The sequence below is a fragment of the Biomphalaria glabrata genome, chromosome 15 (genome assembly GCF_947242115.1).
Source record: "Biomphalaria glabrata chromosome 15, xgBioGlab47.1, whole genome shotgun sequence".
NCBI classification, from domain to species: domain Eukaryota; kingdom Metazoa; phylum Mollusca; class Gastropoda; family Planorbidae; genus Biomphalaria; species Biomphalaria glabrata.
Window position 1 is genome coordinate 30,371,093 of NC_074725.1, and position 144,179 is coordinate 30,515,271.

Genomic DNA, 144,179 nt, shown 5'->3' on the forward strand with positions numbered 1-144,179 from the left:
CTTGCTTTTCCTCAACTAGGAACGATAATAAGGAATTTTTACAAAGCTTATACCAACTCACTACGTCTGTCTGTCTGTCACAAACTCACTACGTCTGTCTGGGTGGTACACATTTTTGAAATTCGTTATTTCTCCCCTCTCTAGGATCAAGCTGAAACTTTGCACGATACTTCATTGTTCCAAACAAAACACGAATCAATCAAAAGACTAACCGATTAGTCAATTAAATGAGTTTGAGTTTTGAGTTTAGGCACATCGGCACAATTTAGGCCATGTCGTGCCCGTTAATTAAATAGTGTTCATAAATTAATGTTGTTGGATATCAAAAAGGGGAAATAAATCTAACAGTATTGAGATGTATGACAGTAAATTTGGAGATATTTTCCTTAGATAAGTGTGTGTGTGTGAGTGAGTGAGTGAAAGTATTTTGCTCTATTTCGCTTGTTCTTTGGCTGACTCACGGTCCTCCTCAATAAAAAGTTCTTTCCAGGTTTCCCATACTGACGATTTCCTAGAAAACCCAAATACCTTGAAACGACTCAAATGTGTGAACACGTGTAATCTAATAATAGCGACCTTATACGCGTGAGGTCAGTAAGCCCACCGGTTCGACCTGATTCAAAGCCATCTTTGTTACCATAGCAACCGTACACTACACTACCTACTGCCACGCTTTGGTTACATCACAACCTGTAACCTAGGTGTTATTCACACAAAGACTCCAATCCGATTTCCCAGATCAAATCCGCCTGTGACGCAATTGCGCGGGAAATCTGCATCAGAAACACACTGCGTACGTCTGATACGTTTCTAGTGTCCCTGCCCCAGTAACAGTTCAACGCAGGCGATGACATCATTGGCATTACTAGCTAACGTGTGTGCCATAATCTCTAACTCATCATTGTAATAGATAATACGTAACTTAAGAGACGCGTCCAGAATCGCTGACGACATTTGGCGACGGGAAATCGAATACGCAAATAACTGGGGGAAAAAAGACGGATACGATCTCTGAAAACTAAAAGTAGTCGCTGTACCCAATGTAAGTAGAATGAAGAGATAGGTAAAAAAAAATCGCATTTTAAATAGCGCTTTTAGTTTCATAGATCATCCTAAACGAAGACATCCACACAAACAATATCGGCATTTAACTAAAGGGGGTCGATAAAAAGGTAAAAATAATTAAACATATACCCAACCTTTATTTTACCCCCTCCTCAACCAAAGGGGGGTAATGGGATATCACGGAACAGAAATTGTAACAGGGGCTTGAACTCGAGATATCTTCACTACTTCTGACTCGGTCACGCAGGCCCTTTCCTCTTCGCAAATGCATGTAATGGTTATTAATTAATTAACACACACACACACACACCAAACACAATGTCAAATCCTTAACATAAAGTCATCAACAAGGCTGTTTATAGACACTGACTAAAATAACATATCGGAAGGGACCGACCTCTTGTAGATGAAACTCTGCAGTGACAGCTTGCAGCCCTGAACAGTGTGGGGCAGACCAAAGTCGGAGCGAGTCGAAGTCGAATGCCGCAAGTATTTCTGATGATGCAGGACTACTGACGAGAAGTATTGTCAGTCAATTAAAACCAGCGATGCGGGCAAGAAACTGAGCCTCGGCTTTAAGTTAGTCCTCCTACTAAATGCAACGATACACAACTTCTATACCGCAACGAATGCATTTGTTTGTTTTGTTGTCGTTAATCTCAGCTAATTGTGAGAGTTACTTCTCAAGTATTTATATCTTCCTTTTAAAAATTGTAACAACTCTTTCACTATCTCAATACAAGAGCGACGCACTTAGAAACTAAGTTTAGGGCAGACAGTTTATTTTATTACATAGTATCAACTTACTCTGTGTCTCTCATGTACAAAAAGGGTGTACACGTCATTTCAGACAGTTTATTTTATTACATAGCTTATATCACCTTAGTCTGTCTCTCATGTACAAGAAGGGTGTACACGTCATTTCAGACAGTTTATTTTATTACATAGCTTATATCACCTTAGTCTGTCTCTCATGTACAAGAAGGGTGTACACGTCATTTCAGACAGTTTATTTTATTACATAGTATCAACTTACTCTGTGTCTCTCATGTACAAGAAGGGTGTACACGTCATTTCTCCCACACCCATTCTCGGATCAAGCTGAAACTTTGCACAATTATTCACTGACATAGACAAGACATGAATCAATTTTTAAAAATTAATTAATTAGTCAATTAATTGGTGGTAATGTAATTATTTTTGCTTGATGCCAACAAGGGAAATTAATCCTTAAGTATTCATAGACACGGTTAAATATGTAGGGTTTCATTTCCTTAGATAATTATTGGATCAAGTTAAAACTTTAAACAATTATTTATTGTACCTACCAAAATCATGAATCAATTAAAAAAAATTAACCTATTAGTCGATTTATTATTGGTAATTAATTATTCTATTTGTTATTGAATAAGGGAAAAAAACTTCTATTAAGAAATACAGCTGTAAGAGCGAAGTTTTTTAAGTTAGATAAGCTTTGTTTAAAAAAAAAAAAGATTTTCAAACTCTGCTTATTTTAAAGTATTACTGTTAACTTGTATTTCTACACTGGTATCGGTACTGGAGTTAAAAGTTATATTCAATTTTTATTTCAAATGGAAGTGTGCTCTTGTTTATTTCAAGTCCTACAATAAGAAAATAATACGCCTACACCGGTTAAGTTGTACTAGCTGTTCGGTGCTACATCACAGGGGTGGACTGGGTATCAAAACCGGCCCGGAAATTTCGAAACCATCCAGCCCATAAATTGTATATTATATGATGGACATCCAGTTCTAGGTCTACCTGTCCTCAAAATCATTATGTTAAATTTGATAATGTATCGATAGATGTACACATGCCTACAGTGAGCACTATGTCCTTATAAGGAATACAGGCTTTATGCTGCTTTTTAATCGCAAAGTGTATAGGCCCTAAAAGAATGAAGCTCTACCGATGTAGGCTATTACATTATTTCGGGAAATGTGTTAGATTAAATGAGTTGGCCTTAGTAGAGTCTTTAAAAGATTTTCAAGAAAATACTTCGCTCAGAGGCCCCTTCCCCTGAAAAAGGAATACTATGAAAAATTTAACAATTTAATAGTGGCATCCATGCGGCCCTTATCTTATAAAATACAGACGTGGTTTCAAAAAAGAAGATACTTACTGTGGTCCTACCGGCCCACCGGGCATTTGCCCAAATGCCCATCTAGCCAGTCCGCCCCTGCTACATCACGACGACGAGTACCATCAAACGGTTTAAACCAGTTTCCGCTTCGTGGCCAATTAGGTAGTGATCATTTTACCACCAAAACTATAAATACATTTCTAGGAAAAATCGTTTGAGCCGTTTTGAGAACACACGTCCAGTTCCCACCCCATTTTTTTTTAAACACACGAAGAGTTCGCAAGCTAATAGGAGGAACTGTAGAAAGAAAAACAACGAAAAAAAGAAAACCAAATAGAAGTGGTGCCCAATCTATGGTCTGCGGGCCGTATCCGGACCGTAAAGCGGCGATATCAACTCCATGGAAACTTCAGCCCACGGAGCTTCGCTACCATGTTAGCAAAATAAATTCCACACAACTACCCCTTTGTACACACTGCGCCCACCCTTATGAAACCGTAAACCACATCCTCTTTGAAATCCCTTTCCTAATCCACCTTAGGCCGACCCTACTTCCGCTCCAGCCCAACATAACCAAACACCCTGTAGGGCAGTGCTGAACAACTGAAGAGAACGGCACACTATTTTTCTGCAAGAGAGCCCACAGCTCAGCAGCAAAAAAGCTGGCTAGAAGGAGAAGAAGAAGAAGAAGAGCTTCACTTCCAAAGGATTCGACAATTTTTGGACAAGGTGCGGCCTTTTCTACATGTCGGACATTTTCTACCCATAGGCCAAAAAAGCAGGGCCGGTCTTAGGCCACTGCAACCTATGCGGCCGCAGTGGGCCCCGCATTTTCGTGGGCCCCGCATTTTCGTAGGCCCCGCGCGATGCGAATTCTAGTTGTAAATTATTAAATTAAACCATTGTAACTTATTATTAAAGGGTTCCTGGAATTCTCCTGAAATTATAAAATATAAGAAAAAGTCATGAAAATGTCCTGAGATAATTAAAATCTTCTGAAAACTGATGCAAATCTTAAAACAGACAAAATTGCCATTTTGATGTGATATTCAATATGGAAAACGCCAATCCTCATCGCGATTTAAAAAAAAGGCCATTGTCAGCTTTCATTTAATAAAAATGTAATGATAATCCGAATTTTAACCAAAACAAGAACTTCAAATACTTAATTTACTTTAATAGTCACTATCACACAAATATAGATCTAAATCTATCTCGACCTCTATATATATATATATATATAAAGATATTTTGCGAGTCGATAGTAAATCTAAAAGGCAGGTCTGAATGTTTATCGGCTTTTTGTTGGAAAACTATCTTCTACTGTAGATGGCTCGTAAAGTTTTACCGTGATTTTGTACTTAGTGAATTATGAATAAAATAAAAACACGAATCTATTTTCTAATACAAAGTCTTAATGTTCACTTATTATCCTTATCACAACCCAAATTAGGCCCCGCGCAATCCGTTTCGCATAGGGCCCCGCAATCTGTAGGACTGGCCCTGCTCCCCGCTAACATAAGGCAATGGGGAAAAAAATCACGCCGTCAAACCGAAACCTATTTAAGGCCTAGGGCTCTACTCTCTACAACAGATATGCTGTGATCTTTTTAAAAAAAAAAGAAAACTTTAACAAAAGATAACTTATTGGTTCAAAGTTCCTTAGTCTACTTTCTCACTTTATAGCGTCTGACAGCCATGAGAAATTGATTGGATGAGAAGAAGATGATGACACAGCAATTCTGACACAGCAGACGTCCACAGATCGCAACTAAAGTGTCACGAGTGACCCGGAAGGAGATGAGAAAGAGAGGAAACGGTTTGGAAGAAAATTATTGGTAATCAAACTAGGAAACATGGTAAAGTCTCTACCGCAGGGGTTCTCAACCAGTGTATCGCGACCCCTTTGGGGGTCGATTGACGATTTGCCAGGGGTCGCCTAAGACCATCGAAACTATGGATTGTTATTGTCTATTCTTCTATTGCTGTGTGTGTGAGGGAGGAGGGTCGCGGCAAAGTGAGGAATTGTAAAAAGGGGTCGCCGAGCTTAAAAGGTTGAGAACCGCTGCTCTACCGAGTTGTTCTTAACATGTGTATGCCATTATAGTGCCCTAGTAAGATAAATAACTAATATCCTGCATCTGTTTAAAAGAGTGTAGGCCCTAAATAATCAATAATTTAGTTTCTGCACTTTAAGCTGAAGTGACAAGCGCAAGGGAAATAACTCTTAGATCTTCTTACACGTCTGCCCCAAAAGTTAACAAATAATAACAATGTTAATTTAAAATAACCTTGCTTGATAAGAAATCAATATAAAGCTTGTCTTCGAGATTAGTGAGGAATGCAGAATTTCACGTGACAGCGCAGCCCCAGCTGTGACCTACATATTTAACCACATCCAGGACAAGCATAACCATTGTCCGCAGGTGGTCGATTTAGATTTGTTTCTCGTCGTCGTGAGTCTGTCCTCGGCAGCGGATTTAGTTTTGGTCTCAATATAATCAATATAATATTTGTAAAATTTCATATGATTTTCTATGGATCTTTATGTAGACATCTATTTATAGCCACTTCTCAGAACACCTTAATGAAGAACAGAAGACAATACTCTGCTAATCAAAGTGCTATCAATTCCATTACGTAATGTAGCATAAGTAAGCTGTACTGTCGCACAAGGCCTGCATTGGCAGACATACACGTTTTTCGGTTTTTTGAAAGGGGGGAGGGGTCAATTGCCAGATGTTCTTACCGAGAGAGACAGAGAGAGAGAGAGAGAGAGAGAGAGGGGGGGGGAGGTCAAGAAAACAAGAAGGGTTAATACTCCATTAAATTATCAAAAGTCCTTTTTCTTTTACACGAACAAACGAAATTCTAGTTAATAAATAAAATAAATAACTAAAATCTAACCTACAATGGATTTAGCATGGAAACGGAATCCAGTATAGCACAATAAAACATTTTTTTTTAAAGTTCCCTTTCAGACACTGCGATCTAAATGGCAGATGATGTAAAGGACATCTGTTTCTATGGCCCACAGTTAACGAGGGTGTCATGTGGCCAGCACAACGACCAACCGCATTTTCCTATCCCTTACTAATGTCAGGTACCCATTAGAGCTGGGTGGACTCAGAGGCGCCCCTAAGATCCCGAAATTAAAAAATCCCAGTCTTCACCAGGATTCTATCCCAGGCCCCCCAGTTCGGAAGTCAAGCGCCCTACCGCTCAGCCACCGCACCTCCAAATAACACAATAGAATATTAAATTTATTTTTCAAAAAAAATACAAATAATCCCAATAAGACTAAGAAAGGAAAGAACCCTTTCAAGAGTTCGGGCTATAGCACTCAAAAACCTAACATGAGACCGACATTACGTTTTGATACGAGCAACCGAAGCAATGATTTGAGTTTGATTTTGGGCACATCGGCACAATTTAGGCCATGTCGTGCCTGCCGAAGCGATGACTTTGAGGGACACAGCCAACATTTCATTAAAGGATGCATTGTCTTCCAGTTCGAACGCTAATGATGAGTGCAGTAGTTCACGTGACTACGTAGACCCGACTGTGACCTGCATATTTTATCCCACATGTCCGCCCGGGTTTTAAAAAAAGGGGGAGGGGAGGGCATCTTTTTAGTTTATCACTTCGCCACCTGCGCCTGTCTTGGGGATTGTGGCCAAGACTTGCATTTTGATGCCCAATTTATATAGTTGTGTGGGTCAGACTGTCACAACAAAAAAAAAAAGCCGCGAATGTCAAGGTCAGGCCATACATACACAAAGGGATAACATAACGTCCCTATTCCTCTCCTAAAATTTAAATCACACACAACACACACACACACAATTTAAAAAAAAAACGGCAGGTCAAGAGGATTTGATCAATTGTTTCGTTTAAGTCTATCGTTAGGCTGGGGAAAAGAGGATTATATGGAAGAGTCCAAAGTATAGTTTATATAGGTGCGTGTGTGTGTGTGGGGGGGGGTGTTGTTGACTGGTAGCACCAAACAGCTGGTAGACAACTAAACCGCCGACGGCACATTATATTTTAACTTGTAAAAACTTGAGTTGCTTCTTTGTGAACCAAACTAAATAATACGTTTATTACTATATAGACTAATTTAACTTGAGATAAAATGAAAAAAAAATTAGGTCAACTTTAGTAATATAAAACAATATTGGTAATATTAAACAAAATCTAACTTTCTAGAAAAAAACACGACTTTTCTCTCTGGCATTCTCTGGTGTACCCAAGACAGCTTACGACAGTGCCCCCTTTTCTTGCATCTTTCACACTGCATAGCCACCAACCAATCGCCATCTTCTCACCCCATAGAAAAACACACACACACATCAAAACAACGGGGGGGGGGAGTTTTATCAATGTGACCTAATTAGAACAAAACGTGAAGAAGACAGACGGGGATGCGTAGCAATTTATTATCAGCTAGGAGGAAGGCGGAGACAATGCATGTGACGACGGGAGGAGAGGTCAACTGCAGTGCGAAAAACATAAAGATATAGTACCACTATTAAAAAAAAAAAAGTATTGTACCACTAAAAAAAAAAAGTACCACTATAAAAACAAATCAACAAACTTGATAGAATTGTGAAGTAATACAAGACCCGGTAATGCAAGCCCCCATCAGAAGATGACGAATTCCTTTCCGGCCTCCACGTGATTACGTTCGCGAAGAAGGTCATGCTGACTAACGGGGAAAATGCACGGGTGGGGGGGGGGTGTCCCGTGGGTAACCACATGGAGTTTAAGGCGTGCAACAGAAATGCAAGAGAACCTCACCGGCATACGTCCGTTATCCATGAGGACCTTCCTCACAAGTGGCGGTACATGATAGGGATTTGAGAGTTTGGCGAAAAGCTAATCCAATTTTTGGCTATAACAGAAATCCTCTCTAAACGGTGAATGGTCTTGGAGTGCAGAGATGAGTTCACGGACATCTCTATTTTGCAAATGGGAAAGAATAAACGGGGAAAAAACAAACGCGAGAATAAAACAATAGATAGATGGGTTTTTTTTTTCTTAAATACTGTAAAACTCCATGGGTAATACCCGATTTTTACAAATCTTAAATAGCTATTTTCATGACTTATTTATGGCTTTCTAATTTTCATTAGGTGTACTAACATGCTATTTTTACTAAATTGTTTTATATTTTTAAGTTTTTAGTATTAGTTTCCTGGATAGGTTTTGGGTAAGTAGGTCACAGGCCTCATTTCCCCAGAAACTTGTTGACAAAAATAAGTTTTGAAATATTAAGGAAAAAAAAATGAAGAACAGCAAGTATCTTTAAGACATTTGTAAATAGCTTATAAAATATCAACTCACTCTGTTTGGTAAAAAGTTTGTACACCCAGACCCATTCTCGGATCTAGTTGAAACTTTGAACAAATATTCATTGGCATAGACAAGACATGAATCAGTTTAAAAAAAAAACAAAAAAAAAAAATTAGTCAATTAACAACTGGTAATTATTTTGTTTGATACCAACAAGGGAAATTAGTCCTTCAGTAGGACTTCAGGATGGCTGCCTGGTCGTGCGGTTTGCACGCTGGACTGTCGTTCAGATTTATCGATGGTCCAGGGTTCAAACCCTGCCCGCTCACATCCCCCATCGTCCTGCGGTAGGTTTGGACTAGGAAGTAATTATCTTCAACTCTGAAGGAACATCCGAAACATGTAAAACAAACAACAAACGACTATACACTGATATGGCTAAATATGTGGGGTTTGGTCTCCTTACATAATTGTAAGGATTATTTCTCTATCACCCATTCTCTGATCAAGTTGAAATTTTAAACAGTTATTTATTATACCTAACAAAACAAAACAAAATTAAACTATTAGGCAATTAAATATTAAAGTAGTTAAGTTTCCCTTTCAGGACTTGCAATCTATGGGACAGATGATGTTAAGGTCATCTGATTCTTTGGCCAACAGTTAACAAGCAGGGTATTATGTGGCCAGCAAAATGACCAACCGCCTTTACTTTTCCCTACTAAAGTCAGGTACCCCTTAGAGATGAGTGGATTCAGGTGTGCCCTAAAAATCCCAAAATTCAAATCCCAGTCATAACAGAGATTCAAACCCAGGACCAGAGTTCAGAAGCCAGGGGCTTAATCACTCAGCCACTGCATCTCCAGTCAATTAATTATTGGTAATTAATTATTTTGTTTCATATTAAATAAGGGAAATAACTTGTATATACATTAATGAGATATATAGTTGTAAGTGCAGAGTTCTTCCCCTTAGATAAAGTTTTTTTAAAAAGAATTTTAAATTTAAATTTTAAAAATATTTTGCTTGTTTTAATTTTTAAAAAAATACATAGCAAGGTGAAGAGTGTTATCTGTCTGCTAAAAAAAAAAGGTCTTTGACACACTCTGAAATATAAAGTGCTTCAGTCCATTCTGACAATTATCTAGATATTTGCACTGGGTTAGATATATATACTTTTGCAAGACATCAACCCAATATTATTCATTTACTTTATTGTTCTTCTTTTTCTAGCCAGCTTTTTGTTGCAGCAAGCTCTTTTGCAGAGTAAGTAAGTAAACAAATAAACTACTAAATATAGGTTACATTGTGTAGTATGCGCTATGGACTGTCGTAAGACAGAAACCGGCCAACTGCCATTCTATGCTGTCGTGCAGGATATTTGGACAAAGACAGGGGGGTAAGGTTCAAACCCAGAACCACTGAGACAACACTCCAGAATGCTTATTACAACTTAGTGAGACAGCCATCCAGGAATATCATGCTTTACAGAAACAAATCACAAATGCAAAGTATACTTTATTGTGCTGTAAAGCTACAATTTTCATATATGCTTTGGGTAATGATAAAATGTTAATACTTTAACTTAAATTTAAAAAATCTAGAATTCAGCATCTAGAAATCTATAGATAGATCTAGAACAAAACTTTTTCAGAATGTAAGGAATAGCTAGAAATTTAGAATCAGCTAGGTTAATCTGGTCTATCTTAGGATCTAAGTAAAGTTCCCTTCAGATTGTGTTCTGTAGGGCAGATGATGTAAAGGTCATCTATTTCTGTGGCCTACGGTTAACAAGGGTGTCATGTGGCCAGCACAACGACCAACCGCCTTTACTTTTCCCTAACTGATGTCAGGTACCCATTAGAGCTGGGTGGACTCAGAGGTGCCCGAAGATCCCGAAATTTTAAAAAATACCAGTCTTCACCAGGATTCGAACCCTGGTCCCCAGTTCGGAAGCCAAGCGCTTTATCACTCAGCCACCGTGCCTCCATCTTAGGATCTAGATCTATATAATTATTTTCTATTAGAACCTAGTTACAGACTAAAATCTTTATTTTTTTAGAAATATCAGACTATTTCGATCTTCTACCAAGCACGTTCCTAGGTACGGATAGAGGAAAAACCATTAGATATAAACGTTAGCTGTGAATATTAAATAAACAGTTGCGGACGAATTGGTTTGAGGTCATTGGGGGGGTTGAGGTAAGGTATTCTAGTGGTTAGGATATATTCACTTAAAACATTTTTAAAAATCTAGGGAAATGATTGCAAAAGGTGAATATAGGGCGCTTAAACTCTAAACCCAGGTAGATAAAACTCATTAACTAGAGATAGTAATTCATCTAGAATAGACACCTCAGAAATTAAACAACTGCTGCCTTCTTCTTATCTTATATGATACAGACGTTACTTCAAAAAAGAAGATGATTATGTCCTACGCCTTGCAGATGATCTTGGCTGATCAAAGACTATGGGAGCATGTAGATCTAATTCTAATAACCAGAAAAAAAAAGGCTGAAGCCGGAGTCAATAAACCTCCCGGCACATAACACATTGACACGCAACCTAATCCAGATCAGAGAAGAAGACTATTCTTTAATTCGTAAAGAGAAAAATATATATATATAGACTCTATTTGGAACCTAGATTCTAAAGATCTATTTATATTTATATATATAGAATCTAGAATTTATTTTGATTGAAATACTAGATCTAAGACTAAGAATACCAAGATAGTAGTCTAGACTCTAGAGCCCAGGCCCCCAGGGAGTCACTAGACTTGACTAGAGTCATAGCCTATCATCTCTACTCTAGGGGGACTCTAGTACTAGTACTAGATCTACTACTTAAAGTACTAGTTACTCTAGTTAACTCTACTCTAGTAGTAGTAGTCTAGAGTAGAGTCTAATTTATAATCAATTCTAATTCTAGATTAGAATCTAATAGATCTATTATTAAATCTATTCTAATAAGTCATAAGTTCTAGATCTACTAGATCTATATCTAGAATTGAATATAGATCTAGTCTACCTCTTATTTTATTTACATTTTAATAAACTTTTAATCTTTATTGACTTTATTCTTTAACTTTACCTTACCTTAACTCCTCTCTTAAATAGATCTAGGCTCTAGCAATCTAGCAGACTATTGAAAAATCATAATAATGATGAGTCAAAATACAAATCCATTGACTTGACTCAGTATTAGACTAGTATAACTATAGTGACACTATAAGTGACTATTACTAGATCTATAATCCGACTCAGTGTCACTCAGTTTAGTCAGTTGACTCAGTTTAGAGTCGACTAGATGATAGATCTATCTAGATCTAGATCTAGATCTAATAGACGAATTTTCAATCTAAAATCTAATCTAGTCAGATGTAAATTTAAAATTAGTCCACAATGTAGAAGCTAGAACCACACCAGTGACACTCGACGATTAAATGCTAAAACAATGTATATATTTAGAATCTATACATATCTTAGAATATCTAGATTTCTAGACTCTAGACTCTAGATCTTATACACGACCGAGTCTGTTAGCAGTGTAACTGAGTGTTGCATAAATCGTACAAACCCTTGGCCTATATTTTTTTTCTCTTTGGTTTTTTTTTTTTTTTTTTTAGTTTTATAAAAATAGCAACGTGCAATATAATAACATTAACTTTCGGAAACAAATGGGAACGAAACAAAATTTTCCTTGCCGCAGTTTGGTAATTTTCTTTCCTATAAAAGGAAATAAAAATAATTATCGGGAAATCTACAAAAGTCAGGTTGTAAAATACGCACTAAGTATATAGACTATATATATTTTAAAGTATGATTCAGCCGTAAAACACGTTAAAACTTAAGATTATTTAAGTGATGATCTTAGATCTAGTTATCTAAGGCCGACTAACAATGTAAATATAGCCTATAACCTTATAAGTAAGATGATACTAATAGCAAATGTTTCTATTTATGCAATACTGTATGTTACTTCCCCCTCTGTTTGTATTACAGTGGAGTCCCGATAGTTCGAACTGATTGAGACCTGACCCATTTCGGATTAACAAATATAATTATTCGGGATAAAGCTGTTTGGTCGTGCAGTATGCGCGCTTGACAGTCGTTCGGTCGTGGTCTCGATGGTCCCGGGTTCATACCCACTAGCGGATCCAGAACCTTGGAGTGGGGGGGGGGGGCGATTTTTTTCCAAACCCTAACCCTAACGCCCAGTAAACCCTAACCCTACGCATAAACGTGCATACAGTGCGCGCGCGCACACACACACACACACACGCACACATACACACACACTGTCACACACACATATATATGTATATATATATATATATATATATAAATATGAGAATAAAAAAAGCAGCATTTCTCAACCTTCGGCGAAAAACAAAACAACTGGGGCAGCGCTATAAGGTTCTCTGGTGAAGTTTTTTCACTGCAGAAACGCATTCTCCTGACAAATACAGCTCATTATTCATCAATGGAGTACGGGGCGAAGCCCCGACGCCAAAAGCGTTTTCTTGCATTCTTCCTTGCAGAAACGCATTCTCCTGACATCTACAACTCATTACCCATAAATGAAGTTCGGGGCGAAGCCACGACGCCAAAAGCGTTTTCTTGCATTCTTCACTGCAGAAACGCATTCTCCTGACAACTACAACTCATTACCCATAAATGAAGTTCGGGGCGAAGCCACGACGCCAAAAGCGTTTTCTTGCATTCTTCACAGCAGAAACGCATTCTCCTGACATCTACAACTCATTACCCATAAATGAAGTTCGGGGCGAAGCCCCGACGCCAAAAGCGTTTTCTTGCATTCTTCTCTGCAGAAACGCATTCTCCTGACATCTACAACTCATTACCCATAAATGAAGTTCGGGGCGAAGCCACGACGCCAAAAGCGTTTTCTTGCATTCTTCACTGCAGAAACGCATTCTCCTGACATCTACAACTCATTACCCATAAATGAAGTTCGGGGCGAAGCCCCGACGCCAAAAGCGTTTTCTTGCATTCTTCTCTGCAGAAACGCATTCTCCTGACCTGAAGCTCATTATTCATACTATTAAAAAACGACCTTTCGAATAATGTTGTACTTGAAAAATATTCTAATATGAATTTATAGTCCCTGAATACACTGCAAATAAAACCGATTTGTTCCTTGAAAAGATAGGATACCCCACGTATTTATATTTTTGCTTTGAGGATCGCCGCCGAAAAAAAACTTATTCGATAAATAGTATTCAAGAAGACTCTAGTATAAATTGTGAGTTATAGTCCCAAATTTATTTAGCTAGAAAAATATCAGATTGAGTAAAGGTTGGGAAAAGGCGACTATGAAAACGTTATTTGAGTTTAGAACTCATCTCAATCGTGACTCTTATACTGAAAACTTTCGTTTGAATTCTAACTTTTCCAATGCAAAGTCTTTCTTAAAATACTTATGATAACTTCATGTGAAATTACAAAAACTCTGTCTGGAAATGGGAATGGCGGTAGAGTGAAAACGATTAATCCTCGCTCCTTTACTAATTTCTGCTAAAGATTGCATTTGGCATTGAAGAATATGGGTGGGGCGACTCGATATAAGAATTTAATTTATAGTTTATATAAATTATATTAGTGACAAATTTTGTAATTTCTTAACTATAATACAAAAAGAAAAAGTATTGATTTGTCCGATGGGGGAAATGCGATTGCATGTATCGCCCCTCCCACCTAGTACAACCCTTTTTCATTTAAATTTAGGCTACTAATGATACAATTTGAGATTAGAGTGTGGTACGACATATTTACAATGGGTCACATATCAATACGTAGTTTATATTATATAGATATTCAACTAATTTTATTCACAAACTATGATTCTCCACAAAAATAGGACCGCCCACCCCCAGCACTCAGAGAGCTAGAGTGGGGAGGGCAGTACATGCAATAGCCCCCCCCCCCCTCCTCACCCCACCGAATCGGCCAAAATACCAGAAAGGGAGCGACATAATATAAAATTGATATATTAATTCAACTAATTTTGTTCACAAACTATGATTTCTCCATAAAAAACGGACCGCCCCCCCCCACTCAAAGGGTTTAGGTGGGAAGGGCAGAAGAGGTATTCGTCCCCCCCCCCCCCCCCACCAATCGGCAAACAGGGAACGACATAATATAAAGATCGGTTAAAATATCAATAACAAGTTACAGGGATATAGATATTTAATTGATTTGTTAGCAGGCTGTGATTTCTACCAATAAATTGGACCGCCCCCCCCCACTCGAAAGTGTAGGGGGGGCGGAATTGATACCATCGCCCCCTCCCGACTCCACCAAATCGGCCAACATACTAGAGGGGGGGGGGCGAAATAATCTAAAAATATGTTGAAATATAAATAATTAGTATATATTTTAACATAAGTAATAAATTCGTATACAAATTGTGTGAATCCTATACTAAAGTTCGTCCGCCCCCCCCCCTGGGGGGGTCGGCCGAGTGGGGGGGGCGATCGCCCCTACCGCCCCCCCCCCTGGATCCGCCAGTGTTCATACCCTGCCCGCTGCTATCTCCCAATCGTCCTGCGGGAGGTTTGGACTCGGAAGGAGATTATCCTGAACTTTGAAGGAACATCCGAAAACATCTACAACAAAATAAAGAAGGGAACTTAGTACTACAATAATATAAGGTCTCTTCGAGTTCAAGAATTAATGCATGGAATGAGGAGTGCACTACATTTCATGTGGCTTCGAAGCCCCATCTGTGACCTACATATTTGTACACATCCAGCGCAGAAATAACCTTTAATAATAATAATAATAGCCTAATAGCCTAAAATAGCCAGGTAGCCGAACGACCTGAGCTAGCCAGGAAAACCAGTGACTTGGCAGAATTTAAGTCATTGGCTAATATGCATGACTACATGCATGACGCGTAGGACGTAATCATCTTCTTTTTTGAAGTAACGTCTGTAGTATATAAGATAAGATAAGATAATTTAATTTAGAGAGCGCTGCTAACATACACGATGTAAGCTCAAGGCGCTCTTATAACATTACAAACATAAACACGAGAGCTAAAATGGCAAACTAATCTTACAAAAAGTTTTAAACAGATAGGTCTTAATGTTCTTCTTGAATGTAGTGAAGCATGTTGTCTGCCTGAGATGACTGAGGAGTGAGTTCCAAACCTTTGGTCCGTGCTCGCCAGACCGGTGGTCGATTTATATTCTCTTTTTTTTTGCCGTCTTCATAATTCTGTTTGGATCCCACGATGGTACAATCTGCGGCATGGTGGCTGATTGGGGTCCTGAGTTCGACTCCTAATGACAAATGGGATTTTTTATTTCGGGATATTTAGGGCGCCTCTGAGTCCACCCAGCTCAAATGGGTACCTGACGTTAGTTAGATAAAAAATAAACTTACATGCTGTTTAACTTTGGTTAAGCCAATATTAGAATATGCATCCTCTATTAGGGGTCCCTCAACTCAAGAAAATATAAAGAAACTAATACAAATTACAAAATAGAGCAGTGAGATTTACAACAAACTAATAATCCAATTTGATTACAGTAACATCATGAGTAAAATCACTAAAATTAGAATCACTTCAGGAGAGAAGAACACAAAAATAAAGTAGCTATAATACATAAAACACTGAACCTTAACTTACAAATAGACAAACAAAACCTAATGAAATACTCAGAAAGACACAAAGATAGCACATTTCTTATTCAATTCGCTAGAACAAATTAATACAAGTTCTCCTTCTTTCCTAGTGCCATTAGATAAGGGAATAGGTTGCCTGAATCAGAGAAGGAAAACCAACGACTTAGCAGAGTTTAAATCATTGCGGCCGCAGTGGGCCCCGCGCTAATTCTAGGTGTAAATTATTAAGCTAAACCATTTTAACTTATTACTAAAGGGTTACCACGGCCTCCTGATTTTCCAGGAGCTCATGGAAATGTCTTCAAAATGTCAAAATATAGGCCTACGAAAAAGTCATGAAAATCTCCTGAAATAATTAAAGCCTTCTGAAAACTCATACAAATCTCCTTAAAAACAGACAAAATTGTCATTCCGGTTTGTCATTCAATATGGAAAACGTAAATCCTACTCGCGATTAAAAAAAGACGTCATTGTCAGCTTTTATTTAATAAAAATGTAATAATAAGGCGAATTTTAACCATAACAATAATTTACTTTAATAGTCATTGGCACATAGCCTAAATAAATATAGATCTAAATCCACAAATCAAAAGTGAATGTTTATAGGCTTTTTTGTTGGAAAGCTACCATCTATTTATTTTTAAGACAGAGCTACAAAATTGCGTATCACCCTACGTATTCACAGTTCCTCTTTATATATCATCATCATCACTCCTTTGAGTTCCTCATGAAACATAGGGCCTCGACAAAAACACGCCACTCTCCACGGTCTCTTGCTAGTTTTTTTATGGTTTCCCAGCTCTTCCCGGTCCTCTCTGCTTCTTCTAGTACACTGCGTCGCCATGTTCTTTTTGGTCTTCCTATCTTTATATATAAATATATATAATCATCTGTTATATGTAAAGTAAAATTAAGAGTATTCTTTCTAGTTATTTATAATAATATTGATCTATAAACTCTACATATTATTATTATTATTATAGCTTTTATATAGCGCTACTTTTATGCTTATAGCATGCTCAGAGCGCTTTTGGTCCAATCTCATTTGTGGACCAGTGGGGGGTATCTAGGAGTTGGTTTTCCGTGCTGCCTTTAGGCGCTCAGTAAACACAACTCTGCCCGAGTCGGGTGTCGAACCTCGAGCCCCCTTCTAGGTAGCCAAGCCAAGCCAAGTTCAAGCGCACTTGGCCTCTCGGCATGCAAATTAGTATAGTATGTTGTGTTTTAAAAACTACATGAAATTTGTTTTGCAAATTGTTAACATATTTTACAAGCTTATATCAACTCACCCTGTCTGGTATTTCTCCCACCCCCAAAGCTGTTTTGCACAATTATTTCTTTTACCCGACAACACAAGACTCAATGAAAAAACAACAACTACCATTTAGTTAAATAAATATTTGTAATTAATTATTTAATTTGGTATCTCGAACAAGGGAAAGACATTGTACTTGACTCAACTGACTGAAGTGTTTATATTCGCCACTGGTTAGATGACGAAGAAACACCAATGTATAAACACAAAGATGCAGGCAGTGGCGTGGCAAGGTACCCGTGGGCCCGGGTTCAAGAATATGATAATGGGCCCCTCCCCCCCCCTCTTATGACAAATTTTGCGTGTGACAAAAAAATAATAAGTGGCTAAGTTTGTATCTATCGGTGCATTAACTAAAACACATTCTAATGAGCTTCATGAACACAGGCGACAGAACACAGGTGACAGAGCACAGCTGAAAGAACACAGGTGACAGAACACAGGTGACAGAGCACAGCTGACAGAACACAGGTGACAGAACACAGGTGACAGAGCACAGCTGACAGAACACAGGTGACAGAACACAGGTGACAGAGCACAGCTGACAGAACACAGGTGACAGAACACAGGTGACAGAGCACAGCTGACAGAACACAGCTGACAGAACACAGGTGACAGAACAGCTGACAGAATCACTGTAGACCAAGTTTAAGCACTGTTTAGCACAGTGAACATAATGCGTAAGTGAAGGCACCTTCCTAGCCATGGCCTCACTAGTAGCCTACTTTAAAGAAAGATTGTGATTGTTTATTACTTGAAGTAGTAGTTCAGCCGATTCTGCAGACCTTTGGTACTCACAAATAGAAAAACCTACAAATGACTCTCTGATTGCGATTTCTTTGGGTATTTCGTCATCGGAGCTCACAAAACCATTTCAGAAAATAATGCTAATTTAATCAAATTTTAATATTTCTTGATTGCTGTCAATCATTATAGAGGAAAATGACGTAGACTGGATTACCTTAAATATTTTCCAATAGGCCTAGAACAATAAAAACAACACAAGACACAGATATTTTACAAAGAGAATGAGATGAATTACAGAAATGGGAATCAAATTGGTGCATATCTTTCCACCCAGAAAAATGTCAGTTGTTAAGAGTAACAAAAAAACTAAAACAAATTAATTCCACTTATCTTATTCATGGCGAACCAGTAACACTAAAAAACGCAAAATACCTAGGTGTTATAACAAAATGAAAAACTGTCATGGAATCCACATATTGATGAAACTACAAAAAAATCAAACAAAGCATTAGGATTTATTAAAAGAAATTTCTATAAATCAAATAAGAACATAAAAATAAAATGTTATTTAACCTTGGTTAGGCCAATAATAGAATATGCATCCTCTGTTTGGGACCCCTCAACTCAAGATAACATTTAGAAACTGGAACAGACACAAAATAGAGTAGTGAGATTCATAACAAACGAATATTCAAATTTGACTACACTAACACCTTTTATAAAATCACTAAATTTAGAAAGCCTTCAGGAGAGAAGACTCAAAAGTAAAGTAGTAACTATATATAAAACACTGAACCATAATCTTCAAATACAAAAACAAAATCTAATAAAAATACACAGAAAGACACAAAGATAAAGGCACATTCCTCGTTCCAGATGCTAGGACAAATTTGTACAAATGTTCCTCCCTAGAGATATTAAAGCATACAATGGGATGCCTGAGCCAGCCAGGAAAACCAGTGACTTGGCAGAGTTTAAGTCATTGGTTAATATGCATGACTTGATGCATGAATCATATTCTTATTGAAGTAACGTCTGTATTATATAAGATAAGAAAACAGCATTGCCAAACAGGTCTGTTATCTTGTATTGCATCCGTAGGTCAAGGTAAAGGTTCGCTTTTTTCTTAAGAATTTATGTAACTGCTAAGAAACTGTCGTTGTTAGTTGTGTCCCCTAAACGATAATCATAGCGATGACAATTTAATGAACCCAAACAATAATCTTAGCGATGACAATTTAATGAACACAACAATGATCTTAGCGATGACAATTTAATGAACCCAAACATTAATCTTAGCGATGACAATTTAATGAACCCAAACAATAATCTTAGCGATGACAATTTAATGAACCCAAACAATAATCTTATCGATGACAATTTAATGAACCCAAACAATAATCTTAGCGATGACAATTTAATGAACCCAAACAATAATCTTAGCGATGACAATTTAATGAACCCAAACAATAATCTTAGCGATGACAATTTAATGAACCCAAACAATAATCTTAGCGATGACAATTTAATGAACCAAAACAATAATCTTAGTGATGACAATTTAATGAACCCAAACAATAATCTTAGCGATGACAATTTAATGAACCCAAACAATAATCTTAGCGATGACAATTTAATGAACCCAAACAACAATCTTAGCGATGACAATTTAATGAACCCAAACAATAATCTTAGTGATGACAATTTAATGAACCCAAACAATAATCTTAGCGATGACAATTTAATGAACCCAAACAATATTCTTAGCGATGACAATTTAATGAACCCAAACAATATTCTTAGCGATGACAATTTAATGAACCCAAACAATAATCTTAGTGATGACAATTTAATGAACCCAAACAATAATCTTAGCGATGACAATTTAATGAACCCAAACAATATTCTTAGTGATGACAATTTAATGAACCCAAACAATATTCTTAGCGATGACAATTTAATGAACCCAAACAATAATCTTAACGATGACAATTTAATGAACCCAAACAATAATCTTAGCGATGACAATTTAATGAACCCGAACAATAATCTTAGCGATGACAATTTAATGAACCCAAACAATAATCTTAGCGATGACAATTTAATGAACCCAAACAATAATCTTAGCGATGACAATTTAATGTACTCGAACAATAATCTTAGCGATGACAATTTAATGAACCCGAACAATAATCTTAGCGATGACAATTTAATGTACTCGAACAATAATCTTAGCGATGACAATTTAATGAACCCAAACAATAATCTTAGCGATGACAATTTAATGTACTCGAACAATAATCTTAGCGATGACAATTTAATGAACCCAAACAATAATCTTAGCGATGACAATTTAATGAACCAAAACAATAATCTTAGCGATGACAATTTAATGAACCCAAACAATAATCTTCGCGATGACAATTTAATGAACCCAAACAATAATCTTATCGATGACAATTTAATGAACCCAAACAATAATCTTAGTGATGACAATTTAATGAACCCAAACAATAATCTTAGCGATGACAATTTAATGAACCCGAACAATAATCTTAGCGATGACAATTTAATGAACCCAAACAACAATCTTATCGATGACAATTTAATGAACCCAAACAATAATCTTAGTGATGACAATTTTATGAACCCAAACAATAATCTTAGCGATGACAATTTAATGAACCCAAACAATAATCTTTGTGATGACAATTTAATGAACCCAAACAACAATCTTATCGATGACAATTTAATGAACCCAAACAATAATCTTAGTGATGACAATTTAATGAACCCAAACAATAATCTTAGCGATGACAATTTAATGAACCCAAACAATAATCTTAGCGATGACAATTTAATGAACCCAAACAACAATCTTATCGATGACAATTTAATGAACCCAAACAATAATCTTAGCGATGACAATTTAATGAACCCGAACAATAATCTTTGTGATGACAATTTAATGAACCCAAACAACAATCTTATCGATGACAATTTAATGAACCCAAACAATAATTTTAGCGATGACAATTTAATCAACCCGAACAATAATCTTAGCGATGACAATTTAATGAACCCAAACAATAATCTTAGCGATGACAATTTAATGAACCCAAACAATAATCTTAGCGATGACAATTTAATGAACCCGAACAATAATCTTAGCGATGACAATTTAATGAACCCGAACATTAATCTTAGCGATGACAATTTAATGAACCCAAACAATAATCTTAGCGATGACAATTTAATGAACCAAAACAATAATCTTAGCGATGACAATTTAAAGAACTCGAACAATAATCTTAGCGATGACAATTTAATGAACCCGAACAATAATCTTAGCGATGACAATTTAATGAACCCAAACAATAATCTTAGCGATGACAATTTAATGAAATGTTGTTGCATGCTAAAGTTAAAGCTAAGATTCATTATGCTATGAATTACTTTCAGTTACTAATTATCAACTTCTTCAATGTGCTCTGTGTTTATATCATCCACCGTTCTCAGTCTTTCATGGTGTCTGTATGTTTGGCAAGTTGTTGATGAAGTTAAGTCATTGGCAAAAAACAAACCCCACTTGGGCAGTTGTTTGAGAAAAAACATCTATAAAAAAAGCTAACAAGATCCTCCAAATAAAGAATCACCCTTTGTGTCAGGATTTTGTGATTTTACCATCACAAAAGAGATACAAGACACCGATAGCAAAGACAAACAGACACAAACACTCTTTTGTTCCCCTGGCAATCAAATCATGAAATGAGAACAATCTGGTATAACCTTTGTCACATGTTAATTATGAGTGAGTCTGGTGTGAATGTACACTTTGGTGTAATGCACAAATTGTAAGACAAATTTCCATACGGACAATAAAGATTATTATTATTATGTTAGAAATGAACGAGTAGTCATTCTCTGGCGCTGCCAGGGTCGAGTTTCGCTAAAGAGAAACAAAATTCATCGTAGTCCCTTTAACAGTTTCCACTGAGGAATTTTCTGGTGATGTGGCAAGTCTACAGCAGTACCGCCCTCTGACAGGCAACGAAGATGTTCCTAGGAATGTTAAGGGCCTTGAAGGTGTCTGTGAGGTCAGTTGTTATTATCCCCTCGGTTGATATAACAATGGGGTATATTGTTGTTTTGGACAATTTCAATAGACGCTTGACCTCCAAGCCTAGGTTCCCATATTTTCTTTGTTTTTCTATCTCAGTTTTTCTTAAATTATGAGACAGTGGTACGGCGATATCGATACTGGTAGCGGTTTTTTCTTTTTTATCGATGAACAGCAGATCCGGGCGATTGAAATCTACCGTGTTATTATTATTATTATTATTATTATTATAATTAGTTGGCTCTTTTTTTTTTATTCGGTTGGAAAACAAACAACATTGATTCTGTCTTAGGGTATAAACACGAGGCCATCCGAACAACAGTCCAGTGCACATAAATTACGACAAGGCAGCCATTCAAGTGAAAGACATTATTCCATGATAAATTAATCATTGCTCTATCTTGAACAATTTTTTGTTAACCTTCTCCCCAATTCGTTTATGGTGGGTACTACATATATTCAACATCTTGAAAGATTCCCTATGTAACAGAATATGATGTTATGTATGCCATGGATGCTACGCCACTGGTATAGTAGTGTACATATTGTTTAGTCTAAATTTATGGTAATAGAAAAATGAAAAAATGAAAAAAAAAAAAAAAAGCAGAAAAAATAAGGTGATAATTTCAACGGTTTTATTAAGATAGGTGGGTAAAAACCAAATGAAAGAATGGGTCCCACATGTCACCACCAACGATTCTTCACCACCATTACAATAGACTGCATGAAAGCAGTTCCTCTTTTTTCTGTTAAAGGAAACTCAGAATTTGTGCTATTCAATTTTAGCTTTATCATCATAGGAATCCTTGGACCTTTGGCCTCTTTTCGTTGCCTCCTTTTTGGATTTTATATGCCTCTTTTATGGGCCCTCTTGCATCTTTAGTGGGATCTTTTTTTTTTTTTTAATGCTTATGTTGCATGTCATGTTAATAACAAGGATTAACGTTTTAAAAATATAAAGTTTGAATTGACGTTTAGGATATGTTTAGAAAACTTTACATATTTTTATAACTCTTGAAAATTTTGAATATATTTCTCCCACGTTGTTGCAACCCCTCATGTAGGTCACAATTGGTCATTAGTCTTGGGCTCTGAATGGGCAATGAAACCCCTATGCGCCATGCAGTGCCGTATTTAGAGTTGAAAAGGTCCCGCTATTTGAGAAATGGGGCCGTTTTGGGGCCCCATATACGTCCAGATATTATATATAACTACTAAATATTTCTCTGAGGCCCTAATGTTGCATAGGGGTAAATCTGACCCTGGCGCAATGGTTGTTGCGCCATCGGGAGTGGGCCCCTAAATGGTCGTGGGCCCGGGTTCAATGAACCCCTTCGCGCCATGGATGCTACGCCACTGGTTGCAGGCACGAATGGAGTCGACTTATATCATCCGGCATGAACAAAAGTCACTGATCAGCCGAAACCCGAATATTTTGAACAAATTATCTTTTTGTTTCTGCATTGAACAACGAATATCATCGTAAGCAATTTGTTTGTGATACTAAGGGAGGTAATTAGGGAAATATTTTTGTTTGCAAATAATTTCGATTAACTCCCTTAACAATAAAAAAAACAAAACATTTTGCAAATATTAATCGAAAATAATGTACATCTGTTCTGTAGGAGTCTGTCAAGATTAGACTGTTATTCATTTTAGTATGTAGTAAATGCCTCATGGGCACTTCATATAAGTTTCTGTTAGGTTTAAATGTATAGCTTTTCTATGTTTAATAATAATGATACCAGCAGTAATCTTTATTATCCATATGGTTTTATGATTTGCTTATTAAACCAAACAAAACATTATAATTATAGAAAGCCAAAATGTGCATTTACACCAGACTTACACATAATTTACATGCGAAAAGTTTATATCAGATTGTTTCTATTTAATGATTTGATTACCAGGGAAACAAAAGAATGTTTGTATCTGTTTGTCTTTGCTATCAGTGGCTTGTATCTCTTTTGTGATGGTAAAATAACAAAATCCTGACTCTAAGGGCGATTTTTTTATTTCTATAATCTTTTTAGCTTTTTTTTATGAATAAAATAGCTGCCCCAATGGGGTTCGTTTTGTGCCAACGATTAAACTATTGCTGATGTGAGCGTGATCAAACATAGCCAAGGCCTTTTCGCTAACATTAAACGAAGACATTTTTCTAAGTAAGCGTAATCAATGTGTTTGGTAACCTAGACTCCTGTAGGACTAGAGAAGGTCTGCCGAGGCAACTTCTTAGACCAACGGCCCTGTGGGTGAAAACAGTAACCGCCACTACCTCTCTGTGTGTCAGGTGGCTGGCATCAGCGACAGACGTCCTTATGACGGCGGAACAACGACCACGACATCGTGTCAAGAGACGACTGGCCAACTGGGGAGGAAAAAGGGACACCTGCAAAGAACTGGGGTGGATGGATCCCTGCCGTCTGTGGCTCCAATCGATTGACCTATATTATAGTTCGTCATCGTGGTTCGATGGTGACCACTTTGTCATCCAGGGATCTGAGGGCTTGGCACTGGGGTTTTATGCCTCCTCGTGTGGCTGGTGAGACCTATATTATAGTTCGTCCATCGTGGTTCCATGATGACCACTTTGTCATCCAGGGGGCTGAGGGCTTTGCACTGGGGTTTTATGCCTCCTCATATGGCTGGTGAGACCTATGTGAGCCCGGAATGTTCGGCTGCACACTGGGCAGGTTATTCCAGCTGGAGCTAGTGTCGTTTGCCTTGATTTTCTTCTCTGGCGTTTTTCTTCTGCCAGCGTTGTTCTCTTTTCCTCAGCAACCTGTGCGCCGGTTTTCACAGCGCGACGCCATGATGCTCTGTCATGTGCCTCTGTCTGCCAGGTGGCTGGGTCTATGTTGAACGACTTTAGAGAAGCTTTGAAGGTGTCCCTGAAGCGCTTTATTTGACATACACCTGCATTGACCAACCTCCACAAACCATTAGTTCACCTGTAGCTTTTTTTTTTGGGGGGGGGGGGGGGGAAGGAGGTATCTGGGAGAAGTTTTCCGTGCTGTCTTTTCATAAACAATTAAAAAAAAAAAAGGTGCTCGAGTCATACAGCAAACCCCCCTAGGGAAGCCGACACACTAGCCACTAAACCTATCCAAGTACATATAAAGATTATATGTTTTATAGTTCTATAGTTATTTTCACTTTTTTTATTCAACGACCTATTTATCTACACAAGGCTTATCTCCCCTTAGTGCAGTACTATCTATATATTAAAAAAAAATAATTAATAACGACTAATAATAACGGTTGGTCAATTATTTATTTTTTTATTGATTCACTTGTTGTCATTGACAATGAATAATTGTGTTAAGTTTCAACTTGATCCGAGAATGGGAACTGGGAGAAATAATGTGCACAAGATTCCAACGAGACAGAGTTAGTTGACATAAGCTTTGTAAAAAACAACAACAACAACAACAAAAAAAAAAATATAAAAAAACAAAATCCATTAAAAAAAACAAAGCTTTTCTAAAGGGAAAGAATTCCGCCCTTAAATATATCAATAATGTACAAGTTATTTCCCATATTCGGTATTAAAGACATTATTGATTCATATGCCAATGAATAATTGCGCGAAGTTTCAACTTGACTCTAGAATGGGTGTTTGAGAAATAACGTGTACACACTTTTTACCAGACAGACAGAGTGATGTGATATAAACTTTGTAGTGAAAGATACCATAATAGCAGTGCGATAATGCTAATGACCATGAGTAAAGTAAAAGTAGATGTGTAACGAATATAGGGGCCTATAGCCTGAGCAGAGCGGTGGACTACTTCTTCTTGCAAGTTTAGTAAAAAGATGGGCTTTGATAATAAAAAGTGGTAGGCTAGTCAACAAAAGTACTACATAAATCTCGATCTACTTTTAAAACCCCAGAATTCTGGGTATTTCTGGTACCATTTGTTTGATCAACTTGTTACATCTAAAGTTTCTAAACCATAAAACCGTTCTGGGTTTTTTTTTTTTCTCGCGGTTTGTTGGCTGGTTTCATTAGCAAGCCCATGTGTGTTTGCCAAAGAAATTATTGGTGGTGTCCCTTGGTAGCGCGACTGGTTAACAACACCGGTCCGTATTGACTGCTGAAATGACTTGAAGGCCTGTCCATCTTTGTTGACTAAGAGAAAGTGTGTTCCCTTCTTTAGAGGTAGGAAACAGCTAATAAGTCTATTCTATTGGATGGACTGTCCCAATGATTGGAGATCAGAAAGTATGAGAGAGAAAAAAATTCCAAGAGTTTGACGTCGACATTTTTCAAGATGCACACTGGACTGGTATTACAAAAGCAAGTCTTGTATAATCTTCTTATCTTATAAGATACAGACGTTACTTGAAATGAGTTCGATTTCTTTTTTACGTTATATATTAAATATTACGTGAAATGTCAAATAATGACCAATTACTTGCTACGCAGGGGCGGACTGGCTATATGGGCAAAAAAAAAAATCCTTCACCCCCCCCACGGAAAAAATCACGGCTACGCCAATGATATGGCATACCATTTTGTTGGCCGGTTTATATGGTAATGCCCGGGCCGATTTTGATACCCGGTCCGCTCCTGTTGCTACGCCACTGAATATTCGCATTATTCGCAACGTCTTATGTAGAAATCGTGAGCTGGGCTGTTAATAGAAGGATTTAGCAGTGCAGACCTGACTGGAAAGACTCTTTGCAATAGTGACGCATTTGAAGGAGATTGCCTATGCTCCAGATGGGGCCTCAAGCAGAGATGAGATGTAGACCTGTTCAGCACGCTGAGCCAGTACCAATGTGTCTAGCTCCCCCCCCCCCTTTTTTTTTTTGACCTGCTACGTTGAAGCCTGTGGGCTGCATCTGCACCTTCGACACGGAGGTCACGGCTGCATAGACCAATAGCTCATTGCCATGTAAAGGTCCGCACTCATCTACGGAATCTCTGACCAGGGCCGGACTTAGATAAATGGCCCTAGGCGCTGTGAATTGTGCTGGCCACATGACATCCTCGTTAACCGTAGCCCACAGAAACAGGTGACCTTTACGTCATCTGCCCTATTGACCACAAGATCTGAAAGGAGAACTTTACTTTTACTTTTTCTCTCCCCCCCCCCCCCTTTTCAGACAAGTGATAGGATTTTCATACGCACAAAACTAGCAGAGTGGTTAGAATGTCGGCTTGAGTCATGATCTCGAATTATGGTCATTCACCTTTTTATTTTTATAAATGCTTTTAAAAAGCGATTACGGTAACATCCACCTAGATGTCCCTTTCTTTCTCTATGGTCATTTTCCCAACTGGTCCAGATAAGTGATAGGATCATAGAGTATTTAGAAAGCTAACAGCATGAAATTGCGATAAACAAAAATAATTGGTACAAATATTTGTAATCTCTCAGATTTATTATTTGTTGGTCAAGATCTATTACAAATTTAATAACCTGATTAATCCAAACGAATGGATACCATTGGAGTGGCGGTGGTTGAGCGGTAAAGCGCTTGGCTTCTTAATCAGAGACCGGGGTTCGAATCCTGGTGAAGACTGGGATTTTTAATTTCGGGATCTCCGGGCGCCTCTGAGTCCACCCAGCTCTAATGGGTACCTGTCATTAGTTGGGGAAAAGTAAAGGCGGTTGGTCGTTGTGCTGGCCACATGACACCCTCGTTAACCGTAGGCCACAGAAACAGATGACCTTTATATCATCTGACCGATAGATCAAATATGTTTTTCTAGTTTAGTGTGTGTCCGGTGAGCAGAGTACGGAAGCATTGATAAGAAAAACACTTTGATGAGCCATATAGTAAATTTCGTGCATTTGTTCTGCTATGTAGAATCGAATGTCTCTCTATTTCGCATGTAGGACACAGACCTGTCTGGTACAATGTTTGTACACGTTATTTCTTCCACACCCTTTTCACGGATCATGTTGAAACTTGACACCATTATTTGTTGTACCTAACAAAACATGAATCAATAATAAAATATTAAGCAATTAATTAATTAGTTGTCGGTAATTAATTGTTTTGTTTGGTATCGAAAAAGGGAAATAACTGCTACTTATTGAGAGTTTTTGCTGCATATGTTACGTTATTCTCCATATTACAATTTGTATGTATTTTTTTTTCTCCAACTTCCGATTCTCAAGTTGAAATTTTGCATAATTATTTTTAATCGATGACAAGACATGTCTTAATAAAAACAAAATTAACCATTAATTATGGATAATTCGTTAATTTTGTTTTACATAGAAAAAGAAGTTTATTCTTTCAACATTAAGATATATGGCAGTGATTTGGCGGTTCTTCCTCTTATATACGATTTTTTTTTCAAAAAAGAGTTTAAAAAATATTCTGCATATATTAAAATCTCTCTTAACCTTTCTGTTATCATTTTATTTACATTTCTCATAAGGTTGCATTATCTCGCCTCCACCATTATATATATCGCTTTCTCTTCTTTTATTCAGCTACTATACTCACTGCTGAAGGGATATAAATAGTATGTTAAAAGATGAATGTCCAAACAAAGAGCAGACTACTGTAATAAACTTTTAGTTTGAAGGGCCTCAACATAGTTTAAACTAACATGCTTTGTACCAGAGTTGTCCACCCTTTTCAGCCTTGGATTCACATAGATTCAGCCAAGAAAGATTTCCCTTTCTTAACTAATCTTTCTTCCGATAGCTTATAGTCACGGTTTGGATATGATCCTCGGGCAGTAGATTTGGCAACATATAAAATGTAAGTTATTTTTTTTTGTTTGCCAGATTTTTCTGCATCTTGATGCCCCATCCAAAAGAAATTTTGTAACCAATTTTATTTTTAAATCTGATTGATACTTACACTCGGAATAATAAACCTTTTAATTCAATAAAACACAAAGAAACAACAAATTTTTTTTTATTTGTAACTTGAAAACAAAGATATACATGAGGCGAGTGTTTTGTTTCGTTTTATTAATTCTATTTTTTGACAAAGTCTATCACGTGATCGCAAATTGCCAAAAATAGAGTGTCACTGTTTCAGATTAGATATCTCTGACAGAAGCCGACGTTTTGGATGCTTCGTTGGTTTCATCAAGGTCTCCATTGAAGTTTCGCTTGTAAAAACTGCTTAGGTTGGAGGGTGCCCTCTTGTAGAAGTTACTCACGTCCGTGGGAGCTCGTTTGTAAAAGCTGCTGAGGTCAGACGGCGCCCTCTTGTAGAAATTACTGAGGTCAGACGGCGCTCTCTTGTAGAAATTACTGAGGTCAGATGGTGCTCTCTTATAGAAATTGCTGAGGTCAGAGGGTGCTCTCTTATAGAAATAGCTAAGATCAGATGGAGCCCTCTTATAGAAATTGCTGAGGTCGGAAGGCTCTCTTTTGTAGAAGCTGTCCAAATCAGACGACCCTCTCTTATAAAAATTGCTCATATCGGGCACGGATCTTTTATAGAAGTTACTCATTTTGGACAGTCCCCTTTTGTATAAGTTGCTTATTTCAGAAGGTTCTCTCTTGTAGAAATTACTTAAACCAGAAGGCGCCCTCTTGTAGAAATTGCTCAGATCAGACGGCGCCCTCTTGTAGAAATTGCTCAAATCGGACGGTGCCCTCTTGTAGAAATTGCTAAGATCATCTGGTGCCCTCTTGTAGAAATTACTCTCATCATAAGGCCCACGCTTGTAAAAGCCACTCAGATCCCCGGGAGCTCTCTTGTAAAAATTGCTCAGATCAGAAGGCGCCCTCTTGTAGAAACCACTGAGGTCATCATTTGTAGCCCTTTTATAAAAAGCGCTATCGTCGTACGGGTCTCGCTTATAAAAGCCGCTCAGGTCACCGTCAGGAGATCTTTTATAGAACGCGCTGTCCTCCTCACCAGGAGCTCTTTTGTAGAAGCCGCTGACGTCCTCGACACTTCTTTTCCAGACGTGATCTAGTTGGCCTTGACCTTGCTCTGCGCCTTCATCGTCACTGTCTCTACGTTTATCGTTCGCTAAACAAAAAAGAAAAAAACCCATATCTTAAGTTGCTTTACAAACAAACATAACTTGATTGTTACAAAAAAAAAACAACAACAACATATATCTAAAGTTGCTTTACAAACAAACATAACTTGATTGATAAAAAAACAACTTAGCTAATTTTGCCTTTCAAGTAAACATAATTTGACAGATAAGCAAAAAAAAAAACATATCTAAAATTCCTTTAAAAACAAACATATCTTGATAGATTAGAAACAAAAAACATATCTAAAGTTGCCTTTCTAGCAAACATGTCTTGACAGCTAAAAGTAAACAACTCATATCTAAAATTGCCTTACAAACATAACTTTATAGACAAACAAAAATTAAATATTAATAATACTATAGACAACGATTACCGCATTTAAACCTGAAAAAGCCTTAAACTGTTTGAGATGTGGGGCCTTTCTATGCGTTTTTTTTTTCAAATTATTATGTATCTAAAGTATGTATTTAATTAATTTGTACAATATTTAATCCCCATTTATGATCTATTTAGTGTGAATAAAACTTTAAAATCATTAGGTCAAGAACACATGTACCGGAAGCTCAAAATTGGAACCAGTGAAATCTGCCCATGTGGAGTATCACCAGAGAATGCCAACCACGTCCTCCAAAACTGCTCTCTTTACCGAGAGGCCCGTATAAGACATTGGCCCCAAATCACCCCGATAGAAAGGAAACTATATGGAGAGCTCCCTGATTTGGAAACCACTGCGCAGTTCATCTCATGTATTGGTCTAGTCATCTGAACGCTCCAACATAACAATGAGAACGATGAAGAAGAAGAAGATTAGGTCAAGGTTGCCCTATTGGGCTTTAGGGAGGAAAAGAAAAGATTTATAACAAATAAAATACAAAATTTGTGTATAGTCTGTTTAGTACATTATTAGAATATAAAGTAGGGCTGAATACAAAAATATTTACATCAATTAATTTTTTTTAAGCCAATACATGTTTTGCTTTTTTGGTTTAGGCAAGGGAAGTAATCAGATCGGAACTATCTAAACTATCTTTCGCTTTCTAAGTTGGCACCATACGCCTGTCTGTTCACCTGGCCTCATTTACATATAGGATCGAACTCGGGATCTTCAACTAACTCTTACCGACGCACTTGTGGAACCAAGTCATAACCACTACGTCTTGGGCGCTATCCGTTATCGGGGTGCTGGTTTTTGATGACTGACTGCGCGCTACTTTGAATCCTTGTCCACACTGGCACAGAACCTGATGGAAAGTAAATCAAAACCATTCTTTAAGAAAATATAAGATTGTTATAGTGTGTGTTTCCAAGGTGATATAGAAAGGAACGGAAACGCTTTAAAGACCAGTAGTGCCTAAGCTGACATAAAAGAGTGCACCTGGTTGCGCGGGGCCTCAGAACGAGACAGCTGGAAGTCACTCACAAAGGCCTCGGGATACACATTTGAGACCAAAAAAAATACCGCTGCCGAGGACAGACGCAGACGTCGAAAATAAAATCTTAATCGACCACCAGTGGCCCTGGAAGTTGCAAAATATGCAGGTCACACCATTATAAGAAAACATTTTTAACCACATTTTTTTATGGCTATTCATAGGGAGTATACATGTAAAGTTTGGAGTAATTGCATTAATAAATAAAAAAAAAAGGTGTCAAGTGTCCCACATAGCCTTAATTTTCGGACTCGAATACAAGCCTTATTAGAAAGGGAGTATTTATTGTTAGTTGTAGAGAGGGAGCATTAATTTAATGTTAGTCTTGTACAATGATGCAAGATAGGCGACGCTGTGTTTGGATGTGTTAAGCACTTAGGTCGAATACAAACTACACAATATTGTAACGTATCTCAGGTTGTCTGCAAACTGTACCACACGACAGTGCACGACACCAGCACCTTAAAGCACTTGACAACTCAGGGCTCCTAATTAACGTAACACTTTTATATTCAATAAATCACAGCCAATGCTGTACAATTGGCAGCAACGTAACACAGACTGTACAAAAGGTTCACACTCTGATGTATTAACCCTCCTCCTCTTCCTAGACTTGCACTTCATTCTCTGTTCCGGACCGACTTCACACTGACTGGTTCTTTACTCAGACTTCACACTGACTGGTTCCTGACTCCGACTTCACACTGACTGGTTCCTGACTCCGACTTCACACTGACTGGTTCTTGACTCAGACTTCACACTGACTGGTTCTTGACTCAAACTTCACACTGACTGGTTCTTGACTCAGACTTCAAACTGTCTGGTTCTTGACTCCGACTTCACACTGACTGGTTCTTGACTTCGACTTCGAATCGTACCTGTGAAGTTACAAGTTAATGTGAAGCCACTTGACTCTGACACATTCGCTCTTACATGGGGTGCCTACTGGCGCCTTCGACATAGGTCACGCAGGTCACGACTATTCACATAACAGGTCCTTCCCGAACTGTCTTGGCTGACCGTCGTAAATCGTCACGGTTGACCGCTCGTCCAGCGCTGGCCTGGGGCGATTTGCGTCGGCTGTCTACACACACCACTACCCCCATCTGTGCCACCACCAGGTTTATTACAATATTATATTGTTCACCCAAATTAACCAATGATTTGCCGACAACGCAAGATTTACACTAGTTTGGGTCCCCCAAAGAAATATTTAGCATTGACATGTAATCACCTTCACCTATCCAGTAGTCTGTTGGACCGTTGGGGCACCACTCAAGATTTGTCAACCGTCTTTCTCCATTCCTCTCTGTCCTTTGCCTTGGATAGGATTTCATTCATTCCATTCTTTGATATTGTCTTCCCATCGTTTTTCTCCGTATTCCTCTTCTTCTTCCTGGTACTATTCCCTGAAGGAAGGCCTTTGCGAGCCATGAGGACCTTGTGATGTGGCAATAGAGTTTGAATTTGCTTTTTTTTGACAGTGGTTAGCAGGTCATCCTGGGGTCCAATTTATGACATATATCTTGACTTATTAAGGACCACAAATGCCAAATAGGTTAGGGCTTTTTAAAGGTTTATCTTCGTGTCCGAACATTAAGAACTGCAATATTTCGTGTGGCTATGCAGTCCTAGCTGCGATCTACCAAAATTTAATCATATTCAGTTCTTTAAAAGCTAGAAAAAAACATATAAAAGACGACAAAACTTTGCGTCGTCTGCTAGCTTTCTCTGACATAATTCACACCCGTTACGTCACGCATTCTTACCAAACTCTTACCCTTAATTTTTTGTTGGTGGATGCGCCTAACGTATGATTGAAGTCCACACTGACGTGGATGGCGTTTTGTCCGTTGGAACACTGGTCAAGTTCGGATAATGACGAACATGTCATATATCTGTAGATATAACAGAATGAAAATAGGGCTGAAACACAAGCATGATTTTAAGTGAAATTAATGGAACGCGATATTTTGGTCAAAATAACCGTATCCAGGGACGCTGTGGCTGAAACACAAGCATGATTTTAAGTGAAATTAATGGAACACGATATTATGGTCCAAATAACCGTATCCAGGGACGCTGTGGCTGAAACACAAGCATGATTTTAAATAAAATTAATGGAACACAATATTATGGTCCAAATAACCGTATCCAGGGACGCTGTAAGCTGAGTGCCTGAGAGCTTGGCTTCCGCACCAGTGAGGACTGGGATATTGTACTTCTGGATTATTTATGGCGCCAACAAGTCCACCCAACTCTAAAAGTTACGTGACATATGTTGGGGAAAGTATTATGGAGTGTATATGGGCGTGTTTATGACCAAAGAAGGGCGGATGTTTTTGGTTGTGCAGGCTGAAGAGTATCTGATGAAACCACGTGATGATTGGTTGTAAGTTAATAACAAGAAAAAAATAAAAATACTTTTTTAAAAAGGTTATATTAAGCATGGGCGTAGCCAGGGGGTGGGTTGGGGTTAAAAAAAATGCGCCCCCCCCCCGAAAAAAAATCCTGGCTACGCCCATGATATTAAGTGTAATGGTATTGCTGTAAACTCTGCCTACAGCGAGCCCAAAAGAACCTCAACGAAAGTGATAGATCAAAACAGCAATTTAATAATAGAATAATAGTCGGATAACAATTACGCGTTAGAATAATAACTACACTTCTTAGTAATAACAACACTTGTTTACATCGGCCATCTTTGACTTCCACACTTATTTCATGTCTCTGTCCCGTGTCTCCTGGTGCGCAGTCTCACACCTAATGAAAACGTGCATTGTAGAGTCATAACAGTATTAACTCTTTTTCTCCGTAATTATTTTAGTATTTACCACATTCTAGTAAAATCAGCGTTGGTATAGTCAGTTAGGAGAGAAAGAGTTAAATAGTTTGGATCAGTCATATAATGAATGACCTAGACATAATAAATCTGTGTGATTTGAAATATTTTTACCAATTTTTTTCAATGCGAGAATGGGAGTGTAAAACAGCAGACGTACAAAATAGGTAAGTGGTAATCGAATACAGTAAGGATTGATTCAAAATAAAGGATGCCAGATTTTTAATAGTTATTTTTTTATATTTAACTTTTTTTTAGTTCACGTTTAGTTTGTGATTAAAAAATAGCAGACGCACAAAATAGGTAAGTGGTAATCGAATACAGTAAGGATTGATTCAAAATAAAGGATGCCAGATTTTTAATAATTATTTTTTTATATTTAACTTTTTTTTTTTAGTTCACGTTTAGTTTGAGATTAAAAAATAGCAGACGCACAAAATAGGTAAGTGGTAATCGAATACAGTAAGGATTGATTCAAATTAAATGATGCCAGATTTTTAATAATTATTTTTTTATATTTAACTTTTTTTTTTTTTAGTTCAGGTTTAGTTTGTGATTAAAAAATAGCAGACGCACAAAATAGGTAAGTGGTAATCGAATACAGTAAGGATTGATTCAAAATAAATGATGCCAGATTATTTTTTTATATTTAACTTTTTCTTTTTTAGTTCACGTTTAGTTTGTGGTTACAAAATTAAATTGGCTTACAATAGTTTGCTTCCAAGTTTTAACGCCTGCGGTCCCGGACTTGACGTGTCAGGGCAGGGATTACCAGACGGACATTGGCACAGTTCGTTGGTGTTGGGAGCTGCTCGACAGACGCTGTGGCGAGACAAGCATGGAGACTGCGAAAAAAAAGAAAACAAGATTATAAAGATTATAAGATAAGATTATAACAAAATATTATTTGTTCTGATCTGTAAAATTACAGGGCAGGGCAGGGGGCGTAGTTAGCTAGCGGGCCCCTGCACTTTGCGTAATATTTAATATTTAATGCACTCATTTGGGGACCCCCCCCTCAAGTTGGGGCCCAGGGGGATTTTTAAATTCTCACCCTCCCTCCCTCCCTCACCCTAGCTACGCCTCTTGTTCTCATCTATAAATTTACAGGGCAGGAGAACTGCAAGTCAACAATTAGAGAATGAAATGGGTTGTCTGACTCAGCCATCAGAGTTTTAAGTCACTGAGTAAAATGCATGACTAGATTGACACATGAAATGCACAGAACGTCAGTGCTTTTTTTTTGTACAAAAAAATAGGTGCCGGTACTCAATGATTAGGTACCGGTACTCAGTAGTTGATTGCCTAACATTTAACTACTAAAAAATTAATAATATACCTTAAAATACAACAAAAGTAATTTTTTTTTTCAAAAAGGTGCCGGTACGCCGTACCAGTGCGTACCGTCACACAAAAAAAAAAAGCCCAGCAGAACGTAATTATCTTCTATTTTGAAGTAACGTCTGTAATTTATAAGATAAGATAATAAAGATATACTTATTTATGCTAGCACTTAAAACTCTTCAAAATTGATACCAACAGTTGGGAGAAGGGAGCACTAGATGGATCCACATGGAGAGCGAGCATAAAAGAAAGGTCCTGGGCTGCATATGGGCTGCACTCCATTTTTTGTTGTTTAAATTAAATATGGCCGCCACTGACGAAATCGTGGACCAGATAAAGTTCGGAAACCACAGAAACGTTACATTTAAAGTATTCATCAATCAGTGGGGAGGTAACCAGAAGGAAAGGGAGGTAATAAAGTTCCGAAATGTTTTTTTTTCGATCATGATCGAAACTTTTTCAGACAGTGATGAGAATTTTATCAAAATCCTTTTTTTTTTTATTCGTTTCTGACACATCAAAGAGAACTTTACCTTTTTTTTGGGGGGGGGGGCCTAAAAAACACAGACGTGGGGAAATCGTTACTAATAAGAGATTTAAAACCCCACCAGACAGTTCCGTCATTGGCAGCTGATGTGAGGCAATCTTTCTAGTGGCTCTTTCCTGCACCAACACCACCCCCTCCCCTCCCCTTCCCATCTCATACGTTCCAGCGCGAGACACACCCTCATTAAGTGTACATTAAACTAGACGCGTGGAAAAACAAACTAGTAAATTACTCAGGGCATCAAGACGACATCTTTTAAAAAAAAAAAGGGGGGGGGGGAACTTTCAGTGGCGTAGCTAGGGTGGAGGGAGGAGCGGGGAGAATTTGAAAATCCCCCGGGCCCCCCACTTAAGGGGGAAGTCCAAATGAGTGTTTTTTACAATTAAAAATTAAATTTTACGCAAAATGCAGTGGTCCTCACAAAGGTCAACCCCCCCCCCCGGGCCCCCAAACGACAGAAAATTCCTAGCTACGCCCCTGTGAACTTTTCAATAAAAAAAAATATTATACAGGCCTGCTTTCGTTTTTCTTATTTGTCATTATTTGTTTCGTTTGATTTTATTTTTAATATTTTAACATGGTCTAAAGTATCAGTGACTGCAAATCGGGTTACCGACTGTTGATATAATTATCAACCTCTTCAACGTCTATTGCTGTTAGGGTTGATCTTAACAAAGGTAACAACATAATCGAAAGTTCCCTCTCAAAATAGCAAACCTTGCACATTGTGTGGCCACTGTGTTGGCCAACTCCAGGAAATAATTTAGAATTATCAATTGTTTGTAAAATGTTTGACATTTTTCGGATATTCCCTGAAGATAATCTACTTCCTTATGCAAGCCTCCCGCAGGACGACGGGGGATGGCAGCGGGCAGGGTGTGAACCCTGGACCATCAAGACAACCGAACGACAGTCCAGCGCGTAAACCGCACGACCAGCAGCCATCCTATCAATGGCTTTAACAAAAGGATAGTTAAAGCAATGGGCACCAGGTTACGGCGGCAGACAAAACAAGAGTTTGTGACAATGCATCGCTTTGCAACGGAGGCGTTGCTAGGATTGGTGTCACCCAATGCTTTTGAGTCAGTTGTGGCACCTCAATTTCTCCTCATCACCCAAAGAAAAAAAACAGCCTCTCCCAATAAAATGAATAGTTAATATTCAACTTGCAGAAGATTCTTAAACAAACATCTGGGCTTTAAAAAAATGGTCCACCATGGTGTCGCCCTTAAATGGTATCATCAAGTACGGAGGCGCCCCCTCGGACGCCCAAAGCGACGCCACGCGTACTTTCTCAACAATCGCAAATCACCATAATATAACCATACAATCCTTTGTCAGCATGTACATCTTTATCGATTATTTTTTTCGCTAATAACATCAACGATTTCGATTACAAACAATGACCTCGAGTGGGGGTGAATTAAAGTATCGTTTGATAACACACAACCGCGATACCATCGCTTAAAAAGCCATTCGATACCTTTAGTGTTGGCATATTTACGGAAGCCCGCGTGTATCATATTAACGCAGTCTAGGATGGCAACACTAACTGGTCATGATTGTATCATGTTTGTTTTCCTATTTTCGTTGTATCAAATTAACTGTAAACTTGTTTGCTTTTCTACGTAAATGAGCCAGAGTTGTGAACACAGTAGGCTGGTTAAGGTCGCCATTTTAGATTTTGTAGGGATCACTGGAGTAAAGTGAGAAACGTCTATATTTGATGCGTACTAGTCATTCTTGCGACCTTCCTTTTCAGGGTTGCGAATGCCATTAATATGATTGATTGCAACTTGGTTTAGAAAATCTCTTGTTTTGCATTCAGGTGTGAAGAGAAATGGCCCATGGTTTTCAACTGATGTGTCCCATCACAAGAGATCAAAGCTGATGATGCCACACATTTCATAAGGAAATAACTGCTGCGTGAAATGTTAATAAAGTCTTGGCCCCCAACAGTAAGGTCAAATGGATTCAGGCAACACAAATAATGTACAAACATTTGATTAATATTGGAGATTCTCGAGATTAACTAAACAATGTTAAAGTAAATAATTGCCATTTCAGACCTTGCGGTCTATAGTGCACATGGTGTAAAAGTTCATCTGTTTCTGTGGCCCACGGTTAACGAGGGTGTCAAGTGGCCAGCACAACGACGAACCGCTTTTACTTTTCCTCAACTAATGTCAGGTACCCATTACAGCTGGTTGGACAGGGGGGCGTCTCGAAAATAAAAATCCCATTTTTTTTACCAGGATTCGAACCCGGGACCCTCCAGTTCGGAAGCCAAGCGCTTTACCACTACCGCACCTCCAAACTATTTAATAACAACACAAACTTTCATCAAAGGTTATGGAACAATATGCAAAAGAACGACAGACTTATTTGAAAAAAACAACACATCTTATCTTATCTTATCGTAGGAATTACAGACGTTTCATAAATAAAGAAGTTAATTACGTCCTACACATATGTTACTCTTTTACTAAAAATTTCGCACGAATTCTAAATTTTCCAAATAAAGTCTTTCTTAAAATAATTATGTAAATCATGTGCAATTACATAAACTTTGTCGCCATATTTGACTATTCTGTTATAAAATGTCATGTTTTCGTCTGGAAAGGAGAGAGGGCGGTAGAGTGAAAAATTATCAATCCTCGCTCCATTTATAATTTCTCTTAATGGTTGCATTTGGCATTAAGGGGGTGGGGCGACTCGGTATTATAATTTAATTTATAGCATATATAAATTATACTAGTGACAGTTTTTTTTTTATTTTGTAATTTCTTAACTAAAATACAAAAAGAAAAAAGTATTAGTTCGTCCGATGGGCGGAGGGCGATTGCATGTATCGCCCCTCCCACCTGATACAACCCTTTTTCATTTAAATTTACTAATGATAAAATATGAGATTAGAGTGTGGTGCGACATAATATACAAATGGGTTTTTATATCAATAGCTTATATTATATAGATATTCAACTAATTTTGTTCACAGACTATAATTTAATAATTTAATAACAATAAGACCGTCCCCCCCACACTCAAAGGGCTATAGTGGGGAGGGCAGTAGAAGCAACCCCCCCCCCCAGCTCACCGCATTGGCCAAGATACCAGAACGGGAGCGACATAATATAAAAATGATATAGTAATTCAACTAATTTTGTTCACAAATTTTGATTTCTCCATTTAAGTAGAACCGCCCCCCCCTCCCCACAAACGGTTTGGGTGGGAAGGGCAGTAGATGTATTCGCGCCCCCCCCCCTTCCCACGCAATCGGCTAACAGGAGAACGACATGATATAAAGATTGGTTAAAACGAATGCTTGAAAGAATATTAGAAAGAATATTTAAACGAATGTTAGAAAGAATGTTGGCCAATACATTTTTGATTTTTGGCTAAACGTCTTACAAGTTCAGACAAGCTGGGTTTTTCTGTTTTCTGTTTCACTAAACGAGACAAAAAAAAAACCAAAAAAACACAAACAGTAATCTATTTCTATATACAACTTCTATCATCCGTATTCTTTTAGTCATTATTTAAAAAAAAAAACCAATAAAAGCCAAGATTAATGAGAACATTAATATCACCTTGTCTTGCCCAGCCTCCATGTACCAGAATCCTCACGTGAAAACAACAAACAAACATAAATTATACTAAAGTAACACACACCTTCGTATCACTGACCGAAAGACTTCAAGTTTGATATCAACCCACTCGCGTTTACTACCAGTACAAAGATTTGATAAATTAAAGAGTGTGATGAAAAATTGTATTTTCTCCCAGCTATTAATTATTCTCGGAGGCGCGGTGGTTGAGTGGTAAAGCTCTTGGCTTACTAACCGAGAGGGTTCCCAGGTTCAAATCCTTGTAAAGACTGGGGTTTTTAATTTGGGGATTTTGAGAACGTCTTTGGGTCCACCCTGCTCTAATGACATTAGTTGGGAGAAAAGTTAAAGCGGTTGGTCGTTGTGCTGGCCACATGACACCCTCGTTAACCGTGGGCCACATAAACAGATGACCTTTACATGATCTGTCCTATCGATCCCAAGGGGAACCTTACTTACTATTTGATGTTACTAAAAAAAGGGGGTCGGGGGAGAAGTTGGCTCCGATAAAGTGATGTGTACCTGACGCCAGTTATCTTCGCCTTGCTCTGCATGTCATGGGACCTAATCCACTCGCCTTCATGTCGTACAGAGTTATCTATCTGCAGTTAGATCTCAAACGTGCGTTAACAAAAAGGAAAAAAAAAAAAGGAAACTCGACGCAGACAAATCTCTCCTCTAATGGAACATCAAGAAACTTGCTTCGAGTTCCCACATTATTACCCCCCAAAAACACCGTCCTTTATGGGGCCGCCTCTGACACATGTCACTTTTACTACTAAAGGTCAGGTCCAGCGTCTGGCACGACAAGACGTCCATGAATGACATGTCATGTGACCGCGTGGGCAGGTCATGTGACCTTAATGTGATTAAACAACTACTTGCTAGGGTGTACTTCCCGGTGCTGAAATAGCTGCCTTGCGCGTTTTGTTTTATTTAGAAAGTGCTATAGATTTGTGTGTGTGTGTGCGTGTGTGTCGTCTGCCTCGTTCTTTGACATTCCCAGAGTTCCCTGTTATATTCGGCAAATACGGAAAGTAATGAATGACTTTATTTGAGACTATTCTCAGCCCTTCTTTGCGATCAGCGGTTCTCAAGCTGCACATCGCAACGTTGGCTGGACCCCCTCACCATGCAAGCGTACATCATGATACTACGTGTTAATGATGTAGTCTGGGACCTAACTCTATAGGCTTTGAAAGTCATCTTCATCATTTGAAACTCATAATTTATGACTTTTATACAGCGCTACTTTCATGCTTATAGCATGTTCAGAGCGCTTTGGTCCAAACTCAGTTGTGGGTGGAGGGGGGTATCTGGGAAAAGGTTTTCCGCGCTGCCTTTAGGCGCTCAGTAAGACAACTCTGCTCAAGCCTCCTTCACGTGTAGCTTGGCCAAGTTCAGGCGTACTTGGCCTCTCGACCACATTTCCCATATTTAACTCACCATTTTCTCTCACAAAATATATTTACAAAATATATTCAAGAGTGCTTGCACCCTTTTCATATTTCGTAATGACTGTGATATTCTTGTCTTAACTTGAATTTTTTATTGTTTATGATATTCTACAGGGCTAAGAAGGTGCACATACATTACAATATTGTTTTTGTCAATCTATCGTTTATTTCTCTTCATTATTCTGTACACCGGATACACCAAAAATACAAGTTATTTATAGAATCGCTTTCATTTTATAAAAATCTTCAAATTATATAACACATTAGAGTAACGATTACAAAAAAGTACGTCTCTGAATTCGTGCGCTATTTCACCAATTTTAAATTTATTGACCTTAACTATATATAATTATGTAACTCTGCTGTACACTCATAAAATTATGGTTCTAGGCCCCGTATATTTTTTTCAACCCCCGCCTCTGAAAGATAGAGAAAAAAGCTACATTTCCTTTGAGAGTCACTGATCCGGGTATTTCTATGTTTACGAAATGCGACTTCCCAGACAGAAGAGCTTCAAACAATTCAATGAGAGACAGCGAGCAGACGTGGGCGACTACTCTGTTCCAAAATAGTTTTGGTAAGTAGATCAATCGGGAAGAAAAAGGTTAACATCGGGTCAACCTTTAGGCCTTTTAAGAAGAGAGAGCTGTTTTCAAACTGAGGAGACGACAAAGCATTAAGCATTGAACTTAAGTCAAACCCGTGTTCAGGAGGTCACTGTCTGTGGTATTTTATGTCTCTAGAGACGATCTTTTTTTTCTTCCTGCAACCCCAGGTTTGGTCTAATTATACCTATTTAAAACAAGGTTACAAAGACAGTTTGTGTGGAAACACAAACTCAAAATCGGCCCCCCGAAGTGGTCCACCCAGGCAGGTAAAAAGGCAAGTATCAATATTTTCATAAGGAACATCAGAATTAAATTCGATCAAAGACAAATGACAGAGAAGAATGGAGAAAGAAGGTTGACAGATCTTGTGTGGTGCCCCAGCGGCCCAGCAAACCAAAGGATAGGTGAAAGTGAATGTGAAGTTAGATGTGAACCTGGCCTAACTGATGTCTTATAATGAATATCTAATTGATCTAATTTTTTTTTTTTTTTTGGAAATGGTCAATCTCTTATTCAAATCTTCAAGATAATAAATTTCCGTAAAAAAAACAAATTTAGTTCAGTGTCACATGCGCGATGTATGCGGTTCACGCGAATATTTGAAAAATTACTAATTAATTGTTGTTTTAAATTATGTCCAGCTTATATACATACTAGATACATTTTTTCTCTTTTAAAAAAGTAAACATTTTTTATGTGAAAATGTAGTAGTTAGTATGACAGAACTTACTTAACGTAGCAATACAATTGTAATAATAATAATAATAATCTTTATTATCCGTAAGAAAATTTGTCTTACAATATAAATATACAAATAATGAAAATATTTTTTTGACAAAAAAACTAAAACCATTTGCATAAATGTGTTGAAAATATGATGCTGTTCAGTATTCCCTACTAAACAGCCTCCCGTGTTTGTTACTATTAATAGTGAATAGTTGTAAAAGTGGTGTATTTTTATGGAAAAACTGCTTTCATAAGTGATTTAAAAAATTAGATTTTTCGCTTTTAGAAAAGAAAAAAGTAGCCGTTGCATCAGAACTTTGAATGATCCAAATCAGTGATTTCCAAAGTGGTCTATATAGACCCCCAGGGGTCTACGAGGACTTCCAAGGGGTCTACGGAAGTGAAAAAATAAATTGGGGGTCTATGGCCTGTTAATGGGGGTCTACGAAGGCGGATCTCATTGAAGTATGATCATTCATGAAATTGACTCGTTCACACATGATTTGTACCTTAGTTAATCCTTTGAATTTCCACCCTGTTAGTGGAATGATTTTTTTTTTTTAAAGATTTTAACGTATTATTTTAAATACCTTAATTGTGTCTACATGAAAGTAATAATTTACATGGCCGAGTCTTTAAATAAAATGTTGACCGTAAATTGTTGGTTATTAAAAATTTGGCTTCATTCTTTCTTTGTTGAACAACTATTGCATTTTTTCTTTAATTTTATGTAACAAAGTTTGAAGCTATGTCGCCATGAAACCATCAAAGCTGTAACATCGAGAAAAGTCAACATGAAATAAAATAGATTAAGATTTGAAATACTTTTGAAAACTTTTAAATTCAGAATTAAGCCACAGTAGAAAAATGTTGATTAAACACCAGAGAGCAGAAAGGGTTTGTGAGCGTCTTACAATATATTTACTTAGGCTTAACTCTAAAAAACTGCACACTATAAGCAAAATATTGACTTTGCCAACCATTGAAGAGGTTTTACAATCTGTTTTACACAATCCTATATCTGATATCATTAAAAATTCCTCTAAGCAACAATACAGTTCAAAGGTGTAATGGTGAAATAAGTTTTGGACAATGAATGGTTATCGTGTTATTACGATTTACTTTTTTAAAAAGCTGGACTAGTTAACCTTGCCTGATAATGGTATTATTATATTTTTGTTATGAATCAAGAAATTCGTAAAGAATTGCTTTTTGCCTGAATATTTGATCAATTGCTCCTTCACACTGAAGAATGATAGTTTTCGAAAGACTTATCTTTGACACTATTTTTTCTGAGTTCTTGGTTGCTAAGATCCTATTTTAAAACACAGAAATTAAACGGGAATCGGACATAGTCTATTTCACAAACTTGTTTCATAAATTGAATGAGGTTAACTTGCAGCTACAATGTGATAACCTAAATTTGACCAACACGAAGGCATAATCTCAGTGTTTCATGTGAGAATTAAATTAATGAAGCATACAATGACAATGATAAATTTTCTTACTTTTCAAATTTAAATCAGTCAGACATCATCTAATCGAGAAGATAGAATGTTAACCTGAACTAAATTGAAGCCCAAGATTGACATTTTATTATCAAAGCTGCCCACCAATAGGCGTTTTTTTGTTGTTTAGTTACTTCTTGTAATGCATATTAAATTTTATTTTGCTTTATTTTGCTTAGAATGTCATCAATAAATATATATCGCATAGTAATCAGTGAGAAAAGCACATCTGAAGTTAATGAATTTTCAAAAAAATGCTGGGGGGTCTACCGAAAACTTAAAAACATGGCAAGGGGTCTACGAGACAAAAAAGTTTGGGAACCACTGATCTAAATTCTAAAATATTATGATGTCGGATTTTCACTATCTTTTCTAGTTTTTCTTTTATTACCCTCGGTTATAGCCCTTTGTTATTGGACCACGCCCACGAGAGGGATGAGCAACTAAGTCAGCGGTTCTCAACATTTTTAGCTAGGCGAACCCTTTTTACAATTCCTCACTTTGCTGCGACCCCCAACCGAGAAAGCATTTTCTTCCATAACCATAAGCAATTAGAAAAATAATTTAAATGTATAATATGAATTGTTATATTTCTGTAACATATAGAAATACATGAAATTTTATCAGTCACTTGAATTTATTTATATATATTTTTCTTATTCACCATAATCTTGTTTCATATTGCACAGATATAGTGTATATCTATATATCTAATATATCCATATATCGTATAATCAAAAAGAGAGCCCGCATATCATCGTAACTGGAATAATGTTGCGACATTATGAGCTTGTTTCAGTTGATCAGGAATTATCGGGATAGCATTTTCGAGATCATAATGCGCGTCAATGTCCAATGGCTGCCTGGTCGTGCGGTTTGCGCGCTGGACTGTCGTTCGGATTTATCGACGGTCGGGGGTTCAAACCCTGCCCGCTCCCATCCCCCGTCGTCCTGCGGGAGGCTTGGACTAGGAAGTAAACTATCTTCAACTCTGAAGGAACATCCGAAATATGTAAAACATTTTACAAACAAAAAACAATTTTCTGTTTTTAGACCTTATAAATAAATAGCTGGAAAATAAATGTATCGCAAAGATATATCATTAGAAGTGGAAGGAATGGCGCAACTCAGACAAACACCGACTGCAAACCCTTGATCCACATTTATGTAACTGATCTCGAAAAGAAATCACTTTTCGATGCGTCGGTATTACGCTGTATGAATGTTGCATTTGATCCTTGCTGTGACGTTTTTAATTGCTTTTTAAAATTCTTGTAGCAGTATCTCCATTATAATATTATTATTCGTCGATGAATCATACGGTAAGTTCAAATGAATTCATGTACTAGACGTTTTCTAACCAAACCATTAATTAGTTACATTAATATTACACCATTACCTTATTAATATTTTTCAGAGATCAGTTCGTCTCCATAAAATTAACCAACTTTCTCTTAAACAATACGTGCTCTTGTTGCCGTTTCAAGAGGTTTGAAAAAAAGAGAGACTCGTCTTAAAAATCAACATAATTTATAAATAAAACCTTTTCAATACCGGATATCCTTTTCAAAAACGCTCAGATGTTTGCTATCAAAATGACGCTACAGTTATTTCGACTTCATAAATTCGACTAATAAAGTTTTATTACATTTTACTTTGATAATTCCATTCTGATATTCTTTCTAAAAATATTGAAACCTGCCTTTTTTACCTGCCTGGGTGGACCACTTCGGGGGCCCGATTTTGAGTTTGTGTTTCCACACAAACTGTCTTCGTAACCTTGTTTAATTTCCTGCTTTATCTAAAACCATATCTTGAAAAATCGACTTCGGTTCTTTACGTTCTTTTGGCTGAGATCCATTTTCGTGATTTGTTTCCCATAGAGACTATTAACTCTTTCTCTCCGTAATTATTTACCACATTCTGGTGGAATCAACGTTGTTATCGTCAGTTAGGAGAGAAAGAGTTAACTTTAATAACATGGATCTTATAAACGATGACGTATTCTTAATTATATAAACAAAACAAGCTTTACAAGTAAGCCAGGATGTCGCCAAAGAAATAATTTTTTTAGCTTCCGAAATAACGTAACGTTACGTTTTGAATTCCTGTATGTCCATTTAAACTGCTCAAATTATTTATTACGCGACAATAAAATTGTTTGAAATCACTCGAATTCGGTTGCCTATATTTGAATGACATTAACAAAATTGTAATTTTTAATGGACAAACTTTATAACTACAATCTCAAGCTTTACACTTCAGAATAGACCAAAAAAAATCATATTTTCGTTGGCCTTAGACGACCCCTGGCAAATTGTCATTAACCAAGAGGTTAAGAATCCCTGAACTAAGTAGTTCTTAGCTGCTGTGTGTGTATGTCGCGCGTGTGTTCGACCTTTTTGCTCCATTTACTTAATTTGTCCTACGCCCAAAAAAAAAATAGTTCGGAGTATGAATTTTTGAACGAGTCGTTGCATTGGAGCCGAAAAGTCTAGTAACAGTGTAGATCTATATCAGATCTAATGCATGGTGAAATATATGTATAGTCAAACTTTATATTTTACATTTCTTACTGCGAGTCTAGCACTTTACATTAATTTATATAATACGGCTAATGTAACAAATAGCCGGTAAAATATTTGGTTTCTGAAATTTGCATTTTTTTTCTGATCTGGCGAGTGTTTCAGTTATATGAATTAAGCTACAAAAGTGGTTTATCTTATGATAGCTAAGTTTTTTACTTGTGATAAACGTCTTTATTTTGCTCTTATATTTTTTGGGTATCATTAAATATTACCACAGACTTGTGTGACTAGGCTACGTCGAAATATAATCAACAATACAAAACATATATATATATATTTATGTAAACGTTTTATATTACTGAATAAATGCACATTAACAGCCATATATCTCAATACTGTAAGATTTATTTCGCTTTTTCTATTTCAAAAAAATAATAAGATCTACAATAATTAATTAATTGGTTCATTTTTTTTTTTAATTTATTCATGGTTTTAATAGGGAATACGAATAATTGCTCACAGTTTCAACTTCATCCGAGAATGGGAAGTGGGAAAAATAACGTGTACAAAACTTGTATCAGACAAACGGACAGACGGAGTGAGTTAATGTTAGCTTTATAAAAATACATTCGCTTGTCAAACTGCGGGTCATAGCCTACATGGTTGGTAATGATCATTGACGTGAGGAGCCGCTTGACCCAGACAATGACTTTATCTCGGCCAGCATGGTCGATGCAGTGGCGTAACTAAGGGGGGGGATGGGGGGGGGGAGAATTTTAAAATCCCCCCGGGCCCCCACCTAGGGGGGGCCCCCAAATGGGTGTCCGAAATTTATTGTAAATACATAAATTAATATATTTGATTGACAAATAGTGTCAACGGGTGTCTTTTTTTTTTTCAACATTTATGGATTAAATTTATCACAAAGACTAAACCTAGATCTAGGTCTATCAGTACGTTGACTTTGTTGACATTAAAAAAAAAAATTTCCCACAGAGATCAAAGTTTTTTTTAAAGTTTGTTTTACATTTTAAACTTTGTTGCCACGAATAAAACTGCATGATATACAGCGAATTCCAGGTATCTTGTTACCTTTACTAATAATAGATGTAAATGTCGAGTATTTTATGGCTACACTAATTAACCTGGAATCAAAATTTACAGAATCGAGTATAACAGATCCAAAAGTTATCCTTAACAATGCTAAAATTGTCCATTATTCAGGTTTGGCGTCTATAATTTCAGAATTAAACTTCACACTCGAGTTATTGCCCTTCTATTCATCGTTCCTCAATCCAATGGAAACTCTATTTTTATTTCCATCTAATCCTTTTGCTTTCGCACAAAACATAAACAACAAACAATGATGTAATATCATATAATATTAGCACATCATTCCTTTTGAAGTTATTATCACACCCTTCCTTTTAAAGTTCTTAAAAGTGATATCTACTAGCAGGGCTGCCCTAGCATTTGCGGGGCCCTATGCGAAACGGATCGCGCGGGGCCTAGTCTGGGTAGGGATGAGCATAATGTCAAAATTATTTTTTTTTAATTAGAAAATAGGCCTACTTTCGTCTTTGCAATGAAAACTCGCAATGCCACTTTTTATTTATAGGCACCCCAAAATTTCAATTTCGTCTATTCTTCAGGAGATTTGAATAAATTCAAAAAAAAGTTCAGGACTTTATCGTATATTTTGCCTTTCATAAGATTTCCTGGAGGCCCTGGAAAATCAGGAGGTCACGAAAACCCTGTTATTTTATATACATTATAATGGTTTAATTTAATAATGTACACTTAGAATTAGCGCGGGGCCTATGAAAGCGCGGGGCCCACTGCCACCGCATAGGCTGCAGTGGCCTAAGGCCGGCCCTGTCTACTAGGAACTTTAACAATTCGTCCACTTCTGGTTGTCTTGACTGGCACAACAAGTTCTCTAGATGTTGGTCTATAACTGTCTGTTTCGTTTGTTTCAACTTTTGCAGTTCATTGTCTCCATCGGTATCATAGTACCCAGAGATGTCTTCATCGAAACTCTTATTCAAAAAGCTTTGATTTCTTCTGTATGTTTTTCCGTTTGTCTTTATGATGTAAGATCTGCGTGCTGAATGTTTTTTTATGACAACTGCTTTCTGCCATGTTTGACCTAGACGAACTCTCCGACAGAATAATCTTTAGGTAGTCTTGCTTTTGCATTGTATTTCCCTTTGCTTTTCATCTGTCGTTCGTTGAGTAATGTCTCTGCATTTTCAGCTACCGATGGTTTCAATAGTTTGGGATCAGTTGGAATGATTCCCTTAGTCTTCTACTCGTTAGCAGTTGTGATGGTGAATACGGCAGTCCACTTATCGGAGTATTTCTATACTCGAGCATAATGAGATATGGATCTTTCCCAATTTTGTATTTTCTGAATCCTTTTTCTTGCGCACAAAACATAAACAACCAACAATTACGTAATACCATATAATATTAGCACAGAATCTTCTTCATGCAGTGGAAAATTAAGAATTTTTTGCTTATCTTGAATTCTGGTCAAAGCTCTTGCGCCCAATTAATATAGTTCAGAAGAAACTACAAAAGTCTGGACTGCATATACGGGAAGCTGCTAAAGAAATTAGTACCCTTTCATGCTTTCTGCAAAATGATGAGAAACTGACAAAAAAACAATCCATCGAAATAGCAAAAGAAGGTAGTGAATACTATGGATTCCCAGTAATCAAAACAACCAGAAGAAAGAAAAGACTTGATGGGAAGTTGAGTTATAATGTAGGACTGTCAATAGAACTGCAATTCAAACGTGTTGCGACAGAAGTGCTGGACAGATTTCATATGGAGATGAAGAGCAGATTTCAGAGGTTGGAAAGAAAATGGATACCTTTGGGTTTCTTCTTGAACCAAGACACCTGTTAGATGAAGACCCGCTTATGACAAACTGTGCTACTTTTCCTGTTTGTATGATGAAATAAATGGCAAATCGCTTTTTCAATTATGTCATTGATGCACGAGCACTTTTCATCAACAAACAGTAATACAATCACCAATAGACATATTGAGGAAACAGGCTTCATATGGTAATTACGTGTGCTCAAACTTTGCAACCTCCTCCGAATACTGCTAACTCAGGCCACTTCCATTACGTCATGTGAGAGATCATTCTCAAAGCTCAAGTTCATCAAAAGCTATCTCAGGAGCACAATGACACAAGAAAGGCTTATCATGGCTTTAATGTCAGTGAAGTCACAAATACTAGAAAGTATCGATATAGTTGATGTTATAGATGTCTTTGCTGCACAGAATGCACGACGTGAAGCGATATCAATTTAGATTTGTCACTTGTGCATTATTTAACTAATAAATAAAGGTATTATTTATTAAAAGAGTCTTGATTACTTTTTGTTAAGTTTACTGATATGCTGAACCAATTGGATTTGGGACGCATATATTTTTGCGTACATTATCCCATGTCATATGTCGAATGTCAAAATGTAAGGGGCCCCCAAAGAGGTCAATCCCCCCGGGCCCCCAAATCCCTAGTTACGCCCCTGGGTCGATGCTCGAGAGAAACAATAATCAAACCAAAACAAACAAACAAACAAATAAACAAATAAACAAATAGTGGATTTGTTTAGAAAATGAAAAATCCGAATGCAAATCTATATTATAAGCTCAAAATACAACTAAATGACTGATTGATCAAGAGGTCTTATAAACTGTCGTACGGATTCACATGAAACTTCGTACACGGATTTCTTTTACCTCCTAGGCGCACTAAGAACAGGTTTTGACAGATCTTCTTATCTTATCTTATATAATACAGACGTTACTTCAAAAAAAGAAGATGATTACGTCCTACGCGTCTTGCATTCAGTCATGCATATAAACCAATGACTTAAATTCTGCCAAGTCACTGGTTTTCCTAGCTAGCTCAGGCAACCCATTCCATGCTCTAATAGCACTAGGGAAGAAGGAGTATTTGTACTAATTTGTCCTCGCATATGGGACGAGGAATGTGCCGTTATCTTTGTGTCTTTCAGAGTATTTTATTAAATTTTGTATTTGAAGATTATGGTCCAGTGTTTTATGTATAGTTGCTACTTTACTTTTGAGTCTTCTGTCCTGAAGGCTTTCTAAATTTAGTGATTTTACTAAAGGTGTTACTCTAGTCAAATGTGAATATTCGTTTGTTATGAATCTCACTGCTCTATTTTGTGACTATTCTAGTTTCTTAATGTTATCTTGAGTTGAGGGGTCCCAAACGGAGGATGCATATTCTATTATTGGCACGATTCGCAACCTGACCACTGCAATTTGCGAGAAACCGCCAGCTTTAGATCAAATATTTGTATTTTATTTTCGGACAATGAAGTATTGCGCAAAAGTTTTAAACTTGACCCCGAGAATGGGAAGCGCGAGAAATAACGTGTACAAAACTGCGGGTCATAGTCTACACTCTTCGCAATGATCATTGACGCGAGGAGCCGCTTGACCCAGACAATGACTTTATCTTGACCAGCATGGTCAACGCTGGAGAGAGACAACCCCCCAAAAAAAAACAATAAACAAATAAACAAACAAACAGTGGATTTATTTAGAATGGGGAAAACACAAAATGTAAATGAGGATTTAAATCTTGGTATATTTATATTAACTTTTTTTTTGAAGTAACGTCTGTATTATATAAGATAAGATAAGATAACTGGAGGGTTTGGATTAGCGCAGGACCCAGGACGATGACATCAAAAAGAGACTTTAACGATTTTCCTAGAGATTTAACAGTTGATTTACATCCCTGAGAAAAGTCACTTGGTCGTTTTGCTTTTCTAAACATCTATCTCTATATATAATTCTCTTCTTCCCTAAACAGGTCAAACAAGAAGTAAAGGAAAGATCACTCTGCGGATAGTCCACGAAAAAACAAGAGGTGGGGGGGGGGGGGGGGAGAGAACACGTAGTCACAAAATAGCAAGGGCAGGACCGTTGCAGTATCACTCTTTTTTTTTAGTTCTACCTCACGTTAAAAAAAAAAGGAGGGGGGGAATTTACTCTGTAGTGACTATCAAAGCGACAGAGCACGCTCAAGAGTTTGGACACAATGGAAAGATCACTCTTTTATTTTTGCAACTCGGACGGAGGGAGTTATCCAATGTAATTTAAGAGTGAAAAAAAAAAAAAAAAAGACAATATTCGTCTGTATATTTCAGGAGATTTGTTTGAGTTTTCAAAAGATTTTAATAATTTCCGGATATTTCCAGGACTTTATTGTATATTTTGCAATTTCAGGAGATTTCCAGTACCTCCTGTTAAATTGACAGGAGGACGCGGGAAATCCGTTATAAATTATAAAATGGTTTAATTTAATAATTTATACACTATCAAGGTGGCATCGTCTCAAAGGATTATCCAGCTTTTAGGACGGTTTGATAGTGTCATTGCATAAACTTTGTGACATAAAAAGTTAAACAAGGAAAAAGCCAAATTAAGAAAAAAAAATGCACTACTGTCTACTGTCTACATTTTATATTTAGATTTGGCCATACTAAATATTAGTTACCTGTAGACTAAAATAAATAATTTACACGAGGTATTAAAATGTATAATGAATTTCCGATGGAATAATAGGATTCAAAATTAACTATGATAAGTTATAGATTATGTTAATTTCATTGATGTGAAATCAAAATTAAAATCACTCTCGTGGACCCCCATTTACATGTCATAGACCCCCATTTACATCTCATGGACCCCCATTTACATCTCATGGACCACCATTTACATCTCATGGACCCCCATTTACATCTCATGGACCCCCATTTACATCTCATGGACCACCATTTACATCTCATGGACCCCCATTTACATGTCATAGACCCCCATTTACATCTCATGGACCCCCATTTACATCTCATGGAACCCCATTTACATCTCATGGACCCCCATTTACATGTCATAGACCCCCATTTACATCTCATGGACCCCCATTTACATCATGGACCTCCATTTACATCTTATGGACCCCCATTTACAAGTCATAGACCCCCCCAATTCTTTTTTTTTCACTTTCGTAGACCCCTTGGAAGCCTTTGTGGACCCCTGGGGGTCTATATAGACCACTTTAGGAATCACTGGTTTAGATTATTGTGTAAACCCGTGGATTCAGGGGAACTAACAACTATATTTCCATTTTTCTTATTACTTGATATGAGTAACATCCCTTTTGCATATGGCCGTCCCCATAACAAGAGTCGAGAAGGCCAATGGTAAGGGTAGTTAAAAATAATTAAAGTAGGAGTTTATTTTTTTTTTAAATTGCTTGCTTGGAGTCTTCTCTTTGCGGGTTCAGTTACCCCATTGTTTTGCAATGTCAAGGTCGAATTCACTTATTTAGCGTTTATCAGGATAACTTGTAGATTTTGTTTCTTATTAGTGCAATAAGCTGGAAAGGGGGGGGGGGAAAGATTTATCTGTCAAAAAGTTTTTTTTGAAGTGGTTTTGTTTTAGACTGATAAGAAAAAAACATCCCATGTGCAGACAGGAAACAATATTTATCTTCATGTCCAGACACCCATTCATCCGAAGCGTATCGATAACCAAAACTCAGTTTCCTGGAGTACGAGAAGGAAGTCCTTCACGCTGACATTTATCAACATTCCCCCCCCCCTCCCAGCCACATTCACACGCCCTTGAAATTTACCCCCCCCACCTCATTTTCCCGTTTTCATGGACTTTATGTAAATAGTTTTTCCCGCTGTGTACATTTTTATTCTCGCTTTGAAAATTGACGACATGGGACAGGGCTGAGACTTTGGAAAAAGTTGTCAGACTGTGAAACTCGGCCCATCATTACGCATTGAAAAAAAAAAACATAAGTGTCACGCCCTTGCATGTGGTTGGCCAAGCATTCACCACAAACTCCAACCACATATTCACTAAGCAACCATCAAATATCCACGAAACATCCAACAAATATGTCATTGTCATGAGAATTGACTCTTTCACTATTAAATCTCTAGATCAGAGTTTCCCAAAACTCCATAATATTACGCGAGGCCTGAATATGTGTTTGACGACTTACTGGAGTACTAGCTACTAGGTCACCACATGAATCAATCTCTCTAATAAAAAAACCACTAAACTAAGTGTTCGGCTAGATACTCAAAATGTGCGAAGTGTTCCGTTAAGGAAAAAGTTTGGGAAACAAAGCTCTAGGTCAAGGGACGGACGGACGGACGGACAGACGGACAGACAGAGAGAGAGTTGATATAAGCTTTGTAGAAGGACAAGCCAAGATTCACATGTAACACTGGAATAGTGTGGTGACACAAGTTCTTAAGTCTTTAATTGCAAGAGTTTAATAAAAATATACTGTACAAAAGGACTAACATTTTTACACACGCAAATCCACTAGATGTCTCATTCTTTCCCATCGATCACTACACACACTCGTGACAGGTCTCCACCCCACTAACTGGCCGAGTACACTCTCTTGACCGTGTGTCACGGTTGGCCACACATGCCGCACTGTAACCGTGTCTCAACAAATAGTCCAAGTCCTAATCATTCTCCACAACTAGAATGTGTTAATCTTCGCCCAAGGATAAGACTTAGTACTAGCTTTTACATCATAACATAGGAGCCTATTGCGACAACAAGAAAGAAATGGGAAATGTCGTTAAATGTTCAACGTTACAAGAATAAAGAGAACGTCGATCAAAAAAAAATAGGGCTATTTAACTCTAACGAGGGGTCCCGAGTTTGATTCTCATTGAAGACTAGGATTTTGAAATTCGGAATTTTATCGATGTCCCTAAGTCTAATCTAGAGAGATAAAGAAATACAGAGATAGAGAGAAAGAAAGAAAGAGTAAGAGGAAATAGCCATAAAGACAATAGAGACAGAGAGGGACAAAAAGTAAAAGTGAGATAAAGGTAGAATGAGAGAAGAGGAGGCATCAATTGTCTCAGGAGGAGCAAAGGAAAGAATGAACGAAAGAAACAGATAAGACAATTAGATAGAAACATACGGTGGAGCGAGAGAAAGAGAGAGAAAGAGAGGGAAAAAGAGAGAGAGGAAGAGAAAGCGAGTAAAGGAGAGAAAAAGAAAGAAAGAGACAGAGAGAGAGAAAGAGTAGAAGGAGAGATAAAAGAAAGAGAAAGAGAGAAAAGAGAGAGACAGAGTGAAAAAGAGAGAGAAAGAGAGAGAGAAAGAGAGAGAGAAAGAGAGAGAGAAAGAGAGAGATAAATAAGTGAAAGAGAGATGAAGAAAAAAGAAAGAGAGAGAAAGGGAGAGTCAAAGAGAGAGGGAGAAAGAAAGAGACCAAAATAGATGGGAAGAGAGAGAAAGAGAGAAAGAAAGAGAAAGAGAGAAAAAAGAGAGAGGAGAAAGAGTAATAGAGAGAGAGAGAGACAGAAAATATATATCGAGAGAGAGCAAGAGAAAAAGAGAGAGAACTGTCCAGGTGGAAAATACTGTGAAAATGTTATTGATACCCCTAATCAATCACTATGACCAGAACTAATAAGGCGAAAGGTTCATAAACAATAGAAAATAACTCGATTGGATTAAATTATTCCCGCCTTTTTTTTTTTTTCGTCAGATCGGCTGCAAGAAAAAGAAACGTGTGGATGAATGTTTGATCGTCTGCCTCGGAAAACCAGGCCTGTTAACAGCTGATCATGTTGATCGTGGAAAGTTTACTTAAGACAGGATGCAATTTCATGTTTTGAAAGTAATTAACACGACAGTGTGCCGTGCAATTCGTAATTAAGCGGGAAAAAAAAATAAATTGTCGCACTAATTTTTTTTTTTTTAAATAACTGGGTCAAGCTAAGAATAATTCAGGGGAGATAACTTTTAATGTTTAATTTCTCAGACAACAAATTTGTTTTGGCACATGTGAACTACAAAAGTGTAATGTCGTCACTGAATACGAGAGAAAAGTTCTGTTTGGTTAAACCAAGTAAACCTACAACAGACTCAAAATGAGGTTTCTTAAATAACTAAATATGGATGTATTTAGTTAAAGCTTAAATTGTCAACATCATTTTGTACTCTAAATTTTCTTTGTTATGTTAGGATGATCACACACATACACATCATCCGTGATATGAAAAGCGTGTGAGCCGCTAAGAGCCCAGCTTCCCAATCGGGGATCCTGGGTTCAAGTCCATGTGAAAACCGCGTTTTTCAATTCAGGTTTCTTGGGCGCCCTGGAGTTCACCCATTTCTAATTGGTAACTGACACCAGCTGGGGAAAAGCAAAGGCCGGCTACATGACACCCTCATCAACCGTGGGCCACAGAAACAGATGACCCTTACATCATCTGCCCCATTAGATCGCAAGGTCTGAAAGGGGAACTAGTCACGACTAAAGACAGTTAAGTTTCAAAATCCAGAATTTATCTTTTGTGAAATTAATACTAATTTTAGAATTCCTCCATTCAACTCGCAACTTCGTAGAAACAAAGACAAGGACTATTTTGGGTGAATGGATGAGAGAGAGAGAGAGAGAGAGAGAGAGAGAGAGAGAGAGAGAGAGTGATGCTGCGCTACGCTTGAAATAGTTGGTATTATGGTATACTAGTTTATTTCAAACGCTCAAGTCTGAATACAATTACTTTTGGGGATCACCACTACAAACTAAACAATGTCAAGGGCGCGAAGTAATCTTTTTTTTTTGTTGCCAATTAAATGAAAGCAAAATTGCGATACAAGAGAGTTTAGAAAATGTGATTCCGCAATGCCAAAAAAGGGCACAGAATTTTCCATATGCCTTAAAAAAAAACACAAAACAACAGCACTTCTTTTATTCTGCACGCTGGATTTACAAAAGAGTAATCTATTTATAATTTTTACGCCGTACATTCATGAGAATAAAGAGCATAAGGAGGTTAGAAACAGGATTACTATTGCAATCAGACCCCACGATGACCTGCTAACCACTGGCAAAAAAAATGAAATCTCAAACTCTATGGCCACATCAGAAGGTCCTCCGGGCTTGCAAAGGCCTTCCTTCAGAAAAAGGTACCAGGAAAAAGAAGAGAGGCAGACAGAGAACGCGATGGGAAGACAACATAAAAAATGGAGAGGCCTGTCATCGGGAGAAATTCTGATCAAGGAAAGGGACAGAGAGGAATGGAAAACGACGGTTGACAGATCTTGTGTGGTGCCCCAACGGTCTATTATCTAATAAAAACACTTTACCGATTTGAATCGGAGTCTGCAAATGTTTTGATGACTGATCCGTGACTTTGGCTCTTTGGTGCTTCGGAGTCTGTGGACCTAGTTCTTGTATTTATAGACTTATGTGTAGTGGCGTCACTAGAGTGGGTGTCACCCGCTGCGGTCAACTCAGGGTGTCACCTTCGTCCTCTTAAGAAATATTTCCTGTATTTTGTTTGTTTGTTGAGCCAAACTTTATATACATATATTATAATTAATTAATTAATTAAATGTTAAAAAAAAACTATACAATGAGTGTCAATTAAATTTTAAAATTCAGTTGTTACAATTTATCCATAGTTCAATTTTGCAACAAAAGTTAAGTAAATTTTTTTTTTTTTCTCTGAATTTCAAACTTGAAAACTTATGAAGTATTTCAAATTAATTTCTTTAATAAACGTGCCCATTGTGAAAGTGTTGTCTGTTCCATTGTCGAACGTGTTATGATTTGGTAAAGAAAACGTTTAATTAGCCACCACATTGTCAATAGTTTAAAGCTAGGCCCACTCTTATGTATCTTTGGCTTTCTAGTACAAAAAAAAATAAATTTAACCAGAGATAGGTAAACTAAAGGACATCTGGCAATAGATCTTAAGTTGCGCCTCTAAACGTTATGCTTATCCCTACCCAGACTGGGCCGGCGCAAGCCGTTTCGCTTAGGGCCCCGCAGTTGTTAGGGCCGGCCCTGGATTTGGGAGCTGTGGACTTTGTGTGCTTGCAAGCAGTCTATGGGTTTTGTTCTCTTGGAAATAAAAACATAGTCTGGAACATCAATTCGTTGAAAGTAAAATAAAAATCATGACTGTTTGTGATGCTTTATTCGAAACAAAAAGACTGTACTATGACTTCCTTGGATTGGTCTTCACAAACAAAAAAAAAAAAAGGTGATCTTTAAATCTTATAAGTTACTGTACTTTGGTGTCTGTTTTTAAAATGTGTTTATATACGCAGTAACCATGGTAACGATTGCTAACCGAGTTATATCTACATTTGCAAACTAAATGTTGAATCTTGTTTTCCTTTTGACCGTTTGTAACTAGGATTGAAGAGAAATAACCATCCTAAATGGTAATGAATGCGAATGTTTTCATGGTCATGTGCGAAATTTAAAAAAAGATGCAGCTTTCTTTTCTATTTACATGACAACGCAAACCCAGCACTGAACTCAATAATTTTCCGCAGAAGGACACATCTTTTCAAAACTTAAATTCTTGTTGCTACTTCAGTTTCATGTCTGTTCTATGTCTGTTTTATTCCTGTTCTATATAGTTTTATATTGTTCTGTTCTATGTCTGTTTTATGTCTGTTCTATGTCTGTTCTATATCGTTCTATATTGTTCTGTTCTATGTCTGTTCTATGTCTGTTCTATATTGTTCTGTTCTATGTCTGTTTTATGTCTGTTCTATGTCTGTTCTATATTGTTCTGTTCTATGTCTGTTCTATATCTGTTCTATGTCTGTTCTATATTGTCCTGTTCTATGTCTATTCTATGTCTGTTTTATATTGTTCTGTTCTATGTCTGTTTTATATTGTTCTGTTCTATGTCTGTTTTATATTGTTCTGTTCTATGTCTGTTTTATATTGTTATGTTCTATGTCTGTTCTATATTGTTCTGTTCTATGTCTGTTTTATATTGTTATGTTCTATGTCTGTTCTATATTGTTCTGTTCTATGTCTGTTTTATATTGTTCTGTTCTATGTCTGTTCTATATTGTTCTGTTCTATGTCTGTTTTATATTGTTCTGTTCTATGTCTGTTTTATAATGTTCTGTTCTATGTCTGTTTTATATTGTTCTGTTCTATGTTTGTTTTATATTGTTCTGTTCTATGTCTGTTTTATATTGTTCTGTTCTATGTCTGTTTTATATTGTTCTGTTCTATGTCTGTTCTGTATTGTTCTGTTCTATGCCTGTTCTATATTGTTCTGTTCTATGTCTGTTCTATATTGTTCTATTCTATGTCTGTTCTATATTGTTCTGTTTTATGTCTGTATTATGTCTATTCTATGTCTGTTTTAAAATGTTCTGTTCTATGTCTGTTTTATATTGTTCTGTTCTATGTCTGTTTTATATTGTTCTGTTCTATGTCTGTTCTATATTGTTCTGTTCTATGCCTGTTCTATATTGTTCTGTTCTATGTCTGTTCTATATTGTTCTGTTTTATGTCTGTATTATGTCTATTCTATGTCTGTTCTATATTGTTCTGTTTTATGTCTGTATTATGTCTATTCTATGTCTGTTTTATAATGTTCTGTTCTATGTCTGTTTTATATTGTTCTGTTCTATGTCTGTTTTATATTGTTCTGTTCTATGTCTGTTCTATATTGTTCTGTTCTATGCCTGTTCTATATTGTTCTGTTCTATGTCTGTTCTATATTGTTCTGTTTTATGTCTGTATTATGTCTATTCTATGTCTGTTCTATATTGTTCTGTTTTATGTCTGTATTATGTCTATTCTATGTCTGTTTTATAATGTTCTGTTCTATGTCTGTTTTATATTGTTCTGTTCTATGTCTGTTTTATATTGTTCTGTTCTATGTCTGTTCTATATTGTTCTGTTCTATGTCTGTTCTATATTGTTCTGTTCTATGCCTGTTCTATATTGTTCTGTTTTATGTCTGTATTATGTCTATTCTATGTCTGTTCTATATTGTTCTGTTCTATGTCTGTATTATGTCTATTCTATGTCTGTTCTATATTGTTCTGTTCTATGTCTGTATTATGTCTATTCTATGTCTGTTCTATATTGTTCTGTTTTATGTCTGTTCTGGGATTTTTAATTTCGACATCTTTAGGGCGCTTCTGAATCCACCCAACTCTGACATTTGTTGGTGAAAAGTAAAGGCAGTTTCGGAATTTTCAGGGCGCCTCTAAGTCCACCCAGCTCCAATGGGTACCTGACATTAGTTGGGTAAAGGAGGTTGGTCGCTGTGCTGGCCACATGACACCCTCGTTAACCCTGGTCCACAGATACAGATGACCTTTACATCATCTGAATGGAAGTATGATCATGTCGACTTTACTTTTACTTTCTATATATTTAGTTTCTCAAATCTGACTTTCAAAAAGTCGTGATATAATGTCCAGCTATTTCCAAATCATATACTGGCATCACAATAGGGAAAATCGGTTTACGCAAATCAGTTATTGGAAAATATATCGATCATATTGTTCCTCGGAGCTCTCTAGACAATGAAAGAAGGAAAGGCTGGAATTATTTTAAACTTAGCTTATTGCGTCAGCGTCTTTTTTTTTTTTTTAAACATAAAACTAAAAGTAAACACCGAGCTGTAAAAAGACTGATATATGTTTGGTGACAAATAGTCCGTAAAACTCCATTAGAGGAATCAATAAAACAACTAATACTTCAGGCTAGAAAAAAAAACCAACTATATGGGGGTAGGATTCATGATGTATAAACTGTAAAGGAACACACTGATACAATGACGTAGCTATGTACACTTATACCAATGGTGAAGAAAATGAGCGCGCAAATGGCTTATGGGGGATGCCAGGCGCAGCAAGCGGAAGCAAGAGACAGCAACAGGGCCGGTCTTAGATAAATGGAGGCCCTAGGTGAAGTAAATTAGGAGGCCCTAAATGAAATAGAAAGATTTAAAAAAAAATAAAAATAAAAAATTACGCAATTTAGTTAAAACCTAACCAGGCTAGTGTACTTCAACAATAACACCGGGCACAGGTTTCGCTTTTTTTTTCTCTAGAAAAAATGTTTTGATTCCTGTTTGAGTCCCCCAACAATCGGAGGCCATAGGCGGCTGCCTAGTTTGCTTATGCCTAAAGTCGACAACAAAGCCAGTCGGCGCTTTCCCCCCATCCACCCACCTCCATATAGCGTACGTACCATATATAAGAACAATGACAAGTAAGTAATAAATATACCCATATTTAATATGAAGGCGCGGCGGCTGAGTGGTGAAGCGCTGGGCTTCGGAACCAGAGTTTTCCTGGTTCGAATCCTGGTGACGTCTAGGGATCTTTACTGCGCCTCTGAGTATACACAGTAGAGAAAAAAGAGTTAATTATATACAATTCCAAAATATGCGTCAGCTTTGTCATGTATGCCCTTTTGGAATTGTAATTCTGGCTAATAATAGACCTTAAGGCTATGGTGAAATAAATCCATGCATATTGTAAAGAAAAAAATCCGATAAATATAACTTTGAAGATCATTGATTGACGCTGTCCACTTGACTAATTAAAAAAAAAAGTTTAATGGCATTTAAAAAAAAAAATGGGATTAATTAATTAATTAAAGCGGGTTTTTTTTTTTTGACTGAAAGAAATTGAAATAAACTTTTTAATCAAGGAAGAGAGATTTAATGTTAAAGTTCTGAATTTAAAAAAAACAAACTTATTTCAGCTGCAAAATTACATTAAGGATTTACAGGATATAAAAGAACTTCTATAATATATAGCAGAATTCTATACTATATGATAGAAGGTCTTTACTGCGTGATAAAAGGTCCTAGACAATAAAAAAAACAACACAACATACGTTAGATAGTCTTATAGATATAATAATATTGTTGTAACCTTGATTTGTAACTCTGTAAATGCGCATTGACGTTTGGTTTCTGCAGACGGTGCGCACTGTTAGGGACTAGACCAGAGAGATGAATGTTGACATAAGCTAAGACAAGTACCAACGAGTTCCGATTAAGACTTGGAACTTGAGTAGAAGCTGTGATCAAGGCAGCCATGTTTATTATGTACTCATGATGTCTCCTGAATAAGGACCTTGTTTTATATATAAAAAATATATATTATTATAGCTTTTATATAGCGCTACTTTCATGCTCAGAGCGCTTTGGTCCAATCTCATTTGTGGACCAGTGGGGGGGGGGGGGTGGAAGGGGGTATCTAGGAGTTGGTTTTCCGTGCTGCCTTTAGGCGCTCAGTAAACACAACTCTGCCAGAGTCGGGTGTCAAACCTCGAGCCCCCTTCTAGGTAGCCAACTAAAGCCAAGTTCAAGCACCATATATAATAACAATAATAATAATAATAATTAGGACCTATCCTCCCACTTTCATTTAAAGTTCCCTCCTCTCAGACCTTGCGATCTATGGGGCACATGATGTTAAGCTAATCTGTTTCTTTTGCCAACGGTTAACGAGCAGGGTGCCATGTGGCCAGCATAACGACCAACTACCATTACTTTCCCCCAACTAAAGTCAGGTACCCATTAGAGCTGGGTGGACTCAAGGGTGCTCTGAAAATCCCGAAATACAAAACTCAGTCTTCCCCGAGATTCGAGCACGGGACCACAGGCTTAGAAGCCAAGCGCTTAACCACAAAGCCACAGCAGCCCCATCCCACTTACATTATGCTACACTATTTGATAGAGCAGAAGGTTGACAATATAAAGTAGATCTATAATAAATGATAGAAGGCCTATCTTATATGACAGAATGCTTAGATTAGATGATGGGTGCCTAGATTATAAGATAAAAGACCCACATTATTAGTTGGTAGACCAGCAACATAAAATAGTTTCTGTTGTAATATCGTGTAACACAGCGGTTCTCAACCTTTTAAGCTCGGCGACCCCATTTTACAATCCCCCACTCTGCCGCGACCACCCCCCCCCCACACACACATACAGCAATAGAAGAGTAGACAATAACAATCCATATTTTCGATGGTCTTAGGCGACCCCTGGCAAATGGTTAATCGACCCCCAAAGGGGTTGCGACCCACAGGTCGAGAACCCCTGGTTGTAACAGAAGGCGCACGAAATGTAACAGAGGGTTTAGTGTATAAAAATAGTTAAGAAAATATAGTAGGCCTGCATATTTAAAAAATATATGATGATTACAATCGTTGGATTTTATTATTATATGATTATGATTATGCGATAGAAAATCAATGTTCAACGCAAAACTTTGTTAGCAGCATTTGCATTTATACAGCAAGGGTAGCAACTCATGCCAGCCAAGGTCAAACCGATTATCTCCCCTGTAAATCATATCTACTGAAATAAATGGGCCTGGCACCTGCGTCAGTACTGAAGTCAAGAGAAATGATCGGATAGAGAGACCCAACGGACACTCGGCAGCGATGCGACAGATACGAGGTAAGATTAGCATATGACTTTATCGTCACGTGAACATCCAATTAGTGGACACTGTCCATTATAGCTCGCGTCTCTCCCGTCTTCAAGATACTTATCTGTAACAGTGGACGGTCCAGTTGACTAGTTCTATGTTAATAGTAATTGTAAAATATGCGTTATCTGTTACTGTCTTAGTAGTTGCATGAAGGATCTATGACATTATCACCTTTTAACATCATGCATTATATTTCACCACATTATCATACCACTTTAAAAGTATTTTATATTATAAATAGCTAAGTACCATTTTGTACTTTTATGTGATTTAGATATTAATCTTTGTTAGATAACTATAAACAGCTAGCTTTTTTTTTCTGGTGTAAAATAGGTATTTGAAATATAAATATTAAAAAGTAAAGGAAAATTTTTATGCAGTTCTACGCACGTGAAATCAAATTTCTAAGCTTCTTCGCTCGTAGCACAAAGTAAGAAAGAGAGAGAGAGAGAGAGTTCCCTTTCAGACCATGCGATCTATAGGGCAACTGTTAACGAGAAGAATGTTATGTGGCCAGCACAACGACCAACCGCCTTTAATTTCCCCACCTCAAGTCAGATGCCCAAACTCAAGGGTGTTCTAAGAATCCCGAAATTCAAAAATCTCAATCTTAACCGAGATTCGAACTCATGACCCCAGGTTTGGAACAAACAAAGTAACTTTCATTTCTTAGTTGGCAACAGAGATTTTTAAACTTGACATCATTGACCTAATTTAGTTTGTCTATTTATTTAAAAAATCAATCATAAACTTCGTCTTTTTACTGTCTTACCTTATACCGTCACATATTTCTCCGTTTCGCTTAACCTTCTTTTTCCTTTACTGTATTTTAATGCTCAAAGATGTAAATCAGATCTTAACAAGCAAAATACAAAACAAGCAGAAAACAAAAAATACTTTAAAATTATTTTTTTTTATGTCTATCAATTAGTTTGTATCAGTCATGTAATTAAATTTGTAATAAGCCTTGGACGACAATCTATAAAGGGGACTAATTCAGCTTAGATCACCACTTCAGTCAAGTACCTTTTCTTTCCCTTGTTTGAGAACCGAACAAAGTAATTTATTACCAATAGTTAGTTAACTAACTGGTTAATTTTTTTTTTAATTGATTCTTGTGTTGTCAAGTAAAATAAAAGAATTGTGCAAAATTTCAGCTTGATTCGAGATTTGTTGTTGGAGAAATAACGTGTACAAACTTTTGGACAGACAGACAGACAGAGTGAGTTGATACAAGCTTTGTAAAAAATTTAAATAATAGATATAGAGAAAACTGTATCTTTTATTTATCGTTAAAATCCGCAATAATATTGTTACGTCTCTCCTACTATCCAGGCTCTCTTCAAACTGCACCACACGACACAACGAACTTAAAGAACCTCACAACTCAGGGCTCCAAAGTATCAGTCAGTTTAATTTCAAATACATCGCAATTGGCAACAACATTAACACTGTCTTTACAAAAACCTAGTCTTGCTCCGGACTGACTTCACACACCGTGCTGGTTCTCGCCTCGTTCTGGTCACATTGCGAGGTAATGTGAAGTGAAGTGATTCTGACACACTCGCTCTTATATAGTGTCTCTACTGGCCTCGAACCTTCTTGACCACTCCGGTTGATCCCTTTCGCCGTGACTTGCGTGCGTAATATTTACGACACTGGTCCTTGCCGAACTGGCGTGTACTGTCACTGGTTAAAGTTGACCGCTCGTCCTGCGCTGGACTGTGGCGATTTGGGTAGGCTAAAAACACACAGCACTACCCTCATCTGTGTCACCACCAGGTTTACAACAATATAATACCACTTTGTGGTATCAATATTCAATAACCGCATCACAAATAAAGAGACTAGAAAAAGGATTAATACTTGAATTAGACCCCTCGATTATCTACAAACCACTGTCAAAAAAAACGCAAACTTATATTCTACGACCAAATCACAAGGTTTTAGGGCATGCGAAGACCTTCCTATCTTATCTTATAAAATACAGACGTTACTTCAAAAAAGAAGATGATTACGTCCTACGCGTCATGCATTTAGCCATGCATATTAACCAATGACTTAAATTCAGCCAAGTCACTGGTTCCCCTGGCTAGCTCAGGCAACCCATTCCATGCTCTAATAGCACTAGGGAAGAAGGAGTGTTTGTACAAATTTGTCCTAGCATATGGGACGAGGAATGTGCCTTTCTGAGTATTTTATTAAATTTTGTTTTTGTATTTAAAGATTATGATTCAGTGTTTTATGTATGATTGCTACTTTACTTTTGAGCCTTCTGTCCTGAAGGCTTTCTAAATTTAGTGATTTTACTAAAGGTGTTACTCTAGTCAAATGTGAATATTCGTTTGTTATGAATCTCACTGCTCTGTTTTGTGTCTGTTCCGTTAAGGAACAGTACCAGGAAAAAGAAGAGAGAGGCAGAGAAAGCCATGGGAAAACAATATAAAAGAATGGAGAGGCATGTCGTTGGGAGAAATTCTATCCAAGCCAAGGGACAGAGAGGAATGGAGAAAGATGGTCAACGGATCTTATGTCGTTGTCCAATGGTTCCGACTAAGGGAACTGTTGGGGCAAAAGGTGATGGTATTAAGCTTTATCTTTCAATACTTTAGAGGTATTATCTCTAAGTTGTTGAGACTGCTTAAAAATTAACGTTAGTGTTTGTGACTCAGTCATGGTGCCATTGATTGTGAAGGCAAGTCTTTCTTTCTTGTTCTTTGATTAGAAAAAAAAAACCCCAGGAGAAAGTGAAATCAAATGAACCAACAAAATTTTGGTCCCCCGAGTCTACAAAGTTGTAAAGTTCCAGCATAGAAGGACGGCCATGTTTGCCAAGCGTTTAATGACGTCATCGCAGCCCCGGCGTACCACAACGTCACGCGCGTCGCGTCCTTTTCTTCCCAGAGTCCTCTGCGTCGAGGTGATGCATTGACATTTCCGGTTTCTTTCAGCGCTAAGACGCCATTTAGTGCGAGCGAGTATGTTACTGCATTTCTTCAGTCTCTACAGCACACACAAACACACACACGCATACACACACACATTTTCCCCCACACCCACACATGGATCTAGAACGTTGTTACAAGTTGAAAGACTAAAAAAGCCTGGAGTCTCCATTTTCTGAATTTCTTGTTTGCTGAGTAAATTATTCCGTTAAACACGCCTGACCTCTAGCGTACGGTGTGAACAAATGGTAACCTCTCTCTCTATATATATCTTTTCCCTCTCTCTCTCTCTTTGCTCTCTCTGTCTTTTGCATTATAGTTCTCTCTATTTCTACCTCTCTCACTCCCTCTCTTTCCTCGCTCTATTTCTCTCTCTTTTTCTCTCTCTCTCTCTTTCCCCCATCTCTCTCTCTCTTTTTATCTCTATTCTCTCTTTCTATCTCTCTCTTTTTCCTCTCTTTCGCTCTCTCTTTCCTCTCTAAATTTCTCTCTTTTTCATCTTTCTTTTACCTCTCTCTCTCTTTCTTTCTCGCTTTTCTCTCTCTCTCTCTCTCTGTTTCTCCCTCATTCTCTATATCTTTCTCCGTCTCTTTCTCACTCTTTCTCTCTCTCTCTCATTTTTCCTTTCTATCTCATTGCTGTCTCTGCCTTTTGCATTATCTCTATCTCTTTACCTCTCTCACTCTCTCTTACTTTCCTCTCTCTCTTTCTCTCTCTTTTACTCTTTCCCCTTTTCTTTTCTGTCCCTTTCTCTCTATTCTCTCTTTGTCTCTCTTTTTCCTCTTTTTTTTTTCTTCTCTATCTCTCTTCCTTCTTCACTTTTTTCTATCGCTCTCTGTTTCTCACGCATTCACTCTATCTCTCTCTTTATCTCTCTCTTTTCTCTCTCTTTCTCTCTCTCTTTCCTTCTCTCATCTTCTCTCCATCAATTTTAACCTCCTCTCATTCAACGCAATTAAAACGTTAATAGCAGTCAGCAAACATTGCGAAAAGAGACGCTGGTGCTTTTGTTTTATTTGTTTCCTCAAGAAAAATGATCCGACTTTTTATTTCATTATGGCTTGGGGTGTGTGCGAATAGGTGGTTGTGGTGGTGGGGGGGGGGGTAATCATTTGAGAGGAGGGAGAGGAAGGTGTCTACAAAATATGGCGATTGGGGGAAGATAAAATGTCACAGGATTTCTTTTATCGTGACAAATAACCCGGAAATGAATCATTTTTATTTGTTTCACTTTTTTTTTCTTCCCAATTTTTATATTTCCAAGACGGTTCTCACAAAAATAAAAATGTAGAACTTTTTGAAAGGGAAGACATGTGTGGGGTATAAGATAAGATAAGATAAGATAATTTTATTGATCCAATGAAATGGAAATTCAGTTTGACTACAATTGACAACATCAGCGTAACTACTGTACAATAATAGTATAGATAGTTGGTATGGATAATGCGGATTAAAAAGTGAAAGTTCTATTTTCTGACCTTGTTATCCGTAGGGCAGATGATGTTAAGGTCCTCTGTTTCTGTGGCCTAAGGTTAACGTGGGTGTCACGTGGCCAGCACCGCGACCAACCGCCTTTACTTTTCCCTAACTAGTACCAGGTACCCATTAGAGCTGAGTGGACTTAAAAGCCTCCAAAGATCTCAAAATGAAAAATCCCAGTTTCACCAAGATACACCAAGCGTTTTACCGCTCAGCCATCGCGCCTCCTGTAATGCGTATTGGCGCACTTAAACTATTTAATGTCCAGAATTATTTTCAAAGTGCAAGAAAAAGAATCAATCTATATAAACAATTCTCTTTGTCGCCCAACCACGAGGGACGCCACGCAAGCACGCCAAGTCTCTACCCCTTGATGAAAAAGTCATGGAAAGATAACTCTTGTATTTCTGCAAAGCGGACTAGAGTTACCCCACGTAACTTTCGCGGCGACAGAGAGAGAGGCTCATAAAAAAAAGAGGGGGGGCGTATGCTAATCCGCTGATCGGCTCGTATTAAAATAAAATGTCTAAATTCTTGAGTGTCATCTAATGTAGGCATCAAGGTCTCATCGTTTTTTTGTAAACAGAATCTTTACAAATTAGCTTTAAAAAAAATACAATAAACTTCTCAAACAGCTACTAGTGGACACATTTGTAAGCCTCCATGCACTAAGGCTCCGTACTGGGATGAATTCCTTACAGCGCGGTCCAGGTATCTGGCAGTGTTCTGTAGGGTCTGCCTGTCTCCATACAGAGCAAGACCTCCGCATGCACCAGTTCTATCTGTTTCAAGCCTACAGAATGAGACGTCGTAGGTCAGTGTTGAGGCCTTCTATAACAAGTGGTCTCGGCGCTACAGCGTGAAGTGTGAGGGTGGAGAAACATAAACCTAACAAGAGGTCAAAACATGGACCTAACGAGAGGTCAAAACATAAACCTATCGAGAGGTCAAAACATAAACCTAACGAGAGGTCAAAACATAAACCTATCGAGAGGTCAAAACATAAACCTAACGAGAGGTCAAAACATAAAACCTATCGAGAGGTCAAAACATAAACCTATCGAGAGGTCAAAACATAAACCTAACGAGAGGTCAAAACATAAACCTAACGAGAGGTCAAAACATAAACCTAACGAGAGGTCAAAACATGGACCTAACGAGAGGTCAAAACATAAACCTAACGAGAGGTCAAAACATAAAACCTATCGAGAGGTCAAAACATAAACCTATCGAGAGGTCAAAACATAAACCTAACGAGAGGTCAAAACATAAACCTAACGAGAGGTCAAAACATAAAACCTATCGAGAGGTCAAAACATAAACCTATCGAGAGGTCAAAACATAAACCTATCGAGAGGTCAAAACATAAACCTATCGATAGGTCAAAACATAAACCTATCGAGAGGTCAAAACATAAACCTAACGAGAGGTCAAAACATAAACCTATCGAGAGGTCGAAACATAAACCTAACGAGAGGTCAAAACATAAACCTAACGAGAGGTGAAAACATAAACCTAACGAGAGGTCAAAACATAAACCTAACGAGAGGTCAAAACATAAACCTAACGAGAGGTCAAAACATAAACTTAACGAGAGGTCAAAACATAAACCTATCGAGAGGTCAAAATATAAAAATAACAAGAGGTCAAAATATAAACCTATCGAGAGGTCAAAACATAAACCTAACGAGAGGTCAAAACATAAAACTAACGAGAGGTCAAAACATAAACCTAACGAGAGGTCAAAACATAAAACTAACGAGAGGTCAAAACATAAACCTAACGAGAGGTCAAAACATAAAACTAACGAGAGGTCAAAACATAAACCTAACGAGAAGTCAAAACATAAAACTAACGAGAGGTCAAAATATAAACCTAACAAGAGGTTAAAACATAAACCTATCAAGAGGTCAAAACATAAACCTAACGAGAGGTCAAAACATGAACCTAACGAGAGGTCAAAACATAAACCTATCAAGAGGTCAAAACATAAACCTAACGAGAGGTCAAAACATAAACCTATCGAGAGGTCAAAACATAAACCTAACGAGAGGTCAAAACATAAACCTATCGAGAGGTCAAAACATAAACCTAACGAGAGGTCAAAACATAAACCTAACGAGAGATCAAAACATGGATGGCTGACTTACTATCTGCGGGCCATTTCCACCCCCCGGGCCAAGAGATACAGGATTGAACTATTTACATAGTAACAAAAAAAAAATCAACTATTTAAACTAATTGTGTAATTTGTTCGCAATCGCTCAACCGAGCCCTCGCTTTATTTCCCCCTCGACCACCTAGGCGCCCAGCTTCCACAACGTTACCGCCAGCGGTTCTCACAACACTTCTTCACAATGAACAATTCAAATGTCTTTCAGACTGGGTGTGAACTAATTCAGTGGTGTTGTTATTGTCTTTGTTGTTATTGATATTATTGTTGTTGTTGTTATTGCTGTTGTTATTGATATTGTTGTTGTTATTATTTAAAATCGTTATTGTTGTTATTGCTTTTGTTATTGTCATTGTTGTTGTTATTGTTTTTTGTTTGTAGTTTTTGTTATTGCTGTTGTTATTGTTGTTGTTATTGCTGTTTTAATTGTTATTGTTGATATTGTTATTGTTGGGTTTAGAGGCACGCAAGAGGGGTGGGACAGGGAGGATTTTGAAATGTGGACTCCCCCCACCCCACCCCCTTCCCCCACTGCTCCTATGAGATGTTTTGAATAAGAATTTGAAGACAAAATAATTGTTTTCCTGCTTTTAATAAAATTTTGATACTTAAAAAAAAATGAAATTTTGATACAATTTTGATTTTTTTATTGGGGCAATGGGGGGGGGGGGATTTTTAAAACAGAAATAATAAAAATCTTTTTTTGTCTGAATACTTATCAGACTTTCGATACACTTCTTTTAAGTCCATAAACATTTTCTTCATATCCTAAATTTAAAAGACATTTTCGTGGAAGTCTTCTGATCGCAGAAAACAATAAAGTTCGAAAAGAGGTTAAACCTAATGGCACTCTGTAAAATCAACAGATCGAAGCTCAAGTCGTCTGCCGATGTAGCGTTTACGTCATAGCATACATTGTCTGGGCTCTTCTATGGCGATTCGACCCAAGGTGCTAAATATCTTTTCTCTCCCGTGGAAAAAAAAATTGATCGTCAAACGAGTACAAGAAACAGATTTATTGAACTTTGCATTGTCTTGGGCCAGGAAATGGCGGATTCGTCTGCTGTATCTGCATCCTGAGAGGTCTTTAACGATTCATTGAAAAATCACACACTAAAAAATCTCGTCTTGATTTTTATTTGTACATGTTTTGCTTTTAGTAAGACGGTCGGGGCGGAAAACGCCCCGAGGAGGGAGAAGCAAAATAGCGTCATAGGATCGAGCACATTACCGAATGTACTGGAAAAAAACATATCCAAAGGCGAATTAAGCCGACGATGGTATCGAATTTGGTTTATTGACTTCCTGGATGGGAATCGACCGGAAATGGAAATAGCGATACTAACGACTGCCTCGTTGGCTCCTCATGTGGACCTTTATATTAAATTGTGTTGAGATTCAACTTGAGATGATGTTGACCACACAGGGGCTAGGGAAGTTTGTTTATGGTTAGGGTCGGTTGTATGTTTAGCCTCGTTTTGACAAACATGGCCAGTTCAAGGTTAAAGTGGAGAGGTTTTGATCTTTGATATGAACTTTAACCTTTGATTTAGTTAAATAATAAGAAGCTCAGACATTTTTTACTGAATTCAAACTCAAGACTCCTCGGTTCCGAATCTAAGCGCTCTACCGTTCGGCCATCCCACAACGCTGCGCTACTATTATATTTAGAACTAAAGTGATGTTTAGATAATCAGAGGTAAACACCAAAAATCGAAACAGGACGTTTTGGCGCAAACGTTTTGGCGCCACGGTCTTTTTGCTTAGCCGTTTTGGGCGCGACATGTTTGTCAAGTTATATATGTTCATTCTATAATGAAAAGAATGATGCGTGGTCGAGAGGCCAAGTGCGCTTGAACTCGGCTTGGCTTGGCTACCTAGAAGGGGGCTCGAGGTTCGACACCCGACTCGGGCAGAGTTGTGTCTACTGAGCGCCTAAAGGCAGCACGGAAAACCAACTCCTAGATACCCCTCCCCCCACTGGTCCACAAAGGAGATTGGACCAAAGCGCTCTGAGCATGCTATAAGCATGAGAGTAGCGCTATATAAAAGCTATAATAATAATATCTAGATCTATGTTTTGTCTGAGTGTTTGCGTTGGAACATGTAAAAGTAAAGAATAAATATCTTCTCTCTGTTAAGACTGTTTTTGATTGACTTGAGTCAATTCTCATAATTAACATCAAGAACAAAGATCAATTTGTGATGTCGAAAGAAATGGGATTGGAATAAAACAACGCTATTTTTTGTTAATTTAAAGAAATCAGAAATAGACCAATAATTAAGTTATTTTATTAGAACATAAAGGAAATAAATTATTGAAGACAGACTAATTAAGCGAAAGTGAATAACAGAGAGACAGAGAGAGAGAGAAGGGGGACAGGCAGAGAGACAGAGAGAGAGAGAGAGAGAAGGGGGACAGGCAGAGAGACAGAGAGAGAGAGAGAGAGAGAGAAGGGGGACAGGCAGAGAGACAGACAGAAAGAACAGGCAGAGAGACAGAGAGAGAAAAGGAGAGAGAGAGAAAGACACACACACACACATACAGACAGAGACAGAGAGAAAGAAACAGACAGAGAGGGAGAGAGAGACACAGAGAGAGAGAGACAGACAGATAGACAGAGAGAGGGATGGAGAAAAAAATATAAAGTTCCCCTTTTAGACTTTGCGATCTACGAGACAGATCATGTAAAGGTCATCTGTTTCTGTGGCCAACGGTTAACTAGGGTGTCATGTGGTCACCACAACGGCCAACCGCCTTCACTTTTCCCCAACTAATTTCAGGTACCCATTAGAGCTGGGTGGACTCAGAGGTGACCTAAAGATTCCGAAACTAAAACTCCCAGTCTTTACCAGGATTCGAACTTGGGATCCCTCAAATCTTAAGCCAAGCGCCTTACCACTCAGCCGCCGCGATTGATAAAGATGTATAGAGAGAGAGAGGGAAAGAGGGAGACAGTGGGTGATAGTGAGAGAGACACGGGAAGAGAGAGAGAGAGAGAGAGATTTTAGTTAGGTAATACATTTTAATGTTAATAGCAATATATTATTATTAAATACCTTTTATTTATTAGCTTATATTTCTTTGTTATGCTCATGGAAAATGAAAAGGGGGGGGGGGGCGCCAATAAATTTTCTTGCCCCGGGCGCACGTTTTGCTCACTACGCCTCTGGCTTTGGCTGATGTTTTAATTATTTCGTCAATATTGGTAATACATGATAACTTTTAATTGTCCATAACGCCTTGGTATTTTAGTCACCAAAGGGCAATAACTGTAAATTACATTTACACTTGCAAACATCTCACTATATACGTTTAATATAACTCTTTCTCTCCTAAGTAACGATACCAGCGTTGATTCCATCAGAATGTTGTAAATAATTACGGAGAAAAAGAGTTAAGATTGGAAACATCTATATCTTTGCAGAAAATTAGCTACCCTCATCCTCCCTGCCCTTTTAGCCCCATCTATTGCCTCTATGATTAGAGGCGCCCCTCTCCCGTTGTGTCTGCATCCGCCTATCAAATACCTGCTCCTCGTGTCAATATATATCGTCTGTCCCTGCTGTGACATCTCACGATGGCATCACTCCCGCTTGTCGGTGTTTAGACAGAGTTGTCACTTAAGTCAACCAGCCCCCCCCCCCTCCCCCAACCGACGTGACATTTTAACGCGTGTGCTAAAAGGTTCAAGTGTAATGCCACATTGTGTGTCCGTCATATTTGGTCAAAGGCTTGGGCTACGGATCGACTAACTACCGCAAGATGAATCAGAGCCCCCCCCCCTGCATGGTTCTGTCAGGTGGCAGAGCAATGTCAAACGTATGGATATGTTTAGTTGTTATACAGTAGATACACTAGCGGATCCAGAACTTTTGAGTCATGTTTTCGTCTTAAAATTGCAGGGGGCGGTAGATTAATTCAGTAAGAGTCCTCGCAATCGCCCTCCCCCCCCTTTTTACCTCACCGAATGGGCCAAGATATTAGAGGAAAGCGACTTAATATAAAAATGATATAGTAATTCAACTAATTTTGTTCAAAAACTATGATTTCTCCATAAAAGTAGGACCGCCCCCCCCCCCAACACAAACAGTTTAGATGGGAAGGGTAGTAGATGCATTCCCCCCACCTCACCCAATCGGCCAACATACTAGAGGGGGGAGGGGTGAAGTAGTCTAAATACAGGTTGAAATATAAATATTTGGTGTATGTAATAAACGAAAGAAATACAATAATCATGGCCACATTTTGATATGCTTGCGAGTCTTGGACGCTGACTGCAGAGCTAGTGAGGAGGATCCTAGCAATGGAACTGAGATGCTACAGAAGGATCCTAGGTATCACATTCAAAGACAGCATCACAAACCAAGAGATAATAGTGACCAGTGTTACTGCAGCGATCGGACCCCCATGATGACCTACTAACTATTGTAAAGAAACGCAAGCTTAAAATCTATGGCCATAGTACAACATCCACGGGTTCGCAAAGACCTTCCTTCAGGGAACAGTACCATGGAAAAAGAAGAAAAAGAGGCAGACAGAGAAAGCGATGGGAGGACAACATAAAAGAATGGACGGGCCTGCCATTGATAGAGGTTTTAAACAAGGCAAAAGACGGAGGAATGGAGAAAGACGGTCGACAAATCTTGTTTGGTGCCCCAACGGTCCAACAGAATCAGGGATAGGTAAAGGTAAAAGTAATAAATTCGTATACTAATTGTGTGATTTCTTTACTAAAATTCGTCCGCCGGTTGGGGGGGGGGGGGTCGGCCGAGTGTGGAGCGATCGCTTCCCCCCCCCCTCCCCCTTGTATCCGTCTGTCCATGTTCTGTTGAACCTTTATGGCAGGACATATGTTCAGTCGACCGTCTCTCTCCATGTCTCTCTGTCTTTTGGCATAACTAGAATCTAAAGAGGAATGGAGATAGTCGGTCAACAGATCTTGTATGGTGTCCCCAAAGGTCCAACAGACTAAAGGATAGGCGAAGGTGGTAAACGTGAAGAATCTATTTGAAAGACAAGCCTGTCCGTTATTGTATGTTGTCTTCCCATTTTACTTTCTCAGCCTGCCTCTTCCTTTTTCCTGATACTGTGCATCTGGCAGAAAAAAATAGCATTGCTCTTGGAAATATTTGTTCACCATCATCATTGTGCTCGAAATAATTGTAAAGCATACTAAGGCAGCATGTTCCGGGAAGGCAGCAGGTGTTTTTAAAGGTTTTACCAACTCTGAGCAAGTTCTGAACACAGGGCGAACCGGTTTTACCTCGCGCGCTATCGAAACCTACACTCGTAAAGGATGTATATGACCGTATCGTTATCCCGAAGGCGGATTGATAAATTGCTGTCATTGTAGGAAGTTAAAGTTTCACGTGAATCTGTTTTTCACAAAATGTGTGACTACGTCGGACCCACAGGGGCCACCGACTTTTTTTTTTTTTTTCATAACACACTCCCTTTGTCATTTTGCTTTAAATTTTAAAAAAAGGTTTGAATTTTAAATGGTTCATAAAAATCACTCACTTAAAAAGAACTTAAATATTAAATCCACAACTTGTCAATACATTCGTTCATACGTATCAACACCAAGCAAACCGGAACGAGTCTTAAAGTTTTGAATGTATAGATTAGGCTCCATCATGTCATTGTTTTTGAGAAACCTCTTTTTTTCTTTCGTAATAACATTGTGTTCAAAATGTTGGCATCACATCGTATCTATCCCTGCTCTCCATTCATTTCAAACCCGCTTCTCTCTAAACAGTTATCAGCTGATACCTTAGTATGTTGGACAGTGTCTACGTGTTGAGAACGTCAACCAAGGCCCAGGGGTTATCTTTCCTTTAATGTTGAGTCTATTTATCAATCTGTTCGCCCATCAGTCAAAGGTGGGGTTTATCTCGGCAATCACATTACACAAATAAAACTCACAAGTGAAACAAACAATAAAACGTGAGTACCAGGGGCGTAGCTAGGAATTTTCCATCGTTTAGAGGACCGGGGGTTGACCTCTTTGGAGGCCCCTGCATTTTGCGTATTATTTTATTGTTAATGTAAAAAAAACACTCATTTGGGGACCCTCTCAAGTGGGGGGCCGGGGGGATTTTCATATTCTCCCCCCTCCTCACCACACATAGCTACGCCACTGGTGAGTTTTAGGAAATGCTAGAATAGAACTAGCTCTAGCTCAGAATCTCAATCACCGAGTGTAATTTGAACAAAAACACGCCCTTGTTTTGGAGTGTGTCTGTGTTTCCTAGGTGATATGGAAAGAGAGTATTTATTGTTAGCCATAGAGAGAGGGGGCGAGAGAGCATTAATTTGGTGTTAGTCTTGTAGAATGACGCAAGATAAGCCGCACTGTCGTAATCTGTGTTAAGTAGGCCAGACGACTCCAGGATGCCAGAGTATAAGGAAGCATGGGCGTAGCCAGGATTTTTTTTCGCCCCCCCCCCCCCCGCGGAAAAAAGTATATATATATATATATGTGTGTGTGTGTGTGTGTACATAATTAATCTTTATTACATTCTGACCCTTTCGGAAGACGTTTATTGTTTATTGTAGACTCCCCGCCCTTGCTAGCAAGGGGGTCTGGGGGAGTTCACAGCGCTCCCCCAGCGCGGGGCGTAGCCCCGCCGCCGAGCACTATTTCTGGTATTGAAAGCCAACAAAATGCATATTCTGAGGTATCTACAGTGCATTATCTTGCTATTAAAAATTTTTATTTCAAAAACCTAATGTGCTATTCTTACTGACTTAGACCCTCTCGCGCCGTTCGGCGCATTTTCGGCAAGCTGTTTCCGCAACTCTTATTTTGCGTAATTCATTTTGTGTGAGAACATGTCCCGCAAAACCTCATGCGACGCTCTGTCACAACCTTACTAAGGATTCGACTCCCAGTTCGGCATATGATTTCTTTGATTTAGACCCGATCTCTATGACTGACTAACTGACTCCTAAAATCTGTCTTAGCCATCTTTGTTGAGACACATTTAATGATTTTCAATTTCGGCAGAAGACTATTCACACTTTATTAATGGAGCCCAAGCCACTGGTAGAAATTTGTAACCTTTCTTGACTACGCTCTTGGAATTACATGCCTGTATTTCGCTTTAGATTTTATATCGAAAAGGAAAGTTTTTTCGTCAAATCATCTGTTGAGGGGTTTTAAACTAAGAAATCTCTGGAGTTTTTTTGTTTTGTTTTTAATTCAAAACCCCATTTAGCTACGATCTTAGAATTTGGTGACTGTAGTTTGCTTTAAAATAATATTGAAGAGAGAGGTTTTAAACTCATCTGGAGGGGTTTTAAACTTTAAAGAAAAAGCCATCTGGAGGAGGGGGATTTAAACTCAAAACCCCTTTGGCTACGCTCATAGATTTTATAGTGTGTAATTTGCTTTTTTTTTTATATTGAAGAGGTACTTTTTAGCTTCAAACCCCAACTGGAAGGGGGGGGGGGTTTAAACTCAAAACCCCTTTGGCTACGCTCATAGAATTTTGAGTGTGTAATTTGCTTTTTTTATATTGAAGATGGGGTTTATCGTAAATTTTGGAGGGGGGTTTAAAATCAAAATCTTCCTCAACTGTGCTGTTGGAATTTGGGGATTGTTGTTTGCATTTTTTTGTTTTGTTTTATAGAAGAGGGGGATTTAACTGCAAAACCTCTGGTAGGGGGTTTATAATTCAAAACCCTCTGTAGGGGGTTTTAAACTCAAAGCCCCATGGTAGAGGGATTTGTATCTCAAAACCCCCTGGTAGGGGGATTTAAACTCAAAACCCCCTGGTAGAGGGTTTTTAACTCAAAACTGCCTCGGATGTGCTGTGGTAAGTGATGATTTAGCATTAAAATCTCACCTAAAATAAACAAAATGAAAGCAAAAATCAGTCACTTAATTCCGTTCCCCCCCCCCTGTGGGGGGATTTCATTTCGGGGGGGGTTTGAACCCCAAGAACCCCCCCCCTGGCTACGCCCATGTAAGGAAGTGTTTTTGTGTGTGTGTGTGAGTAAGATTAGTTTAAATATTATTTCATTTCATCTCAAGTTGAATTTGTCTCTATTGTAATAAAAGTTCTATTTAGTTTTGTACACAAAAAAGTTATTCAAGTTATTTCAGGTTTTATAAGTTAAGATATTGCTACGATCTTCTCAATCAGGCCTTCTGCAAACACTACGTAACAACACAACACAGCACATCTAACACAAGAACTTGACAACAAGAGCTTCAAGTAACTAAGTGGCGGTTTAATTACAAATACATCGACAGCCAATTCAATACAATTGGCCACATCAATTCAAATGCTTTCTTGAACTTAACAGAACTGCCTAACTAAACATTACTAGTCTCTCTAGCTCGTACAGCTACATTTTCGAGGACTCAAAGTACACAAGTCCTAACTGCCTTGCTGTCCTGGACTCAACTGTCCTTGTAAACACATTGTGTCTCAACCGTGAAGGCTCTTGATCACATGACCAAAACACAGGGCATACTAGCGTGAACTAGCAGTACTGTCCCTTGTCTATCGACAGCTGTTGACCCGTTGACCTGTGTGATTGGCCTGAGTCGTGTATATCAGTAGGCCGTACATACATTAACCCTTTCAGTCCACCACTGGAGTTACAACAATATATTACGCTTACAGCGGTTTAGCCGTCTACCAGCAGTTTGGTGCTACAGGTCAACCACCGTCAACAACAACCCTCAGAGTGATACTTGTTATTTAAAGTCGTAACAGCCCCCACCCCACACCCCCAATTCATAACAAAGCCATTATCCCCTAACCTTGCTAGTGTGGGCGCATTTTAAATTATAGATGTAAAGATTAGTAAAAATATATTCTTATTCCAGGTCCAGTGTTGAAAAATTAGCTGAACTGTTTAATTTTAGATCTGTAAAAACCACTATAAAAAAAAACTCAGTGTATTCCTCAACACAAGAAAACATTAAGAAACTGGAACAGACACAGAATAGAGCAGTGAGATTCATAACAAACGAATATTCACATTTGACTAGAGTAACACCTTTAGTAAAAATTATTAAATTTAGAAAGCCTTAAGGATAGAAGACTTAAAAGTAAAGTAGCAATCATACATAAAAAACTGAACCATAATCTTCAAATACAAAAACAAAATCTAATAAAATGCTCAGAAAGACATTTCTTCTTCTTCTTCTAGCCAGCTTTATTGCTGCTGAGCTGTCAGCTCTTTTGCAGACTATGCCAAGGAAAAATAGTGTGCAGTTTTCTTCAGTTGTTCAGCACTGCCGTACAGGGTGTTGATTATGTTGGGCTGTAGTGGAAGTAGGGCCTGCCTTAGGTGGATTAGGAAGGGGCATTCAAAGAGGATGTGGTTTACGGTTTCATAAGGGTGGCGCAGTGTCTGCAAAGGGGGAGCTGTGTGGAGACACTAAGATAAAGGCACATTCCTCGTCCCATGCTAGGACAAATTTGTACAAATACTCCTTCTTCCCTAGTGCTATTAGAGCATGGAATGGATTGCCTGAGCTACCCATGAAAACCAGTGACTTGGCAGAATTTAAGTCATTGGTTAATATGTATGACTGAATGCATGACGCATAGGAAGTAATCATCCTCTTTTTTTCATACTGATGCAGACTTGTGTTTGTGGTATTCTGCGTTGTCTGTATGTCAAATGCACGTCGCTAGATTATTGTAAGAACGTTTTTGCCTTCAAATATAGCATGAATGATCTAGGAAAAAAAAGCTTAATCGAGGCAGTGATTGAATTGACGAATGGGTGAAATTCGATTGATGGATGGATTGATTGGTCCATTTAATGACAGATGATTTGATTATGTTTTGATTATTGATGGGTTGTTTGATTCATTGATCAATTGAAAGGACTACTGACTAATTCATGGGTTATGACCTTTTATTTTTATAAATAGAAAAAAAAAAAGAATAAGTATCATTCTGAAAGTATCACAATAGACAGAAAACTATTTCATGTGGGGGGGAGGGGGTTCTCGTATTGAGACGAGTTGACCTTAGGAAGCTTTGCTGACTCCTTTCACGCGAATCGTGGGACTAGTACCAGCGTGATGTTCGTCACGCAGGGAGTCTTAGTTTCTATTTGGGATGGTGAAAAAATAAATGTTCAGATTTTGGTTCCCCATAGGGAACATCTGATCAATGTTGTGAGAAATTGTTCCCCTCGTCTGCACTGCCTAACCTTTTGTTAGATCATCAATCTGGGGAACAAAAATGTTGTTTGATCGGAGACTTACTTCCCCTTTCCTCTCCCTTCCTGCCTCCTTTATTACAAAAAGTTATCCATCAACATTTTATCCATCATTTCTCTGTTCGACCTCTCTACACTGAGGTTCTCGTACATAAATGGATTGCCCTGAATTCGTTTTGAATCAGTCAAGTGATTTAAAACAGTGAAATGACTTAAGCCGGTAAAACTATTCAGTAGAAAGAGTTTCATGAAACGACTTTAAGCAGTAAAATGACTTAAATCAGTAAAATGACTTAAATCAGTAGAATGACTTAAATCAGTTAAATGACTTAACTCATAAAAATGACTTAAATCAGAAAAATGACTTCAATCAGAAAAATGACTTCAATCAGAAAAAATGACTTAAATTAGTCAAATGATTTAAATCAGAAAAATGACTTAAATCAGTTACATGACTTAAACTACTAAAATGACTTAAATCAGGTAAATCACATAAATTAGAAACATGACTTAAATCAGGAAAATAATATAAATTAGAAACATGACTTAAATCAGGAAAATAATATAAATTAGAAACATGACTTAAATCAGGAAAATAATATAAATTAGAAACATGACTTAAATCAGGAAAATAATATAAATTAGAAACATGACTTAAATCAGGAAAATAATATAAATTAAAAACATGACTTAAATCAGGAAAATAATATAAATTAGAAACATGACTTAAATCAGGAAAATAATATAAATTAGAAACATGACTTAAATCAGGAAAATGACTTAAATCAGTTACATGACTTAAACTACTAAAATGACTTAAATCAGGAAAATGATATAAATTAGAAACATGGCTTAAATCAGGAAAATAATATAAATTAGAAACATGACTTAAATCAGTAAAATGACTTAAATCAGAAAAATAAATTTAATCAGTGAAATGACTTAGGCCAGTAAAACTAGTCAGTGATGAATAGAAAAGTTCCACTTTCAGATCTTGCGTTCTACAGGGGCAGATTATGTTCAGGTCGTTTCTTTGGCCAACGGTTAACAAGCAGTGTGTCATGTGACCAGCACAACGACCGACCACCCAACTTAATGTAGGTACCCATTAGAGTTGGGTGGATGCAGTGTGTCATGTAGCCAGCACAACGACCGACCACCCAACTAAATTTAGGTACCCATTAGAGTTGGGTGGATGCAGGATGTCATGTAGCCAGCACAACGACCGGCCACCCAACTAAATGTAGGTACCCATTAGAGTTGGGTGGATGCAGGATGTCATGTAGCCAGCACAACGACCGACCACCCAACTAAATTTAGGTACCCATTAGAGTTGGGTGGATGCAGTGTGTCATGTAGCCAGCACAACGACCGACCACCCAACTAAATTTAGGTACCCATTAGAGTTGGATGGATGCAGGGTGTCATGTAGCCAGCACAACGACCGACCACCCAACTAAATGTGGGTACCCATTAGAGTTGGGTGGATGCAGTTACGCCCTAAAAATACTGAAATTCAAAAGTCTACACCGAGATTAGAACCCAGGACCCCAGGTTGGGAAGCCAAGAGCTTAAAATAAATGAAGTCAGTATAAATACTTTTATCGTTGTGAGGATAACCGATGCATGTGAGTAATGTCCGTGTTTGCATCTATATTGTTATTGTTATAGTAGCAATTCTGAGGTGATCATTTGTAGTCAAACCTGAATTTCCACTTTATTTGGATCTAAAATTATCTTATCTTATTTTATCTTATCAAAACCAGTAAAAGAGTTGAAACTGCATTGTAAAAAACAGATTTTTGAATCACTTTACTAGCAATGAGATGAGGATTAATTAGAATGATTAAGTACAATAAAAGTAAAGTTCCCCTTTCAGACCTTGTGGTCTGTAGGGCAGATGATGTAAAGTTCATCAGTTTCTGTGGCCTACGGTTAACGAGGGTGTCATGTGGCCAGCACAACGACCAACCGCCTTAACCCTTCCCCAACAAAACCAAACATATCTAGACATATCTGTGGCTAGTGAATGATTAATTCCCCTTGATGGAGCCAATCAAACAAAATAATTATTTACCAGTAATTGGTTAAATAATTGGTTAATTTCTTTATTGATTCATGTATCCTCTTGGTCAATGGTTAAATGTGCAAAGTTTCAACTTGATCAGAGAACGGATGTGTGAGAAATTACGGGTTCAAAATTTTTGCCAGACTCAGAGTGAGGTGTAACAAGGTGGATGTGCTTGTCGTAAAACTGACATGGTAATTTGTGTGCACACATTGGCTCGTCAGAATTAAGCCCTTATGCTTGTAGCGCATAATATCAATACGAGTGTAATATTTGAGATAAGCTGAATGACAGTGGCGCAACTATAAACCTGTTTTGAAACAAATGGGCAGTTAACTAGGTGTATAAGGGCGAAGATGGCTTCGCGGAGGCTATAACACACATAAGATATTCAGGTGGCGACTGTAAAAGTGAAGTTCCCTTCTCAGACCTTGCGATCCATAGGACAGATGATGTAAAGGTCATCTGTTTCTGTGGCCCACGGTTAACGAGGGTGTCATGTGTCCAGCAAAAAAAAAAACAAAAGCCATTACTTTTCCCCAACCAGTGCCAGCCACCCATTAGAACTGGGCGGAATCAGAGGCGCCCAAGGATCCCGAAAGTTAAAATCCCAGGATTCGAACCCGGGATCCCTGGTTCGGAAGCCAAGCGTCTTCCAAATTAGCATCCTACATTACTTAATGTATATGTATTTGTAATCCAGTATGAATTTTTGCATTTTTGTTCTCTCTATCTCTCTCTCTTTTTACTTTAAATTTCATTATATTACCACCACATTTCTCCAAATAACTTTAACTACTGTTGCTATGGAACTGTATATTTGTTGATATACAAATATAAACCAAGATCGATTGGATTGCATTTTGGATTTTAGGCACATCGGCACAATTCAGGCCATGCCGTGCCCAACAAAAATCGAATAAATATGATTTATAACCCATATTTATAATTATGAAAATCCCAATAACAACAGAACTAGACATCTATCTTGTTAACGCAGTCGTCTGCTTAGCATGCTCGTAATACAGATAGTGGCGTCACTGGGTAGGTGGGCCCGCACCGTGTGACACCGACCCTAGTTACGCCACCGATTACAGTTAATTGAGAAAAATGCGACTTTTTTTTTTAAATATAAATTTCGCAATAGGTAAATAAGCGCGGCCTTTAACGCGCTTAAACATGACAGTGGCGAAATAACATCAAACTTATCAATACACATAAGTCCTTGCCGTCTGCCGACCATTCTTCTCAAATGCAAATGTTTGCTGAAACAGCAGGTCAGCTCGATAGAGGCACGCGCGTTCACTTGTCACAGGTTGACATTTCTGGGCCCTCCGCCCCGCCCCGCCCCCCCCCCCTTTTCGCTCTCCCACGTCTGTTTAGTCAAGTTGAGAACACTTTGTTTTTATCGACAACTTTGTCAGATCGAGGCTGGCCGTGCACGTGACCAAAATGTCACACCATTTATCATGTCAGTTGTCATCTATGCCAAATCAGGACCGAAAAAAAAAAATTTTTGGATTTCTTTTGAAACTCTTTAACGAAACTCGACCATGGCAGCGCCAGAGAATGACTACTCGTTCGTTTCTGACATAATAATAATAATAGATAGAAAAACAAAGAAAATATGGGAACCTGGGCTTGGAGATTAAGCGTCTATGGAAATTGTCCAAAATAACAATATACCCCATTATTATATCAACCGAGGGGATAATAACAACTGACCTCACAGACACCTTCAAGGCCCTTAACATTCCTAGGAACATCTTCGTTGCCTGTCAGAGGGCGGCACTGCTGCAGACCTGCCACATCACCAGAAAATTCCTCAGTGGAAACTGTTAAAGGGACTACGATGAATTTTGTTTCTCTTTAGCGAAACTCGACCCTGGCAGCGCCAGAGAATGACTACTCGTTCATTTCTAACATAATAATAATAACAATAACAATAATAGTAATAATAATCTTTATTATCAGCGCTTTTGAAATAAATTCACAAGTTCCTCCCAGTGTTCAGTTTGGGCTGAATTGTGGGCCACTCTGAATCATGAGGCCACTCTGAATTAAGGGCCACCCTTAAGTAACGACCGCCCAGAATTATGGGCCACCGTGAATTATAGGGCAGCTTACGATATAAGCCACTCTGAAGCATGGACCACTTTGGATTAGGGGCCATTCTGATAGTTACATTCACGCATGCAATATTACTATATTATTGCGCAAGCACTGACGGCGGACTGATCGGGTGATGAAGCGCCATGTCAATAAACCCAGGATACCGTGGTCGAGTTCTGGTCTTCTTCAACTTCACCTGTCCCTTAGTCTGTGGGGCACCACACAGAATCTGTTGACTGTCTTTCTCCATTCCTCTCTGTCTTATGCCTTTGATAGCAGTGACGTAGCTGGGGTGGGGGAAGGGAGGAGAATTTGAAAATCCTCCCGGGCCCCCACTTGAGATGATCCCCAAATTAGTGTTCTTACATTAAATATTACGCAAAATGCAGGGACCCCCAAAAAGGTCAAGCCCCCAGGCCCCCAAATGATGGCTAATCCATAACTTCTCCCCTGTTTGATGGAGTCTCTTTTAATGACTAGCCCGTCCATCCTTTTAGGTTGTCTTCTCGTCGCTTTCTCTGTCTGCCTCTTCTTCTTCTTTTTCCTGGTACTGTTCCCTGTAGGAGCTCTTCGGATAATAGCAGTTAGTCAATACACTCCATTGTTTGAGTGTACAGTGTAGTAGCATTCTGTTATGTGAAACTTCTGTACTAGTACAGAAGCCTTCATGTATGGTAGAGTGTTTTCCGTATCACCGAATCACAACATTTACCAAACCGCTATTTGAAGAAAAAAAACTTGAAAATGGTTTTGTTATTTGTCATACTGCATAATTTAGACTTGAAAAAAAAAAAAAGCAGCTCTAACACATTTCAGATTTTTAGTAATTTTTTTCAACGCTTTAAAGTTTCAATTTAATGGGGTGTTTTTTTTCTAAATTTTCTCTAGTAAAAATAAATAAATACTAAATTTCCGTAAAAGTTCAATCGGTATTTCGGACAATAGTTATCCTCCTTTAATTATACTACTACAAGAGCCATGCATTTCGTGTTACCATTTATAGCAGTGGTCTTCAACCTTTTTTTGGCCTACCGCCCCCTTTTCGAATTTTTTCTTTAAAAAAATCCGCCAACGCCCCCCTCTGTAAGAAAAACACTTTTAAAGAAGCGTGGGAAGACAAATTTGAACAAAATGTCATTTATTTATTTATTTTTATGCTGTCAATAACACTTATCTTGCATAGGAGACGACCGCATGCCAAAGGCGATCTTCTTTGGTGAGCTTAGAGTAGGACGGTGTTACAGAGGTGCCACCCGTAAGCGCTATAAAGATGCCCTTACTGGCATAGAGGAAAGTATCTGGCAGCATTCTCCGGCAGCAGATGGCCTCTGAGAGAGACAGTTGGAGAGCTCTCACAAAAGCAGCGGAACAAACATTTGAGACTCAAAGAAAAGCCATTTATTGAAGACAGGCGCAAACAACGGAAAGAAAATTTAAATAGACCGCCAGCAGACAACGGCTTTGTCTGCACAAAATTAGGGAAAATATGCAGGTCGCAACTGGGTTAGCGTAGTTATGTGAAACACTGCAATCAGTCAAATTCTTCGGAATCGAAGGCAATACCAATATATCGTTATACAAAAAATAAATATTCTGTCAAATAATTTGCTGTAATTACACACAAAATGTAATAGAATTGTCATGACTTTCTTTCAAATCCTAAGAATAGTCCCCCTTTAAATTTTGGAATATTAGGGCCTACTGTTTTCAGGTTTAATTGTAAATTTAGTTTCATTTTTAGTATAAACATTATTATTGCTGAATTCACTACAAAATGAAATTAACCTTGTGCCTCCTGTAGTCTGACAATATTAGAAATTTTAAGCTTTAAATTAGCCAATGCAAGGCGAAGGTCTCCTCTAGTGGCTACATCCAGTCTATTTCTTTGCTTATTTACTTTGCTTATTAGTTTGTTAGCACCAAATCTAGGTATACCGTGTATGTTCAAAGAAAAGCTAAACAAAATAATCCAAAAGCTATTTTTTTTCTTGCAAACTCCATTTGAACACCGGTAACAGATGGTTAATAATTGTCATTTATATTTAATTTTAAAAAATTTATTTACATCCTAGAAGCGAATCGTCATTTCTTCATAGAGCATTGTTAGGTGAATTGCATAGATATCGGTGTCCTTAGGCAGTAATTCTTTTTTTTAACAGACAAGTATGTGAGATTGTACAACTCTTTAAAATAGATGTAATATCTCGATAAAAGAAATAATGATATAATCAATGACAGCACATTTCATTCCTTGCAGTCGAAGGTTGGTTTCATTCATTGGCGTTAGATGCCTACCATGGAGAACCATTTTTTAGCCTGCTTTAACTCTTTCTCTTCTAACAGACTATACCAACGTTGATTCCACCAGAACGTGTTAAATAATAACGAAGAGAAAGAGTTAAGTCACCTCCAACCGTTGAACAAAACGAGCAATAGCAAACCCCTTTCGAAATATTTAGCGAACTTCAGTTTACAACAAGAGTCTAACATCTTTTTCATTATTTGTTTCATAAAACTGTTGAAAGATGAGATTATTTTCGGCATGGGTTTCTATTTTATTTACAATTTTTTATAATTAGATACAAATAGGAATGAAATTGCGGGCTAAACTTTTCTTAAGATGATTAAGTGTATCATAAATCAAAAGGTGAATAGTCAGTAGATCTGTTCTCTATTCTATATTACCTATGAAGTCATTGTAGCGTCCAACCACTGATGGTTCCCTATATGTTGTCATAAGCAACATAACTAGACAATTTTGAAATAAAATTCATCACTAACAGAAAAAAAATATTTTTGTGTAACATATGTTTAAAAAAAAATTATTTTAGTTTTAATCAATTTTCAAACAATATCATAACACAAAAAAAAAGCTATGCATTTTTCTAAGAAGCCACTAAAACATCTCCTGTTTTGCCGTTTTGTTTTTGTTGGTTTTTTTTGGGGGGTTGTTTTTAATATTGTTTTAATTTTAGATTTTTACAATTGTTCATGAATATTCTTTAATTATGTTTGCATATTGCTATGTTCGTGAAGCCGACTTGGTTTCATAACCTCATCTGAAAATGCAGTCATTCAAAGTAGAACATTGGAATACTTTTATCTAGTGACAATTCACTAAAACTCTTAACAATATGACATTACATACCATTGGAGTTGTCGTGACAACACTTTGTCAATGTTTTTTGTTTTAAAAAAAAAAGGTAAAATTATCTTATCTTCTTATCTTATATAATACAGACGTTACTTCAAAAAAAGAAGATGATTACGTCCTACGCGTTATGCATTTAGTCAAGCATATTAACCCATGACTTAAATTCTGCCAAGTCACTGGTTTCCTGGCTAGCTCAGGCAACCCATTCCATGCTCTATCTTATATAATACAGACATTACTTCAAAAAATAAGATGATTACGTCCTATGCGTCATGCATTTAGCCATGCATATTAACCAATGACTTAAATTCAGCCAAGTCACTGGTTTTCCTGGCTAGCTCAGGCAACCCATTCAATGCTCTATCTTATATAATACAGACGTTACTTCAAAAAATAAGATGATTACGTCCTACGCGTTATGCATCTAGTCATGCATATTAACCAATGACTTAAATTCTGCCAAGTCACTGGTTTTCCTGGCTGGCTCAGGCAACCCATTCCATGCTCTATCTTATATAATACAGACGTTACTTCAAAAAATAAGATGATTACGTCCTACGCGTTATGCATCTAGTCATGCATATTAACCAATGACTTAAATTCTGCCAAGTCACTGGTTTTCCTGGCTGGCTCAGGCAACCCATTCCATGCTCTATCTTATATAATACAGACGTTACTTCAAAAAATAAGATGATTACGTCCTACGCGTTATGCATCTAGTCATGCATATTAACCAATGACTTAAATTCTGCCAAGTCACTGGTTTTCCTGGCTATCTCAGGCAACCCATTCCATGCTCTAATAGCACTGGGAAGAAGGCGTACTACCTAGTTTGTTTCTCAAATCATAAACGTTTATGCGCGCAAGATCTAAGGACTATAGGAACCTTCCAATTACAGCAATGGAGTAGGAATTTAAAAATAGAAAATGGGATTTCCCGAACTCCATTTCTAACGCTGTTTCTGTTCTTAAATTAGAAGCAAGCTAACTCTAACTTGTCTGCATGTAGTTTGACAGCTTTAATGTTGAAGAACTTTTTTTTTTGTTTGTTTTGTTTCAGTGCACCTTAAGTTTCTTCTTTTCCCCTTTATGTCCAGCGCCCCCTTACCACCCCCCCCCATTGTGCCCAGCACCCCCTACCGCCCATTTGGCCCTAAGGGGGCGATAGCGCCCCCCGTTGAAGACCACCGATCTATAGTTTTGCAATACAAGAGGCTTCTGAGAAGGGCTGAAAGAGAAACTAACATTCTCTATTTTAAAAGGTTAAATAACATTATTTATATACGTGTGTGCTTGTAACAGTCTTGATTTTTAAACTTTTTTGCTGTTACACTTTATTTTTATCTATTTATCATGGGCGTAGCCAGGGAGAGGGTGTTGGAATTTTGTGACTGATTTTTAGCGGGCCCCGATAGGGGAAAAGACGCTATTAGTTTTGTGCGGAATGTCTGTCCGTCCGTCCGTTCAGTTTATATCTCATAAACTCTAAAAGATATTGAAAATCCGACATCATATTTTAGAACATTCAAAGTTCTGATGCAACGGCTACTTTTTTCTTTTCTGTAAGCGAAAAAGTCTGATTTTTTAAATCACTTTTGTAAGCAGTTTTTTTTCATAAAATACACCATTTTTACAACTATTAACTATTAGATATTCATTATAAGGCATTAGTTAGACCATGTTCACATGTAACCTCACCTTCACTTTCACCTATCCCTTGGTCTGCTGGACCGCTGGGGCACCACACAAGATCTGTCAACCTTCTTTCTCCATTCTTCTCTGTACTTTTTCTTTGATAGAATTTCATTCCGATATTCTTTCTGAAAATATTGCAACCTGCCTTTTTACCTGCCTGGGTGGACCACTTCGGGTGGGCCGATTTTGAGTTTGTGTTTCAACACAAACTCTCTTTGTAACCTTGTTTTCCTTTGTTTATTTTAGGTGAGACTTCAATGTTAAACCGTCACGTGCCCCAGCTCAGCCAAGGAGCTTTGAGTTTAAGTTCCCCCTCCCTCTAGGGGGTTTTGATGTTAAGACCCTCCTCTTCTATACAACAAAAAATAATGCAAACGACAGTCGTCAAATTCCATCAGCGTAACCAAGGTGAGTTTCGATATTTTGAATTGAGTTTTTTCACTTGGTCCGGCAAGGTTACCCATATGCATTTTATATTATATTTTCTTTGTATACAAAGAGGTAGATAACAGTGTAAAAGAGGAACATCGCAAAAGAGGTTTATTGCGTCATCAAAACTTGATGTTCATTAGCAGACGGTGTGTAAAATTCTTCTTTTTAAACTCTTGAATCAGTAATCTCTTACATTCGGACATTTCTGAACACGATAGTCTTTTCAAGAACGCGACAGTCCTTTCAAAAGCGCGATAGTCCTTTCAAAATCGATGTTGGATCTAGACCTAGATTTAGTATCTAGCCAAATTTACTTTTAATTATTTTTTACTTTGAAAAATTATAACGGTCAAATTATAGTTTCCCGTGTAGCCAACGAGCTAGTAATTCTTTTACCGACGATATACATCAACTGTCTAATTTCTAGGAAAATCGTTAGAGAAGTTTTCGAGAATCTCGTCCGCCCATATTCCACGAAGGAGTGAACTGAATAGAGGTATTGTAAAAACGGCAAAAAAATATTTAGACTATAAAAAAAAAAGTTCTTAAATAGAGACTTTTAAAGTCATGACGTTTAGAAACTATTTTTAGATCTCATCTCCTTTAGTCTAAGAATGAGTGCGTGATGAGAAGAAGGGTACCAGAGCTTTGGTGCAAAAGCCACTAGAGACATGGCCGCTATTAAAGAGACCACCAATCTGGGACAGTCATCCATGATCGAGGCTAGTGTAACAAGTCTGTACTCTCGAAGCCAGATTCTCATTCCTATGACGTCATCTCAATTATTTATCTAAATAGCAAGACCAGTAGACACATATATATTTTGGGATTTTAACGCTTTAAATTAAGCAGTTATCTGATCTATGCTGACACTTTGATTTTTTAAAGATGGGGTTTATATTCTTTAGCTAACGAAATGCGGAAGAGGAAACAAAGAAAACAAAGCGATTTTAAGAAATGTGTTGACGTTATAATGGAAAATGCCTTTCTTCTTATTGCTTTTTCTCTTTTTATTTTAAAATCAATACTTCCTTATACTGTATACCCTATAAATCAAGCTTACCATGTATCAAGCTTACCATGTATCAAGCTTACCATGTATCAAGCTTACCATGTATCAAGATTACCATTTATCAAGCTTACCATCTATCAAGCTTACTTACCATCTATCAAGCTTACTTACCATCTATCAAGCTTACTTACCATCTATCAAGCTTACTTACCATTTATCAAGCTTTCTTACCATTTATCAAGCTTACCATTTATCAAGCTTACCATTAATCAAGCTTACTTACCATCTATCAAGCTTACTTACCATCTATCAAGCTTACTTACCATTTATCAAGCTTTCTTACCATTTATCAACCTTACCATTTATCAAGCTTACCATTTATCAAGCTTACCATTAATCAAGCTTACCAATAATCAAGCTTACTTACCATTTTTAAAGCTTACTTACCATTCATCAAGCTTACCATTTATGGATTCACTATGAAAATCCCCAATAGGGAAAGAAAGTTTATCGCAATTCTTGTATCACATTTTAAAAAAAATTGTTTAGCACATTTTTTATACCAAAGCCTGATCATTGCTCTCTTTTCTGGACACGTGAAAAAAAAAGGGGGGGGGGATTAACTGGAAGATTAAGTCGGAATTCGAACTCAAACCTTCTAGCTAGCTCCAACACTCATTCTATAAGTCATTTGACTTCGAGACCTCAGTCAAACAGAAGTCACAACTAAAAGACTAGAATCTAGGATGTCAGGATGGAAAGGGGGGGGGGCAATCTACCCGGTGGGTAGCGAGAACGAGGCTCGATGATCAAAAGAAATTAATTGGAAGCAGAAGACCGAAGCCATAAAATGTGTGTGTGTGTGCGTTTGGGTGTGTGTGGGTGTGTGTGTGTGTGTGGGGGGGGTTAGGTTTGAGGCAGGGCGCCGGGTAAATATTGTCTCCACAGCTCCCTGTGTGTGATAATGGCCTACTCGGGACACTTTACAAAGTGAATTTGGGGGGGGGGGGACTACTGGGAGAAAGAGAGAGGGGGTGGGCTGATGAGGTGGAATACTAAATATAGATGTGAGGGAAGTAGAAGAGAGGTAGAATGAAATAACACTTTCCATCCATCCATCTATTCATCTCTATCGCCATCTCTCTATCCGTATCTAATTTTTATCTATCTATCTATCTATCTATCTATCTATCTATCTATCTATCTGTCTGTCTGTCTGTCTGTCTGTCTGTCTGTCTGTCTGTCTGTCTGTCTGTCTGTCCGTCCGTCCGTCCGTCCTTCTATCTATCTATCTATCTATCTATCTATCTATCTATCTATCTATCTATCTATCTATCTATCTATCTAACTATCTATCTATCTATCTATAATATTATCTATAATATAGATGTGAGGGAGGTAGAAGAGAGGTAGAATGAAATAACACTTTCCATCCATCCATCTATTCATCTCTATCGCCATCTCTCTATCCGTATCTAATTTTTATCTATCTATCTATCTATCTATCTATCTATCTATCTATCTATCTATCTATCTATCTATCTATCTATCTGTCTGTCTGTCTGTCTGTCTGTCTGTCTGTCTGTCTGTCCGTCCGTCCGTCCGTCTGTCTGTCTGTCTGTCTGTCCGTCCGTCCGTCCGTCTGTCTGTCTGTCTGTCTGTCTGTCCGTCCGTCCGTCCGTCCGTCCTTCTATCTATCTATCTATCTATCTATCTATCTATCTATCTATCTATAATTTTTTTTAAACCAAGAGTCACCAAGGTCATGTGCTAGAAAAGTGTCTTTTATAAGGAAACTTATTAACTGCCTAACAACGTAACAGCGGACTCGAACTCTGGACTTAAACACAATGCAATGACGATAAAACTTTTTTTGCACCGGGGTCATAAACTTAGATTTCCATTTTTTCTTTGTTTTTAAATTTCAGTTTTTTTTTTTGTTTATATTGTGAAAGGTGACTGAGTAGTTACGCGCTTGGCTTCCGAACCTTGGGGTCCTGGGTTCGAATCTCTGTGAAAACTGGGATTTTGGATTTCAGGATTTCTAGGGCACCCCTGAGTCCAACCGACTCCAATGGGCACCTGACTTGAGTTGGGGAAAGTAAAGTCGTTGTGCTGGCCACATGACACCCTGCTCTTTTAACCTTTGGCCAAAGAAACAGATGACCTTAACATCATCTGCCCTATAGATTGCAACGTCTGAAAGGTTAACTTTATTTTTTTTTTATTATTTTTTTTTTACTTCTGGGGTCATAGACATTTCTGACACGCCTTTCATTGACCAAGATTCATTACTTACTATGGGCAGCAGCTATGATTGGCCTGAATGGACGGCATCACGGGCTGAATATGGCCCGCGGGAAGTACTTAAAGCATCACTGACATAAAAACAAAGTGATAGGCGAACGCGATCCCACGTGACCTTTGCACTTTACGTTTTCCTTGAACAACTTGAAGTGATCGCCCCAGACACTCTGTAAAAGCCTTACCGATTGGCTGCAAGCTCTAGCATCGAACTAGCACTTAAAAGCCTTTTCTATTGGCTACAACCTAGATCTAAGTGTGGAGGTTCAACAGAATAATTGAAGAGTAGATTGTTGGTTGTCTGAGTTATCGTCACGTGTTATATGCCCTGATGGATTCAGTGGGAGGGGGGGGGGGAGAGGGAGAGGTTAGCAAAGGCGACCGACTTAAATCGCATTTTCAAACTTAAAATGCTAGGAATCCAATAGGGTTTTTTTAAAAAAGAAGAAGAAGAGGCAGACAGTTAAAGCGATGGGAGGACAACATCAAAGAATGGACGGGCCTGTCATGGAACGAGATTCGATCCAATGCAAAAGACGCAGAGAAATGGAGAAAGATGGTCAACAGATCATGTTTAGCGCACCAACGGTCAACAGACAGAAGTGAGACCTGGACACTGACAAAGACATCTGAAAATTTACTTAACACTTGGGAAAGAAAAATTCTTGGGAAAATCTATGGTGCCATACAGGATGAAACAGGGTGGAGGACACGCACTAACCATGAGTTATATCAATTATATGAAGACCCACCAATAGTGAACGAAATAAAAAAGAACAGACTACGTTGGGCAGGTCACCTTGAAAGAATGTCAGACAACAGAGGGGCGAAAATCGTATACAGGCAAAAACCAAAAGGCAGGCGACCCAAAGGCAGACCCCGAATGCGATGGATAGATGACGTGGAAGCAGATCTGAAGCAGCTTGGGGTTAGGGCGTGGAGACGAAAGGCCCAGGAGAGATCTGAATGGAAGGATGTGTTAAAGCAGGCCAGAGCCCTCCATGGGCTGTAGCGCCACTGGGATGGATGGATGGATGGTCAACAGACTTATAAATAGATTGTCACAGGGCCCGCCCGCCCGCCCCCCCCCCCCCCCAATTTTATTCTACCTTGTACATTCCTGTAAATAAATATCCATTAACTCTTTCTCTCCTAACTGACGATACCAGCGTTGATTCCAGCAGAATGTGGTAAATAATTACGGAGAGAAAGAGTTAATTCTCTACAGTTTTGAAACTTTCTCCATTGCTTGTCTCGTTGCGTGCCCGCTCCCGATCTATCTCTGGTGGCCCGGTGTGTGGCAACTCAAAAATAATCCTCCCCTAGACACTTAAACAAAAGCCACTCACGCACGTCATACACCAGGACCGTCACATAGATACAGAGAAAGGATCTAAATAATTTGAGATAGGGACCCCTTGCAATCAACATTCTGCAATTTATCCTTTAGTTTCTTTTTCAAATGTTGAAAATGTCCCTAGAACAATTTTCGGGGGACCCCCAAGCAAGCTGGAGCTTTAAGCCATAGCCTAGTGTTGTCTATAGGTAAAGCCAGCACAGGGGTCCACTGAAAATCAAGTATGTAGTTTCCTCCGATAAATCCAGTACAGGGGTCCACTGAAGGTCAAGTATGTAGTTTCCTCCGATAAATCCAGTACAGGGGTCCACTGAAGGTCAAGTATGTAGTTTCCTCCGATAAATCCAGTACAGGGGTCCACTGAAGGTCAAGTATGTAGTTTCCTCCGATAAATCCAGTACAGGGGTCCGCTGAAGGTCAAGTATGTAGTTTCCTCCGATAAATCCAGTACAGGGGTCCACTGAAGGTCAAGTATGTAGATTCCTCCGATAAATCCAGTACAGGGGTCCACTGAAGGTCAAGTATGTAGTTTCCTCCGATAAATCCAGTACAGGGGTCCACTGAAGGTCAAGTATGTAGTTTCCTCCGATAAATCCAGTACAGGGGTCCACTGAAGGTCAAGTATGTAGTTTCCTCCGATAAATCCAGTACAGGGGTCCACTGAAGGTCAAGTATGTAGATTCCTCCGATAAATCCAGCACAGGGGTCCACTGAAGGTCAAGTATGTAGTTTCCTCCGATATATCCAGTACAGGGGTCCACTGAAGGTCAAGTATGTAGTTTCCTCCGATAAATCCAGTACAGGGGTCCACTGAAGGTCAAGTATGTAGTTTCCTCCGATAAATCCAGTACAGGGGTCCACTGAAGGTCAAGTATGTAGTTTCCTCCGATAAATCCAGTACAGGGGTCCACTGAAGGTCAAGTATGTAGTTTCCTCCGATAAATCCAGTACAGGGGTCCACTGAAGGTCAAGTATGTAGTTTCCTCCGATAAATCCAGTACAGGGGTCCACTGAAGGTCAAGTATGTAGATTCCTCCGATAAATCCAGTACAGAGGTCCACTATAGGTCAAGTATGTAGAGTCCTCCGATCTCAGGGTTACCAAACTGTGATACTATATAAAAACTGAAAATCGTTGAAGGTTAAAGGTGATTTTAATTCGATTTCTTATCGTTAGATAAAAAAACATATAACAGGAGCATTCGCTTCTAAAAATAAAAATTATATAGAAAAATAAAAGTTATGAATAAACTCAAAAAGAAAATCAGGGTTTTTAAAATAGTTTAAACCATGCGATTATTTTGGGGTTTAATGTAGCGTGTGCCATGCAAGATCATAAAAGTGACTGTAGTTATAGTAATAATAATAAAATAATAAAATAATTATAAAATAATAATAGAAAGCTGATTTCAAAGATTAAGAATGATTACAGTGTCTCATTGGATAACTATGCAGACTCAGCTGCAAACTACATATTTTGCCACATCTGATGAAGACAAAGCCTTTGCTCGCCTGGGGTCTATTTAAGTTTTCTTTATGCCGTTTGCGCATGTCTTCCGTAAGCAAATGCTGGATTTAACAATAGAAAACAACAGATCTCCAGGCACAGGTTTTCGAATATTTTTTTTTGTTTTTGTTTGTTTTCAATTTGACATAGAGAAGCAGTGATGTTGCAATGAAATAATAGTATAACTCCACACGTTAATAAATATAGGCTATTGGACCAGCCGACCGTATGCATCTCAGAGGCGTAGCTAGGGTGGGGGAGGGAGGTGAGAATTTCAAAATCACCCCCGGACCCCACTTGAGAAGCGCCCCCATATGAAGGTTTAAATTAAATAAAAATTAAATTAAATATTAAGTAAAATGCAGAGGTTCCCAAAGAGGTCAAGGTTATTCCCCCCCCCCCGGGGCCCCCAAACGATGGCAAATTCCTATCTACGACACTGATGCATCTCTTGTTATTATTTAAAGTCTTGCGTGTATACATTTTTTTTTATCTAGTCGTGCATATTAGATACTTAAACTCATTAAAAGTCATTTGTTTTCCAGGCTGATTCAAGCAACCTGTTCCATGCTGTACTTGCGCTTGGGGAAAAAAAAGTTATTCGAATATGTCCTAGAACAGAAAGTAGATCTAGCCTGTTATAATCTACCGACCTATTTTGTCTATTTAATTTATTTTAAAGCGAGCTTGTATATATCTATATACAAGAATTAAAGAACAAAATATAATCAAGGCAAGGAAATAAAAAAAAAAAGTCTGAGTTGCGCCACGCTCCGGTTCGCATGCTGGCACGCTTTGCATGACCGCGTATTATCTGCGTGCCGGAAGAGGGGACTCGCAGACGTCTTCCAACTTCCGGTCAGCGAGAAGAGCAGAAGACATGGCGGGTAATCCCCATATCATGAAACAAAAATATTGCATGAGTTGAATATACAGAATTGATTAAAAAAAAACAAACAAACAAGGTTACAAAGCAGTTTGTGTGGAAACACAAACTCAAAGTCGGACCCCATAGATAAATAGGAAAGTTTCAATATCAGAAACTGTGAACTACAAAACTATCAACAACTATAATGTTATCTCAGCCAATACAAAATAAAGAGACGTTTACATATCAAACATCTTATTGATACAATTCACATAATATAAACAATTAGCACAGACTACAATGACTTGTTTTCTTTAAATCTTAATCCTGCTATGTTTTAGACTAGTAATCATCATCATCGTTATAATAATAATAATAATAATAACAATCATCTGGTTATATCCGCTGAAGGGATAGTGATAAGTGACCTCAAAGACACATTCATGGCCCTAAACATTCATAAGAAGATTCTCGTATCCTGTCTGAAGGCAGCACTGCTGCCGACCTGTTACAACACCACAGCATTTCTCAATGGGCACTGTTAAGGCGACTACAAGGACAACAGACTCAAAAGTAAAGTAGCAATTATACATAAAACACTGAACCATAATCTTCAAATACAAAAACAAAATTTAATAAAATACTCAGAAAGACACATATGCTAGGACAAATTTGTACAAATACTCCTTCTTCCCTAGTGCTATTAGAGCATGGAATGGGTTGCCTGAGCTAGCCAGGAAAACCAGTGACTTGGCAGAATTTAAGTCATTGGTTAATATGACTGAATGCATGACGCGTAGGACGTAATCATCTTCTTTTTTGAAGTAACGTCTGTATTATATAAGATAAGATTGTACAATGAATTCCGTTTCCAAAAAAAAAAAAAGAAGCTCAACCCTGGCAGTGCTAGAGAATGAACTATTAGTTCATTTCTAAAATAATAACCATTTTAAAATATAGGAACCAAACTATAAAGTACAAGCGATTATGGAAGTTGTTTAAAATAACAATATACCCTGTTGTTATATCAACTGAGGGGATAATGACAACTGACCTCATTGACACTTTCCCTAAACATCCCTAAGAAGATCCTCGTTACCTGTCTTAGGGTGGTATGGCTGGTTGATATGGCTGGAGACCTACCACATCACCAGACAATTTCTCAGTGTACACTGTTAAGTGGACTACAATGAATTTTGTTTGTCTTTAACGGAGATCAATCCTGGCAGTGCAACAGAATGAATATTAGTTCATCTCTAATACAGTAATAATAATAATAATAATAAACCAGAATGCCAAGATAAACCATAAGAAATTAAAAGAGAAAAGAGGACTTTCTTGGTAAATATAAGCAAAGAGTTAATAAAATCCTCAACACCAAACTGTCTGGCAGTAATCTCATCACTACAATAAACAGCTGGGCCGTCCCAGTGCTCCTTTCCGCGTTCGGTGGGATCAAATGGACTGACACCGACCTACAAGACATTGACAGACTCACTAGAAAATTACTAACCAAATTTCGATGCCTACACAACAAGTCCTCCACCATAAGGTTATAACTGCCCAGGAAGGATGGGGGTCGTGGGTTGCAGAACATCTTCAAATTGTGTAAGATGCAAGTTTTAAAAATACGATCAAAACTGTTCGCCCCCAGCAAACAATTAGTTTCCTTTCTACGCAAATATGACTCTGAAGCAACCCCTCTGAACTTACACAATGCAATACTCGTTCATTTCTAACATAATAATAATAATAATAATATCAGTTTTAATATTCTGTTTTATTCTAATTGATAGTCGGCTACCAACTAATACTTTTAAAGTTTTGGTGTCAATATTTTTTGGCGAAAAAAAAATCCATTTGGGTGACTCGATAGACTAATTTTTGATGACTGGTGACTTCTGCTTCTCAGCCTCGATCTGATCTGATACTTCATGCCCCCCTGCCACCATTCTTCTATGGCTTACTCTCGTAACCAACCTCTAGCACTGTCCTAGCGTCTTAAACGCAAACCTTCCATTTCTCACGTCTGCTTGAGCTCGCCGGCTTCCGGTGTCAAGTCAAGATGGAAGGGCATGATAACTTTACATCAGACTAAAAAAAAAAAAATGTTCAATATTTTTTTCGTATTATTCTTAAGTACAAATATTGATATTTTAATGTGTTCTTTATTTACAGTATTGATATTCTTATGTGTTTTAAAGAACTTTGTATTTTGCTGTTGTTGTTCATGTGATATTAGGCCTACTAGATGACTGATGACTGTTAACCTGAGTTAGCCAGACGGTAGAGTTTATGAATACGTTATTCCAGTTTCTGTGCATAGATACAAGGAGTAAGATCTACACTGTGGGAATTTTAAAAGTAAAACTTCTCATTAATATTCAATAGAGAAGTTTAGAATTTCAGATTTAATGATAACACTGTCTATAGTTTTTTTTGTTGTTTTTGGTTGCTATGAAATTAAGATGGATAAACAACATTATTGTAATATTTCATTAATCTTCTTCATTCTTATTTTCTATCTGTCTGCCTCTGTGTCTTTCTCTCTCTGTCTCTCTCTCTCTCTATTTCTCTCTCTGTCTCTCTCTGTCTCTCTCTCTGTCTCTTTCTCTGTCTCTGTCTCTCTGTCTCTCTATCTTTGTCTCTCCCTTTGTTTCCTGTGCGTTTACATTTAATACTTTTATGTATTTGCACTTTTTCAAATCTCTCTCTCTTATTCTCTCTATCTTCAATTCTCTCTCTCTCTTTCTGGCTCTTTTAATCTCTATATCTTAACTTAATTTCTTTCTTAATCTTCTTTATCTCTCTTAATTTCTCTTTCTTAATCTCTCTCGTAATCTCTGTTTATCAATTAATCAATCACTATCTCTTGATGTTTATCTCTCTATTTTTAAATCTTTTCATCTGACTTTCTCTCTCTCTCTCTCTTCTCTCTCTCTCTCTCTCTCTCTCTCTCATAATCTCTTTAAATCTCCCTGTCTTTTTCCTTATCTTTCTTTCGTTCTCTGTTTCTCTCTAAATCAGTTACTCTCAAAGGTTTTTCATGTCTGTTTCTCTTTGACTTTCTTACATCTTCCCCCCCCCTCACTAGACGATTGACAGCAGACAATTGACAGCAGACGATGGACAGCGACAGCAGACGATGGACAATAGACGATTGACAGCAGACGATTACAGCAGACGATGGACAGTAGACGATTGACACCAGACGATGGACAGCGACAGCAGACGATGGACAGCGACAGCAGACGATTGACAGCAGACGATGGACAGCGACAGCAGACGATTGACAGCAGACAATTGACAGCAGACGATGGACAACGACAGCAGACGATGGACAGTAGACGATTGACAGCAGACAATTGACAGCAGACAATTGACAGCAGATGATTGACAGCAGATAACTGACAGTAGAGGAACACCAGTAGATGATTTACAGCACACGATCGACAGAAGAAGATGGACAATAGACGACTGACAGCGGACAATTGACAGCAGACGCCTGACAGCAGAATATTTAGGCAGGCTTTTTTTTTTTTTCGGGTATTCATACAGTCAGTAAGTGTTTAACAATATAGTAATAAAACAATGAAACAAAATCTATAGAAAAAAAAAAACTTTTAAAAAACAAAGCTTATCTAATGAAAAAAACAAAACTCTAAGTACTGTCATTTATCTGAAAATTACAGAGTTTATCTCCCTTTCTGCTATATTTAAAAAAAAAAATTAATTAGTACTAAATGATTAACTAAATAATTAGTTTTTAAATTGATTCATGTATTGTTTTCGACTATGAATAATTATGCAAAATTTCCACTTGATCCGAGAATGGGAAGTGGGAGAAAAAAGTGTCACAGGGTAATAAGAGGACTAAATCCATATATATATATCCACATCTCTCATTAAGTAGAATTCATTCCCATTATTTCGAAATGAAACGAAATAATTAATCAACAACACGTAAATTAATTGTTAATTTTTTTTATTTTTTTTTTTATGGATTCATGTCTTGTCTGGTTCAATGAAAAATTGTATAAAGTTTCAACTTGATCCGAGAATAGGAAATGGTAGGAAAGACATGTTCAAACTTTTTACCAGACAGACAGACGGTGTGAGTTGACATAAGCTTTATAAAAATGTTAGCCTAGGTCACCGTGACCTTCACTGCCGCTGTTAACTGGGTTAGTTAAGAATGCCTGGAGTCTGTTCACCCCCCTTCTCCTTCTTCATGTTTAACAGACGTTAAATGAACGGGTGTAAAGTTTACTCCCCGCCATTTCTTCCAAGCACTGTGTCGTCTTTGAAGTCTGTTGAAGTCTGTTACTCCAGCTTGTTAGAAGGTACGGCCTACGTGGGTATCGTCTGGCCAGTTACCAAATGGTCCATGGGGCTGTGATGTACAGCTCATTTGGTTTGTGTGCCCTGGGTTAGGTAAGCGGACCGTGTAGCTTTCTCAATGCTCTATGATCCTATCACTTATCTGGACCAGTTGGGAAGCAGGAGGGGGGGGGGGAAGTGGGGGCAAAGAAAGAGATATCTGGGAGGATTTTACCGACATTGGTTGTTGTGATTGTTGTGAACTTGTAGCCTATGACTTTGACATGTATACATTACATATGCGATACTTCAAGAACACCAGGGATGCGTTAGGAATAAGAAATATTTAATAGAGCAATAAGAATAAATTATAACTGTAGCCAACAAAAGCGGATCTCCTAAATATACATTAACTATCAGAACTGCCTTATAATGGCTCCTACTATGCTATCACAAAATCCGGTCCTCTGTCAACAATAACAAACTCAAGGGGCCGTCACCCCGCTTTACCTAGTCAACCAATGCAATAATAATAAATACAATAAATAAACATAGAAATCCTCGCATCTTACAACCAAGGTTCTATAAAGTGTTGTCAACCATGTTCTATACAAACACAATCACCACATTGGTTTTTAAAAGCATTTTTAAAAAAAGGCTCATTTGGAACTCGAGGCTAACTTCTCCGCGGGCCGACATACTAACCACTCTGCTATTGGATACCTATGACTAGCGAAGATTGTACGGCTATCTAGAAATATATAGATATAATTCTCTCATGGCCCAACCATGCGGGACACGATTTTTAAAAAAAAGTAATGGAAAGATAACTCTTTTATTTATTTATTTCTGTCGGACTAGTGTTACCCACGTAACTTTCGCGGTGACAAAGATCAAGGCTCAGAATTTAAAAAAAAACGGGCGGGTGGCGTACGCTACGCCGAGAGTCGGTTCGTTTTGTTTATTTCAATTTAGAGCGGCGATCAGATCGAATAATAGTGCACCATAGGCTATGTCAGTGATGCCCAAAATACGGCCCGCGGGCCAGAGCCGGCCCGTGACGTGGTTTGATCAGGCCCGTCGTCGGTACAAACTGTAGAAAATCCCCCCCCCCTTTTTTTTTCAGGGCCCTGACTTTTTCTCTGATGGATTGGTACCATGATATTTAAAAATGTGTAAGTTTAAGAAATGGAAGAACCGAAAAAACTAAAAGTAGACTCCGAATTTAGAATCTATCAAGAAAAGTGACCTTTACTTTTTTTTTGTGGAACATGATAATAAACCAACATATTTGTTTTGTAAAGTGTGGCTGCTATAAAGTAATGCAACAATTAAACGTTTTTTTAGTTTAAGCTGCGAATTAAAGATGATTAAACTACGCCTGAAGGATCGATGCGAATATTTAACAACAAGAGACAAGAAAATGAGTTGTTTGCTAGCTATCTACCATGTTGGTCACATTGTAAGTAGAAAAATGAAGCCAGTTTCCGACGCTTAAAAAAATGAATTTCTTAAATTCCGTTCATAAATTTAATTACTAGATCCACAAGTTTCTAATCAAATTGTTTCAGGTCAATTTCGTTTGTTTTGTACATTTGTGGTCATGTGGCCCGCGACACGAGTGTCGGAAATTAAAATGGCCGCAGGTCGAATTTGGCTACGTAGCACTGGGCTATGTAATAAAAGGTGCCTATTTGACTGTATGAGTTTAAGTTAAAGTTTTAGGATTTAGATTTTAGCATAATTGTTAAGGAAATAAAAAAAAAAATAAAAAAAAGAGTAAGGTAACCAATATATCCGATGTTCCGGTCTAACAGTCTGTTGGCAGACAATATATTTTTTTTGTGACAATATTATGCAAGAATTCAATTAATTATACACTTTTATAAACTTGAGTTTCTAAGTAAAAAGGCGAATGAATAATTTGTCTCGTGTCATGAAAATCTCGCAAACAAAATCTATCTCATTACAGCGACTGACGTTAACAAAGTAAAACGCCTTACATACGCATTAATATTCCTTGAATTTGCTTACGTTATGCTAGTACACATATTAATAAATGTAGATCTGTGGATGGTAACTTGAGTGGGATGCTAGTACACAAATTTAAAAATGTAGATATATGGATGGTAACTTGAGTGGGACAAGCAGACTTTATAGAATAAAATGTTTGTAATTTTATTCCTGTATATATATATTATTAATAGGCTAATACAACTCTGATGTCTGATCTTGGTAAAAAAAAAAAAGGTTTCTATAATTTGAATAGCGCTATGGGATTCTCGTGAACAATCTTTTAAAACAACAAGTTCATTCGAATGTAAGATTAGTTAAGTAATACTTTTCTTGAGGCAGACATAGGGTTACCAGGCACAAACAGACCCAAAAGAGGACAAACAGGAGGACAAAGCTTTACAAAGAAGGACAACAACAAAAAAAAAGACAAACTAGACTTTAATAATAATAATAATAATAATAATAATAATCTTTATTGTCCGTATGGAAATTTGTCTTACAATGTGTGCATTACACCAAACAAAAAAAAAACACTATTCTATAAGAAACCAACGTGTACATTTTAAAACAAGCAACATAAATTAAAAAAAAATACTTTAAAAAAAAACAACAACAAAGCTTATATTAAGTGTATCAATTAGCCTGGATTTGTCAGGTAATTAAATTTGTAAAAGCCTCAGACGACAATCCTTCCCTTGTTTGAGATACCAAAGTAAATTATTAGCAATAGTTAATTAACTAATTGGTTAATTATTTTATAAATGAATTTTTGTGTTGTCAGGTAAAAGAAATAATTGGGCGAAATTTCAGCTTGATCCGAGATTGGGTGTGGGAGAAATCAAGTGTACAAACTTGCTAATGTTTTAATTATAATTTTAATTAATAATGTGTTAACTACAGCCAGATATTTGTATTACTATCTTTACCAATGTTTTAACTACAGCCAGATTTACAATAGTTACAGTTACTAAATGTTTTTAACTACAGCTAGATATTTTTATGACTATTTATAACTTCAGCCAAATGTCTATTATAGCTCTCTTTTCGATAGCTACATTTCCTTATGATTCTACCATACAATCTAAAAATAGTTATTTGTAAACTTACCGTTTCCTGTGACATTGAAGATTCCTCAACCAAGATCACAGCCAGCCAAACAAGAGCGACAATTCTCAATGACGTCATTGTGCTAATTTCTGTCGTAATGTAGTCAAGTATCTGAGTATTTCAGCTGTTCCTTTTATTCCAGTATTGATTCAGTCTTTTTGTTTTATATTAATTCCTTTATTTGTTTCGTATTTCTTCAGTTTTTTTTGGTGCTCTTACAATTTTTAAGTTACTCTGCAGACGTGGCAGAAGTTTGGTAGAATCTTTTTTTTATTTAAAGTCTGTGAACAAAAGAAAACAAGCACAATAAAATTAAAAAAAAAAAAAAACTTAAAAAAAAAACACAAAATAACAACAAAGCCTATATTAAGTGTATCAATTAGTTTGGATCAGCCATGTAATTAAATATGTAATAGATCTAGACCAACAAAAAATAAATCTGTGTGATTAGAAATATATTTTACCAGCTGTTTTTGTTTGGCGAAATTTCCTACTTTGACTTTCTTAATACGCAATGATCCTTATCACTTGTCTGGACCAGTTGGAAAGGAGTGGGGGGTGGGGGGGGGGGGGGAGAAAGAAGGGGGTATCTGGGTGATCGCTTTTTAAAATGTTTTTTAAAAGGAAACGACATGAATTCGAACTTGTGGGCTAAGGCCTCTCAGGCTTCTTAAGCCAACGCGGTAACAACTCTGCTAGCGAATAGTCTATGAACATGGAAGATTGTATAGTTATCTATTGTTTCTTTTTCCTGTTTGTTTTTACTAAGCCTCAGACATCAATGTAGAAAGGGAATTAATTCAACTTACATCACCACTTCAAGCAAGTACTATTTCTTTCCCTTGTTTGAAATACCCAAAACAAAATAATTCATTACCAATAGTTATTTAACTAACTGGTTAATTTTTTCTAATTGATTCTTGTGTTGTGAGATAAAAAGAGATGATTGTTCAAAATTTCAGCTTGATCCGAGATTGGGTGTCGGAGAAATAACGTGTACAAACTTTTTTATCAGACAGACAGAGTTAGTTGATATAAGATTTGTAAAAAGGTTTGTTATATATTACTTGTTTTTATACTCATTGGACATATGTATTTTGGTAGGCACCTAGTTTATATTATTATTAGTTAGAGACGCACCATAGAAGACGTATATTGAACAGGACTAGTGACGCTTAAGATATTTTGGGCTAGAGACTGGAAAATCAGTTAGCAATAGGATTCTCTTGAATAAAGACGTGTTTAATTTGACAGAGACTCTGACTGTGGCCTTTTACTGGATTAAACGTATTATTCATTGTTCATCCGTGTTGACCACATCTTTTCACTAGTTAAAATAGATGTGTTATCTTTGTGCTGTTGTTTAACTACATTGAATACACCCGAACAAGAAACCCAAACGCTTGCTGAGTAATTGATTGAAATCTAACAAACATCTACAGTTGACTTCAGTACAGGATAAACATCCATCACAATTTGTTACAAAAAAAAACAACAACAACGAATGAACAGTAGCAAATACCATTTCAACTTTGAAATCAAGCTACTAAGCAAGCAAAAGAAAAAAAAATTAAAAAAAAAACAAAAGCTTATCTACGAAAGAATAGCTAATTGCTCTTTTTCTTATCTTCTTATCTTATATAATACAGACGTTACTTCAAAAAAGAAGATGATTACGTCCTACGCGTCATGCATTTAGTCATGCATATTAACCAATGACTTAAATTCTGCCAAGTCACTGGTTTTCCTGGCTAGCTCAGGCAACCCATTCCATGCTCTAATAGCACTAGGGAAGAAGGGAGTATTTCTGCTTTATAAAACTAAATTAATTAATTACTATTAAATGATTTTTTGTATTGATTCGTTTATCATCAACAACTGTGAATAAGTAATTTGAAATTTCAACTTGATCCTAGAAATGGGAAGTGTGAGAATAAACATGACCAAACTCAATAAAGAAAATAAATCCATATATATAACCCTATTCGCGACGCAAAAGGGTTAACTGTGTGTGACCAGCTGACATAGGTGACACAGGCCAGTAATACAGTTTACGTAAACATAGAGTTGAAGCTAGGTGCTGAAACAAATGTGATACATACATATATTAAACATAAATGAATAACAGCACCAGGGACCAAGTTTTTAAGAGAGAAAGTAGTGAATTAAGATGCTACGAAAATAAGGGCATGCGCTGACCGAGGCTCGAACCTGTGACTCTGGATTCGACACCACCGCCTAGCGATAACGCACAAAGCGAAATTACAAAAAAAAACATTCTTCTGATCCAGAGTCATTTCGCCCGTATGCAAATTACCACCCCAGTGGTCAAAGGTCACAAGCCCCAGATAGCCCCTCTACCCTCGCAGCATCCGTTCACTAACAACTTCGATAGAGCCGACACAGACAGCCGTTAGGCATGTATTAGACAAACGCTGGCTCTATCTAATTGTTTATCTCTCACAAAGACAAGTGGACAACATAAACACATTACATATAGAAGCTTCAGTGGGTACGAGCAATAATGCTGTATCAACGTAAACATTGCGTTGAAGCTAGGTGCTAAAACAATGGATACACACATATATTAAACATAAATGAATAACAGCACCAGGGACCAGGTTTTTACGAGAGAAAGTAGTGAATTAAGATGCTACGAAAATAAGGGCATGCGCCGACCGAGGTCACGTGAATAGCACCCGTGCGCAAACCACAGACACATTGTGTAGGAAAAGGGCAGTTCAAGACCGGAGAGCGTTGAGACCGGGACTGTTAGTCAGCCATGAAGTCGGTCCTGGTGCAGTCCTCCAGTGAAACGTACGAGTCCAGGAAGAGACGGTAGAGTTTATGAGTTTAGTACGTGATATACAGTCTAACGTTGTAGTAGTTGATTGTGTTGCCAATTGTGTCGTATTGGCTGTTTTATTTGACCCTTATTAAAGTACCAGATTATTTGGAGCCTTGTTGTCATGTTCTTGATGTGTTGATGTGTTGTGTGTTTAGCAGTGTTTACAGAAGGCCTGATTAGGGAGAGAATCGTAACAATATATATATCACATCTCTCATTATTACTCATTAAGAAGTATTTGCTCCCCTTATTTCGAGATCAAACAAAATAACTAATTTCCAATAATTATTGAGTTTTTTGGTTAATTCTTTTGATTGGCTCATATTTTGTCAGGTACAAGGAATAATTGCGCAAAGTTTCACTTTGACATGAAATTGGGAAGTGGAAGTAGAACATGTTTACAATTTTTACCAGACAGACAGAATATTCTGATATAAGCTTTGTAACTAAGCCCTAAATCTGAACGCATAATACATTAGTATTTTAGCTCCATACCTGACGAAACGACGGACGGACCAACAGCACACACACAAAAAAAAAGACTTTTCCCTACGGCCAACGGAGACCACTAGCAAATTTTAACACAGCAAAATAAAATTGACTTGTTTTCTATGTGGACAAAACATTACCAGGGAGGTGCCTGGCTTGCACAGACATTGCACAGTGATAACATTTGCCCTATTTAAACACAATCTTTTAAACAGTTATAGTTAACGGCCTTTTACGTTAGCGCCACTAGCGCCACCTATTTCATCAGAAATATACAGTGTTTGTGAATGTCAGAATCTGAAATCAATGTGCGACTCCGCGCTGTTTAATTAATTAATGGCGTTAATAATGTATTATCTAGCACAGTTGTATGGAAGAGCATTGGGTCTATGAAAAGTATTAAGATTGTATTGAAGTGATGCTCAAACTGGGGTCCGAGGATCATACCCTGCCCGTAACGTGGTGCTATAATACCACCCCTTCAAACATCTGCCCACAGGGCATAATGAAGATGGAGAGTTTCAAATTCCATTGAACTCGCTGACATTTTTTTCCTCACATCGATGCGACCCGTGACATATTGTGTCGTAAATTTATATGACCCCCAATGCCGAAACAGATTGAGCACCGCTGGTGTAATGAAGCGATGTGTATCAATATTGCAGTGAAGTCGCGTTTCAAATGTCAAAAGCTAGAGGTAGACTTGCGGGCGCATCTGGCCTTTTGTTTGCGCCACTACAATGTGATAGAAAAGATACCGATAAACTATATAATAATTTTATTAGCTCTTGTTTTTACAATACATCTAATCAAGTCACTCCTTCGTGGAGGGTGGGTCATCGCTGATATCAAATTTGGCTCTAATGGTTTTCCTAGAAATTTGACAGTTGATGTTGATCGCTGAGAAAAGAATTACTAGCTCGTTGGCCGCATGGGGAAAACTCTAGCTTGACCGTTATCCTTTTTCAAAGTAAAAAAAAATAAATGTAAACTCCTGGCTTTCACGTGTGGTTCAGATACTGAGCTTGGCGGAACCGTTACCACCGACAGGAGAAGAGGTAAAGGCAAGCAACTGGCGCCTAAACCAGAAAGCTTCGGGTCGGAGGAGCCCGTTAGCCATGACTGGCTACCCATCTATGAGGAGGGAAAACTCTGAATCCAAACCTCCGCTGCCTTGCGGCTATACCCAAACACGGTAAAGGCTTTAGGAGACAACCCTGAGGAAAAATCAGGAGCCGGGAACCCTAAGGCAGATTGTGGCATACTATGCTACAGCATGTCAGAGCCTGCGGCGCTACTGATCCCAAACTGTATAGGAGAGTGGGGAACTTCTATGTGGGCGACATCGTTTCGACCATAAACAATGCCCAGGCTCTCATCTCGCTTATTGTTCGAGATGAACCATAAACGTTCCACAACCGAAGGAGGCCAACAAAATGTGAGACGGGTCTCGCTCAACAAATTGCTTAACCCCGTTATACTATTGCAAGGCGGTTGAGACCTTTGACCAAAGGGAAGGATTTCCCCAAGAGGCCAGGAATGTAAGATTAGCACTACAAAAAGTGTATGATGTAATATGTGTATTTATTGATCTTTAAATCATCTGCCCTATAGACCACAAGGTCTGAAAAGGGAACTTTACTTTTTTTTTTATATATATTAATGTGTTATGATAGTAGCATTTGCTAATTGCATTTACATTCAAGTTTTCAAAGAGCTTATATATTAAAAAGGGCCCACAGTAATATTGTTGAGCCTGGACCCAACCATGAGAGGCTGAGTGGTAAAGCGCTTGGCTTCCGAACCGGGGTCCTGGGTTCGAATACTGGTGAGGACTGGTGAGGACTGGGATTTTTAAAATTTCGGGATCCTTGGGCACCTCTGATGGGTACCTAATATCCACCCAGCTCTAATGGGGAAAAGTAAAGGCAGTTGTTCGTTGTGCTGGCCACATGACACCCTCGTTAACCGTAGGCCACAGAAACAGATGACCTAACATCCTCTGCCCTAAAAGGTCTGAAACGGGAACTTTACTTTACTGGACCCAACCATTCTTTGCTACGAAGATGATCCACAGTGGCTCCCAACCTTTAGGTCCTTGGGCCATATATATTTTCGACACAGGTGTCTAGGGCCGCATCAAATCGTCCATTACAAAGTGTTGTTTTTTTGTGTGTGCCATTTGTTTACTGTTATGGAGTGTATGTGTTTCTATGGTGACGGTAGGGAAGAGGTTAGCTATGCAGCGTGGACGATGACTATGAATGCTAAGTAGTATTGTCGTCAGAGGTCTTAGGTAGACCAGACGACTCCAGAATGCCAGACTGAAAAGACGTGTTTTTTTGTCGTGAGTTCGATTTTATTCAAAATAAGTCTACCACATTTATTTCATTTTATGTCAGGTTCAATTTGTCTATATATACACATATTTATTTTCAAAATACGATAGTGCTTAGGCTATAGCATGCTCGGAGTGCTATGGTCCAATAAAAGTTATATTTAGTTTTATTCACGAAGAAGTTATGTCATGTTTTCACATGTTAAACTTTAATACGCCTACGTCGGTTTAGTTGTCTACCAGCGGATTTGTGCTGCAAGTCAATGAACGTCTACAACAGGCAGGAGTTTTAAGGTCCAGACAACACCATTTCAAGGCCGGATGTGGCCCACTGGTCGCAGTTTTGGGGATCAGTGATACTTTAATACGCCTACATCGGTTTAGTTGTCTACCAGCAGTTTTGTGCTGCAAGTCAATGAACGTCTACAACAGGCAGGAGTTTTAAGGTCCAGACAGCACCATTTCAAGGCCGGATGTGGCCCACTGGTCGCAGTTTCGGGCACCACAGATCTCAGAATGTGTGTTTCAGTGTAGGGAGGAGATAGACCAACATGATGCTGCTTCAGGCCTATTTGATCATTCGGGCACCACAGATCTCAGAATGTGTGTTTCAGTGTAGGGAGGAGATAGACCAACATGATGCTGCTTCAGGCCTATTTGATCTTAACTCTATAGCAACCTTTAAATGGCTGAATACATCCATATCTATATATACAAAACGCGCATGTATTTAACTCTTAAAGGTCAACGCCACGTCCGCTCTCGCCCCCGCCCCCTTATCGTCGTTCTTTCGCACCCGCAAGATGCCATCGGCACAAGAAGCTTGTCGCAATTTCTAGATGACTTATCATTCTGATCTTTCCGACAGTGCGACATAACCGTTGCTCACCTTGCAATCAATGCTGGCGATTGCTTCCCTTTGAGTGTTTTATCGCTATCACGTCAGAATGCTGTTTGCAACGCCTTTTTCGACGATTGATCAAAAAGTCTATAGATGTTGATATTTTGAGGCCCTGCTACCCTTCCTATTTTTCCACTTTTCAGTAGTAATTAGAAAAATATGCTAACTGCTATTTGTTGCTTATTTGCACACCTTGTGACTATCATTGCCAGTTCGTAAAACATGTTTTATTTTTGGTTTTGTGTTTTTGCATGTTTCTAATGAGGGATTTCATTAGGGCAAACATGGGGCAGACACTAATGAGTCTAAATCCGGATCACAAATGAATATTGTTTCATTTCTCTAAACTTCATTTTTATTTGATGATTTTAATTTATTATTATTATTTTTTTTTGTAAAAAAAAATAAAAATTAAGTTCACTTTTAAAACTCTATTCACAGAAGAACTACTCACAGTTACGGATGCCAGTTAATGCGATGATTTTTTATAGGTAGGTGAGTTTATGTTTGTGTGTGTTTGTGGAGGTTTGTGTGAGAGTTCGTCTGCTGTTTGTTGGTCCGGCCAATCTTTTTGTTTTGTGTTTGTCAAGTGTGAATTTCCAATTTGAGATTGTTTGTTTAAAATTGTGTGTAAACAGGCCAGTATTTGAAGAAGATATTGATCACATGACTGACACTGACAAAGATTAGAGGTGATGGGTTAAAGTGTTAGAGGTAGAGATACACAAAATAGAGAAAGAAAAAGAGAAACGGTGATAAAGAGTTAGAGAGAGTGAGAAAGGGGGAGAGTGTGTGAGAGAAAGAGAGATAGGGAGAGAGAAAGGGATAAACAGAAAAGAAAAGAGAGAGAGAGAAAGAGAGAGATATAAGAAAAGAGAGGGAGGGAGAGAGAGAAAGAGAGAGATATAGGGAAAGAGAGGGAGTGAAAAAGAGAGAGAGAGAGAGCTATAGGGAAAGAGAGGGAGAGGGAGAGAGAGAGAGAAAGAGAGTGATATAGGGAAAGAGAGGGAGTGAAAGAGAGAGAGAGAGAGAGAGAGATAGGGAAAGAGAGGGAGGGAGAGAGAATAGAGTAAAGTGTGAGAGACAGAAAAGGAGAGAGAGTCAGAAAGAGTTAGAGGGATAGCGAAAGAGAGTGGGAATTAGAGAGAGGTAAGGCGTGTCAAAGAGAGAGAGTCAGAAAGAGAGTGGGAGATAGAGAGAGTGGATGAAAGATAGAGAGAGAGAGAGAACGAGAAAGATAGAGACAGAGAGAGAGAGGGGAAAGAAATATTAAAAGCTAGAAAGAAATGAGAAATCTAGAGAGTGAAAAAAAGAGAAAAAAAAACTAAAATTAAGAGAGAGGAATTTAAAAAAAAAAAAAGGAATAAATACAGATAGACAATTACTTCTCCAAAGTTATTTGACTTGTAATGTTTTGGACGTTCCTTCAGACGTAAAGATTATTACGTCCTAGCGTAAGTCCCATACTGGACGTCAGAGAATGGCGGCAGACAAAGGATTGAACCCCAGGACCATCACAACTACAGTTCGGAGCGCGTACCACTCTACCAGTCAGCCGTCTTTATAGGAAGTTTAAAAAGTGATATAAAGAAAGAGAGAAAGAGAGAAAGAGAGAGAGAGAGAGAGTGAGAAAGAAAGAAAGATAAAGAGAGAGAAAAGGAAAGAAAGAAAAACGGAGAGAGAGAGAAAAAAAGATAGAGAATGAAAGAAAGAGAGAGAGAAAGAAAGAAAGAGATAAAGAAAGAAAAAAAGAGAGAAAGAAAGAGAGAAAGAAAGAAAGAAAGAAAGAGAGAAAGAAAGAAAGAGAGAAAGAAAGAGAGAAAGAAAGAAGTTTAAAAAGTGATATAAAGAAAGAGAGAAAGAGAGAAAGAGAGAGAGAGAGAGTGAGAAAGAAAGAAAGATAAAGAGAGAGAAAAGGAAAGAAAGAAAAACGGAGAGAGAGAGAAAAAAAGATAGAGAATGAAAGAAAGAGAGAGAGAAAGAAAGAAAGAGATAAAGAAAGAAAAAAAGAGAGAAAGAAAGAGAGAAAGAAAGAAAGAAAGAAAGAGAGAAATAAAGAAAGAGAGAAAGAAAGAGAGAAAGAAAGAAAGAAAGAAAGAGAAAAAGGAGAAAAAGAGAGAATGAAAGAAAGATAGAGAGAAAGATAGAGAGAAAGAAAGAGAGAAAGAAAGAGAGAAAGAAAGAAAGAAAGAAAGAAAGAAAGAGAAAAAGAAAGAGAGAAAGAAAGAAAGAGAGAAAGAGAGAAAGAAAGAAAGAGAGAAAGAAAGAAAGAAAGAAAGAGAGAAAAAAAGAAAAAAAAGAGAGAAAGTGAGAAAGAGAGAGAGATAAAGAAAGTGAGAGAATAAAAGAGAGGAGGGAATGAAAGAGAATCAAAGAATGAAATAGACTATAGAAAGACTAAAATATATTCCCACTAGCCAAAGCTAGGAATCTGAACAACTGTATTCTCAAACTACAAGAAACTTGTTTACATTTGTTTCCACGGAAATGCGTTTACAAATTTGAATTTCTATTTCCACTTAAGAAAGCGTCTTTCTTTCTTTTTTTTACAAAATGAGTCAATTTAATAATAAATAACCAAGACAAAAAAAAATAATACATTGTCAGCGGTACGGGGAAACTATCATGTGGAGTGGGGGGGGGGCTTTGTATCTTTGATGAAGGGACTGGCCAAAATAGTCACTATGCTGATTGTTTGAAGTCCTGGTACTAACAGAATGATACAAAATTTAATACAGCCCCTGATCAAATAGGATTCGTGTCTGTTGGGTTAGCTAAATTGCGTAGAAAATGGGTCAAGGAATGCTCACACTGGTATGTGTGGGTATTTGTAAGTATGTGTAAGTATGTGTGGGTATGTGTAAGTATGTGTAAGTAAGTGTGGGTATGTGTAAGTATGTGTGAGTATGTGTTTGTATGTGTGGGTAAGTGTGGGTATGTGTAAGTATGTGTGGGTAAGTATGGGTATGTGTGGGTATGGAATTTGAGAGAGAACGATGGGGAAAGAAAGTGAAGGCGAGTAACAAAAAAAGAAAGAAAGAGAGAGAGAAAGAAAGAGAGAGAGAAAGAAAGAGAGAAAGAAAGAGAGAGAGAAAGAAAGAGAGAGAAAGAGAAAGAGAGAAAGAAAGATAAAGAGAGAGAGAGAAAGAAAGAGAGAAAGAAAGAAAGAAAGAAAGAAAGAGAGAGAGAAAAGACTGACATGACTGAGAATTAGATAATACGCTAAAGAGACCGAGGAAACAGAAAATGAAATAAAGTTGATAGAGAGACGAAGAAACAGTGGCGTAGCTATGGTTTGGGGGGGGGGGCGGTACTGTTTAGTGGGCCCCTGCATTTGGACAAGAGAATGAGGTAATATTTGATGTAAAAACACTTAACGCTCGGGGGAGGGGGGTTCAAATTCGGACACTCCCCTTCCCATCACCCCACTCTAGTTACGCCACTTCGAAGAGGAAAAGAAATGTATAATAGAGACAAGAGAGAATACCTAAACATGAATGACACAACATTGTCATTAGAGAGTTTCACCTATGACGGAATAACTAGAAATAGCTCTCTTTTTGTGTGTGTGTGTGTGTCCGATGTACAGAATAAAGGACGTCTTGGAAAGCTATTTGTTTAAAAGTTATATTTCACACTTATTAACAGTGCAGAATCAAATTATCCAATTAGTCAATTAATTACTGGTAATTAATTATTTTGTTTGATACAAACAAGGAAAATTAATCATTAAGTGTCTATCTATCTATCTATCTATCTATCTATCTATCTATCTATCTATCTATCTATCTATCTATCTATCTATCTATCTGTCTGTCTGTCTGTCTGTCCGTCCGTCCGTCCTTCCGTCAGTCCATCCATTCATCCATCCATTTATCTATCTATCTATCTATCTATCTATCTATCTATCTATCTATCTATCTATCTATCTATCTGATAAAAGGCACATTCCTCGTTCCATGTGCTAGGACAAATTTGTACAAAAGCTCCTTCTTCTCTAGCGCTATTAGAGCGTGGAATGGGTTGCCTGAGATAGCTAGGAAAACCAGTGGCTTGGCGGAGTTTAGGTCATTGGTTAATATGCATGACTGAATGCATGACGCGTAGGATGTAATCATCTTCTGTGTTATATAAGATATATTCAACTTTGCATATATTCCTTACATTGGGTCTATTAATCTATTTAGACTACTCTCATAGACCAAGTATAACCTTTCAAACAATCTACCTACCATTGACTAATTGAGCTGTAGACATTTCCCCTTTTCGCTTGTCCTTTTTTTAATTTTTGGCTGGACAAAATTGCTTTTGGTGAAAGCGTGTCCACCAATTACCACGTTAAGCGGGACAAGGAGCAGCCTTGAAAACTGCTGACCGGTGGCCGAGGACGTCTTCCGAGCCGGTGGGAACTTGATGAGTTCTCGACACCTTCCTAGACCGATTAGCAGTCAATAAGGAGTCTTGGTAATGGGGCTAAAAGGCAAGGAGGGGGGGGGGGAGAAGAGGGGAGGCTAATTACTGAGAAAGGGGGAGGGTAGATGAAGAAATAACCAACTTTTTCAAAGCTCGAGTTATTCGGGGAAGTTTGTGTCGACATTTAGAACCATGGAACACGCTTCATGAAATATATCAAATTAAATTTTATGGACTCAACTAAGATAACTCACTAAGTAGCTGTATCGCCAAAGTTGCCTCCCTTTGTATTCAACGTTTTTTTTTTTTGTCTTTTTTTTTTACAAAGCTTATCTAAGGGTTCGAAAAATATAACAAAATTAATTGATGACCTCTAATTAATTATTTAATGTGTTTTGTTTTTTTTTTAAATTGATTCGTGAATTATCATCATCTGTGAATAATTATGGGAAATTTCAACTTGATTTGAGAATGTGATGTGGTAGAAAAAGATGTGTATTTAGCGTAAAAATGGAAATAAACCCAACAAATGCAGCCATATCTCTCAATAAGAAGCATTTTTACCCTCTTTTTTTTCGATACCAAATAATTAATTACCAATAATTAATTGATCAATTTTTATTTTTTTATTGTTTCATGTTTTATTAGGTACATTAAATAATTGTGTAAATTTTCAATTTGATTCGAGAATAGATGTGGGAGAAATTAGATGTACAATTAGAAAAGGGGACCAAACCTCTACTTATTTAGCCATATCTGTAAATACTGAAGGATTAATTTCCCTTATTGGTATCAAACAAAATAATTAATTCCAGTAATTAATTTACTAATTGGTTATTTTATTTTAATTGATTCATGTCTTGACTATGCCAATGGATAATTGTGTGAAGTTCCAACTTGATCCGAGAATTGGTGAGGAAATAAAAAAATGTGCTCATACTTTTTTATTACACAGACAGACCGACAGACAGACAGAGTGATTTTATAAAAGCTTTATAAAAAAAACAACATGCGGAATAGATTTATACCACCATGCATTTGTTACACATATTGTATGACAAGGTAAAAAAAAAAACTATAAATAGCTAGCCTTATAAAATATAATTTCCGGTGTATAGAACAAAGTTATTAAAAAGGTAGAGGATATTATTTCGTGCCCTAATTAGCTCCCCAGAATCAAATTTTCTAAAATCTTCCATTTTATTTTCATTTCGTTGCGAACAATGGAGTTTAATTTTGCGGCCTTGACCTTGTTTAGTTTATCCAGAAAATCTCCACGTCTGCCAATCTCACAACTCTGGCCACATCGCATGTCCATTGATATGTATTGAATCTTTTGAATATTTTATCTTCGGGAACTCTTGACTGATCACCTCGATATGCTTTATGCTGAACAGTTCTCGGCCCCCCTGAGGCGTTGCTCGAGTAGGTGGTCACCGTGTGCGATTAGCTAATGATCCTTCTCCCCCTTTCCCCCATAAAATATGTTGTATTTTTTTTGTTGCTGTTGAATGAGCAATGAGCTAATTACCAACATTCATTGATTGGTACACAACTGTCAATTATGCGACGATAGTTTCTTTTAATGTCATTGTTGTTGTTTTGTTTTTTGACAAATGTGTCACTTGGGTGTAACCCGTAATCCTGTGAGGACCGCACCTTTCCCACCTTACTAAGCGACGCCACTGTAATGCATTTTAAGCTAATATTTTTGTGTGTGAAGCAAATTGTGTTTCTGACGTCGCCTACTTCTAAATGTTTGTTTGTTAAATTTTGTACATGTTTCGGATGTTCCTTCAGAGTTGAAGATAGTGTACTTCCTAGTCCAAAACTCTCGCAGGACGACGGGGGATGGGAGCGGGCAGTGTTTGAACCCGGGATCATCGATAAATCCAAACGACAGTCCAGCGCGCAAACCGCACGACCAGGCAGCCTGGTAGGATTACAGAAGTAGAGGAAGAGAAGTAAAGTATGATATATTAAAATTTTGTATTTAAATTTAGTAAGAAGTCACACTCTTAGACGCTTGCGAATCTTGGGCGGAGTCTTGGACAGAATCTTGGGCGGAGTCTTGGACAGAATCTTGGAAGCTGACCGTAGATTTAGAGAGGAGTATCCTAGCAAAGGAATTGAGAAGCTACAGAAAGATCCTAGATATCACATACATAGACCGCATTACAAACTAAGAGATTTGAAAAAAAAAAGGATTAATACAGGGATTGAAATCCACGACAACCTGCTAACTACTGTAAAAAACAAAACAAAGCGCTAACTAAAAGTCTATTGCCATATCACAAGGTCTTCGGGGATCGCAAAGACCTTCCTTCAGGGAACAGTACCAGGAAAAAGAAAAAAGGGGAAGACAGAGTGTCACCTCCTCAAAGTGGGTGCCATACAGTAGATACCCTGTTTTAATATTATTAGTATTCTTCACAACTCATGTTTAGGAAGGGGAACACTTCCATAAGCTAACGAGGTAGCCTACTTGAGAGCAGTCAGTACGTGGCAGTTAGTAAGGGGCAGTCATTGAAGGTAGCCAGGGCCGGTCTTAGGCCACTGCAACCTATGCGGCCGCAGTGGGCCCCGCACTTTCATAGGCCCCGCTCGATGCAAATGCTAGGTCTAAATTATTAAATTAAATCATTTAACTTATTATTAAAAGGTTCCAGGATTTCTCCTAAAATTAAAAAAAATATAAGAAAAAGACACGAAAATCTCTTGAAATTATTAAAATCTTCTGAAAATTCATACAAATCTCCTTTCAACAGACAAAATTGTCATTTCGGGGTGTCATTCAATATGGCAAACGTCAATCCTACTCGCTAGTCGATTTTAAATCTAAAATGCAAATATGGATGTTTATCGGCTGGGAAAACTACTATATACTGTAGATGGCTTGTAAAGTTAATTTGACATTGATTTTGTACTTAGTAAAGTATAAATAAAATGCATAGACGAATTTATTTTCTAATACAAATTCTTATTTTACCTTTATTATATTTATCACAGCCCAAATTAGGCCCCTCGCAATCCGTTTCGAATAGGGCCCCGCAACCTGTAGGACCCGCCCTGAAGGTAGCCACTTGTGAAAATTATTGTATGCAGTCACTCTAGAGTTATTATAAAGTTGAGACATGTACCAGTCAATAATATAGTACCATTGTCTGTCTATAAAGGTTTATTACAGGTCATTCTTGGATTGTGTATCGTATTTCCTATGTGGTGTTATTATTATATACATTAAAAATAGTATTTGCATCTGCCACAAAAGGAGTTATTTTCTCCTTTACGAGAGAGGTATAAACGTGCAAGACAATGCATCGGGAAGATCCCCAATGACGAAATACTAAATAAAAAGCTTCTTTAATTTACTAGTGTTCGGAAAGTGAGAGATTTAGTTAGCATTACGCAACCTCAAGACGTCAGTCAGAGCCATTAAGTCGTCAAGGCAGCGCTCAGATGTCACAACTAGACTGATGCGTCTGCTGCATGACGTTTTGATCTGCTTGAAACGTCATTCACGTCTGCTTTATTTCTTCACTTCCTTTCATGTTCTGTATCTTTTTCTAACAACTGGACTTTAAGCTCACGACAAGTTTGTGGCGCTAACATTTCCCCCCCCCCCCTAAGAATGTATCAGACGACTAATTAATACCGCGAAGAGTCGCTTTCCAATTTTATCACTATGCACTTTTATATTGATACCTACGAGGGTGTTATGTGGCCAGCACATCCTAAAATCCTGAATTTTATTAACGAAAAAAAAATCCCAAGATCAACCAAGATTCGAGCACAAGATCCCTCGTTTGGTCGTTGTGCTGGCCACATGAAACCCTCACTAACATCCGGTCTCCGAAACAGCTTTGCGTTAAGTGAGCCAAACACCGCGAGTCGCAACTTTTTCTTCGGATTAGTGTTTATTATAGCTTCTAACTGGTCTAACTGACTGGTCGTGTTGTGTGCGCGATGGACACTCATTCGGTCGACTAAACGTCCCGGGTTCTTACTCTGCCCGCTGCAACCCCCCCCCCCTCCCGGTCATGTGAAAGGTTCGGACTTTGGACTAACAAGTAGATTATCTTCAAACAGATTGAACGTACGAACATGTCAAACATTTTAGAAAAAATTTAACTCGATAATGACAATGTCGTCAAAAAGCTCTTTCGCTGTTATGGAACTTTTTTTTTTTACAAAGCTTTTATTCACTCTGTATGTCTGTCTGTCTGTCTGGGACAAAAATTTGTTCACGTTATTTTTCTTGTCAACCGAAACGAGGGGTCTCCAGTTTGAATCCCGGGGAAAACTGGGATTATGAATTTTTTGCTAAGTTATTAGCTTTCCTGACTGATTCAGGCAACCCGTTCCATAATACTCTACTTATTTTTTATAATTGGCATATAGACAAACACACAGACTTTTAACGAAAGAAGACAGAAATAGAGTGTACTCTTTAGACCAAGAATATATGGACACATTCAAACCTACCAGAAACCAATCTTCTCTCAAAATATATACACCGCTAAAATAAAATAAATATTCAAATAGCTTTTTCTGAATTCAACCATACCGGAATAAAAGCACTTGTCCACCATTTGAGGAAAAACCAAGTTATAGACTCCCTAGATAATTCATAAGTATTCAGCTCTTATTTCTGAATATATTCAAACTGAATTTTAAAACCGCTGTACTGTACACAATGTCAACGCTATACTTCTGCATCGGGTAAGAACGATAACTTCAGGCAAATATACTTTGTACCGACTTTTAAGAGACTAACAATTGATTTCTTTTTTGACCTAACATCTCCATTTTATAAGATAAGATAATAATGGCAATGTCTTTGATTCCGAAGATTAAAGGATGAGTGCAGTGTTTCACATAATTACACAAACCCAGTTGCGACCTGCATATTTTCCCGTGTCTCTTGCAGATAAAGTCCGTTGTCCGCTGGCGGTCTATTTAAGTTTTCTTTGCTTCTTCAATAATAGCTATACTTCGAGTCTCAATTGTTTGTTTCGTAGCTTTTTTTTAGAAGACCTTTTCCTCATTATTTATTGGGTAACGAGTTCCTCATTATTTATGGTGTAACCTTTTCCTATTATTTCTCATTAATAATGAAGCTTGTCTTCGAGTCTGAAGATTAGTGAGGAATGCAGTATTTCCCGTGGCTACGCAGACCCAGCACTGGCCTACATATTTTAACACATTCAACGCAGACATAACCATAGTACGCTGGTGGTCGATTTAGATTTTCCTTTTTTTTTTTTTTACATTTATTTCTGAATTAGTTTATTAATAGTATGATTACTTAGAAAATGTAATATTAATTTTAAAAATCTCATTCGTAGTGGAAAATACACGTCAGTAATAAATCTGGAAATATAACCTTTACAGATAAAAATAAACTCGATCAAATCGGATCTATCTTAATTGCTTGTCGATAATGTTTTATTTTTATTTTGCAGCATTGTTAATTTGAAAAATCTAGGACATCTTTAACATTAGATCATGCCAAAACAAAATATCATTCAAGGCGTAGACTCCATTTTTATAATTATTGGAAGTTTCTATTCATAGCTAGCGCTTTGGCGTATCCGGTGTACAAAAAGAAAGGAAGTGTTGTTTAAGATAGGATCTTTTTTCAAGGTATAAAATAATTTGTTTGCACCGCATAATCATAATTTTTTAAGCTCTTCCGTTTGTAGCACAGAATACTTTCAATATGGAGACATTTTTGTTATGGTACGATCACAGACATAAATAAATATAGACTGGCCGATTAAAGAGTTTTATGAAACGAAAATTTGTGACTTGCAATTTTGTGTACTTTATTATACAGCATTTATGAGCAGTATAAAAGTTAGGTATTCATATCTATTTCAGCCACACACCTATCTATATTGTAAATAAGGAGGCAGTGTAGTTTTGTTTCATCTCCAAGAATGAAGATCATGCAATTTTTTCGTAATTCGGAAATCCGAATACAATAGATATACATGTTTTCAAGTTACATGAAGTTACTTCCTTCGGCCAGTCTATATTTATTTATGTCTATGGGTACGATTAAGGAATTAATTATTTGTTTCGGAAATAGTGAAAGTTTTGACTTAGAGACAATGACGTGACTAGTAAAAAAACAAGACTAGGTTTTAGGCGGAACGAAATATCAGCCGATGTAAACAGGCTACTTCCAGGACGCCTTAGAGATAGGAAGCCTTGTTATGAACGTAGAGAGTTAGCTGACATTCGATGGTTCCCTTCATTGTTATTAAACTTCTTGTTCAGTATCGACGTTGATTAACTTATTTACTTCTATCGATTGTTCGGCCTTTCGTGGATTTGGTTGTGTGTTACCTGCGTTTTGTTTATCGGCATTAGACACCGCAGAAGCGGCTAACACTTAGACTAGATCATTTTGGCTTTCTTTTATTAATCTATGGTATTGATATGCTCCATTAAAAGATTTAAGAAGTAGACCCTAGGCAAATAGAACTCTGATTGAATAGACATATTTTTTTTTTCATGTTTTAGACTTTTCTTCAAAAAGGAAGATTTAGACCAAATCTTCTGGTCTGGGGTCGGCACCGATGAAGGCTGGAACTATGGACCTTTATGAAGGGAATTTTTTTTTTTTGAAAACGGATAGCGTAAGTTTCAGGCATTTATTAGTATACCCAAACAAATGCCAAATGACTAGACAGCCATATTGGATAGATGGCGCCACTTTATAGTACTGTATATTTCAAGATGTTTTTTTTTTTTTAAGTTTTAATTTAATTGTTAATTCTTGACTTTTGTACACCTTTGCAAATATACAAACATTGTTTTTTTTTTAATTTTCGTCATTAGTGTCACCTTTTAACTCTTACCCTCCGTAATTATTTTGCTCGTTCTGATAGAATTATTCATTTTGCTCATTTGCATTTCACTATCTTCTTAGGGTTAAACTTCAATGACTTTTTTTGTTTGTTATCAGAAAATGTTATATTTGGTGTGGAATTATAGGGGAATGCCAGCTCTTTTTACACAACGCAAATTAAAGTATAAAATCCAAAAATCAATTTAGTTTAACGGATCAATTAGGAGAGAAAGAGTTAAATGGGTGTCACCCTGTGCGGTCCGCACCCCTCAAACAACACTAACGGCTCCACCACATATAGGCCTACGTATTTAAAAAAAAAGTAATTTAAAAAATAACACTTTTTTAAAGAAAAAAAAAACGCGCAAATAAGACACCATAGACTTAAAATACTGCATTTTCTATTATTGTATTAACTTTTTCGTTTTATGGCCAAAAAAAATAATTTTACTTCTGATAATTAAATAGATATATCTGTTAGACAGTTACATTTCTCTAGCTAAACATTTTTAAATGTAGAAAAAATATATATAATAAACTTACTTTGGTATCCTAATCTTGTTATTATTTGCTAATTGCCAGAAGTTAAAAATGTCATCACAATTTAGATTTTATATTCAAATCCTCTTTTTTTTTTTAAACTTTAATTTGGCCTGTTTTGGCAGGGTTCTGCTGGCAAAACAAGGAAACTAGCGATGCTACCTGTAAACGCGCGTCTTTTAAATGTGGCGAAACAGTCCCAGCCTCCCACAGGACTCACTCGACGTCACGCGCGAGGTGTCAAAACGCCGTCTTGTTTTTTTTTTTTGTTTTGCTTTTTTGATTCACTTCAATTGGCAAGCAGGCGATCCACTTCGCGCTTCCATCTTCATCGCCCGTTTATTTCGCGCCATTCAAAACTCAGCAGGCGTGATCGGCGTCACGGGTAGAGAGGGGTGATAACAGTTGATTAGATAAAATGATGTCACGTTATAGATAGCTTGCTTCTCTCGAACATCGAATACTTCCGTCAGGGGAGGTAATTGCTCCAGGGTGATGTGGAGGATTCGTGGTTTTCAAATATGGCGTCGCTAATATTTTTTACAAAGCTTATTTCTGTCTGTCCGTCTGTCTGGCTGGTAAAATGTTTGAACATTTTTTTCTCCCATGACCCATTCTCGGATAAAGAAGTAAAAAATTTGCTCAATTATTTATTAAACCTGACAAGATATGAATGAATTTAAAAAAAAATTGTTAATTAATTGTTGGTGATTAATTATTTTGTCTGATTTCGACACAAGGTGAATAATGAGAGATGTGGATATATATATATATATTGCTACGTTTTCTCTCCTTATCAGGCCTTCTGTAAACACTGATAAAAACACACAACACATCAAGAACTTGACAACAAGAGCTCCAAATAATCTGGTACTTTAATTCTTTAAAATGGTCAATTAAAACGGCCAATATCAACACTAAAAATGCTATACTGTACATCACCGTACTAAACGAATAAACTCTACTGTCTCTATCTCTTCCTGGACTCGTACATTCACTTCAGGACTCCACCAGGACAGACTTCATGACAGACTGCTTTACACACTCTGTGTCTCTGGTCCACGCAGGCTAATGATCACATGACCATAACACGGTCATATATGTGTGTAATTGCAGTGCTGTCCCTTATCCATCGACAGCCGTTGACCTGAGTGATTTGCCTGAGTTCACGTTGTCAACTGAACCTATAGTTAACCCTATCGCGCAGCCAATAGGGTTATAACAAAGCTTATTTCAACGCACTGTGTCTGTCCGTCTGTCTGGTAAAAAGTTTGAACTTTTTTTTACTCCCATGTCCCATTCTCAGATACAGTTAAAACTTCGCTCAATTATTTATTAAACCTGACAAGATATGAATGAATTTTAAAATATTGTTAATTAATTGTTGGTGATTAATTTTTTTGTTTGCTTTCGACATAAGGTGAATAATGAGAGATGTGGATATATATACATATATATATATATGGATTTAGTCCCCTTATTACGTATTGACACGTTTCTTCCCCCACTTTCCTTTCTCGGAAATATTGTTTAATTATTCATAGTGGATAACAATACACGAATCCATCCGAAAAATCAACCACTTAGTTTATCATTTTGTACTAATTAAATAATTTTTGTTTTATATAGAAGAAAAGGGAGGTAAACCCCATAATTTTCAGACAAAATTGCAGTACTTAGCGGTTCTTTCCCTCAGATAAGCTTTGTTTTTATAAAAAGTATGCTTTTTTTCTATTGTTTGTTAAATAACTGAAATAAGTGGAGTTTGAAATATAATCATCATTATATAGGGGAAGAAGAGGACATTAAATACTTAAATCTCACAAAACAATTATAAGCTTTTAAAAGAAATTTAAACTGATCAGCATTGCCTTCATTTTGTTTACCGGTTACATCAAAGAGCCACCTAATTATAGTGTTTTTTTTTCACCATTTCAAAGGGCTAACGATCTATGGGGCAGAAGATGTAAAGGTCATCCTTTTCTGTGACCCACGGTTAAAGAGGGTGTCACGTGGCCAACACAACGACCAACTGCTTTTCCCCAACTAATGTCAGGCGCCCATTAGAGCTGGGTGGACTAAGAGGCGCCCTAAAGAACCCGAAAGTTAAAAAATCTCAGTCTTTATCAGGATTCAAACTCGGGACCTCCGGTTCGAAGCCAAGCGCTTTAGCACTGAGCCACCGACCCATCCATGACAATACGCATATTTTTAGAATGTAGGTAGACCTTAATTGTTAGAACAGTACGTGTGTGCTGACAGGGTAAATATCAGGATTCAAACTCTGGACCTCCGGTTCGAAGCCAAGCGCTTTACCACTGAGCCTCCGACCCATCCATGACAATACGCATATTTTTAGAATGTAGGTAGACTTTAATTGTTAGAACAGTACGTGTGTGCTGACAAGGTAAATATCAGGATTCAAACTCTGGACCTCCGGTTCGAAGCCAAGCGCTTTACCACTGAGCCACCGACCCATCCATGACAATACGCATATTTTTAGAATGTAGGTAGACCTTAATTGTAAGAACAGTACGTGTGTGCTGACAAGGTAAATACGTACCAGTGCTGGTCATACTAGCATGTGCGGCCAGAGGCTTGGTAGTCCTGTCATCGAACCTTGTACGCATACGCTAAAACGCGGGGCCCAACTGACCACCCCTCATTGTCACCCAAGAAGCTGAGTATTCCGCTACCCATGATGCATTCCGAATAGTTTGCAAGACGTTGATGCGAGAAATAAAAAGCTGCACACACAAAAAAAAAAAAAATCACGCGCCCTGCATTTTATAATTCCTCTCTAAACTCGATCTAAACTTGAACTCCAATTGTCACGTGTCAAGATCTTTCGCTGTCGTCACGTGTTTGGCGTGTGCCAATCCCACACAGGTGACAGATTTTTTTCTCCGAAGAGCTCTTCGATTCATGGCGCGGGCTTCTTGGCTCTTGTGTTGTCTCTTGGTAAAGGGCATGCTCAGAAGAGTGCTATTAAACATATTTATGGAATTTTATCGCAGAATGCTACAACGTATACAGAAGCGAACAGATGACACACCAGGACATGACGACAAGTGATTTAAGTGTCTCTCCATACGTATGTGGACCAGGAAGCTGGATTGGCGGAGATATTTTCTAACATTTCTATCCAGTTCACAATAAAAAAAAATATTTTTATTCAGCCATAAATAGATAGATAAATAAATAAATAAATAAATAGATAATGTTTGTTTGTAAATGTTTTACATGTTTCGGATGTTCCTTCAGAGTTGAAGATAGTTTACTTCCTAGTCCCAACCTCCCGCAGGACGACGGGGGATGGGAGCGGGTAGGATTTGAACCCTCGACCATCGATAAATCCGAAGACAGTCCATCGAGCAAACCGCACGACCAGGCAGCCACCCAAATAGATAGAAATAGATAGAAATAGATAAATAGATAGAAAAAGATAGATAGATAGATAGATAGATAGATAGATAGATAGATAGATAGATAGATAGATAGACAGATATATAGATAGACGGATATATAGATAGGTAAATGAATGGATGGATGGACAGACGGACGGATGGACGGTCGGACGGACAGACAGACATACAGAAAGATAGATAGATAGATAGATAGATAGATAGATAGATAGATAGATAGATAGATAGATAGATAGATAGATAGAAATATAAATTAATAGATAGATAGATAGATAGATAGATAGATAGATAGATAGATAGATAGATAGATAGATAGATAGATAGATAGATAGATAGATAGATACATAGATAGATACATAGATAGATACATAGATACTAAGATACATAGAAAGCAAACACACAGACTGATGGACAAATAGATAAATAAATGTAAGGGTGAATAGATAGATAATTACGAGTCATTCCTCGTTTTGAAAATACGGCAAGAAACAAGGCATTGGAAGGTTGGGTCTCTAGCAGGGTTCCTTGCTTTGATATTCCGCTTTTTTTTGTATGTGCGTGTGGATACGTTGTTTGTTCATGGCAGATCTCCAAACTTATCGTCTGAACGACCATGGTTCGAATCCCAAGAATACCAATAAAATACGAGGTTCATATATTTCGGCCAGGGCACTATAACCTCTAGTTTCTGAACCTTTTTTGCCTAGTTTCGTTCCATTTTGCTGAGAATTTTTTTTTTTTTTTGGTGTGGGCATGAAGGGAGAAGGCATGAACGTTTTACAAAAGGGTAAGGAAACGAGATTGGGAGAAGAATGATACGTGAGGGAAAGAGAGAGAGAATAAAAAAAACAGAGCAAAGAGGGAGAAAAAGCAGAGAGAAAAAGAGAGAGAGAGAGAGAGAAAGAGAGAGCTACTCTAATCCAGTCAAATGAAGTTGTATAGTGCGCCACGCTTGCCAACAATTTCAAATCCCGCGTCATCGCGTTCATCGGACGAGATCGGGAATGGGCCCCTAGTCCCACGTGATTGCATTAGCAGTTTGGGTTCGAGATTACTCGGTTCTCTGGACGGGTCAAATAATCGTATTAGTATCCCACAGATTTTTTCTGTCCCCCCCCCCCCAACCCGAAGTCGAGGACAGGGGGAACATTTACCCCCCCCCCCCTCCACATGCTGGTCATATACTGTACCTAGGCCTCTTTTCTCGTAATCAATGGCTCTCCAATTGTCATTGTTCGAATCCTTTTTGATCATATAAGACGTGCATCGGGGCGTGGTGGATGAGGGGGTTAAGCTCTTGGCTTCCGAGCCTGGGGTCCTGTGTTCGAATCTCGGTGAAGACTAGGATATTGAATTTCGGGATTTTTAGTGCTGCCCTGCGTCCACCCAACTTTAACGGGTACCTGACTTAAAGTTGAGAAAGTAAAAGCTGTTGGTCGTTGTGCTGGCCACAGGACACCCTGCTCGTTAACCATTGGCAAAGGATGGCTGCCTGGTCGTGCGGTTTGCGCGCTGGACTGTCGTTCAGATTTATAGATGGTCCAGGGTTCAAACCCTGCCCCGCTCCCATCCCCCGTCGTCCTGCGGGAGGTTTGGACTAGGAAGTAATTATCTTCAACTCTGACGAAACATCCGAAAACATGTAAAACATTTTACAAAGAAACAGATAACCTTAACATCATCTGCCCTGTAGATCATAAGGTCTGAAAGGGGACTTTACTCCCATTACTGCTTTCTCAATAACTTGGGAACCTAGTTTAACTGCGTCTTAAAGCTGGCTACACACAGGGCCGGTCCTAGCTATTGCGGGGCCCTATGCGAAACTGATTGCGCGGGGCCTAGTCTAATTGAGAATAAGGATAGTAAGTGAAAATTAAGATTTTGTATTAGAACATAAATTCGGCTTTGCATTTTATTAATTCTTTTCTAAGTACAAAATTGCGATCAAGTTAACTTTACTTTACCAATCTTGCTACCTATGGCATATTTTTATGCCAGTGACTATAAAAGTAAATACGGTATTGGTTATGGGGAAAATTTGTCCGATCATTACATTTTATTACATGAAAGCTGACATTGCCTTTTTTTTTTATCGCGCGTAGGAATGGCGTTTCCCATAATGAATGACACACACAAATGATAATTTTGTCCATTTTTCATGAGATTTTTTATGAGTTTTCAGGAGATTTTAATTAGTGCAGGACATTTCCAAAAATTTTTCGTATATATTTTGCAATTAATAATTACACTTAGAATTAGCGCGGGGCCTATGAAAACGCGGGACCCACTGCGACCCACTAGCGGATCCAGAACTTTGGAGTGGGGGGGGGGGGCGATTTTTTTTCAAACCCTAACCCTGGCGCCCAGTTAACCCTAACCCTATACATTAACGTGCGTACAGCATAAATATATATAAGAATTTTAAAAAAAAAAGCAGTGTTTCTCAACCTTCGGCGAAAAAAAAAACAGTCATGTTGAGGCTTTACTCATTTTAAGCTTGGGGGTCTGGGGGAACGATGTATGCTTCTCCAGTGATGTTCGGGGCGAAGCCCCGCCGCCAAAATCGTTTTCTTGCATTCTTCACTGAAGAAAAGTATTCTCCTGACATCTACAGCACATTATTGATCAATGGAGTTAGGGGCGAAGCCCCGACTCCAAAAGCGTTTTCTTTTAATCTTCACCGCAGAAACGCATTCTCCTGACATCTACAGCTCATTATTCATCAGTGGAGTTCGGGGCGAAGCCCAGACAACAAAAGTGTTTTCTTCCAATCTTCACTGCAGGAACGCATTCTCCTGACATCTACAGCTCATTATTAATCAATGGAGTTCGGGGTGAAGCCCCGACGCCAAAAGCACTTTCTTGCATTCTTCACTGCAGAAACGCATTCTCCTGACATCTACAGCTCATTATTAATCAGTGGAGTTCGGGGTGAAGCCCCGACGCTAAAAGCGTTTTCTTGCAAGCTTCACTGCAGAAACCCATCCTCCTGACATCTACAGCTCATTATTTATCAATCGAGTTCGGGGCGAAGCCCCGCCGCCAAAAGAGTCTTCTTGCAATCTTCACTGCAGAAACCCATTCTCCTGACATCTACAGCTCATTATTCATCAGTGGAGTTCGGGGCGAAGCCCAGACAACAAAAGTGTTTTCTTCCAATCTTCACTGCAAGAACGTATTCTCCTGACATCTACAGCTCATTATTAATCAATGGAGTTCGGGGTGAAGCCCCGACGCTAAAAGCGTTTTCTTGCAAGCTTCACTGCAGAAACCCATCCTCCTGACATCTACAACTCATTACTCATCAGTGGAGTTCGGGGCGAAGCCCCGACGACATCAGTGTTTTCTTGCATTCTTCACTGAAGAAACGCATTCTCCTGACCTAAAGCTCCCCATTAAAAAAGGACCTATTGAATAGTGTTGTAAACTATTCTAATATGAATTTATAGGCCCTTAATACATTGCAAATAAAACCGATTTGTTCCTTGAAAAGATAGGATACCCCACATATTTAGATTAAAGCTTTGAGGATCGCCGCCGAAGAAAAAATTTTTCGATAAAAAATATTTAATAAAATTCAAGCGTAAATTGTGAGTTATAGTCCCACATTTATGTAACTAGAAGATATCAGATTGAGCAAAGGTTGGAAAAAACGACTAGGAAATAATTGTTTCGGTTTAGAACTCATCTCAATCGTGACTCTTGTACTGAAAAGTTTCGTTTGAATTTTAACTTTTCCAAAGCAAAGTCTTTCTTAAAATAATTATGATAAATTCATGTGAAATTACATAACTCTGTATGGAAAGGGGAGGGGCGATAGAGTGAAAATGATTAATCCTCGCTTTTTTTTATAATTTCTGCTTATGATTGCATTTGGCATTAATGAATAGGGGTGGGGCGAAGAATTTAATTTATAGCAGTGATTCCCAAAGTGGTCTATATAGACCCCAAGGGGTCTACGAAGACTTCCAAGGGGTCTACGAAAGTTAAAAAGGAAATTGGGGGTCTATGAGATGTGCATGGGGGTCTACGATAAAGAATCTTAATTCAGCATGTCGTGACTTTAATTTTGATGGTGAGCTTGCAAACCTTTAAAAATAAAAAGTTTTCAATGTGTTTAGTGATTGTATGCTATACGTATTAACTGTTATATAATGGGTTTTAATTTGAATTTTGTTAATAAATTTATTTAAAAAAAATTAATTCAAATTAAAATGTAGTTTTAAATTACTTTTTCATTCCTCGTATCACTGGTTAGAAGTTATTGTTACGAATCTCACTATCCAGGCTCTCTGCAAACTGCACCTTACACCACCAACTTAAAGAACTTGACAACTCAGTGCTCCAAAGTAACGTAACACTTTAATAGTTGAATAAATAACAGCCAATACTGTACAATTGGCAACACGTACACTGTACAAATATCTCTCCGATAACACCGTTCCGCCGTATCAACTCTTGCACTGGCCTCTCCGTCTCGTTCCGGGCTTGCACGGGGTTCAACAGTTCGGGACTAACTTCACACACTTGAGCTCGTTGTGTCGGACTTGATCACAGACCAAGATCAAGACGCCGTTCGTCTCAACTGTACTTGATAGTACTCCGCACTGAACCGTCGTAATGCTCCGTATAGAACCACACCGCTGAACCGTGCTGTAGTGGACCGTGTTCTGAACTCTTGTCGTGAACCTCCTTTCTGAACCTTGTATATTGAGCCCCTTTTCTCGACCGTCTTGACTGCGACACCTCCTCTCTTATATAGGGTCCCTACTGGCCTTCTCGAACCGGACAGAACGCCGCACGACGTTTCTAGGTGGTTAGATGACTACAACTCTCGTGACGCTGCGATCCTTCCCGAACCGTCCTGTTGATACTCGACTCGGCTGACAGTCGTAGCTCGTCACGGTTGACCGCTCGTCTAGCGCTGGCCTTGGGCGATTTGCGTCGGCTACACACACACCACTACCCCCATCTGTGCCACCACCAGGTTTATAACATTATGTTACACAAAATGTGTAATTTGAAATTGATGAACTTTCAAAAATAACTTAAGTAGGGGGTCTACGGAAAACCAGAAAATATGGCAAGGGGTCTACGAGACAAAAAAGTTTGGGAACCACTGATTTATAGCATATATAAATTATATCAGTGACAGATTTTTTTTTATTTTGTAATTTCTTAACTATAATACAAAAAGAAAAAGTATTTGTTTGTCATGGGGGGGGGAGGCGATTGCATGTATCGCCCCTCCCACCTGGTACAACCCTTTTTCATTTTATATTTAATAATCATAAAATTTGAGATTAGAGTGTGGTGCGACATAATATGCAATGGATTCACATATCAATACGTAGTTTATATTATATAGATATTCAACTAATTGTGTTCACAAACTTTGACTTCTCCATAAAAATAGGACCGCCCCCCCCCACTAAGAGGGCTAGAGTGGGGAGGGCAGTACAGGCAATCGCATACCCCCTACCCCACCGAATCGTCCAAAATAACAGAAGGGGAGAGACATAAAAGGGGAGAGACATAATATACCATTTATATATTAATTCAACTAATTTTGTTCACAAACTATGATTTGTCCATAAAAGTAGGACCGCCCCACCCCCCACTCAAAGGGCTTAGGTGGGAAGGGCAGTAGAGGTATTCGCCACCCCCCCCCCCACCCCCAATCGGTCAACAGGGGAACGACATAATATAAAGATCGGTTAAAATATCAATAACAAGTTTTAATCATATAGATATTTAATTGATTCTGTTAGCAAGCTGTGATTTCTACAAATAAATTGTGGAGGGGGCGGGGCGGATCGATGTCATCGCCCCCTCCCGACCCCACCAAATCGGCTAACATACTAGAGGGGGGGCGATATAATCTAAAAATATGTTAAAAATATAAATAATTAGTATATATTATTAACATTAGTAATAAATTCGTATACAAATTGTGTGAATTCTAATCTTAAATTCGTCGGCCGAGTGGAGGGGGGGCGATCGCCCCTACCGCCCCCCCCTGGATCCGCCAGTACTGCGACCGCATAGGTTGCAGTGGCCTAAGACCGGCCCGCGCTACACACACACACACACAACAGAACATGTCCACTTGTTTTTAATATCCTTACGTTCAATAAACCAAATGCTGTCAAGATAATCTCATATTTTAGCTAATCCTCTTAGTAATTTGACTTAAGTCAATAACTTTGTCGTCTGGGCATTAGTGTTTCTTGTGGCGTTATGTTTATTCGTAAATGCTGTCATCATAAAGTTGGTGAATGACAACTAAGAAGTAAATCTGATTGCGAACAGCATATGGCCTACACACCCTGATCATAATATTTGCCATGGGAGCCCGCAAGTAGGTGCAAGGTGGTGCACTCGCACCCTCCTGGATTCTGAGTAGCCAAATTCAAGCGGTTTTTATTTTTGCACCATCAGATAAATTAAAATCGAAGAAGCAACTGAACAAGTGCTTCCACTGGTGATTGAAGTACAGTTGTAGTAGACTAGCCTAGACTTATCAGGAATTGATGGCTGACCATGTACGTGCACCCCTCTGAATTCTGAGTAGTCAAATTATAGCCTGCTTTTAACACCTTCATTTCAATTGACTTCTGCTAGGAAGCAACAGTTAGTGCTTCCACTGAAATTGAAATGAAGTTAATTAAGATAAGCTATTATTGTAGTAAACTGGAATGAGCTAACCTGTTGTTCATGTCCGACCATGTGCGCTTTATTATGTTTTTTGTTTGGTGTAATGCACGAATTGTAAGACAAATTTCCATACGGACAATAAAGATTATTATTATTATTATTATTATAAAGGAGCGAGTATTCATTCTCTGGCGAAGCCAGGGTCGAGTTTCGTTAAAGAGAAACAAAATTCATCGTAGTCCCTTTATCAGTGTCCACTGAGAAATTTTCTGGTGATGTGGCAGGTCTGCAGAAGTACCGCCCTCTGACAGGCAACGAGAATGTTCCTAGGAATGCCAAGGGTTTGAAGGTATCTGTGAGGTCAGTTGTTATTATTCCCTCGGTTGATATGACAATGGGGTATATTGTTATTTTAGATAATTTCCATAAACGCTTAATCTCCAAGCCAAGGTTCCCATATTATAATAATAATAATTATTATTATTATTATTATTAGCTTTCAATTCAATATTGTTAAGACGTGGGGTTGTACTAAAGAAAATAACTCACCGATTCTCAGATAGCGGGTATCTCTCTGATTGCAGAAGCATAATCCAACTATGATCAATCAATCAAGAAATAATGTCACAATCTCCAAATCAAATTTACATATCCCGATTCACTAACACAAATTAAAGAAAACAATCCTCAATCCTCAGTCAAAAAATTCAAAATCCTAACTAAAGTTTCTTAACACACTGACACACTAGTCAAGGTCATGTACGCCCAACAGCAGAAACAAAAATCATCCCACTTCGTAAGTGAAAAAAAAAAGGTTAGTCAGGGAGGAACGGGACAACACAAAGATTCTATATTTAGTCGTGACGATTTGCTTTCATTTTCCCAAATTTATAGTTATAATTATATTTAGTAAAAATGTAAAATGTTTGACACGTTTCGGATGTTCCTTCAGAGTTGAAGATAATTACTTCCTAGTCCAAACCTCCCGCAGGATGAAGGGGGATGGGAGCGGGCAGGGTTTGAACCCTGGACCATCGATAAATCTGAAAGACAGTCCAGCGCACAAACCGCACGACCAGGCAGCCTAGAATATGTTAACAGTTTTGTTGTTGTTGCTGTCGTTGATGTTTTTTGTCTTTGAGAAAAATCCTTGCCAGCTGTCTCTCGATTTTGATATATGTGAAAGTTTTTTTTGAACAAAAGTGAAGAGTGCTGTCCTCTTGGTCAATGTATTTACGTCTTGCGGAGTTGCGGTCAGTGTTAGCGCTCGATTAAATAGAAGGATGAACAGGTCCACCAGTTTACGATAGAAGAGATTTAAGAAAGTTCTTCACATGCCATCGTCTGAGCCGAAACGTTGATTTGTATCGCGGAGCACTGGCAGCAGCGAGAAACCAAAATATACTAGCAGCAGCAGCATGAATTAACTGGTTTTTCTTGGTATTTCATTAATGACACTGCAGATTTCTCAGGCACTGAACAGATGTGTTTGAACGTTGGATTCGTTGATGGCGATTGTCCGTTGCGCGTCTCACAGGCTTAACCTTGATATCAGTGACTTGAAGGACGTTTCAGATATCCGTAATGCTGTTGGTGTCAAGCGAGAGCGTTAATGCTAAATTTACCTCGTTTGTGTGAGACACTATAGACCAGGGGCTCTCAACCTGTGGGTCGCGACCCCCCTTGGGGGTCGATTGACGATTAGCCACGGGTCGCCTAAGAACATCGAAAATACGGATTGTTATTGTCTATTCTTCTATTGCTGTATGGGAAAGGTGGGGGAGGGGGTCGCGTCAGAGTGGGGATATTGTAAAAAACGGTCGCCGAGCAAAAAAGGTTGAGAACCGCTGCTATAGACTGAGAAATACAAATTCATTCGCGCTAAGAGTCACAACTTTCAGAAGATCTTTGACTGTTTGGTGTATTTTAAAATAACGATTGTAAGTGAAACCAGACAAATTGCATAGGCCTGTGTGTGATCAGTGCCTTCTTCTCGTGTGTTTCTGATTTGTCTTATAGCTGTCGTCAATTTATTCATCTGTTCTTGAAACAGTTTCTGTGATGGTGCAGTCTGTCCATCTTAGCGAAAGTGCCACTTCGGACTCGAACACAAGCCTTATGAATATCGAACAGGAAAAGGGGTTGAGGCACAAGTTCTTTTATTTAATATTCTCCTTAATAAAAAAAAAGTTAAAGCTACTATTTTGATCCACAGGTGGCAACTTGTACCCCAGCAAAAAATCCTGCGGGCGATCATGATATTGGTCTGCATCTAGATCTTGTAATTTTTTGGTTAAACGTGTAAATTCATAAGCCACACATCAATCCCCCCCTCTCTCCACGCCCCTGATGCATCCGAAGGAAGGGCAAGTGCCGATACAGTTTGGGGGTCAGCGGCGTTGCAGGCTCTGCCAGGGTGTAGCACTGAGTGCTGCAAACAGCTTAAGGGTCGCCGGCTCCTGATTTTTACTCAGTGTTAACTCCCAAAGCCTTTTCCATGATTGGGTAGCAGAAGTTTAAATTCAGAGTTTTCCTTCGCCTAGGTGGGTAGCAAGCCATGGTTAATGAGACCCTCATGCCCGAGGCTTACTGGTTAAGGCGCCAGTTGCTCGCAGTGGCCCCATTCTTCTGTTAGTGAAAACAGTTCCGCCGGACACAATATATCTGAGCCACACGTGAAGGCCAGAAGCTGGACTGTTTGTCAGAGGCTTTTTGAGACGCATGCCATTAGGAAGCATTTTATAGGTTGTGGAGTGCTTTCATCCATTATCACTTCCTGCAATGAAAAAGTTGCGGAAACATCTGGACTTATTAAGGGTCCCAAACTGGCGCATTGCCTCAAATAGCGTAGTGCCTTTTCACGTCTAAATACAGTAAGGTCTTTTCACATCTAAATACAGTAGGGTCCTTTCGCGTCTAAATACAGTAGGGCCTTTTCGCGTCTAAATACAGTAGGGCCTTTTCGCGTCTAAATACAGTAGGGCCTTTTCGCGTCTAAATACAGTAAGGTCTTTTCACATCTAAATACAGTAGGGTCCTTTCGCGTCTAAATACAGTAGGGCCTTTTCGCGTCTAAATACAGTAGGGCCTTTTCATGTCTAAATACAGTAGGGCTTTTTCGCGTCTAAATACAGTAGGGCCTTTTCACGTCTAAATACAGTAGGGCCGTTTCACGTCTAAATACAGTAGGGCCTTTTCACATCTAAATACAGTAGGGCCTTTTCGCGTCTAAATACAGTAGGGCCTTTTCACGTCTAAATACAGTAGGGCCTTTTCGCGTCTAAATACAGTAGGGCCTTTTCACGTCTAAATACAGTAGGGCCTTTTCGCGTCTAAATACAGTAGGGCCTTTTCACGTCTAAATACAGTAGGGCCTTTTCACGTCTAAATACAGTACTGGCTAGATGGAGCTTACACAGCAACCAAATGCGTGAGCCCGTGAGATGGCGTCTTTGTTACCCAGTTGCCCTCCATTGAACTAAGGGAGACTGGGTGCGGACGCCCCGTTCTTTATCTAGGTGGGTGGGTTACTCGAGAGTAAAAAGTTGAAAAATGCTTTTTTCTTTCTTAAATTATACCAAAAGACTTTGCATCAACTTTCACTTTTGTTGTCTAATCTAAATAAAGAAATTAAAGGGAATTTCCGAAACTGCAGCTGATCAAAGTCAACAAGATAAAGACAGGAACCGGAAACTGTTTCATGCCACATACATTCGACTTGATTCTGGTATTCTGGTACATCGTAGCCTTTACTGTATGCATTGTTTTAGAAGAGCTGCGATGTTCAGGTGAGATTACTATCCACGGTTTAATATATTTTAATAAATAAAAATAAAGTAATATTTTAGATCTAAGGGATCTGAAAGGGCAACTTTAATTATTTACTTAATATATATCTAGATCTAGATAAGAAAGCCTATAATGAGAGAGTGAGAGGCTCAGAGAGAGGGGGTGGGCTGGGCGGAGAGAAGGGCGATTCTCGCAACCATATGCTGGAGGACATACGTCTGAGTCTAGAGAATGACTGTAATCAAAAGGCTTTCATGTCATGGTTGTACAAGGGGAGATAAGCACTTTAACGTGACGTCTCAAACCATTGAGCCGTTACATTCATACAAAATATAAATACGATCTCCTTACCTTATACAGGAACAACACCACGATCTACACAAAGTTAAAATGTAATAGTCTTAATGCCGTTCCCCTTCCTTTGCTTTCAGAGTGTGTGTGTGTGTGTATTCAATGATATTAAAGACAGGCGTATCAAAGAAGTCCGACTGGTTCTGCTTTGTAATTAGACTAGGTGAACAAATGAACCAACTGCGGGCTCCTCTTGTCCTCAAAGTAACAGTAACCGACCAGCAGACGATCACGTGCCTGAGGCGACACTGCTGGGGTTGCGCCACCACAAGGGTTGGAGAAGCCCTCCTTCACACGGTAACAATAAACGTTAAGTCAGATGTCACTTTCGTCATTTCTAGCGCATTCCAACTGACATTTGTCATTTACTTCGCACCTTTACAGTCACTTAGGCGCCAAGCCTTACGGACAATACAAATACAAAATGGCGCCACTTTTAAAACAATTGACATATGCAGTGCTTTTAACAGCAACACAGACCATCGGGAATTCCCGGAAGGGCTTCCGCAGAATCTGCTTAAAACAGAAAGTAAGAACATGATGCTCTGTAGGAGTAGTATTTCCCTTGTTGGAACACATTCCTTATTCAAGATCCTGATATGTACGCAAAGTGAGGACCAGAGAGTAGAGACGAGGCTGAGACAAGAGAAGATGACCTCAGATGATAATACAATGGTTGGTTATCATTGGCCACAAAGCTACGTTGCACATATTGCCAAGTCTGCTGGTAAAGTTCACATGCGAAAGAGATGTCACAAGGGCGGAACCGGTGATCGGGTTCCGAAGAGCCTTTGCAACGCCCAGTTTGATTGGACCACACAGAATAGAAATAACAACGCTGATGGTGAGTTTTCGAATTAGCGCTTGCTGTACTAGGCTTTTCTAGGTTTTTCTAAGTTTTTTTTTCTAGGCTTTTCTTGATTTTAATCGAAATTACACTAGCGTGAAGGGACGCTTCAAAACTTCAAAACGTTTAAGGCATATAGAGTCCACGTCAATCATTGTAACAATACGATACTAAGTTTTCCTATGTTTTTTTTTTCAAGGTTTTTAATTGACGCTTATTTAAGGAGAAAATTTCAAAGCGTTTAACTCACTTTGGCTAACACCAAACTCACTATACCAATGAGAGACAAATCGCTAGAGAACTGGGTCGGGTATCTCTTCAAGGAAAAAAAAAATTGGCTATTTTTTTTTTTTTTTTGCCATATTAAGCGCTGTGAAAAAAAAAAGGTGTGCTTCTAGACTATATTTCGTCACATCTCCCCCCCCTCCTTTTCGTCATTTAATTTCCAAGCCAGTCCACATTTGCCAACTAATCAACCATGTCTGTTTTTCTATTTAAGTATCATGTCAATCAACTTTGTTGACTTGTCACTAGCGCCAGACCAGCTGAGCTCCATTCGTCTTAGGGGGCGACCAGACCATCTGAGCTCCATTCGTCTTAGGGGGCGACCAGACCATCTGAGCTCCATTCGTCTTAGGGGGCGACCAGACCATCTGAGCTCCATTCGTCTTAGGGGGCGACCAGACCATCTGAGCTCCATTCGTCATAGGGGGCGACCAGACCATCTGAGCTCCATTCGTCTTAGGGGGCGACCAGACCATCTGAGCTCCATTCGTCTTAGGGGGCGACCAGACCATCTGAGCTCCATTCGTCTTAGGGGGCGACCAGACCATCTGAGCTCCATTCGTCATAGGGGGCGACCAGACCATCTGAGCTCCATTCGTCTTAGGGGGCGACCAGACCATCTGAGCTCCATTCGTCTTAGGGGGCGACCAGACCATCTGAGCTCCATTCGTCATAGGGGGCGGCCAGACCATCTGAGCTCCATTCGTCTTAGGGGGCGGCCAGACCATCCCCTCCGCTTTTGTCTAGAGCGCATGTCCTTGACCTTATTTGGGAATAAGTGTGAGGTGCTTATTTCGACCAGATATCACATTGCCCATCATGACCTATCAAATGACCTATCACCTATCCTGCCCAACCGAGACCAATCGCTATAGCAGGCCTGAACACTCGGGTCGTGACCTCCGTGACCTCTATGTCGAAGGCGCCGCTCGGGTACGCTATTCTGCCTCAACGTGGCACCCGGGTGGAAACGATTACTTGAGGAAGTGATTAGGCTAAATGAATAGCAAAACAAAACTCCTGTGGAAGTGTCCAAGGGAAAGCGAGAGCTTCCCCATTGCACGGTGCGGAGTTGAAAGAGAGCTTCCAAGTCCCTGTCGATAATCCATGCGCCGTTCCTCAAGGAGCTGTTACACTAATGACGAGTCCTGCACGGTTAGCTTGGTACAACATAGGAAAATGGAGGAGATTTCAGGTGTACTCGGCCTTCGGCCATGCATTCTAGTCCATGCGCCCGGAGTGCCGGACATATCGGAAATAGCAATGGTTTACATAGGCACTGACTTGGATCTTTTCCAGACAGAATGGTTCTGTTCAGGCAGGCTTACATGCCTATACCTCGAAGAGCCTTAGGCTCAGCTCTTTTGACAATCACACGGCCTGAAAAATGACCTGCAACGTCGCAGGTTGCCACGTCACAGGTCTGTGCGACGTGGCAACGAGCTATTGGTCTCCACTGCCCACAGGTTGTCACGTCACAGGTCTGTGTTAAGGCCTACTTACAATCGTTTCTTTGTTTCTCTTTGGTAACCCATTACCGTGAGGTGATGACCTACTTTCATTGATTGTTAAACAAATGTACAATGAGCGTCGATTCTATTATTAAATCCCATTGTTTATGACATTTATTCAATAGTTATTGCATATTTAACAATGCAAGTTTATTCAAATTAGAAACAGACTTATCACCACTTTCAATCGCTTGAACATGTTTCCTCTGTTAGACTTTAGGATGGAAACGGTATAACATCATGCTGTATTTTTCAAACATCGACTACCATATAGACCACAAAATGCACGATTACCGCCCCTTAGTCAGCAATTGGTCAGGGGAAGCGCTTAAAGCTCCCTCAGCAGAGTCACCCCAAATTGAGGCCCCCCACAGTGACGCCACTGGCTTAAGCTACTCAAGCTCGAATGCCGACGCCGAGTAGGAATTTTCGTATTTGAAATTTGACTTTAGTTTTGTGTCGTTAAGCGCCTAAAGGTAGCATGGAGACTTACTCCGTCTCGTCCACCTCGCACCCCCTCCCCTCACATAGCCAGAAATGAGATGTAGCCAGAAATGAGATGTAGCCAGAAATGAGATGTAGCCAGAAATGAGATGTAGCCAGAAATGAGATGTAGCCAGAAATGAGATGCAGCCAGAAATGAATTGTAGCCAGAAATGAGATGTAGCCAGAAATGAGATGTAGCCAGAAATGAGATGTAGCCGGAGCATAGTAGACGTGCTATGCAAAATTTCCTTCTTCCTTGGTGACATTAGTATAGTGCAGGGGTTCTCAACCTGTGGGTCGCGAGTCGCGACCCCTTTGGGGGTCGATTGACGATTTGCCAGGGGTCGCCTAAGACCATCGAAATAATGAATTGTTTTTGTCTATCCTTCTACCGCTGTGTGTGTGTGCGGGGGTGGGGAGTCGCGGCAGAGTGGGGGATGGTATAAAGGGGTCGCCGAGCCTAAAAGGTTGAGAACCGCTGGTATAGTGTATGGAACGGGTTTCCAGAGTTTAAGTCTCTGATTGCCATGCATGACCAGACTCATACATGAACACGAGTAGGGCGTAATTATCTTCTTTCAAAGCAGTGATTCTCAAACTTTTTCCTTAACGGAACACGTTGTACATTCTGAGTGTTTTTAAGTACACTTTGCTTATTTTTTAGAGGTATTAATTCATGTGGTGGCCTACTAGTTAATTATTACGGTAATTCGTAGAAAACCTATTCAGACCTCGCGGAACACAAAGGGTTCCGCTGAACACAGTTTGGGAAACACTGCTGTAAAGGAACGTCTGTAATTTATAAGATTAGAAGATACATACTTAATAATAATTTATGTTATTTAATAGTGAATTTGATTTGTCATGAAATATACGCGCATGACAGACCCGGAAGGGACGCCTACGAGTTTGAGGGAATAACTTAACCGATGTCATCAGATTGTCTCAACTTTTATTTTGTTTACCTATCAATTAGTCTTTTTGATTGATTTTTGTTGATCTATCCAATGAGACGACGATGATGACGACGATGAGGAGGAGGAAGAGGAGGAGGACGAAGAGACACTGTTAAAGAAGAATTTAGAGAGGAAGATTTTAATATGGCATTCCTTCGTGTTGGTGAGTAGCAGTGTATAATGTATTGACATAGCTGTAGCGAAGGCTTGGATCTAGTCTATGTGTGACAGTAGTTACGATATAGTCCTTGTACGGTTGGAGCTGTATGTTGGTAATATGGCATTAGAAATCTTGAAGACACTGTATTTTGTAGATAATAGATATCAAGGCTAGGAATTTGGAGTGGCTTTGTGGCTGGGTGGTAAAACGCTTGGCTACCAAAACGAGTGGTCTTAAGTTCGAATTTCGGTGAAGACTGGTATTTTAAATTTTGGGATTTCCAGGGCGCCCTAAAGTCCACCCAACTCTAATGGGTACCTGACATCTGTTGGGTAGAGTAAAGGCGTTAAGCGTCGGCCATAGAAACATATAACGTTACATCATCTGCCCTATAGATCGCAAGGTCTTAAAGAGGTACTTTACTTTACTTAAAGAGGTACTTTACTGTACTTGAAGAGTTACTTTACTTAAAGAGCTTACTTTACTTAAAGAGCTACTTTACTTTACTTAAAGAGTTACTTTACTTTACATAAAGATTTACTTAAAGAGTTACCTTACTTTACTTAAAGATTTACTTAAAGAGTTACTTTATTTTACTTAAAGAGTTACTTTGCTTAAAGAGGTACTTACTTTACTTAAAGAGTTACTTACTTTACTTAAAGAGGTACTTTACTTTACTTAAAGAGGTGCTTTACTTTACTTAAAGAGTTACTTTACTTAAAGAGTTACTTTACTTTACTTAAAGAGCTACTTTACTTTACTTAAAGAGTTACTTTACTTTACTTAAAGAGGTACTTTACTTTACTTAAAGAGTTACTTTACTTTACTTAAAGAGTCAAAATACTTTACTTAAAGAGTTACTTTACTTTACCTAAAGAATCACTTTACTTTACTTAAAGAGTCACTTTACTTTACTTAAAGAGTCACTTTACTTTACTTTAAGAGTTACTTTACTTTACTTTAAGAGTTACTTTACTTTACTTAAAGAGTTACTTTACTTTACTTAAAGAGTTATTTTACTTAAAGAGTTACTTTACTTCACTTAAAGAGTTACTTTATTTAAAGAGTTACTTTATTTAAAGAGTTACTTTACTTAAAGAGTTACTTTACTTAAAGAGTTACTTTACTTAAAAGAGTTACTTTACTTAAAGAGTTACTTTACTTAAAAGAGTTACTTTACTTTACTTAAAGAGTTACTTTACTTAAAAGAGTTACTTTACTTAAAAGAGTTACTTTACTTAAAAGAGTTACTTTACTTAAAAGAGTTACTTTACTTTACTTAAAGAGTTACTTTACTTAAACGCGGGAAGAAAGCCATTCACGAATAACTTGGCGTCGCACCTTCTTAGAAGTTCTCAAATCTGTAGACACCAGCTAAATGAAGAAGCTGTGAAGTCGCCTATGACCGATCTTTGTGGAGAGAGCTTGCCGTCATTTTGCGCTGAACGGTGCTGAAGTCCAAGCTCAGAATTCGAAAATTTCTTGGAAGATCATTCTCTGGGAGTTTAGAGAGCTAAAATCTCCCCATTTTGTTTTCCTGCAAAAGCAGCACCCAAAATGGAGACATCTCAATTCATAATGATGGAGAACGTCAACGCTCCTGCAAGTTCGACGTCTTGTGAATAATATTTCTATATACATGAATATAACAATTGCATGATCTATCAAGTCATCATCTGTCAGGTCCTGTAAGACACTCAAGTTACTACTAAGTCTCTTTCTACAGTAGACTATTTCTAACTACATGGCTATAACAATGGCATGATCTATCATGTCCTTTCAACGCTCCTGTTACTACACTCGATCTCTAAGTACTTTCAGTACTGCAATCATAATGTTGTTTGATTCAAGTCTTTGCAGGTCCTGTCGACGCTCCTGTTACTACACTCGATCTCTACGTACTTTCAATACTGCAATCATAATGTTGTTTCATTCATGTCCTTGCAGGTCCTGTCGACGCTCCTGATGATTGTGGGTTTTGTTCTGTTGTATGGCTTCTCCCCCTACGTCCGCAACATCATCACCACCTTTCCTGGCTACAATAATTATGGTCACTTTGTCAACCTGGCATACGAGCCCAAGGAACTACGCTTCGGTGAAATGACCAGCGTAAGTTATATAGTTCATCCATCGTAGTTTGATGATGACCGGCGTAAGTTATATATAGTTAGTACATCGTAGTTCGGAAGCGCGGTGGCTAAGCGGTAAAGCGCTTGGCTTCCAAACCGGTCGTCCCGGGTTCGAATCCTGGGAAAGACTGAATTTCATTTTCTTTGGGCACCTAAGACTAAGACTAAGACTGCTTTATTGATCCTTACGGAAATTTGTTGTGATTACAAGGACTCGTTTCTCATATAAAGACAACACAACAGAAACATACACATAAATACAACAGACAACATGAAGAGTTCATGTTCCTCTGAGTCCACCCAGCTCTAATGGGTACCTGACACTAGTTGGGGAAAAGTAAAGGCGGTTGGTCGTTGTGCTGGCCACATGACACCCTCGTAAACCGTAGGCCACAGAAACATATTACCTTTACATCATCTGCCCTATAGATCACAAGGTCTGAAAGGGGAACTTTACTTTTTTTAATACATCGTAGGTTGATGATGACCAGAGTAAGTTAGCTAGTACATCGTAGGTTGATGGTGACCAGGGTAAGTTATATATCGTTCGTCCATCTTGGTTCCATAGTGATCAAGGTAAGTTACAGGTGGAAATGTGTGTGTGTGTGTTTCCTTGAATGCTTCTCTATAAGTCTGAAACCAAGTGTGTGTGTTTTTGTATTGTTGTGTCTTATTTCAGCGTTGAAGTACATCAAAATATTGTTTACTCTAGCTCAGCGGTTCTCAACCTTTTAAGCTCGGCGACCCCTTTTTACAATCCCCCACTCTGCCGCGACCCCCCCCCACACACACACACATACATCAATAGAAGAGTAGACAATACCAATCCATATTTTCGATAGTCTTAGGCGACCCCTGGCAAATGGTCAATCGACCCCCAAGGGGGTCGCGACCCACAGGTTGAGAACCCCTGTCTATCTGGTCCTTAAAATGTAGCTTTATAAGATTCCATCTAGATATCGACCATTTAAAAAAACAACAACAAAGCCTTTGAAAGTAAAGGTGACAAAGGTGTTTATTGGTTTCTAGTGTAGATTTCATCTCCCCCAATTTAAGCTGGGAGATTGTGACTATTTTGGTTTTTTTTTTTGTTATCCCGGCCTCATACAGTTTTCTGTGTGTAGCTCTAATAAGAAGAGCATAGATTCAGATTGTGACAATTCTTTTGATTACTAAGATTATATTAACTCACAATTGTCTATCTATCATTCTGGTAAAAAG

The 144,179-nt window shown here is 38.2% G+C and overlaps 2 protein-coding genes across 2 annotated transcripts in view; one reads left to right on the forward strand and one right to left on the reverse strand.

Moving 5' to 3' along the window:
• Positions 1-29,228: 29,228 nt before the first annotated feature.
• On the reverse strand, positions 29,229-104,192 carry LOC106073324 (uncharacterized). The gene is made up of 5 exons (XM_056012844.1): positions 103,975-104,192; positions 35,261-35,397; positions 33,491-33,608; positions 31,401-31,521; positions 29,229-30,266 (listed from the first exon to the last, which is right to left on the reverse strand). Exons 1-5 carry the CDS (start codon positions 104,050-104,052, stop codon positions 29,320-29,322), a joined length of 1,401 nt encoding a protein of 466 aa, XP_055868819.1. The 5' UTR covers positions 104,053-104,192; the 3' UTR covers positions 29,229-29,319.
• Positions 104,193-137,256: 33,064 nt separating this feature from the next.
• Positions 137,257-144,179, forward strand: part of LOC106079602 (uncharacterized) — a 15,698-nt gene continuing 8,775 nt past the window's right edge. The window contains exons 1-3 of the mRNA XM_056012027.1: positions 137,257-137,428; positions 140,726-140,832; positions 142,777-142,938. Coding sequence (XP_055868002.1) covers positions 137,257-137,428; positions 140,726-140,832; positions 142,777-142,938 — 441 coding nt within the window. The remainder of the gene's footprint in view (positions 137,429-140,725; positions 140,833-142,776; positions 142,939-144,179) is intronic.

Coding starts and splice junctions, on each gene's coding strand:
- LOC106073324 (XM_056012844.1), bottom strand. CDS start 104,052: ATGACGTCATTGAGAATTGTCGCTCTTGTTTGGCTGGCTGTGATCTTG. Junction 35,398..103,974: donor CTTCAATGTCACAGGAAACG/GTAAGTTTACAA, acceptor TTTTTTTCGCAG/TCTCCATGCTTGTCTCGCCA. Junction 30,267..31,400: donor TTGGTTCCACAAGTGCGTCG/GTAAGAGTTAGT, acceptor TTTTTTGTTTAG/CGAACGATAAACGTAGAGAC.